Source organism: Cervus elaphus, chromosome 11 (assembly GCF_910594005.1).
Source record: "Cervus elaphus chromosome 11, mCerEla1.1, whole genome shotgun sequence".
Classification (NCBI taxonomy): domain Eukaryota; kingdom Metazoa; phylum Chordata; class Mammalia; order Artiodactyla; family Cervidae; genus Cervus; species Cervus elaphus.
In genome coordinates this window covers 17,041,065-17,185,243 of record NC_057825.1, presented here as the reverse complement: position 1 = coordinate 17,185,243, position 144,179 = coordinate 17,041,065, and positions in this window count along the sequence as shown.

Sequence of the window (144,179 nt, the reverse complement as noted above, 5' to 3'; positions counted from 1 at the left end):
TTGCCTTCTGTGCTCTCATCAGTTTGAGATGCATGGGTGCTAGTCGTGACGTCATAGAATCAACTGTTGGCGTGTTTTAGGTTAGTCCCCAGGTACAATCTCCTGGCCTGTTGAAGGAGATTTTGGTAGTACATAGAGGGTGAGGAGTGCTGAGATAAGGCGCTAAAGAAATTCAGCAGGGGCATCTGACCCAGACTCCGAGGCTGCAGTCAGCTTCTTACAGAAAGTGATTTTCATTATAAATAAGGGTTAGTTTGGTGAAAGTGAGTTGGAGAAGCAGAGTTTCAGGCAGATAAGATAATAGCAGGTGGGAACGACTGGAGTCAAAGAGAATCTAGAACATTCTAGGACCTGACATTAAAAAGACATGACATTAAAAAGAAGAAAAATGCTTGTTTCCAATTTAAATCTAGAGATTAATGTTTAATTGAAAAAACTAATATATCATTCCAAGCATTTGTTTTTTAACCTTATACATATTTTTCATTTTAAAAATAAAACCGTGTGTCCAAAATGTTTGGAGAACTGTGATGAGGAAAAAAAAAAAAACAACTCTCATTTTTCATGCCACTAGTCCAAATCAACAAGCGTATACAGTATTTGGTGAATTTCCTGTGAGCTTTTGCTCCCCCTATGACTGGGTATTTTACCACATTTGTACTCATGTTATATACACTTTTAACCCTGATTTTTCACATAATCTTACATCATAGGTATTTTTCTTATAGTGGAAGTATTCTATAACCATCATTTAAAATTAAAAACATAGCATCTTATCAAAAATTAAACCATAATTTAGTTAGCTATTTTCCTGTTCTTCAGATTATGATCATCATTTTGTTATTATAAATAATCCATTTATGTCAATTTTTCCCAGTGGTTTCCAATTATTCCTTTGGGATTGAGTCCTAGACCTGGAATTTCCATTCAATGCATATCAATACACTTATGTCTCTTTGTTCATATTGCCAAAGTATTTTCCAATTTACACAGCTCAGACCAGCTGCTCCAGAAAAGGAGCTCTTTGCAACAGGTGGCCAAAGTTTCGGAGTTTCAGCTTTAGCGATAGTCCTTCCAATGAATATTCAGTGTTGATTTTCTTTAGGATTGACTGATTTGATCTTGTAGTCCAAGGAACTCTGAAGAGTCTTCTCTAGCACCACAGTTCAAAGGCATCAGTCCTTCGATGCTCAGGCTTCTTTCTGGTCCAAACTTCCGGTAGTGTCAACTGTCAACTGTCAACTAGCAAGGACATCTCTGTGCATCTCAAACTGTTTCCAAGAACACGTACACAGCAGTCCTGGAGGTTAATGTCTGGTTCCAGAGCAAAGGGCAGACTTTCCCACCAAGATAACAAAGCTAGGGTGTCCCTGGTGGCAAAGGTGGGCAGTTTTGCTAGAAGCCCACTTATACAACTGGGGCTTCACACACTTAGTGTTTCAAGGCTGTGCATAGACCTGTGTGTGCATGTGTGCACCTGGGCCCACCTCAGCGTGACCCCCATCAGCCATGGGGGACCACGGGATTCATGCAGACCAATGTGGCCTTGAAGCTCATGAGGCCTGCGGTGCCATGGATAATGAGCTTTCAGTGGCTGTGGGATCACCTTGTCTCCACTGAATCTTCGGGAGGTAAGTCAGCCAGCAGCCACAGTGGTCACTCTGTACTTGACAATGAGCAGAAGGACAGAGCACCAGTGTCTGTGCAAAAGAGGTTCCATGTAACGGCATAGAGAATGGCCTGGATTTTGAGGAGAATTACAGCACCTATTGGGCTTTGTGGTGGCTCAGCAATAAAGAACCTGCTTGCAGTGCAAGAGACACAGGTTCAGTCCCTGGGTCGGGAGGATCCCTTGGAGAAGGAAATGGCAACCCATTCCAGTATTCTATCCTGGGAAATCCTATGGACAGAGGAGCCCGGCAGGCTACAGTTAATGGAGTGTCAAAGAGCAGACACGACTGAGCGGCTAGACAACAACAGGTTCATTAATTTCCTGGAGACATATGTAGCCACTGATCCCTTTGCTTACAATTGAGTTTAAGAGTTAAGTGTTGAAACTCTGGAATCACACATACTTCGATTCATCCCTCAGTCCACCTGACCCTGAACATGCTGCTCTCCCATCTGAACCTCAGTTTCCCACTAATGAAATGGAAGTACTGAGAATCTTCTGAGATGCTGTACTTAAGTGGGTGACATGTGGACCAGCTCACTGTACATCCACCATTATTTTTTTGTTCTTCAATTACACAATCTGAACAGCTTTTCAGTCTCCAGAGACTGCTCGTATTAATTAGAAACAGATAATTTGGTATACAGAAAATCTTCTTGGTAATTAACACAGTCCTGTCATTTTACTGAGGGAAAACATGAACTCCAGACCATACCTGCCTTCTGTTGCACTGGACACAGTTATCACCAAGACCAGGATACAGTTCTCTCCATATCAGCTCACTTACCTCCCTGTTGGAACTTCAATTTCCTTCTTGTCATTATACCTGAGGAATGTGTGGGTAGGAAGCAAGGAAAGAGATTAAGTCAAATAAAATCTAAAGAAGCCAAGGATTGCAACAAAATCACTCTTAAAGCTAGACAGACATGAACTACTATTCAATGCAAAGAATATTTATGATGGAAAATGGAAAGTGCACCGCCTATGTGTGGAAGTAAATAGCTGGCTCAGAAGTGGGTTCTCGGGTTCTCATTCTGAGACAATTCACTTTTCCATTACAAATAAAGATATATTCAGAAGTTGCCTACTAAAATCACATAAGACAGTGTGAAAAGCAGCCAAAGGGTAGAAGGGATATCAACAAACACAAACATCCCATGAAAAGAAGGCATAGGAACTTAAAAGTAAACAGTATTAACTCATAAATGTTCAGTAAATAGTAGAGTGGCTGCACTTCAGTTCAGTCGCTCAGTTGTGTCTGACTCTCTGTGACCCCATCAATTGCAGCAGGCCAGGCTTCCCTGTCCATCACCAACTCCTAGAGCCTACTCAAACTCATGTCTGTTGTGTCGGTGATGCTATCCAACCATCTCATCCTCTGTTGTCCCCTTCTCCTTCCGCCTTCAATCTTTCCCAGCATCAGGGTCTTTTCCAGTGAGTCGGTTCTTCGCATCAGGTAGCCAAAGTGTTGGAGCTTCAGCTTCAGCATCAGTCCTTCCAATGAATATTCAGAACTGATTTCCTTTAGGATTGACTGGTTGGATCTTTTTAATATAAAAGGCAAAAAGAGAGTGGCTTATATATATAACAATTATAGTAAAGAATGTGCCTGCAGTGCAGGAGACCAGGTTTGATCCCTGGGTGGGAAAGATCTCCTCCTGGAGGAGGGCATAGCAACTCACTCCAGTTTCTTGCCTGGAGAATCCCATGGACAGAGGAGCCTAGTGGGCTACAGTCCATGGGCTCAAAAGGTGTCGGACACAACTGAGCAACTAACTCACATACAAACCCACTCACAGATTATATAAGCTAATGATTAGGAAAACCTTATGAAAATTCTAAGTCCCCTACAGAAATATAAACTAATGTTAATTCATACAGTAAAATAATATAATTAACATTTTAAATACTATTGAATGAACATTTCAGTAGTCAGGATAGAATGTGCTCCTGTCTCTTAAGAGGTTAAAGCAATGAAGGCCTGCATTCCTCAGTCACGAAAATTCTACTCTAAATTTGGCAATTCTCCAGGGTAATTATTCTCCATGTAGTAATTCAACAGTTCTTATTGCTTTGTTCTAGTGCGTCGACCACTTCGATATGAGGCCTCCTTGGTCACCCTGTTGGGCAAAACAGCTTGAAGTTCACGGCCAGTCTTTTATTTCTGGTTCAGAGTTAGCTGGTATGGCTTACAGCCACAGCCCAGAGACAAGAGCTAGCTGGTCAAAAAGACCAGGAAATACAGAAACCATCCCAGGGCTTGGGAAGCCCCACTGTCCCTGCCACAGTCCTAAGAAAATCGATCAGTTCTGTTCAGTAATGATTTCTAGTAAGGCATCCACCTGTGTAGTACACCTAGAAAGAGCTTCATGTAAAAGTTGCTTCAAATTTTGATGAAAATGGTGCTTAGGAAGATAAAGTCTCAATTACCCACAAAATTCAAATATTTAAGACATATCATCGCAAAGAGTGAAGTAAGATTTTACAGGGTTTCGAAAGCTGGATTCAATCATGTTGACTAGTTGAATAAAACACAGAACATTCTTTCATTGGAACTTTGTGCACCCAATACAAATAATGATCTAGCATGGTAAAAGGAACTTTGCAGGAATGTACGCATAGACTATGATTCCATTTCCACACATACATGCACACATACACATATACATAATCTGACTACATTTAGATCATTTGCAGCTAGGCTGTGCCTGTGTGACTGAGTTCTAGCTAATAAAACATGGGTAGAATACCTGTGTATACCTTTATACAATTTCTAAGTTTGACCCATAAAAAAACTACATACATCATGCTTCATACCTGTCTCCTTTACTGACTGTCATAATAGAGAAACCTTACCACCACCACCTGCAACCTTGGAAATCATGTATTGTGGCGGATGGAACCCCAAGGGGGAAAGCCTGGACCTTTGCAACTCTAATTGCACCACTGAATAGAAACACCTGATTTATCTTTTATCTGCGCAAGAAACAAGCTTCTATCACATCTGGAGCCTTTGTTACATATTAGGTTTTCTTATTACATAACTATCTCACCCTGCCCAAAAGAAATTAAGTCAAAGTGCATAGTTGTATCATGAAGGAGAAACATTGATGGCGGTGGTGGAAGACATGCTCTACCTAGTACTTTTCTAAATTTAAAACTTAAAAATGAAAGTTTAAGAGAGAACAAAATAAAATTGATGTGATCCGCTTTCTGGTCCTCATTTCATTCTGCTAAATATTTAACTCTGAAAGAAAAAACAAAAATTGATTTAGTTGAACAAGACACATACCAATCATGTGACTAATAGAGTTACTTAAAGTCTTGGAGACTCAGCTTCATCATATGTATTCGAGGTCACTTGACTTAACACTGTAGTATACTTCACATAGAATGTCTTCATTATAAGTTTTTGTATAAGCATGTCATGGTATGATTAGCAAGATCACAAACACGGAAGACAATTTCCAGTGCTGATTAATGGAGGAGTATTACATGAAATAAGAGGAGATGACAGTGCTATGTTACTTTAAGTTTGAGTTAGAGGGTGATGGAAAAAAAATTGTGTTTTGGGGCTTTGAAAATACGTAAGTGTATGTGTTTGTGGAGTACACACAGGCAGAGACTTTAGTGATTTAAAAAAGAAAAGAGAACCAGAGGATGTAAAAACAAACCATGAGTGTGAAAAGTTTCTAAAAATGTTAATTAAAAAAAATAGGAAAAACAGCTGCCTGACCACAGCATAATGGTGTGTACATGTGGGCACACACACACACACACACACACACACACACACACACACTTTCTCTCTCTCAATACTCTCTTTCATTCTCTTTGGTGAAATTATATCTGATGTGGGACTCCAGAATTATCCTTATTGTAACAATCTCCTTTGTTTATCATTGTCTATTGGGAAAACTTTTCTCACTTTCCGCAAATCAATAATCCCACATGCTGCTGAACCATGATGAGCTGGGTTGAAAGTCTGATGAGAGGAAGTGTCACGAAACCTCCATGGCAATCCATTTCCCAGCCCTCTCCTCACCAGTGGCTCTGCAAATAATCTCTTGTCCAGGAGAGCGATTATTCCAGGGATAAGACACAAAATGAGTGCTATGACATGAACACCCATCCTGGGCCAGTTCTGCTAATATCAAGGTTTGCACAGTGTGTTCCCAGCCATGGTCCTACCTGTACATTCTTCCCTTTAACTTCAGAATAGTCCTCTTTTTTCGTTTGCCTTCTGTTTTATACCGAGATGGGTAGGTGACAACATATAGAAAATCAAAAACTTCTAGGGCAAGGGCTCTTTCTAACACTAAATGATCTATCCTGTACTGAAAGCCACTACTGAAACAATGGGCCGAGGACATTTCTTATTCTATCCCTGTTCGTCAAGTTCAAATGTGCAAAATGGTATTTCTGCCTATTTGCCATGCCAACCACAGTAGCTGGCACAGAGTGGAATCTCAGCAATAATATTTAAGGAAAGGATAAATAAATACATTTTCTTTCTGGAAAACACCGTCAATTACATAACCCTTTCTACTGCCATGAATCAGAGGGTATTTCCTTTAGGTACCAACACAGTGCTTTTAGCACTCAGCAAAACTGAAGTGCAGACATGACAATATACGGTTCACAGGAAGTGGATATTTCACACTACACTTAGTCTTAGTCTTTTTGGAGCTGCTGGTTGAACCAGTCATAGGACTTTAAAACCAATACTGCAACCAAGAGCTCATGGCTGGCCAACTGGGCTCCTGGGACTAAGACAACAAGGAAATAATCAAGTCTCTTACTCCTGCTGCCAGAGTATTTAATAAATTGGTTTGGCCTTTGATTCTTGATGATCCATGACTTTGAAAGCAGGAAGAAGTGAAGAATCACTAGGGCTGTGCAAAGCAGTTTCTGTTGTTGTTGTTCGTTAGTTGCTAAGTCATGTCCAACTCTTTGTGACCCGGCAAACAATCACCCACTAAGCTCCTCTGTCCATGGAATTCTCCAGGCAAGAATACTGGAGTGGGTTGCCATTTCCTTCTCCCGGGGATCTTCCCGACTCGGATTGAACCCATGTTTCCTGCATTGCAGGTAGATTCTTTACCACTGAGATGCCTGGGGAGCCCATATTTAGTGGTAAGGTGGGCTTTTTGTTGTCCTTTACTTTGAACAACATCTTGTATCTATAATTCTGGAAAATCTTCCTAAATCATGTTCTGAAGCCAGCTGATGAAAAAGAGACTCAGAAATTATCTGAGTCTTTACCAATCTATCCTTTCTTTATCATTGTGCATTTATGCTAAACAGGATGACCCCACCTCTAGAGATGTCATTGTCATAGTCACCACCATCATCACCATGTCTGCATTTACTGAACAACTCCTATATGCTAGGACCTAAAAACCTTACCCATACTGCTTAACTGCTGCACAGAAATATTATGAGCTATATGCTGATATTCCCATAGTTTAGATGAGGAAACCAAAGCTCGATGAGTTCTAAAAGTCATATATTTGGTAAGCCAAAAAACTAGATTACAACCTGGGTCTGTGTAACTCTAGATCCCATGGTTTGCATGTTACACTAAGCACCAAATCATAGCTTCACTTTATCTAATTTTACACTTCCAGCAGTTAATATCATGGGGATGGAAGAAAAGATTTAATTTATAAAAACAATTCTTGTCTAGAAATAAGTATCTCTCAACTTCTATTTGTTGAAAGAGCCAGAAGAGAACACTGGCTAAGTGAAAATTGCCGCAGTGTAAAAAAAGCAGTGATCATAAGGAAACAAGGCAAGAAATGAAGCCAAGCTGAGAGTTTCCTGCAAAGATCCACCCTCTGGCTCAGGAGACTCATCCAGAAGTCTGGGCTGGACTCCAGACAGGCAAGGCCCTACCTGACTTTTTGTTCACAAATTCCATCTGATTCTGTTGCAGCCTGAGTTTCTGATCTGCTATTAACTTATGTGGATTGAATAAGTGCCTGGCTCCCTGAAAACCCCAAATCCAGGCCACGTGTTTGGAGCAACTCCTTCCAAGCCTTGAACATCGTGTTTCACGTGGAGTGCTTTCAGCCAACTCCACCTAGGCAGTTCTGGCTTCATTCACTCCCTTACCTTTGGATGGTGGCCCTCTGTTAGTGTAAAGTGAGTGGTGACTTTATGCACTGCTGGGTTGCAGGGAAAGCCATAGTAGGGTCCCCAGAGCACCTGATCCTATTCTTTTTGGCACTGGGGAGCCAAGAGATGCTTTCAGAATTCAGACAGTCATTCTGAAGCTGAGGGACTAGCAAGGCAAGGCATTTTCCTTCCTTCCAACCACTTACAGCAAAGCTCAAAACACACCAAGAATTCTTTTCATTCTAGCAACTACTTTTCTAGGTTTGTTCGAAGGCCTGAATCAAGCAAGGCCAAGCTTTCATAAGCAGCAGTGGTTTGGGCTGAAACTGAAAACTATGATGCAGGTGATACAACTGGACTGAAAGTTTTATGTATGTTCTGTAATGAAGCAAACATAAAACTGAAATCATGAAATGACTGTTCACTGCCTTTCCATTTTCCAAGTAGTTATTTGACTGCTTCTGGAGTTTAGCAACCTATTTCTGCCCTCTTTTTTATTTTTTTCTTATGAAGATGAAAAATAGAAACATATCAAAAGGGCCCTAAAGGTATGAGGTGCTAGAAAGATATAAAGGTGAAAAATGACTCTGTAATAAACACTGTTCTCTTTATTAGGGTCTTCTGGATAAATGAGTAAAATGTTAAAACAACATTGAAGACATTTTCTTAATTTCAGAAAGCCACCATCACACAAGACACACTTTAATTACATTTTGTATGAGGTGGATCATTATTAAATCGTATCTATTTCAGACTGACACTTGAAAGGATGACAAACTATGAAGGAGGCCAAATTCAGCCCCTAAAGTGTTTTGTTAAATAAGGATTTGTTGGAACACACTCACACCCATTTTTATGTCGTTATCTATGTTTTTGTGCTGCAAAGGCAGAGTTGAGCAGATACAAGAAACTGCATGGCCTGCAGACTAAATAAAATATTTACTAATCTCCTTTACAGAAAAAGTTTGATGACCCTGCCTTTAAAACTACAGATATGTGGTAACTGGGCTCAGACTTCTACAGATTTCTGAAACAGAGTTAAATACAAATCCGGATATTCTGAATTGCCATTACTATCAAATGCATTCCATTTGTAGCTACTAAAGGCAGTGCTTTATTGTTTTCTTTACCTCTTAAAAAATGCGCTAAATAAAAACTATTAAGTTGGCCAAAAAAATCTTTTGGGTTTTTCCATAAGATGTCACAGAAAAACGCAAACAAATTTTTTGGCCAACCCACTAGCGTCACAGAACACCTGTATGTAATAGAATCTCATGTGAACCTCAGAAGGGGCTTCCCAGGTGGTACTAGTGGGAAAGAACCCACCTGCCAATGCAGGAGACATAAGAGACACAGGTTTGATCCCTGGGTCAGGAAGATCCCCTGGAGGAGCACATGGTAACCTACTCCATTCTTGCCTAGGGAATCCTATGAACAGAGAGGCCTGGCCGGATACAGTCTATGCAGTTGCAAAGAGTCAGACATGACTGAAGCGACTTAGCACACATGCACGCATGAACCTCAGAAAGTATCTGAAGAACAAACACAACTCAAATAGTGTTTGTCCCTTTCCTATCAGCGAAATGAGAAGCATGGCCCTGACCCTTGCTCCCTGGGTGCTGCATCCAGGATCTGTATGAGAGAGTGCTCGGAGAAGGAAAAACAAAGGCAGAGGTTCTCAAGCATGGCTTCACATTAGAAATACCCAGGGAAGCCAAGCAACTACCAACACCAAGTCCCACCCCAGACCAACTGAACCAGAAGGGCTGGCTCTGAGACCAGGATGCAGAATTGTTTAACTTCCCTGGGGCATTTCACTATGCAAATGGCATAGAGAACCCCTGAGTTCCAGTAATGAAGGAAGCTGTTTGTAGCGAGGAAGCCTCTTCACTTCTTTGGCCTTTCCTTTCCGTCAGCAAATTGAGAGGGATGAAGACAAGTTCTCCGAGATCACCCCTATCTGCAATCTTAAGTTCAGTTCAATTGAATTAATTTCTCCAAAAGAGGAAACATGGGAGTTAGGACTCCCTCTGTTACCAAGAAATATGCAGGATGGATGTAGAAGATTGAAATGGGTTCATTGCTCCCTGGAACTTGGGAAAGAAGACTTGATGATGGGTGTGTTGCCACTCCAGGATTTGGTCCTTGAGGCAGGAGAGAAGCCGGACCAGAGCTTTTCCTAAGGCTCCTCCAAGCTCACTTCCACGTGGTGGAGGATGATGGAGAAGCACATGGAGCAAAGAGATGGGTGGAGTATTGCAAATGAGAGGATGCTTAGAGTCAAGCTAAGATAGCTCAAGTTCTGGTTGTACCACTGTCAGATATGGGGTTTATTCATCAGTTTCCTCATCTGCAACATAAGATAATAATCACTACTAGTCCAGGATCAATGTGAGGATGAAGTAAAATAATGCATATGCAAGCTTTTCACCGTTTCAGTCACTGTGCAGGCTAAACAATGGCATGGTTTATTAAAGCCATATTGTACTGTTGTCATGAGACTGCTTCAGTAATCTCCAAGTGAATTGAAGGTCCCGCTTATCCATGATTTTACAATCTGCTGCTACCTAAGTCACCTAAAAGAGCTGATTTTATTAAAATTTTATGTGCTTTAGAACAGCAAGATGGGAAGGCATCTTTTTATGTAAAACATTTCGGGGATTCCAATAATAGCAGAGGAGAACATACGCATATGAGTGTGCAAACTTCCTCCCACTCCGCCCCCCGGATGGAATGCACAGCGTTCCATGCGTGTCATACTGTTCGTATGCAGATGTGCCTCCAAAAGCAATAGATGGAATTGTTTCAAATGTTTTTAAACTTCATATAAATGATATCATGTTACACATATGATGGTGAAAACTGCTGTTCTTGTTCAATGTTCTGCTTTTGGAGATTTATTCATATTAATGAATGCAAACTCAATGCCATCTATTCTAACTGCTAAATTCTATACTGCCTTCTGATTTTTTGCCATGATTTCTCCTTCTTGTGTTGATAGATATATGGTTGTTCCATTATTCTGTATTTAAAAAGAAAGTAGTAAAGTGCTGCAATGTCTACTTACATACATGTTTTCTTGTGTGAGAATTTCTGAGTAGTTGCTAGGCATAGACTATACATGTCTTCAGTCTCCTTTCCTGGTTCTTTCTCAGCTCTTAGATTTCTGAATGATCATGTACCCGGAGCTCAGTTCTCAAACTGAGTGAGCTCTATCCACCTTCAACTATTAGGGGATGTCACCTGGTTTTAGTCTTTAAATATCACCCAAGATTACTATCTCCAGTCTAGGCATAGGCCCTAAGCTCTACACTCAAAAGGGACATTTCATGGACTTCGTTAACTGCTCACCAACGTGTCCCTCGTCCAGGCACACACTGTATTCCTCATTAACACTTTCAGTGAGGTGGGAGAACATGACTACTTCTTGACGAGAAAATAAGAAATATGCCACATGTCTTAGTGTTAGTCGTTCAGTCGTGTCTGACTCTTTGTGACCCCATGGACTGTAGCCCACCAGGCTCCTCTGTCTATGGGATTTCCAAGGCAAAAATACTGGAGTGGATTGCCTTTTCCTTCTCCAGACATATCTTAGGTTTCCTTAGGAAATGGAGCCGCAGAGGTTTGAAGCAGGAGGTTACTGGGGTCAAGCCTACAGAGAATCACCTGTAAGGGAGTAGGAGAATTGGAAGGAGTGGAGAACTGACTGTGACTCAATTACAGCAGAGCCTCAGCTGATTCCGCGAGGGCTCCCGGAGCTGGATGGCCAGCCAGAGTTGTTCTAAATGGAGTTAAGAGCATTGGAGGTGGGAGGGGGGATCAGGATGGGGAACACATGTAAATCCATGCCTGCTTCATGTCAATGTATGGCAAAAACAACTTGGAAAGTAATTAGCCTCCAACTAATAAAAATAAATGAAAAAGAAAAAGAGCATTGTTGTTGTTCTGCCATGTCAACTGTTACTGGAAGTGGGCTGCCTCTGGGGAGGGGGCATTTCCTTAGGCTAGATGGTTCTCTTTCCTGGAGATGATTCACTGGGAGGGACTTTGGGGTGATCCAGCCATACCCAGCTTTGTAACATCAAGGGGGATGATGCCCTCAGACCTCACAGGGAATCGGGGGCAATCCACCACCGCGTCCACCCCAAGCAGCGGCAGTGGGAAGAATCTGCCCACTTCTGCCCTCCGGCTCTCCCCTTCATCAGTGAGCGTGATGATCACAAGTAGAAATGGCAGAGTTCTATCACTGAACCGTGGCACAGAAAGAAGCTGTCCTGGAGAACCATCCAGTCTACGATGGGTGGGGTATCCGTGGGAAATACATGTATCAGAGGGAATTAAACTTTAAATTTCATAAATTTAAGGCATTGAAATTTGTTTTTGTTACTATAGCATAAGTCTGGCCCAAAATGACTACTTCAATATCCGAAATTAATTTGTGCTAAACGAAGTTCCTGACCGCTCATCTCCTCCAAACCTACTCCTTTCTATAGTATTTGGGATCTTAGTAAATGGAAATTCCATTCTTCCAGTTTATAAACTAAAACCACACATACCACATCAAAACTGTTGAAAATCCAGTCAGTTCTTCCTTAGAATAAAGTCAGAAACCAATCATATCTCACACCTCCAACATCACCTCTGGTCCAAGCCACAGACATTTCTCTCCCAGATGATTGTCCTAACCTCCTAACTGATTCCCTGCTTCTGCACTGACCACCCTGTATTTTTAGGAAAGAAGACAAGGTAGTTCTATAAGACGAACTGTAGAATGTTCAAAACCCCTCTGGTCGCCTCCATCTCACTCAGAGTAGAAGCCAAACCTTTCAAGGAGCTCCACGGTATTATTCAATCTGGACCCATGTTATTGCCTCCACCTCATCAGGTGTTGTAACTTGCATTGGTTCCTGTGGCTTCACTATTTTCTTTGCTGTGATCAGCACACCGGGGATGCTAAACCACTCAGGCCACTCACACTCATGTCCTCCCAAACTAGAAGGATCTCCTCCAGGTGTCCACCGCTTCCCATATTTCCTTCAAGGCTCTACTCAGATGGGAGGCTTTCTCTATTCATCACATACATTTTTTAAAATATATAATTCAATTTGCTATGGTTCATAGTTCTCTAGATCATTTATCATCATCAGATAAATTATAAATATATTTTAAATTAAAGACTGGTCCCACAAGGGCAGCAGTGTTACTGTGTTACTCATTGCTTTGCCTGGGATACCCACTAAAACCACTCTCACACTGAATATATATTTGTTGAATCAATATATGAAGTCTTTCACTAGTACTAATAGTTTGTAGATTCTACTTTTTTCTGTGTAGAACATACTTTATTTGTACTTAAGAGCAATTGCATTTCTTAAAAGTACAAGGAAAAGAGGCTTTAATACAGTTCCTTCCTATTGTCCAGTCCAACCCACATATTTGTTGCTGTTACTCAGTCTCTCAGCTGTGTTCATCTCTTTGCAACCCCATGGTCTGCAACGTGCCAGGCTTCCTTGTCCTTCACTATATCCAGGAGTCTGCTCAAATTCATGTCCATTGAGTCAGTGATGCTATCCAACCATCTGATCCTCTGTTGCCCCTTTCTCCTTTTGCCTTCAATCTTTTCCAGCATCAGGATCTTTTCCAGCATCAGGGTCTTTTCCAGTGAGTTGGCCTTTCACAACATGTGGCCAAAGTATTGGAGCTTCAGCTTCGGCATCACTCCTTTTAATGAATATTCAGGATGGAGATGCCAAAATGCTTCTTGCTGGGTGGTTGGGTGGCGTCCATAAATACTTGACACGGAAGCTTGGACTATAGTTCTGTGTGTGGTATGGGTGCTATCTCTTGGTCCCATGTATTCTTCCACGTCTACAAAGGTAGGCACTGCAGACCACACAAAGATGACTGACACCAGGACCCAGTCCTCAGGGAGATCCCAGACTAGGAGGGAGGTTTCTTCAGCCGCATGAAGGACAGTTGCACTAGATAATGCAGTGGGGTCATACCTGTCCCACGGGCACCTACGGTGGCCTTGCCAGTGCCCGGCCAACATCGGCGGGTCTCTGTGCCTTGGTTCTATGTGTAAAATAATGGTTCGAACCAAGCCCCGTGTTGAGAGGACTAGGAGATGAATGGACCTGAAAGACATTGGCACTTGATACTTAGTAAAAACTCAACGATTATGAATCCTTGCTATTCATATTAAAGAGAAGCAAAATATCCTGGGGAAGCACCGTGGCTACCCAAAAAGTTTGGGAAAAGTTTGGAAAGCACAGCCAGGTAAGCCAGGATTCTAAAGATGAACGAGATTCAACAGACAGGGACAGTTGTATGGATGCAGAAAGTTTTCCAAACCAGGGACTGGGCTGAGCAAAGGCACTGGGCAGGGAATGCATAGTGGGTGTGTGGGGAGGAGCTGGGTGCCCCCGGAAGTCATCCAGCCAGCGGACAGAATCAGGGCATCCACTCGGGTTCCTCCAGGTTCGCTTGTCACCCTCCGAGTGCCCCGTGTATTTCTCCAGAGTGTCCAGGATTCTGGCTTTATGCACCGTGTGAGAGGCCCTATACCTTTGAGTTGCCTCAGACCGGAGACGTGGGTTGGGACACCTGAGGGCACCAAGATGGACCTGGCCGCGCTCAGGCGCGTGGAGCGCACACCTGCGATGACGTCATGCCTGGGCTCACCTGCCCGAGCGGAAGGCCTCCGGGGATGCTTGGAGGCTGGGGGAAGGCGCGCACCTGCCGCCGCCCCACAAACGCCGCAGTGAGAGGCCACTGATTAACATGCAGAGCCCCGCGAGAGGGCGAGGTGCCGCAGCTGGACAGCAGCTTCTCCCGGCCGTTTGAAAAAGCCTCTCTCACAGCTGGAGAGAAAATAGCCCCGGTGCCACTGGCCGGCCATTGTGAGCAGCAAAGGGTCCTTCTTCTGGCGGAAGCAGAAGTTCACCCAGCTGTCAAGGATTTGAAATGTAAAAACCCCAGGCCTCCTGGGGGAGGGGAGAGGACAGAGGCCACGTCAGAGGAAATGCAAGCTGCTCCGGGGGTTGAGGAAACCGTGGGCTGAGGCAGTTCGCTTTGAGCAATCAATAAGGCTTTCAGAGAGCCGCGAAGAAAAAACAGTTCCGGAGAGAGGGCAGCGAGCTCTGGGCCAGGAACTGCTTCTATCCCTCCTGCCGGGGGTCTGCAGCCTTCGGGATCCCCGGCGCCAGGAGGCCAGAGGGAGCTGACCGCAATGGAAACGTGGTGCCCGGGTGTCTTACTCCTTTCTGCCCACCTCCTGCAGAAAGATGAAGCCCCAGACCTCAGGAGAACCCTCACCACCTGCCTGCCCAGAGCCCCTAGGGGCACCTGCCCTGGGCCCAGCCTCTCCACCCCTCCCTGTTTCTGCCAATTCACCCCCCCATCTTCCCCTTGATCTCTGGGCATCCCGCAAGCAAGTTCAGTGTCCTCTCTCCGTCAGGATTTCTGATCCCCACCCCAGGTGCCTCACATAGAATTAGGTCACTCTTCTATCTCCCCACAAACCTCTGCTCCGGCTCTTATCACTTAACAGCTAGATACTCACGACTGGGCATTTTCAGACCCAGTGCCCTCTGCTAGGAGGACGTGGTGACCACACACCACCTTTGTCCTAGGGAGTTTCCAGTCCAGACATGTAGACAGACAGGTGAGCGATAAATGTGATCATTTGGTCCATTCTCCAGTACAGGTCCTCTGAGCCCTAAGAGCATGTGACGCAGGACCCTGTGGCCAAGCAGGATGGCACCTCTGGGCCAGTGGAGAAAACAGAAATGCAGTGGCTTTCCTATCTGACTCAGTGCCCTGAGCCATTCAATGCTCCTGTAAAACCGCAGGCTGGCCTCAGTCCCCAACTTCCTATCTAATTGCATTCCTCATTTACCCGTCTCTCTATGTGTCCTGGTGGTGCTCCTGGTAAAGAACCTGCCTGCCAATGCAGGAGATGTAAGAGACACGGGTTCAATCCCTGGGTCAGGAAGATCCCCTGGAAGAGGGCATGGCAATCTACTCCAGTATTCTTCTCTGGAAAATTGCATGGACAGAGGAGCCTGGCGGGTGATGGTCTATAGGGTCATAGTCAGACATGACTGAAGTGACTTAGCACGCATGCATGCTATGTGTCCCCACCATAATATTTGAGTGTGCCATCCTTGGGTCCCCTCTGCCCTTACCCCTGCTCAGCAGACTAGTTCATCCTTTTGTTCCTAGTTGAAATTTAAGGCAGGTTTCTTGATATTTGGGGGGGGGGGTCACATTTTAGTGGAAAAAATTCTGCTCCTTGATGTCACAAAACCATATAATAGTTAAATCATGGCTGTGTCCATTCCCATGTAGTAACAAACCTAGAACTGAGTGAAGTTGATGTGTCATCCCCAGCTAGACCTGCAGGCTGCCTCCTGTTCTCTCTCCTGTCAGTAGCTCCAATTCCTGGCTCCTTCAAGGATGGGGAGTTTGGAAAGGGAGGGGAGAGGTGATGAGAGGCCTTACTTGAATTCACCCGGAAGCCGGCACCCGCAGGCTGTGGCCCAGCAGGTGTTTGGGGCTGACCCTTTCTCACCAGGTGCTTTTGTGGGCTGTTCACAGTCTCTCCCTACTTCGGAGGACTCACACCCCCAGATCTCTTGATGTGGGAAATGTAGCCCTATTTTTATCAATCAAAATTCAGACAGGAAAGCATAAAATACAGTAGCTATTTTAACAGAGATAATTTAACCTAGGAGATGGATTAGAAATTCCTTCTGGGAACAAAGGTCGGGACCCTGAGAACGTGGAAGCTTGGGGGAGGACCCTTGCAGAGCTGGAGCCTAGCCCTACAATGAGATGTTACTCACTGGTGTTAATGGTTCAAGAGCTAGAAGGATATCCCAGGAGCTAGGACTCAGGCCTTGGAGGAGGGAGTGCTGCTTAGGGGAGAGGGAATAGAAACATGGTTCTAGAAACATAGCTGAAGCCAAAAACTGAAATCAAGAGCTGTTCAATAGGTGCTACAGGGCAGAAGCAGCATTGCTTACAAGCTTCTGACAAGAAAGGTGCAAAGAGAAAGATGGCACCCCCTCCTTCCTCCTACCTCGCATCCTCCCTCTGCTGGAACTTTGGGCAGAAGGGTCAGGGAACCCTGGCAAAGCAGAAAGGTGGTTTGGAGTCCCAGCTCCAACATCACAGAGCTAATTACAGAAAGGCGGCTGAGGACCTGAGAGACAGCAGCTTAGAAATCAGTACTCTGTCCCAACGGCCTCTGACTTTCCTTCCTCTGAACATGGGCATCAGGTGGATTGTGCATTTCTAAGGAGACCTCTTTAACAGCAGTTAGGGTACGCAAATCTGATCTAGACTCAGGGCTCATGCCGGGTCTGTGGGGAATAATCACACCTTCTTCACCCAAACGGTCAAGCTCTTCAGACACTCACCATGGTGATTGCCGCTCCTTTCTCACCTTGAGCATCTTTCAGGAGGGAGCCGGATGCTAGCTCACCATGCCTGCCAAAATACAAACCACAGATACCCAGACTTCCGAGTTAGAACTGACCTGAGCCAGGAGAGAAAGCTCTTCGTTCCTCATGGTACCCAAGACTCACACTAGAAAAATCCTGCCTCCCTGCCCTGGCTTCTTCCAAAGCCTCCAGATCATCAGATAGGTGAGGGGTGATGAGGGGCAATGAGTCACTCCCTTGTTTTTTCCTCTTCTTTCTGAAATCCAGCCTCAAGTTCTTGCACCTCATCCTGGAATATGACATCTGTCAATCTTATAGTGCCTCCACTGAAATTTCCACTTTAACACTCTGCTAAATTTTAATTAACAAATTCGATTCAGAGGACAGCATCATACCCTATATAAAAATGTCATTTATGCATTCACTGCGCTACTATATATGAAGCATCATGAAGATAACAAGGAGAAGAGACAAATTCCTTTCTCATGACATATGTGTGAACTAAAGGAAGATAGAAGTGCACAGGCATAGAGTGAAGGATGCAGAATTAAATGGGCTGTGATGAAACATGCACAGATAAAGAAACTCTGGAGCTGGGTTTTAAACAACAGATTGACCAGCTGGAGAAAGACCAGAAGACTTTCTAGTCAGGGGCAAAAGTGCCTACATCGGGTTGGGGTTTGTAAAATGGAAGAATGCCTCAAAGACAAACAAGATCAAGATAGTGATGAGGCTGCCATAGGCTGTGGGTGCTAGGAGCTTGGATCAAGGGTGGTAGTACTGCTTCATTTTGCTTGGTTTCTTTAAATGAAGACAGAACAACTTGATTTTGAGAAATTGGTTAGGAGATTGATGTTACAACTATGAACATTTTGAATAAAATATGTGTTTCCGAACTAAGGCAGTGAGATCTTAGATAGGATCTTGATAGTATTTTAGAGATTCAAGTCAGATCTTGGTGACATTGGACTTAACACCTGAAGGACAGAAAAGGTAAATATCACCCAGATATTTTATATCATGGAACTGACTTTCTGGCCCCACCTTTGACTAAGTATTAAGGAGATGGAAAAGCAGGCAATGATGGGTCTGTGATGCCTGTGGAATACCCAGCATCAGGGTGGTGAGAAGTCAGGATGTCACGATAGAGTTTGAGGCTGAAGGAGAGTCCCAGAGTCATTACCTTCAGATTTTGGTCTGAATTGCTCTCAATTTTGTGGCACAAAGCCTTAGAAAAGCTGGATATTAGAATATTGTTGCTACTTAACTGTTAAGTCATGTCTGACTCTTTTGCAGCCCAATGGACAGGCTTCTCTATCCATGGGATTTCCCAGGCAAGAATCCTACAGTGACTTGCTATGTCCTTCTCCAGGGAATCTTCCTGACCCAAGGATGGAACTCTGGTCTCCTGCATTGGCAGATGGATTCTTTACCACTGAGCCATCAGGGATATTAGAATATGACTATTAAAATCACTGATACATAAAATATGCATGTATTTTATGCATAGGTTTAACTGAAATAAAACTGCGTAGATGATAAAGAAACCCTATAGTACTTTGCCCAAATGACCATTTAAAAGACCACTGAGAAAGACTGATTCTTTTCGAGGATAACTCACCTTCCCCACCCCCTTTCACCTCCCCAAGGAGCATGTTATTTACAACCACAGAAAAATGCATTCAAAATCCAAATTTTGTTGCAAAGCAGTGACATCTAGTGTTCAATTTGGATAGCACTGAGACAGTTCCCCAGGGAAGCATTGAAGTGCGGTTGCATTTGTAATTCTGACCTGGGTTTTAAAGGAAAAGTTTTGAAGAAGAGTAAAGTCTCCTTATCTGGTCTTACTTCCAGCAGGTGGTAAAACTCCATACGTGTCCTGATACATAAGCACAGGTGCACCTCAAAGTCAGAGGCTGTGATTTTAGACTAGAGCCAGGAGCCTTCCTCATCTGATAAAGGTCTTTCTGAAATTCTTACTTAATTATGACATAATTATTGGAACTTAGATGATCGATTTGTTTCATGATTTCTTCATCAATGATTTCATGTTTTCATTAAAATTTTTCACATAAACATAATTATGCCAAAATATCTTTTCAACCGGAAATTGCAAGTGTGATTGGTAGCTATATTCTGAATGGATGGGTTCAGGAGAACGGAGACAAGCAAAGTGCCTGTCGATCTTGGTACATTTTCACAAGTAGAACAGAGTTCCAAGGGTGTGTGGCTTGATGGCACAAGTGCTTCACTAGAAGTCGGGTGACCTGTGTTCCTGTCCAACGTCGTCACTACTCTTCATTGGGACCCAGAGCGAGTCACCTGAGCCCGTGATCTGCATCTGTCACGAAGACACAAGTAGAGTATTGTTTCCCTGTTTATCACGAGACTCAATGAGATGCTTATTTTTATTCTGTTTCTTAACTGATGGAGAGTTGGGTTGTTTCCGACCTTAGACTCCAATTGTATTACAGTGAACAGGCTTTTTCATGCAATTTTAAAAGGTTACGTTCCATTTACAGTTATTATAAAATATACATGCATCTTAGTGTTCTTAGCAGCATTGTTTACAGTGTCAAGTTATGGAAAAAACTGAAGTGTCTGTCAGCAGATGAGCTGCTAAAGAAGATGCGATACACACATGCACACACACATCAGAATACTACTCAGCCACAAAAAGAGAACTAAAGTTTTGCCCCTTGAAACAACATGGATGTACTTTGAGGGCATTATGCTAGGTGAAATAAGTCAGACAGAGAAACACAAATACTGTATTACATCACTTATATGTGTAACCTAAAAATACATCACACTAGTGAATAGAACAAAAAAGAGTAGACTCAAAGATGTAGAGAACAAATTACTGGTGACCATTGTGGGGCACAAACTATTGGGTATAAGATAGGCTCGAGGAAGTATTATTGTACAATAAGGGAAATATAGTCAACATTATGCAATAATTGTGAATGGAAGGTGCTTGTTTTACTTGTCAATCTTCACTACTGCTTGAGATACAAGGGAATATATATAGAAATTTTCGTTTAGTTGCTAAGTTGTGTCCAACTCTTGCGAACTCATGGAATGTAGCCCATCAGGCTCCTCTGTCCACGGGTTTCCCAGGCAAAGAATACTAGAGTGGGCTGTTATGTCTTTCTCCAAAATATAGAAATACAGATGATAAATAAGGAAAGTAAAGGTCAGAGAGATAAAAGTGGATGTTCAGATGGTAGAGGGCTCATATATGAAGACCTGGGGATGGAAGTCAGTGCTGTCAGCTCCAAGCCGGCTCTGTTCTTTGCATACCCCATGGCTGCCGGTTATACTGAACATCAATTAAATACTAGGTGCAGTGAAACACCACTAATTGGACTCTATAAGCATTTTCAGGGAAAGTGCAAGTCAGTAACATTTTATTTATCTGTCTTCATTCACATCTCTCTACATACGTATCTATCCATCCTCAAGAAGAAATTGGCTCAGTATTACAAAGACTCTTAGGAAGAGGATGTTGACGCTATGAGGCCAACACTAAAGTGGTTGGGTTTTGTAGTCTCTAAAACAGAAACGCTAATCCTAAGAACTTTCTTGAACAGGGGAGGTTTTTGTGTTTTTTTTTTTTTTTCATACATTTGGATACAGTTTTGTAGCTTATTCATTTTAGCAGCGTATTGAGAGGTGACTATACTCAAAACCAAACCAAATGCTAGGACTAAGGTTCAAGCTGAGTGAAGTGAGATAAAACGAAGGCACACCTAGTATGTGTCTGATACTCAGTAAGAGTCTCTCCCTAGTGCTGCATTTCACCTCCTGGCAACCCTGCAACTCAGGTGGTGGCCTTTCCCATCAGACGGCTGATACCTGCTTCTCGAATTTTCTCTCTGAAGTTAAAGCAAAAGTAAACTGTCCTCCTACCACTTTACATTAGGAAAGCTTTTTGATTTTACATCTGTCCTACTCAGCATCTATCCTCATGAAGGGAAGCAGAATACACTGCTACTCAGGGTAAAAACGGGGCAACTTTGAGTAGACATTGGGCTGCTGCTGCTGCTAAGTCACTTCAGTCCTGTCCGACTCTGTGTGACCCCATAGACGGCAGCCCACCAGGCTCCCCCGTCCCTGGGATTCTCCAGGCAAGAACACTGGAGTGGGTTGCCATGTCCTTCTCCAATGCATGAAAGTGAAAAGTGAAAGTGAAGTGGCTCAGTCGTGTCCAACTCTTCGCGACCCCAAGGACTGCAGCCTACCAGGCTCCTCCATCCAGGGGATTTTCCAGGCAAGAGTACTGGAGTGGGGTGCCATTGCCTTCTCCGCATTATCTCTCAAATCTGTAAATCTGCTTACCCACCTAACAGTTCAACTTTTTCCTACACAATGATTTTCCAATTTGTGCCAATAAAAGTACAAATATTTTTCTCAGTCTTTCCTAAAGTATTTTAAAATACTGGCCCTTGACAACACAATAGCCCATCAAAGGATGTATTATATATGGTCCATCCATATAATATTACACAACTGTCATAAAATTATGGTACATTCATGTGTACTGGCACATTCAGACCACTAAGACAAATATTAAGTGAAAAACTACAAGTCCTAAGTCTGAATCAATAGTATATTGGAAGCTTGTGTGTACATGTGTTTGTTAACCACAGTTATATAGTGTTCATTACCTTCCAGACAATACTGACTCAATTCTACGAATAGCCCGATAAGGAAGATGCTAGTATTAATTCCTAGATATGGGAACTAAGACACGGAAATGTTGAGTAACTTGACAGTTATATCTTTCTCTCTCTGTCTCTCCCCTTAAGCATACCATGGTGCCTACAGCGGCAGAAGCATTTAGTAATTAAATTTGTCACCTTAAGAGACTGAGAAGAATTGGGGTTGTAGAAGGAACCGTTTATTCCTCTTATACTTGGACATTGCCTGTTTTTAACAAGCATATTTTTACATATTGCGCTAGTCGCTTCAGGTGTGTCTGAATCTTTGTGACTCTGCAGACTGTAGCCCACCAGGTTCCTCTGTCTGTGGGATTCTCCAGGCAAGAATACTGGAGTGGGTTGCCATGCCCTCCTCCAGGGGATATTCCTGACCCAGGGATCAAAATAGGTCTCCTGCAATGGCAAGTGAGTTATTTTGTTTTTATTATTATTTCTTAATGTACTTTTAACTTGTTACATATTACTAAGATGATAATCAAAGATAGGTTTAAAAATGAATGTCAGATATGGGGACTCAGCTGAGGAGTGTCCCAGGCCCTTCAGCAGCGTTTGAGGGTGGAGACTGTCTGCCCCTCTCCCTAAATCTGGACTGGAAACCGGAACCGTGTTTGAATCCCTGGAAGTAGTATGCTGATGCTGACGCCCATCCACCAGGCAGACAAAGTATTCAGGTCTTCCTTCCCATAGCTGATCAGATCATGAGTCTCTGGCGCTTCCCTCCAGCTGTCTGTCTCTTGTCAGCACCTAAAGGTAGGCCTGGACAAGGTGATTTTAAGGAAGGTAATCTGGTTACTAGTTCCCCAACCTGGTTTAAAACAGAATTCACTTAGAAAGGTTTTTTGTTTTTTTTCTGAATAAAATATACATTCCTATATTCAATTTCTCATTCAAATACAGCAGAATGAGGCCAAGGTCATGGAATCTATTTTTGGAAAGTTCCCCAGGTGATCCTGCTGCCAAAGTTAGGAATCAGTGATGCTCTGGGCCACATGGGAGCAGCAAGGCTATAGTACACAGAAGTAGGCATTTTTCAAAGACTTATGAGGGACTGGTTCATGACTCATGAGGTCTGACAGCCTCAGAGAAAACAACTGTGATGTGAGCATATACAGGACAAGTCCCAGCCCCCCAGGGATGGCCTAGCAAGAGAAAGATCACCCCCAAGGGCATGGGGGTCCCACTGCATTTAAACTAACTACATGACTCTCCAGTTGGTAGGAAATACTTGCTACCTGGAATCCCCTTTGCTTTTCTTGTCATTTAGTTGCTAAACTGTGTGCACGTCCGACTCTTTGCAACCCCACGTGGACTGTAGCCTGCCAGACCCCTCTGTCCATGGGATTTCCCAGGCAAGAATACTGGAGTGGGTTGCTATTTCTTTCCCAAAGGGATCTTCCCGACCCAGGGATCAAACCCACATCTCATGCATTGCAGGCAGATTCTTTACCTTGCGAGCCCTAGGAAGTCAGATGGAAGGAGAGCTGTCTTTTCCTTTCTCTGAAATGAGTTAACGTCCTTTATCATGACTCTTCTGGATGGAGGCCCTGTGGACTTCCCGCATTTTTACCCCCACACAGGAGTCCAAAGTTCGCTGAAGCAGGGCTTTATCTGAATGAGAGCACAGGTTTGTCCAGGTTTGTTCTCTGGAATTCTTCCTACTGTCAGTGAATAACTGACATTTCTTCCCCTGCCAATGGCTAATCCGCAGCCAAGCCACTGTATGGTGAGTTCAGAAGTGATCAACTCTTATTAAACCATCTCAGACTAGAAGTCAGCATATGACCCCAACTCAGGGCATATGACTTGGCCCTGCCTATACCATATCCTCTAGGATCTTAACCAAGCTCTTAGAAGTGATGGGAGTTAAAGACATGACTGAACTCAGACAATGTGATCATCAGATGCAAAGTATTATACAGAGAATGGATAAACAATAAGGCCTACTGCATAGCACAGTGAACTACCTTTAATACCTTGTAATAAATCATAATGGAAAAGAATAAGAAAAAGAATACATATGTATGTATAACTGAGCTACTTTACTGTGCAGCAGCATTAAAACAACAGGGCAAGTCAACTATATTTCAATTTTTTTTTTCATTTACCTTTGTTAGTTGGAGGCTAATTACCTTACAGTACTGCAGTGGGTCTTGTCATACATTAATCAATATATTTTTTAAAAGCTATTAAAAACCATTACACGCCAGTCAGAATGGTTGCTATCCAAAAGTCTACAAGCAATAAATGCTGGAGAGGGTGTGGAAAAAATGGAACCCTCTTACACTGTTGGTGGGAATGCAAACTAGTACAGCCACTATGGAGAACAGTGTAGAGATTCCTTAAAAAACTGGAAACAGAACTGCCATATGACCCAGCAATCCCACTGCTGGGCATACACACTGAGGAAACCAGATCTGAAAGAGACACATGTACCCCAATGTTCATTGCAGCACTGTTTATAATAGCCAGGACATGGAAGCAACCTAGATGCCCATCAGCAGACGAATGGATAAGAAAGCTATGGTACATATACACCATGGAATATTACTCAGCCATTAAAAAGAATACATTGGAATCAGTTCTAATGAAATGGATGAAACTGGAGCCCATTATACAGAGTGAAGTAAGCCAGAAAGATAAACACCAATACAGTATACTAACACATGTATATGGAATTTAAAAAGATGGTAACGATAACCCTATATGTAGGACAGAAAAAGAGACACAGATGTATAGAACAGACTTTTGGACTCTATGGGAGAAGGCGAGGGTGGGATGATCTGAGAGAACAGCATCAAAACATGTATATTATCAAGTGTGAAACAGATCGCCAGTCCAGGTTGGATGCATGAGACAAGTGCTCGGGGCTGGTGCACTGGGAAGACCCAGAGGGATGGGATGGGGAGGGAGGTGGGAAGGGGGATCGGGATGGCGAACACATGAATCCATGGCTGATTCATGTCAATGTATGGCAAAACCCACTACAATATTCTAAAGTAATTAGCCTCCAACTAATGAAAATAAATGGGAGAAAAAGCTATAAAAAAAAAAAGAAAGAAACAAGCAAAGTGATCATTAAGCTGAAGCTTCACCTCCTAAGAAGGTGTTGATGTTTTAATCACCTCCAAGAAGTTACTTGGTTTCTATTCACCTGCAGGTTCTGGGTTCTGCTCTCAAGTGTCTCGTCTTCCGGCTGCCAAGGAGATCATAGACTCAGGAGAGAGACCCGGAAGGAGAGGACGGGAGACAGGACAGGAGGGGTGTGTGTACAGTGCTACACGTCACCCCAAGGTTGTCACACTGTGCTCTCAAGCAAAGTTTCTGTGGTCTGTTTGTAGACCCGCTAAGACCCTGCTGCAAAGTCAATCTTCCTTGGTGAGAGAGCTTTAGTCTTCTAGATAGCATTGGTCCATGGGAAATGGCCCTACTTGTGAACATCTGATTGCTGAGAGGGGTTCTCATTTACAGACCACTAACAAGATTAAAGTGCTAATTTAAAAAGTGCTTAGCCTAGATGTTTAAGCAGCACCAGGCTTGCGAGTTTCTAACTGCTGTTTCTGTGAGTTTATAATTGCTGTTTCTGCTAACAGGAGCCATTTCATTTTCTTGCATTGAAATGGATCAGATAAATCACATTAGGTAGGTTTACAGAAGCAGGCAATGACAGGTTCCTCCGAAGTGAAAGCTAAATAACCTGCTAGGGTCTGACTTTCTTTCATCATACTCTCTATCTTCAAACTCAATACCTATTTAGAACTGCTGATAACACCCCACCAATGCTCTGAGCCCTTGTCCTCAGACATAATGGACTGTTCCACCAATGCTATGGAATTTAAACATTTTTGATACAGTCTATTAAAAAGAGGGATTGTAGCTAATTCAAATTCAGCAACTTCTAATAATAATAATAATAAAAAGTCCATGAAATCACATGCACATTTGCAAAGGAAACTGGGTAGAGATCACACAAGGACCTTCTCTGTTCTGTCAGTAAATTATCTCTCCTGGGCAGGCAGAACTGATAAGAGAACTCATTTTACACACACCTTGGGTACAGAACAGGAAAAGATCTCATGATTTCCCAAAATAGAAGGGAAGTTCACGTTTCTAAGGGGTAAAGCTCCTGTGTGCTTTATGAGCAGCATTTGAAATTCTCCTTTAAATAGAGGTAAATCCCTCCCTTGTAGCTGTGGGTGCAGGTTACCCTGCTTGTATAAATCCTCACTCTTTTGTCAAGGTAGACACCACACTCCACTGGGCACCATCATTTCATGACAGGAATGAGGTGAAATTGTGCAAGAAACCAAAATGAGCATAAGATGATTTTATGTAGGATAATATTGTATAACATGGCATTTCAGAGTATTTTGCCTATGGTACTTGATTAAGTGGTGTAAAAGTCTTACTTTATTCTCCATAGGTGGAGGTTGAATTTAATAATGAGCAAGTATAAAAACTACCACTTTGAATATCTAGATTTCATAAGTAATTATCTCTTCGGATCTTAAAACACAAAGTAGAAGAGACGTGAAGAGACATGGAAGAGCCTTAAATGTACATCTGCTGCTGGTGTTCAGTCGCTAAGTCGTATCCGACTCTTTGCAAACCTGGACTTCAGCACACCAGGCTTCCCCGTCTTTCACTATCTCCCAGAGTTTGCTAGAACTCATGTCCATTGAATCAGTGATTTCATTCAACCATCTCATCCTCTGTCACTCCCTTCTTCTCTTGCCCTCAATCTTTCCCAGCATCAGAGCCTTTTCCCAGCCATCATGAGTTGGCTCTTTGCATGGGGTGGCCAAAGTCCTGGAGCACATTACTAAGTGAAAAAAGGTCAGTCTGAAAAGGCAACATACTGTATGAATCCAACTATATGAGAACCTGGAAAAGTGAAACTATAGAGACAATAAACAGATCGGTGATTTACAAGAGTTGTGGGGAGGGAGAGATGAACAGGCAGAGCAAGGGGAATTTTAAGAGAGTGAAACTATTCAGTATGGTCCTGAAATGGTGGGTCCGTGTCATTATACATTTGCCCTAACCCATAGAAGGTACAACATCAAGAGTGAACCTCAATGTAGACTGCAAACTTTGGGTGGTAACAAGGCATCGATGCAGATTCATCAGTTGTAACAAACACCCCTCTCCAGTGGAGGATGTTGATGATGGGGGAGGGTGTGCACATATGGTGTCAGAAGATACACAGGAATCTCTGTACCTTCTGCTCAGGTTTGCTGTGAACCTAAAACTGTCAAAAACAACAATAAAGCCTATTAAGAAAAAATAAAAGAATGGCCCAGAAAAGGAGGAAACTGACCAAAGGCAGCTGTAATTCAACGGGCATGATATAATACATGGGCATGAGATGACAGAGCCCTAAAACTCAACAGAGAAGCTGATATGGGAACAGAGGGAATACAGATGAATGATGCACCTGACAAAGAACAGAGAATTTAGACATGCGGTATAGAGACGGAATATAGGGAAGGAGCATGATTCCTGGGACTCTGGGACTATGGTTTGGAAGCCCAAGAAGTTTTGACCAGCATTGACTCAGAGGTGCAATCTCAACAAGGAGTAGGATTGTGCCAGTTGAGGAAGACAGCATAACATCCAAGCTCTACAAGCTCTTCATTGTGCTGGTGAGCATGCCGACATTTTCATGTACATTAACTTAATTCTCAATTAAACTTGGCACACTAAGCATGCCCATATCCTTTTTTTTTTTCTTTTTTAGAAAATGAATTATGGTTAGTAAGGTTAAATTGGGCTTCCGTAGTGGCTCAGATGGTAAAGAATCCACCTGCAATGCTGGAGACCCATGTTCAACCTCTGGATTGGGAGGATCCCCCCAAGAAAGGAATGGCAACCCACGCCATATTAAATCCAGGTTAAATAACTTTGCTCAAGCCACCCTGTTCTTTTCCACCACACTCCAGAGCCAGCCATAGGCTGGAAGTTACCATTTGGAAGTTCATGTTTTCACTTATTGATTTTTCTTTTATTGGGAGAGCAATTTTTCTCTTCTGTTCCAAAATCTGGGGAGACCTACTCTGCTTTAGAAGGACTAAAGTGTCAATAAGTGTTCCAGAATCACACATGTGGCCCATTTCTCGCCTGCCAAGGATGAGATGTGGGGGCCCCTGCTCCCTGACCACTGGGTCTGCCTGAAGAAGTGGTACTGCATTGGCTCCAGAAAACCTCTGCTGAGTCCAACAGGGAGAATACTCAGTCCAAACAATCTGTACAATAATTTCTCATCATGAGCATCACACCAAATTAGAATCAAAGTGGATGCAAATCTGGGAAAGGATGAGGAAGGAGGGGAAAGAGAAAAGAAAACAATGATCTGGGTGTCAGAACACTAAGGGTCCTGAAAGCATCAGTGGGCAAGTGCCAGACCTCTCTGAGCTTCTGCTGTATCACTTATCCTCACTGCCACCATCACCACCATCACAGTGCATCACCATCACCATCACCACCATCACTGTCACCATCACCACCATCATCATCACCACCATCACCATCACTGTCATAACCTCCATCACCATCACTATCATCACCACATCACCATCACCACCATCACATTGTATCACCATCACCATCACTATCACCACCATCACCATCACCATCATCACCATCACCACCACATCACCATCACCATCATTACCACCATGCTGACAGGGGTCATGGCAGCTATACTCCAACTCAGGGCTCAGAATTTATCTTGTCTTTTCTTGGTCAACTTTTCTTCAGTCCTCACTCGCAATTAAGGTAAAAAGTGTCAGAAAGTGTTCTATGACTCCCACATTTGAAAGTCCTTTGAGCCCAGCAGTGGGCACTGCATTGCTAATTGTCAAATACAAATGGCATAAAAGATAAATATCAGCTCACTTAAGATATCATTGTTATGACACATCTCACTTTAAAAAGGAAGCACGTCATACTGATGCTCTCCCCATCAACAGCAGGCCCCAAGCTGGTGAGATGCCCTCAGTCATTTTCCAGCAGTGGAGGGCATATTCCTTTCCCTTCAGAAGAAATGCAGCAAAAATAGGGGAAAACAAAAGCAACACAGAGTTTCTACTTCCTCCAGTGTTCTTGCCTAGAAAATCCCACGGACAGAGGAGCCTGAAGGGCTACAGTCCATGAGGTCGCAAAGAGTTGGACATGACTGAGGGACTAAGCATGTGAGCACATACCCATGACTGCTTTTGTCTAAGATAACTTCCCATAGCATTATGGTGTGGAAAATATCAACACATCTCCCCACTCTATTATACTCAAGCATTCTTTTTCTACAGCTTCCTGCTATTTTGAGTGAGAGGGACTTGCAAAAATACCCTGGGCTCTCTATCCTGGACTAGGGAAACTGGGATTTGGAGAATTGTCATTATAATGAATTTTCCAGGGATATCCAGCCTGGAGATGAGTGTACCAAGAGCATATCTCCTGACTCATAATCCAAAGGAGATTTCTGGACCAAGGAGTTCTGGATTTGAATATCGTGTGTGAAGTCTGACTTTTACAAAAGCACCTGAAGAACTCTGAAAAATTCAGTGGGGACCTCTCAACAGTAAAGCAAGTCCAGCTTCTGGTGCCAGATCTCCAAACAGACATGCAAGAAAGAGCGAAAACCATCCAAACCAGCTGACCTTTGTTCATGAGGAAAAAGAGCTTGATTCATTTCCGTTCTTAATGATTCACCTTTACAACACTCATGTGTGTGTGTGCGCGCTCAGTAGTTCAGTTGTGTCTGACTCTTTGTGACCCTGTGGACTGTAGCCCACGAGGTTCCTCTGCCTACGGAATTCTCCAGGCAAGAATCCTGGAGTGGGCTGCCATTTCCTTCTCCAGGGGATCTTCTCAACCCAGGGATCGAACCCGAGTCTCCTGCTTTGGCAGGCGAATTCTTTACCGCTTCACCACCAGGGAAGCCCTGCAATAATCATATTAATATATATTTTAGTAGCATATTAATTTGCAAAAGCTTTTACATACACTATCTTAAATGTAAATGCTTATTGCTTCACTTGATACGAAATATTCCCTTAAAAGTCTGTACTTTAGTATTTACGGGACTAATCATGGGTTTACTGTTCTTCATTAAGGGCAGTGAGTCTTCAACTGAGTCAGATTATAAGAAATGCATGCTGGATAAGAGTTCAAAGATCTTCTAATCATGCACTTCCCATCACCAGGTGTGCCGCCTTGGGTAGGTCATGACCTTGTCTCTGGGACTCGGCTTCCTCACCACATAGAACAAGGGGGCTGACAGTGACCCAATGGGCCTGCCATGCAGAGAGCCTCCGCCGTGCACATAGCTCAGTTAGCAGGAGACACCCGTAAGCTGCTGAGGCCTCAGCCGCCCAGGTGGCCGGGGCCCTGGGAAGGGCAGGTGCGAAGGCATTTATCCTCCGGGGTGCCTGGCGGCTGTGCAGATGTCCACACTGTCGGCGGCGAGGCTAGCGGTGTGCCCCCGGAGCTGCCCGGGCCCTTCATTCCCCAGCTGCCGGGTGGAGATAAGAACGCGTCCTAGAGCCGCGTGGCACAGGCAATAAGTGAGCTCATTGTAAACCCAGGGCACAGGAGCTGCCCCCAGCACAAGCTCAGAGGATGGAAATTCTTCCATTCAGGGTCCCAGGGGGTAGAAAGCGAGAAAAATATAACAATAAAGAAGAGGAAGAAAAAAAAAAAGGAAAGATGGATTGCCATTCTTTAAATAAAACCAGGGAGCGAGGTGTGAGAAAAATGGAGAAAGGCAGAGAGTACGAGAGAGGAATAGCTACAGGCACTTGGAATAGTGCTGAAAGATTCTCATAAGTAAAAGCTTCTTTTAAAATATTGGAGTTCCTCCATCTGGGAAGCTTGGGGAGAGAAGAGGAAAAAAAATTAAATTAAAGCGTTTGAAAGTATATTATAGTTTTATCTCTTTGGCTCTGCGGTTTCAGAAATAATATAATCCTATGGAAAACAGGCTGCCAGAAGATTCTGTATAGTGGCACCCCGACAGAACGGGACTGAATGATGTCAAAAAAGCTTATATAACAGTTTTGTTTTATTCATTTACATAAATCACATTTACCGTAGGTGTTTTATTCAAAATAAAGTTTGGGAAAAATAAATTGAACAGATGAACCTAGGCAAACCTGGTGATTTTTTCATGAGTAGTGTTTGATGATAAAAGGATAAAAGCATAATGTGGTATCATTTCACCGAGGCACAATATGGATCATCCATATGGAACAGAAGTTGATAATACTGCAAAGAAGCAAAAATAAACAGAACAGATGTACTTGTAAAATCAAGTCTGCACCCACCCCTGAGTACCTGCCTTGTACTGGAGAAGTTTCTACAAGAACTCCAAACTGGCGTCAAGTCACCTTCCCACGGGGACTCTGGGGATGATGCTTACGTGACCAAGGAGACAGGAAGAGGTTTCCTAAAGCACGCAGTTCCCACAGCAGAGGCTGAACCCCGACATGTGGTTCCTGCAAGGGAGCCCTTGGCAGTGACTCACATGTCAGCGTCTGAGACACAGGTTCAAATCCTAGCTCCCCTCTTAAAAGATGAGTCCTTGGGAAATTCTTCAATCCCTAAGCACTGGTCCGTCAGAAGTGACCTTTGCTGTGGTGGTACTTCCTTCCTGGGGCTGTCATGAGGCTTAACAGAGGAAATACAGGGAGGAAAAAAGATGCCATTTATAGAACACCACCAAGACAGAATTATGTCAAAAGAGGTTGCATTCAGGCCTTTTGTAAGAGACATACAAGAGGACACGGCATGCAGTGACCTCATTTTCCCAAGGAGGTAAGACCTCTGGGAACCCTGAGTCCACTGTTTGATAACGATTTGACAGAGGATCATAATATGAGAGCTTGGCCACCAATGTTAGCAGGGTTTCCCTGGTGGCTCAGTGGTAAAGAATCTGCCTGCCCACGCAGGAGACTCGGGTTCAATCCCTGGGTAGGGAAGATCCCCTGGAGAAGGAAATGGCAAGCCACTCCAGTATTCTTGTCTGGAAGACCCCATGGACAGAGGAGCCTGGCAGGCTACATTCCACGGGGTCACGAAAGAGCTGGACACGATTTAGCAGCTGAACAACAACGACTAATGTTAATATGTGTACAGGAAGCTGTATCATTTACAAGGTGATTTCTCAACCAGTTTCATCTGTGAGGTCCACAGGGAAGGAAATAATTTCCATTCAACACACAGTAGACTGTGACTCACAGAGAAGCCGGGACGGCTGGGAACAGACCCATCTATGTCAGGACGCCTCGCCGCTGTCACCCACATGTCCACCGAGGCTCTGATGGCAGGAGGGGCTTTCATGTCTCCTCAGCCACGAATTGCCAAGCCTGTGTCTGAGGATGGATGGACTTGAGAACAGAGAGGCCCCGCACTTGGTGTTGGGCTGGGAGTTTATGGAGCCACGTGTTGAGGTGTAAAGCATAGATTACTTTGTCCAGTCGCTCAGTCGTGTCTGCCTCTTTGCAACCCCGTAGACTGCAGCCTGCCAGGTTCCTCTATCCATGGGATTCTCCAGGCCAGAATACTGGAGTGTGTGGCCATTTCCTTCTCCAGGGGATCTTCCCAACCCAAGGATCAAACCCAAGACTCCTGCATTGGCAGGCTGATTCTTTACCACTGAACCACATGGGAAGCCCACAGATCATGTACAACCTGTAAAGTGCTAGTGTGCATAGAAACTGTTACTTTCATGGTCAGTATCTGATCAGACAGTAGAGGCTCATCCCGTGCCTGCAGGAAGGACTACTCTCACTCCTCTCGGATCCTGGATGATCGCCTCCTGCCCTCCCCTGCGGGCCATGCTTTCTTGGAACCAGGGCTTTGTCTACCCGCCAACTTTGTGAGAAACTGCCCCACTTCATTAAAAAGCCCAGATTCTGCTCCGGTTACCTGACTGCTCCAGAGTCCCTCTGCATGTTTTACAGAAGGTGTTTGGAAGTTCTTTTCCCTTAGAGTCCGTGGCTGGATGTTTCAAAGAGAAGCAGAGAGATGTGCTTTCTGCAGCCCAGAAACACAATTTCAAGAAGCCGAGGACCAAGGGGACAGGGAAAACAGAAGGGAAATTCTCCCCTTTGCCCGTAGTAAACGTGGTCACGTGGCCAACAGCTGGAAGGCGCCATCCATGGCCCCCAATCTAATCAAGTGGCAGCCCATCTGCTTGGTTCCCAAAGCGATGGGGAAAAAATAGCACCCCACGTCCCACACACTCCAGCTGTCCTCGGCATCCAGCGCTCAGGGATTTTTTTTCTAAAAATAAAATGAAATAAAATCATCACTTTTTCAATCAAGAGAGCACTTGTTTAAGGAACAATTCAAGAGACAGGAGCCATTGTCCCAAAGCTACCTGCAGGTCTGTCAGAGCGAGTACACACATCATCCATTCCTTTGAGCTGGGCGTCCCGTGCAAAGAGCTGGCAGCCCTGGGTCCCTGCTGGTGAACGCACATCTGGTGCAAGGGATTTGACATCCGAGCCCCCCTGGGCCACCGTGCATAAGCTCCTGTCACCACTGGGCATTAGTGCATCCTGGGTCACACGCTCGATTTCATACTTTCTAACCAGATCCTCAGAGCACCCCCCTGGAGAACGTGGACATATGTCAAGGCTCAAGAATAGAACTGGAGGATATTTGCAGACAGGCAGCCTTTGGGTGCGCCAGCATCATCTCCAGTCACATTCTCTTTTAGAGGAAGCACACATCGAAGCAAAAGCTTCCTTGCGGACTTCAGGTTTTAGAGCAGAAATTCCAAAAGAGAGGCTGCCATTAAAAGAAGAGGAAGGAGTCTGAGTCCGCATGGAGGCAAGAAGAGCCTGGTGTCCTGTGCCTCAGTGACCAACCCCCTCCCCTGCCGCCCCATCCCTGCCTCCATCCAGGCCCCAGCACTGCCCCAGAGACCTGTCCTTGGGTGTTGCTCCTATTACAGCCAAGGTAGACCCTTGCTATCCTTAGTCCTGTCACTCATCCCTTCCTTACATTCTGAAGTCCTATGGACACACCTCTCCTGGTGACTGTTGGACTGCACTGTAATTACATGGAATACATTGGTTTTTCTCTCCATCACTAGATCATCCATGTTTTTATTTGTTGGATTGGCCAAAAGGTTTGTTCTTACAGAGAGACCCAAACAGACCTTTTTAAACCCAATATTGAGGAAACATTATATAGCATGTGTCATGTGCCAGTCACTCTTCAAAGCGGCTTATATGAATTAGCCCATGGAATCCTCCTAATGGCTTCCCAGGTGGCTCAGATGGTAGAGAATCCACCTGTCAATGAGGGAGACGCAGGTTTGATCCCTGGGTCAAGAAGATCCCCTGGAGAAGGAAATGGCAACCCACTCCAGTATTTTTGCCTGGACAATCCCATAGACAGAGGAGCCTGGTGGGCTGCAGTTCATAGGGTCGCAAAGAGTGGGACACATCTGAGTGACTGAGCATTCACAATCCTCCTAATAGTGGTGTAATTTAGTGACTTGCTCTGCCCATCCCACAGACATAGTAGCTGAGGCCCACAGAGTGATGTACCTTGACCAGAGTTGCTCAGCAAGCAAGGGGCAGAACCAGGACCTACACTCAGGCTGTCCCGCTCCAGAGTTCCTACTCTTCCCCACCTGACAAGAATCTAGAGGGAAGGGACCAGCCTACATCTTCTACTTTATCCATCATCTGTCCCTTGCCAATTCAATGCATTCTTATTCATCAAATACTCATGGCAATGGTATCATTTTAGAGATATACACGCAAATATTTGATGATGATGATGTGTGTGTATGTTTATATAGGAGATCACTATGAGGGTGGTACGAGAAAGGCCACTTCATACCAATCCATAATTTAGGCTTAGCAAGAAATGGCGCCAAGCATTGGAATAAGTGAGGCGGACATTATTGAACCCATTTTACAGATGAACAAACTGAGTTCCAAGAACTAGACTTCTATGAATTAGACTTAGCAAAAAATCTGATAAGTAAGTTATTGCACAAAATTGTAGTTAAGGAAGAAAAAATTTCATGTGTCATTTGTTGGCTCAAGAGAAAAGAAAAGCAGTCCATATTTCATCTACATGATGGAGGACCTGAATAGGTTCAAGCATCTCCATCCAGAGAGCTCTTGAAAGTAAAAAAGGCAGAAGAACAAAACAGAAGCAAACCACTAATTTGAAGATTGATGGGCTAGTGGCATTTTGGCCACTGGTGTTAAGCTAGAAGCAGCTATCCTGTGTAATTTCTGTACTTGTGGTGCCTTAAAAGTCTCTGATATTCCACTACTGTTGAAAAAAATATTATCTATTTTTTGAAGGCAGATATTTTCTTTTTATACACATAAGACTTTATTCCTTTAAATTTCAGGTTACAGTACCAAAAAAAAAAAAAAAAAACCACCTTCAGCTAATTCATCTGACAGCATTGATCATATTTATGATGCCGTTTGTTGCTGTTGTTTTCCTTCTTATAATAAAGGAGGAGGCTTGAGGCTGTTGGGATGTATTTGTGGTGCTGCTCTTCATCTCAACTCCACACCACCAGGGTGAACAGAAGGAGGAAGGGCAAACCCGCAGCCATTTCATAATCCGGAATGCAAGGAGGGAGGAAAGGAAAGGGAGAAACAGAGGAAAATACAAATCCTGTCATGCACATAGCAGAGTGGGGCCGGTACTGGGATGAACAGATGTGACGCTGAGGTGTGGGGTGGGCCATGGGGTGGGGGGGAACAGAACCCCTGCTTTCCTTTCTCTCTTTGATGCAGTTTACATAATTGTTAATAGAACAGTTACTACGATGGCAAAAACTATTGTCATTCATGTCTGACTACTCTTGGAACATGCTTCCACATGCGTGTACTTTGACTTGGTAGGATAGGAGTAGCCAGCCTGGCAGGGGTAGTCACCTGAAAAGTGTAGTCATCCTGACAGGTGTAGTCATCCTGACAGGTGTAGTCATCCTGACAGGCATAGCCACCCTAACAGGCGTAACCATACTGACAGGCGTAGCCAACCTGACAGGCGTAACCATACTGACAGGCATAGCCAACCTGACAGGTGTAGCCGTCCTGACAGGCGTAACCATACTGACAGGCATAGCCAACCTGACAGGTGTAGCCGTCCTGAAAGATGTAGCCATCCTGACAGGTGTAGCCATCCTGACAGGTGTAGCCATCCTGACAGGTGTAGCCAACCTGATAGGTGTCGCCATCCTGACAGGTGTAGCCGTCCGGACAGGTGTAGCCATCCTGACAGGTATAGCCGTCCTGACTGGTGTAGCCATCCTGACAGGTGTAGTCATTCTGACAGATGTAACTGTCCTGACAGATGTGGCCATCCTGACAGATGTGGCTGTCCTGACAGGTACAGTCATCCTGACAGGTGTAGTCGTCCTGACCAACAGGGGTGTCTGAGCATCTCCTTGGACTCCCGTTGTGCCCCAGACCCCCTGGGCTGACTGCAGACTGTGCGCTGGGTATAGCCAGTCACTCTCCAGGCTGAAGCACTGATTGAGTCCTAGCTACCCCAGTTCCCTGAATGAGGGAGATGATAAAGGTTCATGTGGGGGGAAATGCTTGGTCTGCAGGGTTTCCTTCCAGGAGGGTTGGTCACAGTCCTGGGGAAGGGAGGCCAGGTCGGTCATGCCTGGCTGTGGCCAGCTGGCACCCAGGGAGCCTTTGGGAACGTGTGTACCCATATTCTGCATGCTGCCCTGGGAAGGACTAGAACAGAGGAGACGGAATGTAAAGGAATGCAGGGAGGCCGCGGTGCCCGCCCCTGCCCACTTGGTTCTGCTCCAGCCCCAGCACACAGACCACGTGTGGAGCTGACCTTCCCTAGGTGGTGCATTCAGCTCAGGGCTGGGCTGTCTTTTTTTCTAACCCTTTCTGTTTCCCTGTCTCTGTGTCTCCATCTATCTCTGTCTCTCTCCCTCTGTCTCTATGTCTTTTTCTCTCTCTGTGTGTCCTTCTGTCTCTCCATCTATTTGTATCTGTCTGTCTGTCTCTCTTTTTTTTAACTACATTTGTTTAACTGGAGGATAATTGCTTTACTGTACTGTGTTGGTTTCTGCCATGCATCAACATGAATCAGCCACAGGTATACATATGTCCCAGCCCTCTTGAGCCTCCCTCCCACCTGCCACCCCATCCCACCCCTCTAGGCTATTGCAGAGCACCAGATTTGAGCTCCTTGCATCACGCAGTAAATTTCCACTGGCTATTTAATTTTCCACATGGTAATGTATATATTTCAATGCTGCGCTCTCGGTCTCTTTGTCTCTTTCTGTGCCACTGCCGTTCCAAACTTGGGACATTATGGTGAGGATTTAAGAATTATTTCAGGGGCTTGTGTTCATCTAAAAGTCTCCTTTGATATTTTCAAACCCAATATTTTGTCACTTTGTGATTTTATTTTTCCTTTGCAAGTCTTTTCACAAACACCCAAATCTAAAATTGCACAAATCTCCATTACCAAGAGATTGCTGAAAAGGAAAAAAGAAAAAAAAAAATCCACCATGAACAGTGAAAACTAGTTCCTTTTAAAATGTTTAAGGCTAAATGAATGTTTTACAGAATGCTTGTCAGGATGAATCTTATTTCTTCTTTTACTTATTAATCCGGAAGAGGGGGTGTGCCGTGTCATTTCCAAGTTTGCAGACAATGCTAAAAATGCTATTGAACAGAAAGACGTCAAGCTGACAGGCATAGACGGCAGCAAAAAGATTGCTCAGGCTGGCGGAGTGGGTGGAAGGTGGCAGCTGAGCTTCAGTGTGGGCAAGTGTGAGCAGATGCTCCCTGGGGGAACCAGTTACAACATGACTCTCCCAGGGATCAGTGGCCTGACATGGGAAAGGGGGCTTCAATTCATCAGTATCAGTGCCCGATATGTGTGTATATTAGTGGCTCAGTCGTGTCTGACTCTTTGTGACCCCATGTATTGTAGCCCGCCAGGCTCCTCTGTCCATGGGATTCTCCAGGCCAGAATACTGGGGCGGGTTGCCATTTCCTTCTCCAGGGGATCTCCCCAATCCAGGAATTGAACCCGAGTCTCCTGCACTGACAGGCAGATTCTTTACCACTGAGACACCAGGGAAGTCCAGTGCCCTGTATATAATCCTAGTATGTGTGTGTGTGTGTGAGGGTATCTGCATCCACATACATTAAACTTGTTGTTGTTTAGTCTCTAAGCCATGTCCAATTCTTTAGCGACCCCGTGAACTGTAGCCCACCAGGCTCCTCTGACCATGGGATTTTCCAAGCAAGCATACTGGAATGGGTTTCCATTTTCTTCTCCAGGGGATCTTTTCAACACAGGGACTGAACCTATGTCTCCTACACTGGTAGGCGGTCTCTTTACAACTGAGCCTCCAGGGAAGTCTCCATGTATTAAATAACCACTCCAGAATTTTACATGTACATTACATGTAAATCAGGTTAACAACTTGGTTATGTAACATGACTATTTAATGATGAAACAATTTGATATTCTTCTTGACCTCAGCAACTCATCATCTCAAAGGGAAGTCACAACCATAAGCCAAGTAGTGTAGTGTTCCCTGTGCTGCTTTACATGCAAATGCAGACTCCCACATAGCATTTTAGTGCTCCTAAGAGATTCTTTTCCAACGAGTCAACTCTTCGCATGAGGTGGCCAAAGTATTGGAGTTTCAGCTTCAGCATCAGTCCTTCCAATGAACACCCAGGACTGCTCTCCTTTAGGATGGACTGGTTGGATCTCTTTGCAGTCCAAGGGACTCTCAAGAGTCTTCTCCAACACCACAGTTCAAAAGCATTAATTTTTTGGTGCTCAGCTTTCTTCACAGTCCAACTCCCACATCCATACATGACCACTGAAAAAACCATAGCCTTGACGAGACGGACCTTTGTTGGCCAAGTAATGTCTCTGTTTTTCAATATGCTGTCTAGGTTGGTCATAACTTTCTGGGCAGGAGGAGAAGGGGACGACAGAGGACGAGATGACTGGATGACATCACCGACTCGATGGGCATGAGTTTGAGTAAACTCCGGGAGTTTGTGATGGACAGGGAGGCCTGGCGTGCTGCGACTCATGGGGTCGCAAAGAGTCAGACGCGACTGAGTGACTGAACTGAACTGAAGAGATTCTTTAGACAATAAACAAAGAGTAGAAGAATATTGTGCAGGGCAGGTCCTTGACATTTACCACTGCCTTTACCTGAAGAACATTGTGAAAATATTAAACATTCTATTACACAATGCCTTCTTTACAATTTGAGTGTATCGAGATTTGCTTCTCTGAAATAGAAAAATAAAAGAACATTTTGTTTTATTTGTTCTTATGGATCTGTGAATTTTATCATTGCTCTTTTTTTTTTTTTTCTTCTCTGTGTTAATTTCCAGGAAGCAGAAGTCAATTTCGCAACCCACATGCAGCAAGTTCAGGAAAAGCTTACAGAAAAAGGGAAGACGATTTATTGTTGACTGTATGAGTTTGGTCGACTGTAGTCTGAAGCGAACACACACCATACGGTCCACAGTGGAGGTGGCAAGCCACAGGCGCTTGTCTTCCGAGAACAGTGGTCACACGGATCCAACACACTGTGGCACAGAATGCATTGTGTGATTCAGTCTGTCCCCATCTTAAGCATTTTCTCTGAGTTTTAGCCCTGCTCCTGTCCACCCTCTGGTGAAACTGGAACTTGGGTTTCCTAGCTTCCATCTGTAAGAGCGTGCGACATATGGTCTGTCTCACCTTGTAGCTTTTCCCATTCTCAGCTGACAGACTGGCTCAGCCACACAGGAGGCGATCCTTGTGACTCTGAGATCGCAAGAAATTCTTTATGCTTCTCAGGTTGTCCTGGTAAATTAAATCATGTCACATGATTAATGTTTTATTGGAGGCCAGTTTAATTTCTTAAATAGCGGTTTGACACAATCCATGATGTAGTTCAAAGAAAACATTTGTCCCTGGTTTTTGGAGCCAAACAATTTGGTCACAAAGACTCACTTGTCTACTAGGCATAGACTAGCTGTAAGTTATACTATCTATGGGTCATCGCAAGATTCTCCCTGAGCCTGGAGCGTGTTTGCTGGAGGGAATGTGCCCTTTGAAGGAGAGACCTTCCAGGGAAATGAGATGCGACGTGACAACATCAATAAACTTCTATAGCTTCCTATTTGACCGTCCATCACTAACACTTTTTCCCACATAACATCAGATAACGCAAAGTGATTTTCCATATGAGCTTTGTGTATATTTATCCTTGACATTTCCTTAAGTTCTTTTACCGGAATATCCAGCTCAATGGCAGCACACTTTATCTATGCATTAAAGGTTAGTTAAAAGAAATGAATTTGAGTTCAATCACTTTGGATGCTTTGCTTGACCATCCCCAGTGTTCTGGAGGCAAGCAATTCTACCATCCATACTTGATACATAAAAACGATGAGAGAGACATACAGGGTTGAAAATGTGTAAAATGAAAATTTGTGATAAAATGGCCAATATCTTCATATGTATATTTACAAGTAATTCAAAGACAAAAAGAGCCCTTGTGTGTGTGTGTGTGTGTGTGTGTGGACATGTGTGTCTGTGCCCATGCTCAGCTGAGTCTGACGCCATGTACTATAGCCCACTAGACTCCTCTGCCCATGGAATTCTTCAGGCAAGAATACTGGAGTGGGTAGCCATGCCCTCCTCCAAAAGAATCTTGGATTTTGCCTAATCAAAACATTTTAGAGTTAAGGAAAAAGTAAGTGATATGCTAAGTCACACAACTAGTTGATGGCCAGAGTGGGGCTTCCAGCTCAGAAATCCTGCAAGTTAGTGACTCCTGCTACACAGAATGCTCCCCCAGAGATCAACTCAGAGGTTCTATGTGGAGTATCCTTCCCTTTCCCCAGATACGACGTTTGAGGTCAAGCTTAATCTTTAAGTACAGTGAGACATTTCCACAGTGAAGGGTGCACTTGCTTTTTAAACTACAGACTCACTGAGCTAGTATCTTGCCTCTGGGCAGGTCACTGTACATGCACTTCATGACTAATTCAGACAGTCAGCACCATTGGAAGGGGAAAATATGAGACATTTGAAACTGTGAGCACATGGCCTGGACTTAATAGCATCTCTTAAAGGGAAAGGACAATGTGCCTTTCTCCTGGGATGTAGACTGCCTTCCAAACATAACATATTCTCAAGGGCGATCACTAGGAGGATCTGATGGCTTCCCCTTCTGAGTGGCTGAACAGGAAGTCAGACAAGAAGAGTGTAAGTGGACCAGTAGATGTAGCATCTCATGGTTCATGATCTTCTTACGTGAATCATTTGCTCTAGCTGTGCTTTATTTCACTTATCTTTTCCATGAAACCTGTAAGTTTACATTTATTTTGTCTCATGACATTTGTTCTGCCACATTAAGCAATTGTATGCTATTTGAATATTTTCACTTTAAAATATGTCGATGGGGATAATAAAGCTGAGGAAGCACATTTATAAGTGAGACCAATCTAGTCTATGCTGATTCCTAGGGTTTGGAGTCATACAATTTGAGAGGAATTTCCTCACTGCGTCCATTTACGCATCCCTTCCCCAAAGCCATTTCCTTAAATACAGAAGTGTTGATACTGTGCAACATTAATAAAATGAATTAATCAGAAAGTCTTATTAATGGTAAAAATACATATATATAAGCCAGGACAGGTATGATGTAGACAAAAGTTATCTTCTGCATTTATTCTCTTGTATGTTACTTGATTGACAACATGGCCAATTCAAGGACATTGTTTTTTGGCTACGACTCCATCTTTCAATAAGTTACTTTGAAAATAATACATTAATTTCTGCTGTATGCACTCACAGAGCTATCAGGGGAAATAAAGCCTGTGAAAGTAATTTATAAACTCTGAAGAACTGTATACACATCAAGTATTTTTAATACTAGCAATCAGTCATTAATTACTGAGTATCTGCAATGTAGAAGTTGACAGGCTAAATACCAAGATTCAAAAATCCTAGTCTCTGCTCTTAAGTAATGTGCAGACTACTTGGAGGAAACCAAGCAGAGAAATGATAAACTATCAGCAAGGCGCAGAGTGTAGTGGGAAGCCAAGAAACCCTGCCAGGAGATTTCAGAGGATGGGAACACTCATTATGAACACTTTTTTCAAGGAAGTAGACTTAAAGCTCTCGGTCTTAAAGAAAATGGCATATAGAAAGTCTTTATTGGGGTTCTAGAGTATGGGTTTCCAGGGTCTTAGCCTTCTGGGATCTTTTCTTCCCTGTTTGACCTCCTATCCTTGAGGAGAGAGGGTCTCTGGTTATGGAGTCACATTACTCTTGTGATTAGGGTCTATGGTAGGACAAAGGGGAAGGGGTTTTGCAAGTGTGATTAAAGTCCCAAATCAGGAGGGACCTTGAGCAAGTTTGAGATAATACTAGGTGGGCCTGGCTTGATCAGGTGGTGACCACTTCCTAAAGAGAGACCCTCCAGCGGGCCTTGCAGAGGCAACCGTGAGCCTCCAGGAAATGAATTCAGAGCAAGTTCACTAATGAGAAGGCAGCCTGGCCCGCATTCTGGATACAGCCCTAGGAGACCTGGAGCAGAGGGCCCAGCTAAGCTCTCTCTGGATTGCTGATGCACAGAACCTGGGAGAAAAGCAATGCAGATTACAAAATCTGCAGTGGTTCGCAGGAAACAAGCACAACCACCATCGCTCAGAGTTCACCATCTTGAAATTGCTCCAGAGCTACGGTGTCTGGCTTCACAAGTCAGCCTTCTCCGCAGAAGGCCTTCATCATCTGAGCTGCAAAGAGGCAGGCAGAAAGCATTGCTGTCAGTCACATCCTGCCAGGAGCAAGCTTTCTCCCTTAGGAGAAAGCTGCAGGCCCGGAGGAGAGACTGGAACATCACACAGCGTGCAGCCATGTTTGCCGCTGCACCTGAGAATCACAGACTCCATCTCTGGAAGGGACGCTCAAGTTTCCATTTCAGTCCTCTGCCTTTACCCCTGAGGCTCAGAGTGGCTCCTGAAAGAGCTGCAGGTGGAACCCAAGTCTTCTGACACTCACATGAGCATCCTCAGCACTGTCTGAACATCTACTGAGTCAAGCAGGCACGATCTCACCCATGGACCACAATCATTTTAAGAGGATGAGATGGTTAGACAGCATCACCCACTCAAGGGACATGAATTTGAGCAAACTGCGGGAGACAATGGAGGACAGAGGAGGCTGGCATGCTGCAGTCCGTGGGGTCGCAAAGAGTCGGACAGGACTTAGCCACCGAACAGCAACTTGGCATCTCGTTCAAGTCCAAAACAAGATGAGAAATTACCCAGTTTTCCTTGCTTATACCACACCAGCAGTTGCTTTTTCATGATAAATTAGTAATAACTCTCAGGCACATTTGGCAAGGCGAAGAAAAATGGATTTTTTTTACAATGCATTGAATAAACATCTTCTGCTTGAATATCTCCTATACTTCATTGACTTCAATACAGCAGAAGTTTATTGACGTGTGTACTGCAAGCTACGTTTGAATGATTGCTTCATATATTATGCTATGCTATGTTAGTTTGTGTTCCTACTCTGCTACCATAGCCCAAAGACTTATTGGAATCAGTTGTTTCAGACTCATAAAATATACATGACTTAGAAAAAAAAAAGATTATTGTACTAAGAATTCCACCAGTCTTTCGAAACTGCATCCTTGATTATTTGTTGAAAATTCATTTCATTTTTTTTTACCATCATCCCAGTGTATGTTAAGTTCTACCACAGAGTATAAACGTGCAATCTGCTCAGGGAGGCAGTTTGTAATAAGATAGCATGAAACAATGCTTTTGGTGTTATGGTTTGTTGACTTTTTTTTTTTAAGAAACTAGCGCTCATAAAGCAGAAAGTTTGTTTGAAAGTGCAATTCCAAAATGAGCCTTTTTCTGAAGCAATTCCATCTAAAATTTAATTAAACTGCCCTGTCTTTATCAATAAACCATCTACATTCCACGGAGTAGACATTTTTAACAGGAAGATTGATGAGTCTGTAGAAGCTGCAGGGTTGAGGAGAAAACGCAAAATTAAAAAAAAAAAAAAAACCTGCAGGCTGGAATCAATGCCTGGGATGTCTTCCTTCAGCCTTTTCAAACCCGCCCCTCATTCTCTCCACTCTGCGCTATGCAGAGACTGATGCCTGTGAACTTGAGGCTGAGGCCCTCATCTTCTGCCTTCCACTGAGTTTGACAACTGGGAGGTGGGGGGGCGAGAGATGAGGATGGGGGGGTGGATGGTGAGGTCGGGGGATTCCACCTCCCTTCCTGGCAGGCTTCTGCAGCGGGGTAACTCCTTCTACCAAGACCCAGAGTTCTTCTCAAGAGGATCTTTCCACATGGCGCCTTCTCTAGGGTTTACTGTCTTCTCCAGGGTGGTACAGCTTCCCATCTCAGGACCTGTTTCCTCCTTATTTTCTATAAACACTGCCCACATCATTGTAAAGCATCACCTTCTTAAACGCTCCTTGACATTCCATTGGAATGCACCAATTATCTTTTGTTTTGTTTTTGTTGTTGTTGTTGTTGGCTGCATTGGAAGAACGGAGTCTTAACCACTGGACCACCAGGAGGGTCCCAGAATGCATCAATTATTTTTTTGCCAGGACCCAGGATGGCGCAGTTACGATTCTTCTCTGTGACATTTGCAACCTCTGTATGTGTGTCCTCTTTTGACTGTTCTAAAAATAAAGGGGCAATATTACTGCTCAAACTGCATAAGCCTTTAAGGAATATGAAACATGAAAATGTGTGGTTAAATGCTCTTCAAGGTTTAACATCGCCGTTGAATACATGTCTACAGAAGAGTTAGTTTGTGCTAGGAGGGTGGAGGTCACTATGTAAGACACAGAAATAGATCAGGCGTCATTTCTGTGAGCCAATAACTGTAATAGGAAGACTGTGGGGAAATTGATGCTGAGACTGACAAGAGGCCTCCCAAGTTCAGTGTACCTCAGATTCCAGCTGGGAGAAGTATGATGGATGCTTCCAGCAGAAAGTACCATTCGAATTGGATATTAAAGGGTGGATGGGATTTGGATACAGGAAAGGATTTGCCATTCCAGGGTGAGAGAGGATGGTGAGAAGGAGCAGGGAGCTTTGATAAGCAAGTTACCTAAGGAGAGTATTCAAGGCATTTCTGGGTCTGTCCGTTTCAAAACGGGAATCACTTTCATCACAGGCATTTTCTGTGTTCTGGCTCAGTGACTAGTTCTCCGAGTGTGGTCCTGGGACCAGCAGGGCCAGCATCACCTGGGAATTTTTTAGGCATGCAAATTCTCAGCCCCACCCAGACCTGCTCAATCAGAAACTCTGGGAATAGAGCCCAGTGACCTTAGATCTAGTTCTCTAGGCGAAACCCAGACTTGTGGAAGTTTGAAAGTTACCTCTGCCTCTGTGTGGGGATGGCTGCAGGTGGGGAACAGTGCAGCCTGGGATGAGTGCAGGGGGGTCTTGAGGGGATGGGCCGGACCACAGAAGACACCAGTGTGGAAACAGGAAATCACCCTGTGTCTGCCCCAGACTCCATCTGTGATGCAAGTCTCTTCTCCTCTGATCTCAGTTCTTTCATTTCCAGACAAAACATGAGACACTTAAATGATCTCTTCTTTTAAGATCTCTTCCAGTTTGGACACCTGTCACCCCGAGTCACTACTCTCAAACAAAATAGTGATGAGGTCGTCAAGACAGAGGTCAGGACTCACCAAAGACCAGGGTACGAGTCCAATTTGCTACTTCCTGGTTTGTGACCCTTATCCTCGGCTTCCTCCTCTAAATCAGTGATAACACCATTCACCTTCCAGGGTCACTGGGAGGATAAAATGGGACTTCCTGCTCCAAGTGTGAAAACAAAATACTGCTTCTGCACGAGTTACATCCTAGTCACTGCTGTGGTCTCAGGGCACATGGCATATTTCACTAACCTTCTCTCCAACTTCCTGCTCAGGTGAGATTTCTCTATTACACCTTGTTGTTGTCTCACATGGCCGTCCTCCACAGCCAGGTGGCCGGTTCACCTAGATGGGGGATTCTTGATTAACTTCTGTTTACCTATTCCACAGTAGGCCCTGTGATGGAGACACCATGGCATTTTTTAATCCACTTCCTTTGCGGTAACTGTAACATAGAAGGCATTCAGGAAATACTTATTGATTGAATGCATGAGAAGTTCTTGAAAACAATCACCAAGCTTTCGAAAGACACCAAAGGACTGTAATGAAATTACCTCCAAGTCTGTACAAGCGAACCTTTCTGAGCACCTGGCATGATGGATGCTGTGTCCTAAATCACTTTCCTCGGGGAATTTTTCACCAATAAAACACGTGCAGGGGAGAGCCTAGGTCTTCACATAGTGCTTCAGCCAGCCCAGTGCTCGGCCATCATTTAATCATGTTGCCCTGTGTTTCATCTTTGTCTCTGCCTCCCTGCCATCTGAGGCGTCTTGCCGAGCTCCGGCTTTAACTCTGGGATCACTGCACCTGTTCTGCCACATGCCCCCATGGTAGCTTCACTGTTTCTTATGGTCCTAAATCCTGAGGCTGCCTTGGTTGGACCTTTTTGTTTTATGCTTGGCTACTATGGAACATTTGCATATTCTTTCTCTTCTTCTCTCTCTCTCTCATATTGATACATGTGTATACCAATACCTATATATATGCAATAAGAAAGTGAAGTGAAAGTGAAAGTCTCTCCATCGTATCCAACTCTTTGAGATCCCAAGGACTATACAGTCCATGGAGTTCTCCAGGCCAGAATACTACAGTGGGTAGCTGTTCCCTTCTTCAGGGGATCTTCCCAACCCAGGGATCGAACCCTGGTCTCCGCATTGCAGGCAGATTCTTTACCAGCTGAGCCACCGGGGAAGCCCTATATGCAATATACATTTCTATATATTGATGTATTTTATTGATCAATAAATATTATCTAGTTCCCTATCTATCTGTATCAATAAGAAATGGCCATGGCCATGTTTCGCTTTTTACTTCTTAATAGTAGAAAAGCCAGGACTTTCCCACTGCCACTGCACTTCTGTATGCTGGGAGCTTCTCATCACCAAACTACTTACCACATGTTAGCAATGATCAAAAGGCATGTACATCATTCAGCTAAAGGACTTCAAAATGCCAGATGTACTTCGACCTGCTTTCCCAGGGCTTGAGATATTGGGTGTGACATGGAGCTGCAAGGCTGCCCATCCACACTGGTATCATGTGCTCAGGACAGTCAGACTTTGGTGCCTCCTGGGGAAATACCAACCATGCAGAACTGCAGGGTCTTGGGGGTCTTACCCAGCACAGTGGTTCTTACCACGTGGCCCTAGACCAGCCACACCAACATCACCCAGAACCTGTCAGAAGTGCAGACTCAAGGGGAGCACAGGGAACTATATTCAGTATCTTGGCATAACCTATAATGGAAAAGAATATGAAAAATGATATATATATGTGTGTGTGTGTGTGTGTGTGTGCATGTGTGTGTGTATATAGCTAAATCATTTTGCTGAACACCAGAAACATTGTAAATCAACTATACTTTAATTTAAAAAATAAAAAAAAGAGACACAGGCTCAGGGCCCTTCTCCAGACCTACCCAATCAGACACTGTAGGGCTGGGCCCAGCCCAGAACATTTGTCTCCAGAAAGGGCTGACCCGGGCTCAGGTGTGAGAGTGCCAGCCTAGTGGTGTTCGGTCCTGGAGAGCATCCCACTGGCCTTGCCTGTGACTTCAGATCCAGTTTCTGCACACCATCTAGCTAAGCAGTTATGCGAGGTGGAAGGGATGCGGTGACACACACAAGCCTTTAGCAGATTGGCCCTGACCTCGGTGCCCCACTCCACCTCCCTCTCACTCCCAGTCCTACTTCTGCACAAAGCTTTCCAGGTCACCTCAGATTCAATCATTGCTGCACATGGAATTCTATATCCCCCCTCTTCCCCACCAAGTTCCTATGTTGAAGCCCAAGCCTCCATGGTGATGGATGTGGAGGTGGGAGCTTTGAGAGGTAGTTAGGATTAGAGATCATAAAGTTGGGGCCCCCTTGATGGGATTAGTGCCTGACCAGTTAGAAGAAGACAGAGAAGGGGACGACAGAGGAGGAGGTGTTTGGATGGCATCACGGACTCCATGGACATGAGTTTGAGTAAACTCTGGGAGTTGGTCATGGAAAGGGAGACCTGGCGTGCTGCAGTCCGTGGGGTTGCAAAGAGTTGGACACGACTGAGTGACTGAACTGAACTGAACTGAGAGAGCATGCTCTTATAAACACTTTATATGTTGCCCAGGCTGGAGTGCAGTGGCTATTCCCAGGCACGATCCCACTACTGATCAGCACGGGAGTTTTGGCCTGCTCAGTTTCCAATATGGGCAGGTTCACCCTTCCTTAGGCAACCAGGTGGCCCCCAGTACCCAGCAAGTCACCACACTGATGCTGAAATTAGTGCGGACACCCGATTGGCATAGCACACTTAGTGATACTAAGCGATCCTCCAGCCTCAGCCCGCCAAGTAGCTGGGACTACTTTCAGACTTACGGCCTCCAGGACTGTGAGAGATTGAATCTCTGATGTTTGAAGCCACTCAGCCTGAGGTTTTCTGTTAAGGCATCCATAGGAAATTTGTCTTATGCAAGTACAATGAATATAAAATATCCTCTATATAAACAACTGCAAAATGTTTATCCTTTGATAAAATTGTATTACTCATCCAACTAATATTTATTCCACATATATTCCTCCAAGATTGCTCTATCTTTGAACAAATAATTATTTTCTTATCAGGTGCCAGACATTAAGGACATACAACAGTAAGTCAAGTATCTATATTCATTCTCAAGAATAATAGGCTGTCAATGGAGTTAGGGCCTCTGTATAAACCAATCTGGGCTTCCCTGGTGGCTCAGATGGTAAAGAATCTGCCTGTAATGTGGAAGACCCATTTTCAGTCCCTGGGTTGGGAAGATCCCCTGGAGGAGGGCATAGCAACCCACTCCAATATTCTTACCTGGAGAATCCCATGGACAGAGAAGCCTGTGGGCTACAGTCCATAGGGTTGCAAAGAGTCGGACACAACTCTTTGTGTTGCAAGAGTGACTAAGACACACATAAATGAATCCACATGGGAGATCGTATTAAGTAGTCAGATCAAGTGTGACAAGAGTGCCTCCTGGGAAAACCGTGGGACCTCAGGGAGGAGGTGACACTGGAGATGCCAACAGTGGCAGCTGGTTATGCAGAGGTTGAGGAGAATAGGTTGAGAATATCCGGGTAGGGACAGGGGTCCAAGGCTACCTAGAGGAATGAAGAATGTCTTGCAAGTAAGAGATGCTTAAGCCAGCACTTCAGAAGACATGAGAAGTGAGAGAAGGTGGTGGTATTGCTTGTCGCCATTTCATTTCAGATAAAATGAAAAAAAAAAAAGAGGGAAAAAGTTACATGCAGAAGCAAAGAGGTGAGAAAGCATGCAGCCCTAAAAAAGAGTGAGCAGGTGGTCCAGTGGTTAAGAATTCACCTGCCAGCGCAGGGAACACGAATCTGATCCCTGATCCTGGAAGATTCCATATGCCGGGGGGGTAACTAAACCTGCGGGCCACAACTCCTGAGCCTGTGCCCTAGAGCCTGTGACCCACAAGAGAAACCACCACCATGAGAAGCCCATGCATCACAGTTAAAGAGGAGGCCCTGCTCTATGCAACGAGAGAAAGTCCATGTGGGTAGCATTGAAGGCCCAGCACAGCCAAAAACAAGCACATAAATAAATAAAGAAGAGTAAGCAGAGGCCAGTTCGTGGACGTCTTCGGGGGTAACGTCAATTTTCTGAATCTTTGTGGTGCTGATGCTGAGCCTTTCCAAGCACAGTAGAAGCTTTCACGACGGTTGTTCAGTTCCCATGTTCTTCCGAGTTGCATAACGTCCTGACTTCCTTTCTAGACTTAAAACATTTCTACATCCATTTTTTTTTTCTTTACTAAATATCTCAGACAGGTACATAGTCACATTTTGTGCCTACTGCATCAGTACCTGACCTCTGGGAAGTAGCGGTTGCTTCTTCATCTTGTCTATTGGATTTATCCTACTACTAGCGTAGGTGCTGGCCTAAAAATGATTATTCTTGACTGGGGTGGGATGAGCCTTAAAACATACTTGAGTCATATTTCCAACTCATCAAGACCACCCCCTCGAGCTCCCCATCCTAGGCCTCTCCCACAGGCCCACTCCTCATGCCCTTCCACATTCTTGGTAGCTGGTCATCCAGATCCTGTGATTCTGTGATAAAGCCATCACCACTTGAAGTGATTCATCTCATTGTTGGTTTTCTAAATTGAGAGAACAGGCAGGGAAAACCAGAGCCTTCTGAGTCTTCCTCCAAGTGGCCCAGCAACGTCACTCAAAGGTGATTTCAGTAAAAGTGGCAAGCAGGTCATCTTTCTGGAGGGAGTGAGGAGGGACCCTGGGTGGACGTCACAGGAGGACAGTGGACAGCAAGCCAGTCTCCCCCGTTCCTTTCCTTTCTCCTCTGTAACCATGGCAGTTGCCATGGAAATCACACCCTGGGATAGTTTCTTTTGACTCACAGCTGTTGAAATCACTAACATAGCACGGGAGAGTGGATTTTTTTAAAGTGTATGTTTAAAAAAAAAAAATGCTCTCTCCTGTTGGAACCATCCTGCTGGAGGCAGGAGCAGCTGCTAGATCGAGAAGAGGTGTCTGCCTACTCAGCAGCCCCTTCTTGTCAGGGAGGAGTAAGGTGGGGAGAGAGAGAAAGAAATGGGGGGGAAAGGTTGTTTATTTAGCCACCTGTTTGGTGCCAGGGACTATGGTAGACGCTTAAAAATCAGCTTCTAAGCGAATCCCACAATTTGATATAGAAACATTTTCTCCGGTTTGTAGATGAGAAACTGAGGTTCAGAGAAATGAAGTGGCCGGTCTAGAATTTTCAGTTGGCAATGGGCTAACCTCCACCTCAAATCTTGGTCTGTCTGGTACTGAATATATGATTATTTCCACCACCTTGTATTCTTCAGCCTATGTCAAATTTTCCCTGGACACTATAACTATGGGCTTTTACGATGTTCTCTTGGAGTGAAGAATTTGGTCTTGCCCAAAGATAGGTGCAGGAGACCCGAGTCCGATCCCTGGGTCGGGAAGATCACCTGGAGAAGGAAACACCAACCCACTCCATTATTCTTGCCTGGAGAACATGGAAAGAGGAGCCTGGTGGGCTACAGTCCATTGGGTTGCAAAGAGTCAGATACAACTGAAGGGCTAATACACACACAAAGATAGGTGTAGCCTTTGCCTTTGGCTTCTAGAAGGTAATCTGTCATGTTTAACAAGACCATCATTGATTAGGGAAGAGTCTGGCCTGAGGGTAGGCCAGCTACACCTTAGGATGGAAACTAGCCACACATGAAGATGACCATGAGATGTAGGTGGAGTTTTGGACCACAGAGTAACTCTGGATCTGGAAGCTGAGATTAAATATATGGGCGATCAATCAGTTATGGTTACTTAAGCGCCAGTGACAGTTCTGAACGTGGGGCTTAGGTAGCTTACCTTGTTGACAGTATTTCCTGTGTCTTGTCATGCATCCGTATCAGGGCGTAACACATTCTGCGTCCATGGGGAGAGGGGAATGGAAGCTTTACCTTGAAACCCTCTGAGACTCTGCCCTGTGCATCTTTTCCCTTCACTGATTATACGCTGCATCCCTTCCCTTCCATAAACTATATGAGGATAACATCTATTAGTGAGTTCTGATTCCTTCTAGGGAATCATTGAAACTGAAGGTAGTTTTGGGAATTCCCCCCAACCTTGGAGTTGGTGTCAGAATTAAGGGTGATCTTAGAGACTCTGTTCTTGAACTTTCTGTTGGTTGAAACTCTCGTATACCCCTAAACCATTTTTAAAAGACTGGGTATTCTCAATTATTTCTCCTTCAATAAAGCAGACTGAGTAAGGAGCTCCTGTGCTCTGGGCCTTTCCCAGCACACATGGTGGACGACACCTGGCATTCAGTATAGATCATTGTCTAGCTCTTAGTATGAGGCAGGGACTCTGGTTTGTGGGCTCATCTCAGGGTCCTTGGCACCTAACCCAGTGGCTGGCAGAGAGCAGGTACTCGGGGGCTTCTGTGAACATGACCCCTGATCAAGCTTCTGTTCTGTTCAGAGCGAGTGCTGCAGGGGCTCTCAGGAGCAATGTGCAGACGTGCACAGGGTGACATCTGGTTTCAAGAGAATGACGACTGTCTTAGTCAGCTCTGCCTGGCATAACAAAATGACATAGCTTGGGTGGCCCAAACAACAGAAATGTATTTCTTGCAGTTCCGGAGGCTGAAAGTCCAAGCTCAGGGGGCCAACCTGGCTGGGTTCAGATGAGAAGATCTCTTCTGAGTGAGTAGATGCTGTCATTTCACTCTGCTCACAGGGTCTTTCTTTGGTGTGTGTGCACATAGAGAACAAGCTTGCTGGTATCTCTGCCTGTTGCTGTTGCTCAGTCACTAAGTCATGTCTGACTCTTTGCGACCCTATGGACGGCTGCATGCCGGGCTTCCCTGTTTTTCACTATCTCCAGGAGGTTGTGCAAACTCATGTCCATTGAGTGGGTGGTGCCATCCAACCATCCCATCCTCTATCGCCCCCTTCTCTTCCTGCCCACAATCTTTCCCAGCATCAGGATCTTTTCCAATGAGTCAGCTCTTCACATCAGGTGGCCAAAACATTGGAGCTTCAGTTTCAGCATCGGTCCTTCCAATGAATATTCAGGGTTGATTTTCTTTAGGATGGACTGGTTGGATCTCCTTGCAGTTCAAGGGACTTTCAAGAGTCTTCTCCACCACAGTTCGAAAGCATCAATTCTTTGGTGCTCAGCTTTCTTTACAGTCCAATTCTCACATCCATACACGACCACTGGAAAAACCATATCCTTGACTAGAGAGACCTTTGTTGGCAAAGTAATGTCTCTGCTTTTTAATATGCTGTCTAGGTTGGTCATAACTTTTCTTCCAAGGAGTGTCTTTTAATTTTATGGCTGCCATCACCATCTGCAGTGATTTTGGAGCCCCAAAAAATAAAGTCTGCCACTGTTTCCATTGTTTCTCCATCTGTTTGCCATGAAGTTATCTGGATGCCATGATCTTTGTTTCCTAAATGTTGAGCTTTAAGCCAACTTTTTCACTCTCCTCTTTCACTTTCATCAAGAGGTTCTTTATTTCTTCTTCACTTTCTGCCATAAGGGTGGTGTCATCTGCATATCTGAGGTCTCTCACAGAGGCCTGCAAAGGACTCCTCTTGTCTCTACCAGCACTGGCAACTCTAGGCTTCCCTGAGCTGTGATACATCATGTGCATCTCAGTCTCTATCGGTACAAATCCACCTTCTGCCTGTGTCCTTTCTTTTTTCTTTTTTTTAATTTTTATTGGGGAATAGGTGGTTGACAATGTTGCATTAGTTTCTGCAATAGAGCAAAGTGAATCAGTTACACATATACGTAGATCCACTCTCTTTTAAATTCTTTTCCCAGATAGGCCATTACAGAGTATTGAGTAGAGTTCCCTCTGTTATACAGTAGGTCCTTGTTGGTTATCCATTTTATATATATAGGTGTGTACATGTCCATCTCAACTTTCCAGTTTGTTCCCCATGTCTTCACATGGTCTCCTCTCTGTGCTTGAGTCCAAATCTCCCCTCCTCTTATAAGGACACATCATATTGGATTAAGGGCCCACCTACTTGATGGCCTCATTTTAACTCAACCAATTAAATCTATATCAATGACCCTGTTTCCAAGATCTCATTTTGAGGTCTTGGCGGTTAGGACTTCAGTGACTCTTTCTGGGGGACACGATTTGACCCGCACACTTGTCTCTCTCTGCACAAGGGCACAATGATTTGTGTACCCTGCCAACATTTCTATAGCTCAAAACCTTAACCCTTTAGCATTTTACTGTGTGTTTTTTACCTTTGTCCACTCGTTTTCCTTTTGCTATTTTAAAAACATGTGTTAAGGTTGGATCCTAATCTATTTTCAGTTGTTCCTCCAGAAACATAGTTTAAATGTAGGAAAGCCCCAGTTCAGATGGCTCCCTGGCCCCTGGGATGGGCAGGGTGTCAGCGGTGATGCCCAGAGAAGGCAGCTGCTGGCACCCACGGGCCCCGCCTGGCCCTGCCTCGGTGCAGAGAGGCAGGAATATCCTCCGAGCAGATGGAGAAGTGGGGAGGTGCAGAGGTGCCCGGGAAGCCAGGCTGCAGCGAGGAGCTTCTCAGGGCGCCGGCGTGCAGGGGAGGGGACCGAAATAGCCAGCAAATCCCTTCTCGGGGGAGAACCACCCATGAGAAGGCTCAGCAGACGAGTGACAGGAGCCGACAGGACGCAGATCTGGGCTCGCAAGCCGGACAGGTTGAGGCTCCAGATGGCAGAGAAAGAAGAGAGGGAACCGTGAACGACGACAGTTTTATTCAGCTTGAGCGTTTTCAGAGTTTGCCCGAAAGATGATGCCCTGCTGGGGCCCAGCTGCAGGGACTCGAGGGGCAGACTCCGGAGGGTGGGCGCCAGGCTGACCGTGGGTCTGGCTGGCTCGGGCTCCAGGCGGGAAGGGTGGTCCCAGCTGTGTCTTCTGAGGGGCTCAGGGGACAGGCCCTGAGGCCTGTGGCCTGGGTCTCTCCCTCCAGGTACGAGCGACCAGACGGCTGGGATGGGAGACGATGTCTGGTTCCTCAGCCAGGTCCAACCCTGGGAGCAGCTGGGGACACAGCCTGGCAGGACGGTCCACGGCAGTGGCCACCAGCCAGAACCCGAGCCTGTTGGGAAGGAGTGTGGACAGAACAAGGGTGTGTGTTTTCAAAATATCCTTCTGCAGAGACAGAGCGGCCCGGGGTAGTGTGAACCCCCTCACCTGGAGCGGTGTGTGATGACATGTGAGAAGCGCCCCTTGAAGGAAACAGTCCAGGGAAGCCAGCCACAGCCCGGCCTGTCCCAGTTGTGGACCCGGGAAGGTGCTGGGCTGCTCCGAGCCTCGGTTTCCCTCGTACCTGGTGAGTCCTTCTTCTCTGGAGGGAGAAGCCCAAGGCGCGCACACACACACGTGAAGGACACGGCTGTGACAGGCACACGCAGACAGCACACGCCTTGCCTGCACGTGGTGGGTCTCCCGACGGGCCTGGGCCTTTCCCTCAAGGAGAGAACTGCAAGTCACACAGGGCTGGATGTCAGCTCACTGTAAACCAATGAGACAGCCCTCCCTTCCCTGTCAGCGCTACAAGGAAACATACCCACCTATCCTGCCCCTGGGGTATCTCTGAGGCGGCTGCCAGACCATCATCTGGATGCTACACCACGCTGTCCTTGAGAAAGATTTCGCAGACACACTGTCTTCCTGTGTGTTTTTTTGTTACAACTTTATATAATCAGTTTAAGCAATCCAGTAAATATGACAACAAACTTTCTAAATCCACTTTGTCTTAAATACAAAAAATATATATATCATAACATTATACCTTCTGGGAGCTTTAGTATTTTGGCCACTTGATGTGAAAAGCTAACTCATGGGGAGAGACCCTGATGCTGAGAAAGATTGAGGGCAGAAGGAGAAGGGGGAGGCAGAGGATGAGATGGTTGGATCTCGAGTCAGAATCACCAACTCAATGGACATGAGTTTGAGCAAGCCCCAGGAGATGGTGAAGGCCAGGGAAGCCTGGTGTGCCTCAGTCCATAGGGTAAGGGGCTGGGCCCTGGGAGATGCTGGCTCAATGCAGAAAGGGAGCATGGGGGGTCCCACTGGGGGGTCCCACTGGCGAATTTGGACTGGCTGCCATGCCTGTCTCCACTTACAGTAAATCTGGAGTAAATCTCCTGGTCCATCAGGAAAGATGTCACAGGTAGAGAGACTACCTGGAGAAAATTCAATAAGTATCATTTCTGATGGGCCAATAAGGAGAACAATTTGTAAAAGTTAAAGGAGTGTGTCAGCTCCCAGCAGAACCTTCTCCACTGACCAGGCAGACTCCCCATGCCTCCGAGTGGAACCAGCAGAGCCTGTTGGACCACCCTGATGAGAATGAACAAAATCACCACCTCAGCGATGCTCATTCTCTTTCAGCTGAAAATTTAAAGTGAAAAAGATAATGGTATGATTTCAAGGAAGCGAGTGTGAATGGCAAGTCATTCTGGCTATCATCACAGAAGGTTCCAAGGACCTCTGGGAGTGATGGATGGTCCTAGGAGCCCTCCATCCTGGTTCTTTACAGAAAAGAGAGAAAGGCCATCCCAGGACACCTGATGGACCTGTCATGGAGCAGAGTTCACAGCAGGCCGGGCAACTCCAGTGTGGACTTGAGTCCTGGTGTCCCGTCCCTCAAAGGCTCTGAAACTCAAGCCCTGTGACCTCCTCTTGGCCTTCCCTGCAGGTCAGTGAGGGTGTCAGCTCAGAGCTCTTCTCTCCCACCATTATGTCAGACCAACTGGAGTCCTGTCAGCTTAAATTCTCCAGAAATGATGGATGCGTTCTCCAGGCCAAACCATCGGCTTCTCTATCAGCAAACAGCTGATGAAAGTTAGAAGTTGCGTCTTCACAAAGGAAATAGAGGTTACGGAGGCGCAGATGCCCCAGGATCACGCTGAATGGAAGGCAGGAGGCATCTGGATCCTGCTCGCTGGGTCCCAGTGCAGCAGCCTCCACTCCAGATCATCCCAAACATGTGCTCATGGGAAGCGCACCGCTTCCAGGAAGGGCTCCCAGCATTACAACTAACCAACTAATGGAAGGGCCAGGAGGTGGGGGGTTGGCACCGAGCCTCTAATGCTTCTGACATTTGTCCAGACACAACATAGTCTGCCCGTCGCTGTATCAGAGATAGTCCTGGCACTCTCTGTTCCCACAGTGATCCCAGTTTTGATTGCACTTTTGCTGGACTAGCAGCGTTTTGGCCCCACAGTGAAACCCGGCAAACAATGCAATTGGGGTAGATTAGAATATGCCTGAAATTATTCCATCCAATTCCAGGCTCCATGTGACTTCCAAAAATGGGGAATGGTTTGCCCTAGCTGATCACGCTGGTCAGTGGCACAGCTGAGACACAGTCTGTCTTCCTGCCCAAGGCTTCTTCCTTTAGGACTGTGTTCACTGGACTGGCCCTGGTGCTGTGAGGTCAGTCTGGTAGCACATCACACCATGTGAGCGTGTGAATAGCAGGACAGTCAAAGGCAGGGTCATGCGACTACAAGAAGCCTCCTCTTGAGCCTCCCTTTAAGGCCTTTATAACTTTCAGATTCACCTTTGAGGGTCACTAGCCTATAAGAACTTCTGAACTCTTTGCTATGAACCTAATAGCTAAACCAAGCTACCACAGGGACCATTTATCATGGCAGAGTAAACAGACCAGATGATGAATGAAATAGTAAATGAATAAGTGTAAGCGAAGCAGAGCAGCCAATTACAGGTGAAAACAATGGGTGTCTTTGGGGTTTCAAGGAGGCATGTTCAACAGATCAGTATGGTTTCATATAGGTAGGGATTCACGCTAAGCTATACCCTCATGGCCAGACTCAGAGAGAAGTTAGTTAAGGGAAGTCAGAGGAAGAAAAAGACATAGTACACAAACTGTAAGGAGATAAACACAGACCAGAAGTCTCTGAAAATCAGAGTGGAGGTCACAAACATAGCAGTGACGATCACAAAGCGTGTTGGCACCATGGGAGTGCTTTCTACTTGAAATAATCCAAGTTACAAGATTTTCATCTTCCAGACAGTTCCTAAGATCAGTCTACCATGTTCTCAGTTTTGCAAAAGCACACTTCAATGCTTCATTCACTCATTCCACATCTTCAGATACCTCTTTTAGTCTGGATGCAGCATGGAGTACTGAGTATATGCAGAGAAGTTAACTGTTATCTCTGCCTCAACAAGGTAACAGTGCACTGCAGAACCCAGGAGTGAGCGGTCAGCATTCAATTCTCATTCTCTTTAAACGCTTCTTTTCTTCTCTCTCCATACTACTGACCACATTCTGATGGGAACCAATAATGATATTGTTCTGGTATTTCAAATAGCTGGTTATCTTTCCTCAGAGGAGAGTTCAAGATGGAGATACTTATGTTATTACATTATGTATAATAAGTGATAATTTGGTTTAACTTTACAATAATATCTTGCCACATGTAAACAATACTTTATAAATTGCCTTTCACCTCACTATCCAGAATGCTAACTCCCGTGTCATACATTTCTATCTCCATAGTGTTTCTCATGCTGCAGCATATTGGCCATAAGATTATGACAATCTCTTCCTTTGAAATGACATTTTTCACCTCCATTTTTATATTACATTATCCATTTGATTATCTCTTTCAACATTTCCACTCAATGTTATTGTTCAATTTCACCAACTGTATTAGAATGACAAGCTAAAATGTGTTGCTAGAATCAGGGAAGTGTATAAAATCTGTAAAAAAAAAAAAAAAAAAAAAACTCAGAAATATTGACAGAATGGGGTTTCGTGCTTTCTATCACTCTCCTCCACATAATCGATTCCCAGTTGATGTCACGTTGCCACATATTCCAGGAACGTGCCAATATTTTCCTTCATGTCTTTTCCTATGGTTTAGGTTTGATATAGACATAAATCTCATATTCTTAGGTATTTTTAGAAAACTGTATTTAAAAGCTTTCTGTTTTCATTTTTCTCATCTTAGATGTCATGAGTGCAAAATTGGATAAACTTTTGTTGGCATTGCACTTGAGGTTTTTTTTTTTTCCTTCTTTATTTCCATTTTGGGATCTGCACATACACATTTGATAAGAATCTGTGTAAAATTCTCATCACCCATTGTCCAAATGATAGTTGAGTATAGCTTTCCCGTAAAAACATTCGGAGGTATTTTATTGTGTTTTCATTTATTCTCACCAGAAGCAAATACTATCCATTACAAACGCTTCAACGCTTGCATTGAACAAAACACAAATAAAAGGACAATTAGTGTTTAAGATATCCTGACTGAATTCGCAAAAACTCAGAGGTTATGCTTACCAAAACTCAGTTTTAAGCTACTAGTAATGTATATAACAGAACTTAGTAAAGTTTGCCTATGTGCATGCACAGTCAATCTGGTCGTGTCTGACTCTTTGCTACTCTTTGGACTGTAGCCCATCAGGCTCCTCTGTCCACGGGATTCTCCAGACAAGAATACTGGAGTGGGTTCTGCGTTTTCTGCATTGCAGGGAGATTCTTGACCACTGAGCCACCAAGGAAGAACCCTAATAAAGTTTAGGAGGAGATAAATGCATAATAGACCAGAAAGGAAAGTCTTAGGTTCTACCTTTAAAACCTCTTGTTGTTAAAGATTTACCCTATCTATAATTTAAGCTTTCTAAAATCTTTATCTAGTACCTTCATATAAATAATTCCATATCTCCACTCTATCTTAATTTTCTTAATCATAACATTCACGTTTACCAGCAGTCATTTATTCTTTCAAAATTTAAAAAGAAGTATGTTGTTATTTAGTCACTAAGTCATGTCTGACTCTTTGTGACTCCATGGACTGTAGCCCACCAAGTTTCTCTGTCCATGGGATTTCCCAGGCATGAATACTGGAATGGATTGCCATTTCCTTCTCCAGGAAAGTCTCCTGACCCAGGGATAAAACCTGTGTCTTCTGCATTGGCAGGTGAGTTCTTTACCACTGAGCCACCAGAGACACTCCAAAACCAAGCATGCATGCTTTCATGCTAAGCCGCTTCAGTCGTGTCGGACTCTTTGTGACCCTATGGACTGTAGCCCACCAGGCTCCTCTGTCCATGGGATTTTACAGGTTAAGAATACTGGAGTGAGTTGCCATGTCCTCCTCCAGGGGATCTTTCCTACCCAGGGATTGAACTCAGGTTTCCTACATTGCAGGCAGATTCTTTACCATCTGAGCCAGCATGGAAGCCCCACAAATAAACAAACATAAACTCATCCAAAACATTAAAGTCAAATCTTTAAAGTTGGTTTCTTTTCTGGGGGTGACTAGAATCTTTGGTGGCAGAATTTTCTGTTTCAAAGTGCCTACAAGAAGCTTTGTTCATAGAAGATAATCTCAGGTTTACTGTTTCCAAGCTATATGACTTTAACCAAGGTTCTCAAATTATGTAAGTCAATTTCCTCCAACCTGAAACACTGGTATTTCTCCCCACAGAGTTGTCTTGAGGAATAAATACATCATTGAAAATGTTACAGAGTGCATGTAGCTAATGGTCAACAAATGTGTCCTGAATAAAGACATAAGGGATGAATAAATGCATTCTTGTATATATGATCTTTTCTTCTTGTGACAAGGTTGTGACTTTCCTCAGAGCCCCTAGAGGCCTGTGAAGCTACTGTTGAACAAAGCACCAGTAACAAGAATTTATAGACTGCCTCGTTGGTTGAAAATTCTGGTCTGATCCTCACTCTTCACCAACAGATAGAGGTTAAGACAGATTTCATTTCATGCCTTACAAACTTGTTGCAATAACTTTATTGAGAAGTCTGGGGGTGGAAAATGGAAACTTTGAATGTTCCCGATATATATGTGCATGTATTTTTAAATTGTATGTAAGGCCGACAGAGCGTTTCCTTATAATTATTTTCATAACTAAACTTCTTGCACTATAGATTCTGTTCTTTATAGATGGGTAATTTAAAATCCAATTATCGCTCATATACATCAAAATAACACATTTGATATTTATATTTATCACAGATCTGCCATTTAACACCTCCATATTATGCTCTGCTTCCCTCCCATGATCACATTCCAAAATACGCTCGACAGTCCAATTTTTTTCTTTCTTATCATGGATATGACATTCATATTGGAAAATAAGTGTATTCTATAGAACACCAGCTATATGTACCTTCTAACATAAACTACACAGCCTAGGATAGAGAAGGGGCTTAACATATACCCTCACTGCAGTTAATATTATTCTCATATCAGTATCGGCAATAGTCACCCCCAAGTAATCGAGGAGTTGGTCCTAATTAATTGACCAATGTTGCTTAACTATTGTTTGTTCATTGGCACCAAAGAAAGCTTAAACAGAATAAGATTAAAAAAAAAAAAAAAGAGGAGGGGATCCTTCTTGAGAGCTAACTCCAGTAGCTAATTAAGTACTTATTCAAAAGACTTCATGTAATTAGATGTTCCAGAGTAAAGCCCATGGTACTGGATAAGAGGTGTACGTACACAATCTGTGCCTTCTAAGAGCTTTGCTGTTCTTTAGTCACTAAAGCACGTCTGACTCTTTGTGACCCCATGGACTGCAGCACTCCAGGCTCCTCTGTCCCCCACTGTCTCCCAGAGTTTGCTCAGATTCATGTCCATTAAGTCAGTGATGCCATCCAATCATCTTATCCTCTGTTGTCCCCTTCTCTTCCTGCCTTCAATCTTTCCCAGCATCAGGGTCTTTTCCAATAAGTCAACTCTTCGCATCAGTTGGCCAAAATATCGGAGCTTCAGCTTACAACTCTGTTTATTCATGTTTGTCTTATACTGTGTTTCTTTGGTTTTATAACACCAATCCCTACCAGAAGTCTGTACATTCTTATAAACAATGGTAGAATTATGAGAACTATTTTTTTTTTCCATGATGGTTTGGAGACTGTCACAGCACCACTTGAGATAATTGAACTAAACTTCTTGCACTATAGATTCTGTTTTTTATAGACGGGTGATTTAAAATCTAATTATCACTCAGATAAATCAAAATTATATATTTGATATTTATATTTATCACAGATTTGCCATTTAACACCATTTCAGACCAAATCCACATCCTTAGGTAACCAGGGACTCAGTGTTCAAGCTCACAAATGTCTTTATGTCATTTAGGGATTCAGAAGCTGTGAGCTGCAACCAGAGGGAAGGTTGGGTTTCAATTTGTTTCCTGCACTCCTTTTCAAAGATGAGTACTTTACATCATCTCTTCACGCGTAGCTCTTACTGTCACAACTACTCTCCTCTGTTTGCTAAAGTTTAAGACTTGTCCTGTGATCAGTTTCCAGACAAGATCTGTGACTGTGAGAATTCAGGGATGTCCACCTTTAAAATGTAACTTAATTAGTCACCGAGAGATCAGGATGATGGCAAAGATAAGACTTACAAAAAGACTTGAACCAAAATGACTGCAAATGTACATGACTCACACCCTTAAAGAGCTGTCACGTATAATCATGTCCAAAAGGAAAAATATGTAGCAAACTGACAGTAACTTTATTTTAAAAATATGAACTGAAGCTAAGATAAATTGTTAATTTTCTTTCTAAATGACACGTTGACGCCACAATCATCCTTAAAGAATCAGTGCAGATGAACTTATTTGAAGGGAAGGAATGGAGACGCAGATGTAGACAACAGACATGTGGACACAGAAGGGGAAGGAGAGGGGAGGACAAATTGAAAAAGTAGCATTGACATATAGATACTACCCTGTGTAAAACAGGTAGCAGCGGTGAGAAGCTGCTATATAGCACAGGGAGCCCAGCCTGATGCTCTGTGATGGCCTAGAGGGGTGGGATGTTGGGGAGGGGATCAAGAGGGAGGGTATATATGCATACATGTGTGTGGGGTTTTGCTGGTAGCTCAGCTAGTAAAGAAATCTCCTGCAATGCAGGAGATCCCCGTTCAATTCCTGGGTCGGGAAGATCTTCTGGAGAAGGGCATGGCAACCCACTCTAGTATCTTGGCCTGGAGAATCCCCATGGACAGAGGAGCCTGGAAAGCTATGGTTCATAGGGTCACAAAGAGTCAGACATGTCAGAGCAACTAAGAACAGTATACAAACATACATATATATATATATATGTATGTATATATATGTGTATGTATACATATATATATGTATACATAATTTATATATATATAAATTATGACTGATTCACTTTTTTGTGTGGCAGAAATCAACACAACATTGTAAAGCAATTATCCTCCAGTTGAAAAAGTTAAAAAAAAAAAAAACTGTCTGTGTCCAGAAACAAGATGCTCTTCTTATTAACCTTCCTTTCAGAAGGCTCATTTGCTGATACCCAGAGATAAAAGTTGGTGTCTGCACCCGCATCTGATGAGTTTTCAGAGATTCTGCCTGTCTCAGGACCACTCTCAGGACAGGGCTTCTAGATTCACCCAGGCTCTGGACACAGACTAAAATTTCCTCTGGGTTCTGTCTTGTCACACATCTCTCACTTGAAGTAAGTCATGGACTCTCTGTTTCTCATGTTCATAAAAACGGGATCTTGGTGTCCTCCATGTGTCTTTTTTTATTGGGATCTACTTGCTTTATGATGTTGTGTTAGTTTGTGCTATAAAGTGAATCAGTTATAGGTATACATGTATCATCTCTTTGTCAGCACAGAGCATTGAATAGAGTTCCCTGTGCTATAAAGTAGGTTCTTATTAGTTACCTGTTTTATAAATAAAACTGCATAATACGCTTAGTCGCTCAGTCATGCCTGACTCTGCAACCCTTTGGACTATAACCTGCCAGGCTCCTTTGTCTGTGGGATTTTTCAGGCAAGAATCCTGGAGTAGGTTGCCATTTTCCTCCTCCAGGGGATCTTCCCAACCCAGGGATTGAACTCATGCCTCCTGCATTGGCAGGCCGATTCCTTACCCGCTGAGCCATCCGAGCCTGTATGTATCAGTCCCAATCTCCCAATCCATCCCACCCTCTTTTCCACCACTAGTGTCCATGTCTATTTCACAACTTTGAGGTAGCTGATTGCTACACTCAGAGACCCTCTTGTCTTTAATTCTGTGGATTCCAGAAGGATCAGATTGCCAGAAACCTGACATCTATGAGCAGGAGGTAGGTATACATGTGAGATGCAATGAGTATTTATGCATTCTATATGCATATGTATATTCAGGCATACATATATTCTTCAAAGTTGATTTTTCAAAACGTTCCCTAAAATTCTGTTCTCTCATCTTTTAATTCTGTCAAGAGCTCGGTCCCTTCACAATTGATAGATCACCCACATTAATCTGTCTTCCGCCTCCTCCCTTCACATCGTTCTCTCAGCCACAATAAGATTTGAGCGTGTGCCTCTACACATGGCGTCCCAAATTATAACCTCCCCAGTCTCAGGATTGTTTTCAAAGGGCTAAAAATTGCCACGCTCGTAAAAACAAAACAAAACAAAAATGGCAACCTTGTTTGCCTTGCCAGTCTGTCAGAGCTTGAAAAACAAACTTCATCCCAGAAAGACAAACACACACACAGCAAACATGGAGACGGCGCTGCTGGGAGCCGAGAGCATCTCGGACCAGGGAACAATGGGGGAGAACACAGCCTGGCAGGGCAGAGAGAGGCACGTCCTGCCCGCAAGGTGAGAAGAAGGAGAGAATGCACCCCTCGATGCAGACCTTAACGGGGTTGGAGGGAGGACCTCTTTGCACACACCCTCCTCCACACCCCAGAACATCCCCACCGTCGAAGCTCATACACGTGAAGCTCCGTCTACATTCAGCTCTCCTTTAGTGTCATCACCCCTTGAGAGGCAATGGCGACCCTAGGTTAACCCCCTCGGGCGTGCCTTGTCGGGTATATAAAAACACAGATCCAAACAGACACTGAGACCCCAATTTCACTAATCGTTGTTGGGATGAATCAACGCCAATCAGCTGCGTATTTCCTGGAAGGCTGCACTTTACAACCTCTGAAGCGATACAAAATAAAAAGGCGACTTTGGCGGGTGTCTATAATAACAGTTTATATTAATATTCTCCAGTGATCCTTTCTTCCAAGGAATCTAAAGTACTTGCAAGGAGGTTGGATTCTCCGCCAGCTCTGGTTCCAGCAGGAATAAATGGCAGTGCTTGGCAGCCGCACTGCAAACCTTAGCGATGTCTCCAGGGATGCGAGCGCTGAGCCGCACACGTTACATGTCTCCATCTTCGTTCACACACACTCTGGCCTGTCAGAGCTTCATGGCTGTTGGCCCCAAGAGGATCAGGGCAGATCTATTCCCAGTCGAGTGGTTAAGTCAGTCGCCAGGCAAAGAAGTCCTTTTGGTGGCAGTGGACTCAGCACAGCCTGGAGGTGCCCATCAGTGAAGCTCTTATAGTTGACATGTGCTGTCCCAGCCCTTCCCCGGTTTCAGGCAGTCTCAACGCAACACTCTGAAGTCTGAGCATGCCCACTGCTCACGTGAGAAACGCAGCCTCAGGGTCCAGATTCTCCAGTGGCACAGCCGGTCAGCGGTAGAATCAGATGCGTACACAGTTCCCCTTGGGTCCAAAGCCCATGTTTTGTTGCCCCGCTGTTTTCATGCAGCCTGATCCCAGGGATGGAGATGAGTCACACTGTTTGCTTACAGGTTTGCCTTCTTCTCACTTCCCTACACCAAGGAAATGGGACTAGGGGTCGTTAGAATTTATATTTTCCAACTTGTACCCAATCACTCACGTTCTCTGCCCCCTCATTCCATCAGTGCAAGTTCTTGGGTCCCCTTGGTGCTAAGAGGGGCCTCTCTGATAGCTCAGTTGGTAAATAATCCACCTGCAAGGCAGGCGACTCTGGTTTGATTCCTGGCTCTGAAAGATCCGCTGGAGAAGGGATAGGCTACCCACTCCAGTATTCTTGGGCTTCCCTGGTGGCTCAGCTGGCAAAGCATCTGCCCACAATGCAGGAGACCTGGGTTTGATCTCTGGGTTGGGAAGATCCCTGGGTTGGGTAGAAGGGAAAGGCTACCCACTCCAGTATTCTGGCCTGGAGAATTTCATGGACTGTATAGTCCATGGAGTCGCAAAGAGTCAGACACGACTGAGCAACTTTCACTTCATTTCACTTGGTGCTAATATGCCTCACAGGATGGGACCCACCTGGTCCTTGAGGTGAGGACCTCTTAGAACACCAATTCTAGTATATGATGCAAATACCATCAGGCTCCTCACCTTCAAGATGGGAAATACAATTTCTACTTTAGAAGAAAAGTGCTAGAAATTTATTGAATGACTGAGTTAGATTGGATTAAACTTTATTTTCTTGCAGTGAGAATGGGGTTGAGCATGAGTCGATGATGCCATCCAACCATCTCATCCTCTCTCACCCCCTTCTCCTCCTGCTTTCAATTTTTCCCAATTGAGAATGAGTCTTTTCCAATGAGTCGGAAATTTGTATCAGGTGGCCAAAGTATTGAAGCTTTGTCTTTTTACTTCTCATTTGACTGTCTTCCTTCATGAATCCATTTTCAGGGTCTTCATGTCCTCAGACTTGGCATGTTCTTGCTTTAATGTCTCTGCTACGGATCCTTCCTGTTACTGTAAAGGCCTGGTATTTGAAACCAAAGAGTGAGAATAAAGCACTGTCCCCTTCTGCTCTTTGATGTAAGTTCCTTCTTTGCGGCAACAAACGAGGTTAGACTAGCTGGGGCCTGGGAGCAGCGCAGAGATTACCACGGGATGAAATAAACAAAGAAGCACCAATTAGTATTTCAAAATGACATCCTGTACTGGTGGTTTATAACATGTGGCAGTTCACCAAGGACTGATAAGTTTTCTCTCAGTTAATTTTTCAGTGAATCTTATGGATTGGGAAGCAGAGGGCTTAATTCAGTACCTCAGGTACATTTATTAGATGAGAGTGCTCAGTCACTAAGTCGTGTCTGACCCCTTGCAACCCCACAGACTGTAGCCTGCCAGGCTCCTCTGTCCATGGGGTTTTCTAGGCAAGAATCCTGGAGTGGGTTGTCATTTCCTCCTCCAGGGGATCAAACTCATGTATCCTGCATTGGCAATGGGATTCTTTTCCCACTGAGCCATCAGGGAAGCCCTTAGGGGCAATCTATATTCTTTGTCTTATACTACACAAGGGAACTATTCCTCAGTGAAACATGCCTATCCCACAATATAATTAAATAAAAGAGAGGTGACCATCTTATATAAAACACATTTAAATGTACCAATTTTATATACTTTCATAAGATCAAATAAGTTATAGATTTGTAACTGCACTGGACTGTGAGCAATTTGAGAACAGGGCTGTGTCTCATTTACTTTTCCTTTTCCACATTATCTGCTATGAGCTGAATTACATCTCCCCAAGTTCATGTGGTGAAGCCCCAACCCTCAGTGCCTTAGGATGCAGCCATAATTGGATAGAGGGTCTTTAAAGAGGTGATTAAGGTAAAATGAGGTCTTTGAGATACTTTCTAATCCAATACTGGGTTTCCCTGGTGGCGCAGATGTTAACGAGTCTGCTGGCAATGCGGGAGACATGGGTTCAATCCCTGGGTCAGGAAGATCCCCTGGAGAAGAGAATGGCTACTTACTCCAGTATTCTTGCCTGGAGAATCTCATAGACGGAGGAGCCTGGTGGGCTATAGTCCATGGGGTCTCAAGGAGACTGAGCAATGAACACTTTGAGTTTTTTCCACAGTTACTGATGTCCTTATAAGAAGATGAGATTAGGACCCACACAAGCAGGCAATAATATGAAGACATCAGGAGAAGATGGCCAACAGCAACCGAAGAGAGACCAACCTCTCTGATACTTAATCTCAGATTTCTAACCTTAAGAACTGCAAGAAAATAAATATCTGTCATTGAAGCCCCTGGTCTGTGGTATTTTAATATAGCAGGCCTAGCGCACTAACGCACTAGCTCCCCACCTTGGTTAATGGTATATGTCTTGGTATATGTCTGTTAGATTGTGGAATTACAGAGGAACAAGAGCTGCTTTATTTTTTTCCTTCCACAAGTGCCTCCCACTTGCTGGGCCTTCTGCTAGGCTCTGGTGATGGAGATGGAAAGAGTCCCTTCCTGCCTCTGAGGAGGGCCTCAGTCCCTGGCAGCACGTGTGACCTGGTGACTGTCACACGCCGATGGGGATGAGCCCACAATGCAGTCACCTGCAGGAAGCATGATGGCTCGGCTGGGTTTGCTGGGAAAATTCCCAAGGAGGCTGTTTCCTGACAACTGAGGAGGAACTGTGAATAAGAGCTTACATAGGGAATTTGGGGTTGAAACTCGGTAGAAACTGCAACTGACTACCAAAAAAACATCTAAATTCCTCAGTGTGGCTTGAAAGACTCTCAGTGGCATACCCCCTGCCTTCTACCCGCTTTGTAGCTTCAACTGAGCCTCACTCTCAGATCCCACCCTGCAGTCCCATTGGATTGTTTGCAGCTTATCAGACACCCTAGGATGCTCCAAGTCTTGGCCTTTGCTTGAGATGCTTCTTCTGTGAAGTCCTCCCAGCCAAGGTCCCTGATGAATAGCTTCTCAATTCTTTGAGATTTCACTCACAGGTCACCTCTATATCCGTATATCCCCGTATGGAATGAACTGCTTCCTCCTTTATCTTCACGACAGTCTCTGCAGACAATTATCTGTAGCCCATCAGACACTGTGTTCCTCTTACTTATTTATAAGTCGGCTTCCCCTTACTATACTGTGAACTTCTTAATAATAGCAGCCAATGAAGACCACAGGGGGCTCAGCTCAGTGCTCTGTGATGACCTGGAGGGATGGGATGGGGGATGGAGTGGGAGGGAGGATCAAGAGGGAGGGGACACGTGTATAATTATAGCTGCTTCACCTTGTTGCACAACAGAAACTAACGGAACACTGTAAAACAATTATACTCCAATAATAAAATTTAAAAATAGCAGCCAAGACTCATTCATGTTGTATCATCAGTACCCTTAGTAGATGCTTAACACATTTCTTGCCTTGATGTAGACACAAAGACACAAAGGGTGAAAAGAACACTGCCTAAAGGCAGCCACTTGTTTAGTATGGAAGGTATGTACAGGATTAAGACCTGGGAACCAATGCCGGACAGTAGGCTGGCGTTGTATGTAGGGCTATCAGATTTAGTAAATAAAAATTCAAACTACCCATTTAAATTTGAGTTTCAGGTGAGCAGCCATCAGTGTTTTTCTTTCAAGTATAAGATGCCTCATGCAATATTTGGGATGCATTTATATTAATTTTTTTTCATTTTTTGTCTGAAATTCAGATTTGACATGGCATCCTGTATTTCACCTGGCTCACAAGTCATACTAGGAAGCTTACAGGGTCAATGGCATGTGATAGAAACAAAGACTTCATTATTTGGTTCTAATAGATCTGCAGTTTGAAAGGTACCTCTTCCCCAGGTGATAGGTTAGGTAACAGTATGGCCACTTCTCTCGCTGTGTTCTTAATTCTGAAATCATTATTAGAGTCAGGTAAAGTAGAATTAACCTCTGAGACGAAGCGAGATTCTGCACAATGAAATTGTAAATGCAGAAATGCTAGACAACATGGAGAAGAGAGAGAAGAGGGTGGGGGAGATTTAAAAAAAAAAAAAAAAAAAAAAAACAGCCAATATGGTCTTGGCCCTCATCAGAGATTCACACAGCTTTGGGGATGTATTTCCAAAGCTGAAACTTGAAGGGAAATCACATGGATATTATGCCACCCTTCCCAGAATTTTAAGCAGAGGCCAAATGAATGTTTCCCCAGAACCCCCTATCAATTGCAACTACTGACATTCACGTCGGTCTCGTGGCACCTGCTTCCACCAAATGCTAGTGTTTAACATTTCTCACAGTGTTTCTAAACTCGAATTTGTTCACTGCTACCAGCTAGGAACAGATGCACCAGAGAGAACCTATTTGAAAGTGGGTGGCTTATTATGAACAACTTAGGGTCTATAAAAAAAAATCCCAACAAGAGCTGGAAGAAAAAAATAAAAACTGCCAGAAGCTCTAAAAAATCTCTTCAGAAGAGAACAGAATAGTTATCTGGAAATTCTGCAAATATGTAAAGGAAACTTGTTTTAGCACCACTTTGCACTTCAGTATAATTTCCTAAAAGTTACCTCTAACTTGGGCTCTCTCACAGAATTGAGTCACCACTCTTCCCAAAAGGACTTCTTCTTAAGGCCAGTGAAGAGATCTTGTAGCACAAACCTAAAAGGAGTGCCCTTCTACTGGATGAAAATATCCATCCTTTGCTTGGCTCTAACTATCTACGGCTGATGACATTATAATTCCTGTACTTTGGTTGGTTTTGTAAAATTGTTTCCCGTGTTTATGGAGATTCAAGTCCAAAATGGTAGCCATTAAAAGCACAGGGCTATGGTGCACTTGAAATGGGGCTGGTTTGAATTGCTTTGCATAAAAGGGGGGCTTCCCTTGTGGCTCAGCTGGTAAAGAATCTGCCTGCAATTTGGGAGACATAGGTTCGATCCCTGAGTTGGGAAGATTCCCTGCAAAAGTGAAAGGCTACCCACTACAGTATTCTGGCCTAGAGAATTCCATGGACTCTATGGTCCATGGGCTCACAAAAAGTCAGATATGCATAAAAGGAAAAGGCAACCTACTCCAGTATTCTTGCCTGGAGGCCTCCATGAACAGAGAAGCCTAGAGAGCTACAGTCCATGGGGTCACAGAGAGTCAGACAGGACTGAGCGGCTGGAAATTAACAGCTGCTGCTGCTGCTAAGTCGCTTCAGTCGTGTCCAACTCTGTGTGACATAGACGGCAGCCCACCAGGCTCTCGTCCCTGGGATTCTCCAGGCAAGAACACTGGAGTGGGTTGCCATGTCCTTCTCCAATGCATGAAAGTGAAAAGTGAAAGTGAAGTCGCTCAGTCATGTCGGACTCTTCGCGACCCCATGGACTGTAGCCTACCAGGCTCCTCCGCCCATGGGATTTTCCAGGCAAGAATACTGGATTGGGGTGCCATTGCCTTCTCCAGGAAATCAACAGCAACAACAACATAAAGACACAAACCAGACTTTGAAAACATAGTTAGAAACATATGAGATCACGAATGGTATCATCAACTCAATGGACATGAGTCTGAGCAAACTCCAGGAGATAGTGAAGGACGGGAAAGCCTGACATGCTACAATCCTTGGGGTCGCAAAGAGCTGGACACGACTGAGCGACTGAACAACAATGATTTTTATATTAGCTACATGTTGAAGTCAAAAGAACACATTTTTGGCTCATCTGTGTGACTCCCATTAAAATCCAAGGCACTTTATTTATTTTATTTTATTTTTTGGTCACGCTGAGACAGGAGGGATCTTAGTTCCCCAACCAGATATTAAATCTTTGCCTCCCAGCAGTGGAAGCACAGAATCTTAACCACTGGACCACCAGAGAAGTTCCCCAAGGGACATTTTAATCAAAGTCTAGCAATCATTTTAATGCAATGAAGAAACTGTGATACTCAAGTTTTTCCACCTTTGATTTGGGCTCCAGGTGTCTCTGATGTAATTGAAATGTCTCAGTTGTCAAGGTGAAGGGAACAGACCTGGGAGGAAATGCTTCCAGACTCTTATCAACAACTGAAGGAGAAATTCAGAGGATTATTTAAATTCTCCATTTGGCCTGACCTTGAACTTTGATTTGCACTACTCCAGCTCAGAATCCCTCAACATTCTCAGAAAGTTCACTGAACAACTTGCTATCTTCATGCAGAGATTTCCATCTCAGTGAAATCTGAGGACAAGATTTCAACACGTGCTAGAGCAAACTTTTTAAGGCACTTTGGTCACTGATTTGTCCAGGGAACATACCCTGAGCCTTCTTCCCCGAGGGCCAGGAACTGGGTGCTGATTACAGTGGAGATGGGCTGGAGGGTGCGGGTGGAGGTATGTAAGGCTGCTAGGGAAGCAGATGGGTGCAGGACAGCACAGGTCCTGGATGAATGGACATCCCATGCCAAAGAATGAAGACAAACCCATATCTCACATCACATAAAAACAGACTCAAAATGAGTCAGATGTGAGAACAAAATTCTAAAATTAATAGAAGAAAACAAAGGCATACATTCTCATCACCTTGGGTTAGACAATGGTTTCTCAGATACGACACCAAAAGCACAAGTGACAAAAGAAAAAAAATCTGATCAACTGGACATTATTAAAATGACAAACTTTTGACCTTCAAAGGACACTATCTAGAGAGCAAAAAGACAACACACAGAAAGGGAGGAAATATTTGCAATTCATAAGTCTGAGCTGAGACTTATATCTAAAATATATAAAGAGTACATACAACCCAACATTAAACAAAAGTCCAATTTGAAAGTGAGCAAAGTATATCAATAGACATTTATCAAGTGATATACAAATATTGATAGCTAATAAGCACATGAAAAGATACTCAACATCTTTAGTCATGAGAAAAATGCAAATCTAGACTACACTATTAATAGTATGTCACTTACTATCCACTAGGACGGCTATAATCAAAAAGAAAAACAATGAATGCTGTTAGGGATGATACAGAAAAGTTTGAACTCTTGTATCATGCTGATGGAAATGTAAAATGGACCAGCCACTTTGTAAAAAAAAAAGCTTGTCAGCTCCTCGAAATGTCAAGCATGCAGTTACCATATGACCCAGTAATTTAACTCCTAGGTATATACGTAAAAGAATTGAAAACTTATGTCAACAGAAAAACTTGTACACAAATATTCATAGCAGCATTATTCAGAATAGTTAAAAAGTGGAAACAGCCCATTAACTGATAAATGAATAAACAAAAGTGATCTATCCATCGAGTGGAATATTATTCAGCCACAAAAAGGAATGAAGTGTTGACATATGCTACAGCATGGATAAAGCCTGAAAATATTGTATTAAGTGAAAGAAGCCAGACACAAAAGGCCACATGGTATATAATTTTATTTGCTTGAAATATCTAGAATAGGAATATCCATCATGACTCAATATAGGTTAGAGGTTGCCAGGGGCTGCCAGGGTGGGGGTAGGGGGGATGGAGAACAGCTTTTGTGTATGAGGTTTCTTGAGTCAGTGATAGCAACATCTCAGAGTTTTGTGTGTGTGTGTGAAATAGTGGTGACAATTTCACAATTTATCACTGTTCTTATCGCTGTTCTTAGAAACAGTGAATTGTTTATAAAGGCAACTTTATGGTATGTGGTTATTATCTCTATTTCAAAAAATGTGACTTCAGAAAGTTTGAGGTTTGGGGGCCCCTCCACAAACTAAAAATGTATTTATATATATAGTATATACACATTCTCAACATCTATTATTAAGATAAACTGTGGCCTTTTCTGAGCTCATCACGTATATTCTTGATCCAGTTTATTCTGTACAATATTACAGAAATTAGGCTAATGATTACATTTCAAAAATAAGAAAACTAAAGCTCAGAGACCTAGCTTTATGGAGAAGAGATGAAGAAGTAAATAAATAGAAAATTTGTGTAGAGCATGTTCTTATTCTTATACAATTCTGAATCCAGTCCAAACGGTTCTTGATGACAATGACACAGATCTCTTCCGGTCAGCACCTACACAAAGTGGCTTCTGTCACGGCCCTTTATCTGAGCATCTCTGTCTGGGCAGCCCACATACATCCCCTGCTTGCTATCTATTTCTGACTGAGCTGATCTACATCCTGACCACAGCATGCCACCACCCATCTTTTCCATCAGTTTGCCCGGATGGGGCATGCTTGCTGGTCGCTGTTAGGTCTTGAAAATGAAAGGTCCCCTCCCCACGTCTAGGAGCCCCACAAGGACCCCTGAGGAACTGTCTGCTGGGGGCGGAGGAGACACAGCAGGGGTGGTCCATCTTCTAATGTGGGACCTCAGGTCAGGAGTCGGCTGGACCTCAGCTCTCCAAAAGCCCTGGGTTCTTCCCTGGTTGCTAGGTAACCACTCATCTCCCTCTTGCCAACCTGTCTCTTTCTCCGTCTCCGACGCCGACCCCGTGTCCTGATTGGGGGCAGGTCTCTGTCTCAGCAGGTCCCTCACTGATGACTCTGCCCAAGGCTCCTCTCTGCTGACCCTCCCCAGAGACTGAGTTCTCACACATAACTGATAGCTCCCTGGTCACACACCTGCCGGGAGACCACCTTCCCCCATGGAGGCTCTGCGTCCAGAGGCAGCAATTCACACCATCAATCAAATGCTTTCTACAAAGGAGCTCCTGACAACTGGAAGCTCTGCAGTCCCAGGAATGAAGGCCATATCCATTAACGACAATGTTAAAATGTCTATTTTTGTATTTTCTAATAGCCAGTAAGAATTTGCTGTTTGATGCAGGGAGCTCAAACCCTGTGCCCTGTGACAACCTAGAGGGGTGACATGGGGTAGGAGGTGGGATGGAGGTTCAAGAGGAAGGGACATGTATTCCTATGGCTGATTCATACTGATATGTGGCAGAAACCAATGCAATTTATTAAGCAATTATCCTCCAATTAAAAATAAATATTTTTAAATAATGTCTGTTTTTCCATAGAGTTTAAAAGTCAAGGCAAAGCCTCCATAAATCATCTCACCTGACACTCATAACGATTCGGAGAGAAAGGCACTTTATTTCCATTTTACAGATTTCTATACTGAGACTAAGAAGGTGATGTCACATCCTCACAACCCAATATTCACCCCATCAATCTGGTCAAGGTGTGACTCAAGGCAGCTCTGAACTAGGGAAGGACAGGGATGGGTCTGGGAAGTGACCTGCTGAGGTCTCTAAAAAGCAATCCTTAGGGACTGCAGAGGAAAGAAACTATTTAAAGTAATGAAAATATGTTTCAATGATGAAAGATACTATTAATCAGATAAAATATTTGTTAGTGTTGGGCTTGATGCTTTAGGGAAGAAAAGTAAAAGAGAAAAACCACGTTGAACAGGGCAGGTTGGTCCCTGAGCACTGCAAAAATGAAGACAGACCTTACAGATTTAGAAGAACAAAAAGTGTAGGGGAAAAGAATGAAAGGAAAGGGAACCAGAATGAAAAATCCTTGTAGGCAGCTGTGCTTCTCTGCAAACATGGTGGTGACTATGGTGGACAGAGAGGTTTCACTTTTGGTTAACTTCTTGTCACACGACCACTGATGAGTGAGGTTCACGGGGAGTCCTTTCGACCTCCCTCCATTTAATGAATTGTAATGAATGGTTGGCAGTTAGTGGGTCAATATTTGTATCATAATAACAGTCTCTCAAGTACTTGAGAACAGTCGGTTCTATGTACTGTTCGCTACAATGAACATGCCCATGCCTGCCGTTATTAATTTTTATAGCAGATTATCTTTCTGTTTTTAATGCCAATGTAAGCTTAGCTCAGCCTTGTCAGAATTAAGCTTAACTAAACAATAATCACGCCCGCTATGTGTTAGACTCTGAGTTTAGTGATGGGGACACAGAAGCGAGTGCTACGTCTTTGCCTTCCAAGGTGTCATTTTTTAAGGAACCATTAAATGCTCAAATTTAAATGAGATGAAAATTGCAAATTAAATGATTGCTATTAATATTATGAAAGGAGTTGTGTCTATATTTCACCAGAACGTTCGTCGTAAGGTTATTTCAAACAATAAAACACTGTTGATTAAAATTTCACAGAAGTGCCTAACAGAGATGTTTTCAAAAATTCATCTATTAGGTCACTTCTGCAGGTGAGCTATTTTTTACACTCGATCTTAACCTAAATGCCGAGAAGTGGTAAGGCCTTTTTTAAAGAGATTTAAAGTTCATTAGAGATCTTACTATATATTAAAAATTGAAGACTCTTGTCTGTTTGGATATATACATATTAAAAATGACTGCCAGAACACCAGGCAAAATTAGAGTACTGACATGAGCAAAAGAAAGCTATCTAATTAAATTTTATTGACACTTTTATTATAACCATCAGAAAATACTGTATGTTTAAAATAAAAACCCTCAAAGGTGAAATAGCCATAGGAAACTGCTGTTATCTCTAGAATGGAGTCTACTTGCATAACTTTGGTACAATGTAAAAGTAAATAAGCGAGACACATTTCTATCAATTTAAAATAAAGATATTTTGCATAATATATATAATCTACATATATATTTACACATATGTAAATATAGTCCAAAAATCCATCTAGCAATATGTATGGATAGATTTTATATATATATATATATATATATATATATATCCATCTCATGACATAATTCTAAGTGCTGCCAAAGAAACAAAAAGTCACATCTCATCTGTTTGAGAAGCTTATGGCTAATGTGGGAGATGAAGCCCATCAGGGGACAGGAATGTGCTAACTCTCAAGCAATCGGCATTCACATCACCTGTCTGTTCCAGGTGAGAGTCCCCAGGTAGCAATCTGACATTCACACCTCACATCTGCCTAGAGCCCAGGCCGCTGGACCCATTCCCAGGTGTTTTTATGCATTTTGTGTTTAAACATGTGTTTATTATTATTTTTTTTTTCTTTTCAAACCTCCAACTTCTAGGTTTGCTATCTCAAGTTCATACCATCTATGGATCTTAAGCTCTGGTTCAACAAAAGGCTTCAAATTGACCGTCAGCATATGTGGCAACCCTGTTTCTCTGGTCACTCACTCCGGTCCAGAGGTCTCCTTGACCTCTCCCCCTCCCCCAGCACCTCCCCCCCCCCCCCCGACACACACACACAACAGCCTGGTGCTATTCTCACACTTGGTGGAGGAAATGCAAGCTCTCAGAACTCTCCCATATTCCTAACTCTTCGATTGCAATACATAAAACTGTATATATTGCATATTCTTGCTCTATTCATCTTTTCAGAGAGGCTGTTCCTTCCTCCTTCTAAAATGGTCCCTATACCAATTTATGCCTGGTTGCCTAATTTGATGTCTGTACCATAATGTTTCCTTTTCTTTTATATGAAACCTTACCCTCTCACCTGGATCCTTCCCACTGGGTTTTATGCATTCTTAAATCTCCCTCTTTAAGGAAACCCCTCACCTCTTTACAGCTGCCTCATTCACCTCTCTGTTCACCCCCCTCTCATTCGGAATCCAGATTGCTGGGGCTTCAGGTGTCGTCTTTCTTGACCTCTCAGAGGCATCTGACAACCCAGATCTGAACCTCTCTTGCTAATTAAGGTTGTGTCCCCACAGGCAGGTTGAAGCCCTAACATCCAACCCTGTGAAAGTCACATTTGGAAACTGGGTCTTTACAAGTGTAATCCTATAACCAGAATTTCCTGCCTCCTTGGACAGAATTCAAGAAGCATTATTCCTTAACACTTTGAACCTTAAATTAGTGCATACCTGAGTCTTCCTTGTAGAATAATTCCCTTCTTTAAAGGGAAGGGATGGATTGTTTTTTATCACTGATTTTCTCTTTCGCCAGCACAGTACCTGACATACAATAATTATTCAGTAAACATTTGCTGAATGAAAAGGTAAGTAATAGTGGAGGGTTTAATAAATGCCCTAAAGGCATTACATTTTAACTCCTTTAATACTTGCAACAACCCTGTGAGTCAGACACTCGCAATCCCCATCCTATAGATGTGAAAATTGAGGCACAAAAAATGTGAGTAACACTCCAGGGTCTCTTAACTAAGTGATCCTTAAGGGGACACTGCAGCATCCAACCTTTTACCGCAACAGTCTCCCAATTAAATTTTTTACTTTGCAACAAAGCTTTTAAAAATTCAAACCCAGAACAAAGGTCATTTCTTGGAACATTTTGTATCTCTTTGTTGAAGTCTAGAAAATGAGTAATAACATTATTAGACCTAAACATCCTGTGATGCTATCGCATGTTTTGGCTTCGCTGCTCGGTTGGCTGAAAACAATTCCCAGGGGAGCTACGAGTTGGTCCTGGAAATCCCTCTGCACCTTGAACCATCTCTGTGTAGCAGGAGACAAGACTCTGCTTCTGCTCTGGACATTCTGAGAAACAAGAAATAGGATCAGATCCGGTGCCTGGAACTCCTAGGTGATTAGAATCTCCGTTCTCCCAGAGTCGTCCAAAGCGAGGCTCCCTTATCTTTCAGTCAGTCGGGGATGATTTATTACCCGGGATCCAGGCTCTGCTGAAGCACTCACGAGGCCATCTCTGCAGGGTCTGTGGCACAGCTCGCTCCGGTACACTGAGCGGAGATGAGGACATGAATAATTGTTTTGATAATATTTAGCAGGCGTGTGTGATGTCGCTTTGCAGCATCTGCTGTTAACAACACAAACAAAAGGAGCCTTTACCCGCTGTGTCACTCTGCTTTCAGGAAGATGTAATGTGCTGATCTGGAGCCTTTGAAGATATCAGAACTCCAATCCTTTTCTGAACATCTCAGGTCAAGTGGGAACACCGGTGTTTCTAAAGTGAGGCGGCTGGATAACTGAATCATTGTGTTGTGGACCTGAAACTAACACGATATTGTAAATCTACTGTGTGTGTGTGCGCGCGCGCGTGCATGCTCAGTCATGTCTGACTCTTTGCAACCCCATGGACTGAAGTCCACCAGGTCCCTCCGTCCATGGAATTTTTCAGGCAATAATACTGGAGTGGGGTGCCATTTTCTCCTCCAGAGAGAAACTTCCCAACTCAGGGATTGAACTCTTGTTTCCTGTGTCTCCTTCATCACAGGCAGATTCTTTACCCACTGAGCCTGCAGAAAAGCCCCCTCAAAGTCAGTTCTTCTGTATGTTTCCTTCCAGCTGATGAAAGCTGGAGTTGGTGTGTTTTTCTTCTGTTATTCTCAATCCTACCATACTTCCCTTGGCATAGCCGGGGCCTGTCACTCCAGGTACATTAGGATATGTATACCTTTTTCATAACATGGGGCACTGAACTATTCTCTGTTACCCAAATCTGGGCCCAGCTATTATTTCTCTCTGAGCACAATTTCATGTAAGTAGCTTGGACCATCAGGTGTTCTAATAGCAGTTCCAAAGATAATATAAAATAATAATGGTGGGTCAGATGGTAAAAGAAACTGCCTGCAGTGTGGGAGACCCAGGTTCAATCCCAGGGTTGGGAAGATCCCTTAGAGTAGGAAATGGCAACCCACTCCAGTATGCTTGCCTGGAGAATTCCTTGGAAAGAGGAGCCTGGTGGGCTATAGTCCATGGAATCGTAAAGAGCTGAACACGACTGACAGACTAATACTTTCACAAAATAATAAGCCAGGTAGACACATAATGTAAACACTTACTATGTGCACAATCCATTCTAGGTACCACAGCAGATACTAATGGATTCACATGTGGTTCTGTCCTAGGTTGTGTCTAGGGCACAAATTTTACTAACTGATCTGACTAATCATGAAGGTCTCCTAAAAAGCTATTTTATTTGTATCTTCATTTTGTTTAAAGTCAGGGTAACGATAGGCTTCTCTAGCAGAGACTCTTGCAAATCTATAGCTTAAAGAGTAGAACAGTTTGCTTGTTTCATGATGGTATTCCTAATGCTAGCAAAACAAGAGGTTAGGGAATCCTTGTCCCTCAGGGTCCATCATAGAACCAGATCTTTTCCAAAACTTTGCTCCTCCATCCTCTGCCCTCCATCCCCTGGGACAGGGGTCAGCATACAGCTTTCCCTGTACGCTGCTTCAGTAAATAAGGTTTTGTTGGAAAACGGTCTTTTGTTGCACATAGTCTGTGATTTCTTTCTAGTGGCAAGAACAGAATTGATTATTGACTGTAAAGAATGTGTATCCTGCAAAGTCTAAAATATTTGCTCTCTGACCCATTGCAGTAAACGCTGGCTGACCCTTGCCCTACAGGTTGCCATTGTCTTCATGGTGGAAGCCAGGTCACCGCCATATGTGGGTTCAGTTGGCACAAACAGGAAGGGAGCCTGGGAAAGGCCCTCTCAATAGGGCCAGATGCAAGCATGGCACAAGTCCCTTTTGCTCACACAGGCTCCAAGAGACCTTGGTCACTTGGCAAAGCCAACCCTGGATGTCTGTCCATGCCTAACAGAAACATGAGGAACATTCTACCTTAGTTCATAAGCACTTCAGTCCTTTGCAACAGAATACTTTCTGTCAATCAAATTTTCCCCTTTGATTTAATGTCTGTGTTTATTTTAAAGAAAAAATATATCCATATGTTTCTGCATCATTTATACCTCTCATCAAAATGCTGTTTTTCAACAGCTGTTTGTCATTCACAACTCCTGGTAGAAAATGAACAAGCAAGTTTGGTTTTGTGGTAGGAAGCTTGGAAGCACACGGGCATCTAAGCTCAGCGTGTCACCATGTACCTAGGCAGTCCCTAAAGAAAGTGGCGTTTGTACAGATTCTGAATGGAGTTGATTGCTATAGAAACCCTTCTGCTCGCATCTACCAAATCACATTAGTTAAATCTATTGTCAGGTAATCATATTCAAAACAAAGACACCTTGAATATACAAGGACTATTAGCTTGTATGAAATTAATGTTTATGAAATGATTTCACATTTGCTATAATGCATTTGGCCAGCACTATACTCTGTAGGGTAGCCAGCGGTCATCAGCGACCTCTAGGGACCCCTGTTCCCTAGCTTCCTGACCTCTCTTGGCAGAAGGATACCTTTAGCCCCTTTTTCCTGCTTTGGGTGTTCAGAAATCCAGAGCATGACCAGTCAGCAGTGTCTAGGAATCCCAATATTGAGAAAGCGATAGCAAAAAATAGAAGGGGATCTTGGAGGTCAGGGTTGATGCAACAGCAATGCAAAGAGACCCATGTGTCAATACTCAATTTCTCTTCCTAGTCCTTGAAAGGTGCAGCAGTAAAGAATCTGCCTGCCAATGCAGAAGAGACCAGAGACGCACATTCGATCCCTGAGAGGGGAAGATCCCCTGGAGAAGGAAATGGCAACCCACTCCAGTATTCTTGCCTGGGAAATCCCATGGGCAGAGGAGGCTGGCAGGCTAACGTCCATGGGGTCACATGGTCACATGAACAGAACTGAACATTCTGTTCAAATGTGTCAGACACAACTGAGCATGAACAGAGTCCTTGACAACTCCCTTGATTTTTTAAATTTGTTTTTTATTAAAGTATAGTTGTTTACAATGTTTTTCTTAAATTACTGCTGTATGGCAAAATGATTCACATATGTATACAAATATATTCTTTTTCTAATATTCTTTTCCATTATGGTTTATCACAGAATATTGAATATAGTTCTTTGTGCTGTACTACAGTAAGACCTTGGTGTTTATCCATCCTATATATACTAGCTTACACACACTAATCCTAACCGCCTTGGTTTTTGTCTTACATGATTCTCCAGCCATTTGTTGATTCTGGGAACTCCCCTCCGATTATCTTTCTGATAAATGTCCTTTTGATTGAATTTGTTAGAGTCAATGTTGTCTAATTGAAATGGTCTGCTGCCGTCCTATTGTAGGTGAGGATGTTAAGACTCAGGAATACTTGCTCACAACCTCACAACTAGTAAATGGAAGAATTGAAGATAATCTCTTGTCTTTTCATTCTACATGCAGTGATATTTTTCCATTTGATGAATACTCTTAGAGTCTCCTTTGTCTTCTAAGAAATGAAAGGACAGTTTCCACCTCAGCCAGGAGTCTCTCTTCACCTAAGAGGACTATATTTGAGGACTCTCCGCTCTCTGAAGCCTTCTGCTGTAGCACAACCACAACAGCTCATTTCCAGCTGTTTCCAGAACAATTCCCCTACATTTCCATTAGAAAAGTCACATGGAATTTATTAAGGAGCTGCACAATTTTCTATGTAACTTATACAACAAACTATAAAAACAAAATAGGGGAAACTCAAATTGAAAAAGACACATGTACCCCAATGTTCCTTGCAGCAGTGTTTACAATACCTAGGACCTGGAAGCAACCTAGATGTCCACCAACAGACGAATGGATAAAGAAGTTGTGGTTACACATACACAATGCAATATTGCTCACCTATTAAAAGGAAACGCATTTGAGTCAGTTCTAATGAGGTAGATGAACCTAGAGCCTGTTATACACAGTGAAGTCAGTCAGAAAAGAGAAAGACAAATATTGTATATTAATGCGTGTATATGGAATCTAGAAAGATAGTACTGACGATCCTACATGCAGGGCCGCAAAGGAGACACAGACTTTTGGACACTGTGGGAAAAGGAGAGGATGGGGTGATTTGAGAGAACAGCATTGAAACATGTACATTACCATGTAAAACAGATAGCCAGTGGGAGTTAGATGTTTGAAGCAGGGAACCCAAATCTGGTGCTCTGAGACCAGAGGGATGGGAAAGGGAGGGAAGAGGGAGGGAGAATCCAGAGGGAGGAGACTAATGATGTATACCTATGTCCCATTCATGTTGATGTATAGCAAAAGCATCACAATACTGTAAAGTAATTATCCTCCAATTAGAAAAATAAATAAATAACAAAAGACTAAAGTTCTTCATTACAGGAAAAACAGTTTCTTTTTCTGATTTCTATATTTTCATTATTGTTCAGTCACTCAGTCGTGTCCGACTCTCTGTGACCCCATGGACTACAGCACACCAGGCTTCCCTGTCCTTCATCATCTCCCGGAGCTTGCTCAGACTCACGTCCACTGAATCAGTGACACCATCCAACCATCTCATTCTCTGTCACCCCTTCTCCTCCTGCCTTCAATCTTTCCCAGTATCAAAGTTTTTTCCAATGAGTCAGTTCTTTGCATCAGGTGGCCAAAATATTTCTATATTATGATACCTTGTATATCTTGGGTACTCAATAATGTTTATTAAGTAGATGAATGAGGAAATAAGGAAAAGGAACTAGCAGAATAGGCTGCCAGCACTCTCAAGGGGATTTTCTGAAGCATTAGGGTTTTAGAGAAGCAGATTTATGCATAATCTTTTCCCCTGTTTAGTAGCAACCTCCCATCAAGATCCAGGAATTCTGCTGTAGCATCCGTACCTAGGAGAAGACAGATAGTGCCACACTCATGGGAGTAGGAGGCTCTGTCAGCAACATTTCTGTTCAAATGTCATAGAGAAAGAAATATGCAGCCTGCAGAGGGCTCATATCAACCTTGTCCTGTGACTAAAGATGCTAAAAGGCCCAACTACCCAGAAGTGTTTCTTCTACTATAGTCTACTAAAGAAAGTGCTAGTCACTCAGTTGTGTTCAACTCTTTCTGACCCCATGGACTGAGTGTAGTCTACCAAGATCCTCTGTCCACGGGATTCTCCAGGCAAGAATACTGGAGTGGGTAGTCATTCCCTTCGCCAGGGGATCTTCCCGACCCAAGGATTGAACCCAGGTCTCCTGCATTGCAGATATATTCCTTACTGTTTAAGCCACCAAGTAAGCCCTATAGTCTACTAAGGAACCCAGCTAAGTGATGCAACTTCTTTGCTTGGACACAATATCTCCAGAAAGCTATATATAATTTAACTATCTTAACTGGTAGGATAACCAGTGGGCCAGTGGTGGCTATGGCAATGTTGGCAGTTTGGTAGAAGCTGAGGAGCTCAAGGAGAGAGAGAGATGTGCTACCTGAGACCCATCTGCAAGGGCAATGGGATTTAGGTTTGTTCCAATAGAATCTGACCCGGAGAAGGAAATGGCACCCCACTCCAGCATTCTTGCCTGGAGAATCCCATGGACAGAGGAGCCTGGTAGGCTACAGTCCTTGGGGTCTCAAGAGTCAGGCACACCTTAGCAACTATACCACACTAGAATCTGAGAGCAGTGTGCTGGGGCGGGGGAGGGGTGGTACCAAGAGAAGCAGAACAAAGAGCCGAGGAGAGAGAGGACAGACACAGACAGAAGGGAGATGCATGCAGAAAGGTGCAGTAAGAGACGCCGAAGACAAAATGCCCAGGTTTCCACCCAAAATAGACAGGATAGGTTTTCCCGACTTCTCTGAAATGGTTCCCAGAATTCTCTGTCCTAGAAATTAATTCAGAAATGAACACTTCCCAGGTGCCAAGCTGGATCCATGGAAAGAGAAGTTTGTTTTCTAGGGTAGGTAACTCAGGGAGTTCACAAGAAAGACAAAAGAACTTTATAGTTTTGAGTGAGATAATTAAACAAGATGCACGTTGTCTCCTACAACATGTCTGTGGGGGTGAGCTATAGATGTCATCAGCTAAGCCTAAATGTCCTTTCCTTCCTCCTCTACACCTCCCAATATCTAGGCTTAAAGTTGTGCTATTACATACAGAATACTTGCCTGGGAAATCCAATGGACAGAGGATCCTGGAGGGCTACAGTCCATGGGGTCACAAGAGTTGGACATGACTGAGCAACTAAGCTACCACCATTCCAAACAGAAACATGGCTCATAGCACTCCTGTGGTTATGCTGTGTAAGACTCTTCCTTGAAGACTCCGTCTAGAGCTGCTTGGCTGTCTTGATCATGTGAGCAGCGATGTTTTGAAAGCCCACATGGAAAGGAACCATGAGAAGATGCTAGGAGCCTCAAATAGTTTCTTGATGCTGAGAATAGCCTCTGACCCATAGCTAGAAAAATGTAAGAGCTGTCAGCCCTGCAACTACAAGTAACTGAGTACTGGCAGCAACCATGTGAGCAGGGAGCTTCTTCCCCAGTGGGGTCTCTAGAGGAGAGCCCAGCCTGGCCAATGTCTTGACTGCAGCCTCCTGAGATCCTAAACTAAGGAACCAGCTAAGCTATGTGTATCTTTAAGCCCCTGAGCTTATATTCCATAGCTCAGAGCCCAACAGGTCCTGCTACCTGCTCAAGGCAGCCAACATCCACCTGTTATTTAGGGTGGCTTTTTCATGGGCTGGAAAGAAACATCAGGACACAGAAGTGTTCCGTTTAGATCATCCAGGACCCCAACCAGGCAGAGAGCGACCCAGGGAAAGCTCCCAGAAGGAAGCAGAGGCAGCTGGCATATGCGGACATAGCACACAGGCCACCCTGTCACCCTAAACAGAGTTGGTATAAGTAAAGGGAGGTCAACCCAAGAACACGCACTTAGCAATTGATCTTTTTTTCCGAGGAAATGGTCTATCGTTCTTCTGGGGGATTTCCCACTGAAGTATATTGTTTCAAAGGAAAATATGTGAAATGAAACTTGTCTAACTTGTTTTATAAGCTTGGAGAAGGAAGATTTCAAGGACATTCATTCTTCCCTCCTTACCTCTGTTTCCCCACCTTCTTGCACAGAGGAGAGTGAAAAGGTTGACTTAAAGCTCAACATTCATAAAAATAAGATCATGGCATCCGATCCCATCATGTTGTGGCAAATAGATGGGGAAACAGTGGAAACAGTGGCAGACTTTATTTTGGGGGGGCTCCAAAATCACTGCAGATGGTGATTGCAGCCATGAAATTAAAAGTGCTTACTCCTTGGAAGGAAAGTTATGACCAACCTAGACAGAATATTAAAAAGAGAGACATTACTTTGTCAGCAAAGGTCTGTCTAGTCAAGGCTATGGTTCTACCAGTAGTCATGTACGGATGTGAGAGTTGGACTATAAAGAAAGCCAAGTGCCGAAGAAATGATGCTTTTGAACTGTGGTGTTGGAGAAGACTCTTGAGAGTCCCGTGGACTGCAAGGAGATTCCACTAGTTCATCCTAAAGGAAATCAGTCCTGAGTGTTCATTGGAAGGACTGATGCTGAAGGTGAAGCTCCAATACTTTGGCGAAGAGCTGACTCATTGGAAAAGACCCTGATGCTGGGAAAGATTGAGGGCAGGAGGAGAAGGGGATGACGGGGGATGAGGTGGTTGGATGGCGTCACCGACTCAATGGACATGGGTTTGGGTAGACTCCAGCAGTTGGTGATGGACAGGGAGGCCTGGCATGCTGCGGTTCATGGGGTCACAAAGAGTCGGACATGACCGAGCAACTGAACTGAACTGAACTGAACCCTCGTAGCTCCACAATCTGACCATATCAGCAGCATGGAACAGTTCAACAAATTCCAAGTGGACAGACTGAAAACCACTGTTTAAAGGAGTTGATGTTGACTGAATGTTCACTGTGTGTCAGGCACCCATACAGAATCTCTACATACCTGTGGCCCTCCCAAGGGCCATTTGAGGATCCTTTATTTTTGCTGTGAGGAAACTGAAGGTCATAAACATGAAGGGACTTGCACAGGCTCTCATGGAGCTGCGAGCAGAGCTGGGGCCTGATCGGAGCCTGAATCCTGCAGAACCTTTACCTCCTTCACTGCCGTGCAGCACGTAGAGTAAAACTGATTGGAATGTGCTGTGTCCACAAGGACAGCACGTTCTCTGGAATGAGCTGAGATTTCCAGTCCTGGGCACAAAGGGAACCGAGTCAGGAAGAGGCAGGCTCCCTGATCGTAGGCCATGGCTGCAGGGCACCGTCCCTGCGGGGTGGCCGGGGTCTGGCTGCTTCAGCTTCCAGGGAGCGTGAACTGGGGTGAGCTGGCCCACCGACGTTCTTGTCTCCGTACTGCATGCTGAGCAACACTAGGAAGACACTCTAGACACCCCGAGGAAGTAAATGGCCTGAGAAGTCATGTGTGTAGAAGCAGGCAGTATAAAGAGAGATTTATCACGTGCTGATAAATTGACAGTGAAATTAAAAAGCTTAATTATTTCAGCATGAATTTTGAAGAGGCATCTTTTCCCACTGATCATATGAAAAAGTTTCAAAGCATTTTGCAGCCATAAAACATCTGTGACCCAATTTACCAAAAAAAAAAAAAAAAGCAACAACAAAAAGGATGAAACTGAGAGCTGTTAAGGTAGCAAAGTACAGGAAGACGATTGTGAACCTTTATTCTAATAAGGTCCTTCAATAAAAAGACACCTGTGCATATAGCAGCCCTTAAAAAGTGTGTCCTTTTACATTTTGAGTATGTAGGGAGGTGGGAAGCATTGCAGGGACCCAGAATACCATCGAAAAGTACATGTGAAAGTTCATGACAGATCAAAGACCCAGGAAAAAGATGCACTGAGAGATCACTAATGGGAAGGTAGTGGCCTTCGGGAACTGGTGCAGAAGACAAAACAGAATGAATGAATTTTAAGGACAAAAACACACTTGAAAAAAAAATATGCCACAATTACATTACCTGAAAGCACTGAATTATAATAATTCCAAGGTATATATATTACTTACATTTCTTTTGTTTCATGTTGTATGCTGTATCAGAGAAAGATGAAGGGTATAGTCTAAAGGGTTTAATGGTTAGTTTTAAAAGGATTTTGGCAATGCTTGAATTTTAATTACAGTGGATCAGGCAAAGCTTTAAAAAAAAAGTATCTTTTGAAGAAAACTGAAATCAGATCCAATAAACTCAATAAATATTCACGATTCTTGAATGATTTGAAGTAGATTATTTTAAACTGATGTAAAACGTGACAAAAATCTGTTCTAAAGAATGTATAGAATATTGACATATGGTAATTTACTAATTGGAAAAAAAAGATCGACAACACTTACTTCTCTAAGATGTGAAACTTAAATTGTGCAAAAGCTTAACTGGATCAAATCAATGGGAAAAATTTTTTTACTTTGTGTTTTTATCATTATTTCATCCTGATTCCCCAGTGCCCAGGCAATTTCATGCATAAGAAGTAGCCACTTCTGTAAGCGTATTCATTTTTAGCAAGGATCCATTTGGTAGAGAAAATTTTAGATGCCCCAAAATAAGTACACACCTGTAAGTATTCTCTGAGGGAACTATTTGGTTAACGAGTTCTAATTAAGAGAATATTGGTTTTTAAAAAGTAATTGCTTGCGTTTACCTTTTAATGAACATTTTTACATGAAAACATTAATTCATTATACACTAAGCAGTGATTCGCAAAGGATAGCACTGTTTTTTAGCTGGTGGACGGGAACATATCATCCTTTTCCATGTATAGTCAGTGTTGTTGGACTCTCTATTACCCCATGGACTGTAGCCCGCCAGACTCCTCTGGACATGGGATTTTCTAGGCAAGAATGTTGGAGTGGGTTGCCATTTCCTTCTCCCAGGGATCTTCCCAACCCAGGGACTGAACCCGCCTCTCCCTCATTGCAGGCAGATTCTTTACCACATCATCCCTTTGGTACTTTTCAAAATATAGCCCTACCCATCACCCAATTCCTCATACCCAACCCAGAAGAAAATCCTAGAATGTATCCCCAAAGTAACACTGTTTGTCAACAACTCTGCATCCCCCTCTTATTAGAAATCAGTGCCTCGTTGAGTCACTGCTGTTGGTAAGAACGGGCCGTTTCTCTCAAGTGTGTGGGGAGCATGAATCAGGAACAAGTTCTGTGGTTGAACCCTCTAGTCAATGCAACCCGTGCTGAGGACTGGACTCTACCAGCTCTGCTGAAGCTGGGAACAGAGGTTCACACTCGGCTGGCAACAGGTCTGGGAGCTGAAGGAGGAGCGATCTTAGACTCGAGTCATTCAAAACCTTTACAGAGCTGGGCAGAGAGGAGCAGTGTTAATAAAAGGTCATCAACGTGAAGATCTACTGGGACAGAGGCCACATGGTGAGTGACATGGGTCTCCCCTGCACTGGGTGTGAAGGGATGGCCCCCCAGCCCAGCAGGGGAGTGCATGCAGGGCGAATACAACTGGAGGAGCTCTCCAAAAGGGATTCCTTTGTGGGAACAAAAACAGTGTTGTCAGTGTTCACAACAGTTGCTGAAAATCTGGAGGTTTTTTTTTTCTTTTATAACTATATTCAGTGACTGGTGGAGCTCCCCAGGTGGCATTAGTGGTAAAGAACCCGCCTGCCACTGCAGGAGATATAAGAGGTGAAAGTTCGATCCCTGGGCTGGGAAGATCCCCTGGAGGAGGGCACCACAATCCACTCTAGTATTCTTGCCTGAAAAACCCCAGGGACAGAGGAACCTAATGGGCCACAGTCCATGGGGTTACAGAGAGTCAGACATGACTGAAGCAACCCGCACATGGTGGCTGATGTTCGCTAGACTTATTGTGGTGATCATTTTGCAATGTATACAATATCAAATTGGTAGGTTGTACACCTGAACATATTGCATACCAATGATACATTAATTTTTCTGACAGTGAAAATAAATTATTTACTTAAAAATACCTGGATTTGTATGTGAACTTGCCTAGTTTTTATTTTAGAATCTAATTTTTTTTAATAGACACTATAGAAACCAATCTTGTAGCATAAAGACACCCTCTCTGTGGGCTCAGTGAAGCCCTGTAGTCTGGGATCTCAGCTCCAAGTACCCTGAAGTCCATGGAGCTGAAGAACCAGAGACGGAGAGCCAGCATACTACCTCTCCTTCCCAACAACCCACAGATTGCTGTTCCTAATTTGCTGGGCTTTTTGTTTTTTGGGTTTTTTTTTTCTTTATTTCTCATGTGGTGGAAACAACTGAAATATATTATTAAAAGTAGCCCCATAAAACTTAGCCTTGTGTTTATTGTAAAGATGTCATCATGGACTTTGCTGATTATGTGATACCATGTATCTGTAAGAATAATGATGACATCTCTGCTCAAGTTTCATTATCAGAAGCTATGGTGTTTTTTAGGAGCAAAGACTTTGTCTTTCTACCTTTTGGGCTCTGTGACGCATTACAGATCGTGTTTGCATCTTGGCACTGGATGCCCAGAAGCTTAATGTGAATCTGTGTGTGAACGCTTCTGAATCCATCCTGCTTCCCTTTACTCACTTTCCTTTTGTTTAACCCGATTCACATTCTTCCTCATGTCTATTTAGGGTATCTTGTTATACTGACTGGGTTCTCGGTAAGATGAGTCACATCCATCTCAAAACAGAGCAGAAAGGGAATAAGGACAGGCATTTTAAAAACAAATTTTGAATATTTATAGCCTGCCTTCTTCTAAGGAGCAAGTTGGTTTTTACGTGAAAGGGGATGAAGAGTGGAGGAATTCTTATATAGCCTCATTCTGGACCAAGGGCCTGGGATTGGACAGGTTCAAACTCAAAATTACCGTGTAGCCGGTGGATGGGTAGGGTGGGGATCAGGAGAAGGAGAGCAAGACATATACCACCAAGACTCCAGATTCATCAGCTCACCCACTGAAAGACGTCTTCTTTGCGCCAAGTTTTGGCAATTATGAGGAAAGCTGCTATAAACACCTGTGTGCTGGTTTTTGTGTGGACATAAGTTTTAACTCCTTTGGGTAAATACCAAGAAACACAATTGCTGGTCATATGGTAAAAATATATTTAGTTTTGTAGGAAACTGCCAAACTGTCTTTTAAAGTGGCTGTACCATTTTACATTCTTGTGATGTTGGTTTTTGATTAGACTGTTTTAAATAGGAATTACCCTGGGGTTGCATATTCACAATTAAGGTGCTTTTAATACTAACAACTACTGCTGGCATATGGATTAAAATATGCCTGTAAACATACAAACACATGCACACACATACAGATATTTTTATATGAACTGAAAGACACTCAGTAGTATCCAACTCTCTGTGACCCCATGGACTGCATCCTACCAAGCTCCTCTGTCCATTGGATTTCCCAGGTGAGAATACCGGAGTGGGTTGTATTTCTTTCTCCAATATGTACACTACTATGTATTAAATATATAACTAATGAAAACTGTGGGGAAAAAAATGAGAAACTGTAGTTGAAAGTAGTTAACTAGGAAAACCTAAAAAGCTATTACATGAGAACTTGTCAAAGAAGTCCTAACAACCGGGGCAGCAGTAGAAATAACATCTTCGCCTGCACTTCCTGGTTTCTGGAAAAGGAAACCAGACCATCTTTCACCACCATTTATCTTCACAGTAAATGAGATTGGAACAAAACGGTTCGGGAACCATCTTCTCATTCTAGCCGTCCTTCAGCTTTTCCTTCAAGAAATGTCTGTTGTGCTGAGTTGAATGATATCCGTTTGAAGTCACTGATTTCTTGTTATTTCTGATTCATTTTTTTCCTCTGTAATCTTGCAATTTCCCTCGACATCACAAAACTGTGGCTTTTCTTTATCTCATTTCATCATTATTCCCTCTATGTGCTTCTAGTTCAAGGTTTGTGAGCCAGACCTGTGAGAAAAAGTGATGATCACAGTACTCTGAAGAGCTGTGGAAAGTTAAGGATAACTTGCAATATGAATATCTTGCATTTAAACTGAACTAAAACTTGAGCTGGTTTGCGGCAGCCCCTTTGTCTTAAGTGTAGACAGTCTGGCCATTTTGAAGTCAATCCACCTCTCTGCCCGAGTTCAGGCTTCCATATATTGAGGGAAACACAGACAAATTACAACCTTGTAATTTCTACTGATTGTGCAGCGTGTCACACCACGGATCCAACAACTGTAGCGATATGTATTGTTTGCTAGTTTGCCATCATCTGTTGGCAGGCTGATCTGTTTGGGAAAATTATCCTTTTCTGGAAATGCGATGGAAAGAGACCAGCACAAAAACAAATATATTTATATACACAATGCAGAGTGCATGGTTTGGGGTTAGGATGGCGATTTAGAATATCATAGTGGAGATACATCTATCGCACATAATTTCACTTCTCTCCAACCATCATGGGTTTGTTTTACCTTTGTAAACTATAAGAAGTGCAAAAATTCCACTACAGGCTAATCACCAGGGCTTAGTGATTCACACTTGGGATATTTAAAAATTTACGTTTCCATCCAGGCAACTAAATTTAAAGAAAACATGTTTAGTTGAGAAAGACAAATGAGACAGACTCACCTGAATGCTACAGTGAATCTGGGCACTGTGATTTTTGCCAGGTGGAAGCCTGTGAAGGAGAATCCCAGTGTCATAGACAGAGAGTGAACTTGGGAAAGTTTGTTGGTGCCATAAAATGTTCAAAGAGCATATGACTCAGAGATGACGAACTAGAATGCAGGTCCAGACAAAAGCAGAGCAACAGGAAATAGAGAGTTAAGGACAGGGCCATGATCCCGTGAAAGCATAGAGGCAGACAAGAGGATTCGGCATGTCTTAGAAAGAAACATTTCATCATAGAAAAGTGACTCATGCTGGACCCTCTCCTTAATACAGCTGGTGTCAACAGTCTTTCTATTCATTTTACATCTCAGAAGTCTACCTCATTCCTAATTCATGATAAACCTCAAAACTTGTCTGATAATCAAAGATCTATTGATGGAAAGCAAGAGACTCAGGAAAAACCGAAAGACTGCTTCAGGGAGAGATGGATACATCCTTTCTACTAAATACTCCCAGAGAATAAAAACAGTCTAGTTTTAATGTCGCAATCAATGTTCATAATTTTAAAATCTGTTTGTTTCTCTGACAATAAAGAGATGCTTTTTTCATATGTATTAAGATGCTGACCCTTAATCCTGATACCATAAGGTAAGTGGGCTCCAACAGTGACAAGTAGGAAATATCAACTATGTTATAAAAAAAAAAAGACAAAATAACCAACCAACAAAATCCTCCTGAATTCACACCCTGATGGTCACTAGGATTCTGAGCTGATCAAATGCCCACTTTTCTTAGTAACCTCTGAGCTCTTTGGGTAACCTTCCACATCCAACCACCCCCACCTCTGGAGTCGTCTCTACGCTCTAATGTCAGGTCACCAAGTTTGGTGCAGGTCCTCCAGCTGTTTCTGCTCCATTTTTTTTTCTCCTACTCTCATACATACTGCTTTTTTTTTCTTCCTTATTCCCTACCATAACCTTATTCTGAAGCAAACAATCCACACCCATAGCTGGGTGCCAGGATAGCAGTATAATTATAAGGATGCCTTAAAGCCTTTGAGTTTTCAAAGTACTCCCCTATTCAGTTTTACACAACATCATCACACCATGGGCTTCCCTTGTGGCTCAGAAGGTAAAGAATCTGCCTGCAATGCGGTAGACCTGGGTTCAATCCCTGGGTTGGGAAGATCCCCTAGAGGAGGGCATAGCAACCCACTCCAGTATACTTGCCTGGAGAATCCCCATAGACAGAGGAACCTGGTGGGCTACAGTCCATGACGTTGCAAAGAGTCAGGCAGGACTGGGCAACTAAGCATATCACACCATGCCATAAAGGGAGATGTCCTTCCCGCTTTGCAGGTAAAGACTGTGAGGTCTGGTGGCCTGTGTCGATGTACTTACAGACACATAATAGTAACAGGAATGAGACTTACATCTAAGACCAGCGTCAAGGAACAACTGTGAAAAATATTTGAACTCCACTGAATCCTGTTAATGTCTGACCTCTTTGTGTTAGATTACCAGGCTTAAATTTGCATAAAGTATACTGACAATAACCCCTACCTCGTGATATGTAAATAATACTTTGTTGTACAGAAAAATAGACAATGCACGTGCACACACATGCTAAAACATTTACACGCACCTCTATTAGACAAATTTGTACTAAGAGTTGACTCTTGTATCACTTGAGGATGCCTTGAGAAGGAGGAAGTTGGTGAGAGAAAAAAAGAAGCCTGCAGTTGACAACTATGGCTGGATTGTCCAAGGGCTTGGTTTTTCCATACCACTGTATTTCTGCTGGACAACATTGTAGAAACTCATGGAAGAATGAGTTGAGCTGTCTCTGAGAGCTCTGAGCACAGAGAGCGATCAGGGTGATAATCTAAAGGTCCTACTACAGAGCTTATAGAAAGACCAGGATGAAGTTCTTCCTATAAAGAACAATTTAGGCTATATTTCTACAAGACCAGCAAATCTAACAGCTACATTAAATTATACTTCTTTAGGCTCACAGGTATTTCTCCTACCAAAACCAAACTAAGTCAAACAAAAGCCTTGATCTACTGAGTTCTATATAAAATGACAATTGTCACAGGTGGTAAAAGACTGCAATTTAAACAAAAATGAGATTGGGAGAAGGGGAGAGTTTATATATTTTAATTTTTTTTAGTTGAAGAGGATCCTGGTGGGCTGCAGTCCATAGGGTCACAAAGAGTCGGACACGACTGAAATGACTTCACACGTGGTTGATTTACAATGTTGTGTTGGTTTCAGGTATAGAGCGAAGTGACAAAGTTTATCTATTTGTTTTGCAGATTGTTTTCCATTGTGGGTTATGATATTGAGTACAGTTTCCTGTGCTGTACAGTAACTCCTTGCTGATTATTGTATATGTAATAGTGTGTTTATAATAATCCCAAACTCCTAATTTCTCTCTCCTCACCCTTTCCCCCTTGGTAATCATGTTTTCTATGTCTGTACATCTATTTCTGTTTTGTTTATAATTTTGCTTGTATCATTTTTTAAAGATTCCACATATAAGTGATATCATATGGTATTTGTCTTCACTTAGTATGATGGTCTCTAGGTCCACTCATGTTCCATTGACTCTTAATATGTCTAGTGCTTCCAGCTTATTTGGCGTTAACTGGGTGAATTGAGAAAGACTTGTAGGAGCCTGTAGGTTATATACATAAAAATGCACAAACACATGTATATAATTCATAATTCATGAATTGTCACTAATTTATTCAATACTATTATAATATACAATTCATATATAACCATATATAACACATAATTGTATCTACTAGATGAAAGACAGTGTGCAAAACAGTGTAGGGGTTCACACTGCAGTCCCCAAGGACCATTCAGACAGCAGAAAAGCTCAAGTTAAGCTTGCAAATAGTACAGTGGAGATAGGGTAACCACCATAACTGAAGAGAGAGTGCTTTAAAATTATTTTAAAAAATAATTTTTGTTTTGCTGGAAAGAACTGTGGAAATTATGGAAGGTTGGAAATTTGTGTTCTTTTTTAATTTCTTATTTGCATATAAGAGAACTGTGAATTTAGCATAAGTTTTATATGATGAAAAGGCTTAGACTTGGAGAACTGGTGAGTTTTGCAGCACCTACGGTAAATTGAGTCTGAGAAAAGCCGTTTCCTTGATGAGGAACCTCGTGGCACATCACACAATAAAACAGGCTCTCTTCTCGCGGTGAAATGTCGTTATGGTTCCTGTGAAATGGTGTGTTCTCGAGAGGTAATTGCAAATTTCCTTCCCAAGCTGAAATTTAGGAATAACCAAGCAGGTCTTGAAATCGAAAGCACCAGTTGGCTCCACATCCCTTAGCAAATTTTTTTCCAGAAGTAAATAATTGTTACTGGCTGAAATGACATTCAGCCGAGGCAAAACGGTCCTTCTGAGGCCCAGCGGGGTGCTAATGGTCAGATGGTATGTCCTTAACTTGCTGGGATGTGGAGCAGTGCCTTGAATCTTGCCCATCCTATTTGAAACACTTAGCTCTTCTACAGGGAGCACTCAGAAGGAGATGCAAATTGCTCTGGCATCTGAATGAAAACAAAGAGGAGAAAATGAAAACAACATTGGTGAGCGGGCCTCTCAGATGCTGAGGCTTATTTCTTCATCACTGTTAAAATTTCAGGAATTTGGTTTTGAAAAGTTCCGTAGTGGAATATCAGGTTCAGTCACAAACAGGGGTGTGTTTAGTGATGATTAAGCAACAATTTGGATGAATAGATGTGTTTCAAAATGGAGAAGGCAGAAGGAAGGAAGAAAAGAAGGAAAAGAAGGAGGGTGGGTCTGAAAGGATCAGAAAGTCAGAAAGGAGTGAGGGATGCAGTCCCAGAGGCCACAGCACTGGCAAAGGCCCTGGGGCAGGAAAGGGTTTGGTGTGCTCCAAAACGCTTCACTGGTTTCAGGATCATTATAACCAGTTCCGCTGATTTCTTCTTGTCTCTTTGAGCTTCAGTGGTCATTCTTTTAAGATACGTGGTGATATCTCTCGATTCTTCTAATTCCTCTATTTCCATTCTCCATGGGGTTGAGTTGGTTATAAGTAACCTTTAGTCTTGCAGGACAGGGAAACCCAGCATGCTGCCATCCATGGGGTCACAAAGAGCCAGACACGACTTGCAACTGAATAACAACACAGCTTCAGTCTGCTTCCTCGACTCAGAAATCACTGAGTGAAAAGTTATGTGTGCAGCCAAAAAGCACACAGTGAAATTTTCCTAGCCATGTATTTTGTTGTTGCACTTATAAGACTTTTATAAGTACTTTTAAGATTATGTTCAAAGATGCTGGTGGAGAACTAACCAAATGTTATTATAATATTTAAAAAGAAAATAGCTTTGAAAAGAAAGAGAAGAAAAGGAAAGAAGGAAAGAAGAGGGGATAGTGGAGAAGGGGAAGACCTACACTTGTCCAGAGTCTGGGTGCCCACCCAGTTCTTCCTCCTCTTCCCCAAAACCTTTACTTCCACCCCCAGGTAGACAGTTCATGAGCACACACTTGATATGCAAAAAAAAAAAAAAAAAAAAAACCCACCCACAAGCTTCCAGAAACCTATTGATTTTAACAAAAGATGTGGGGGTCATCAATTCCTCTCTTTGGACTTGGGAATTCGGAGAGAATTCCTCAGAGAGAAAGAGGATTCCAATTGAAGAGACACCACAGGTAAGATTATAAGGTGTTTGGGGATTGGAGGCATGTTGAAAATATTCCCATAGCCTGAGAAATTAGATCTTTTCCCACGGGCACTAAAGAGCCATCTGAAGTTATTAATCAAAGCAGTGTCTCAGCCCATTTTATGCTTTGCATAAATTACTCTGAATGAAGAGCAAATGGATGAAGGCCATCGATTAGAGACAGGGGGTCAATAATGAGGATCCTGCAGTGACCGAAGCCAGGACTAGAGGCTTGTGCTGGGCGCTGGGGGTGGAGGTCGGGGAGAGGAGGCACAGATGGAAGACACACATTTAGGAGGTGAAATTGGCAGAGTTCAGACAACCCATAGTCGTATTTTGAGACTTTCCAAAAGACACTCCCAAGGTTTAATCCTCTGATTGCCAGTTTCACACACGGAGGTTGACATGTGTGTCATTATCTTCTCATGGCTCTCCTGAGAGGAAACAAAATGCAGGATCAATGTCATCAGCACAGTTCTCTGTGCCTCGGAGGTTAAGAAGGTGGAACAGATTTACAGCTTATCTTGACAATCACTGACGCCTAGCTTTCTTCTCGCTCATTACCCCTGGTAAGGACCCGAGGGCTGGCCCAGAACACAGAGTAGTATAACAAGACCCCGGAGTGCTATCCCTCCTGCAGCTTCTAGACAGCCACACAGGTCTAGCTTTGACAGTTTTGTTCACTTAGGTCCAGCCTGGCCCACAGACAAGCCGCGTGCCTGCTTCCGGAGGATTTTCAGCTGCAACTCAACCTGTCTCCCTGTTCCTGGGACTTGTCAGAGGTCCTCAGCAGGACTCCTAGCAGAAGTGATGTGAAGATGCAGGGGATGACGGCTGGAAAGCATTAAAGTTGTAGCTGAGGGATTGTCATTGCACCCCCCTCTCCTAACCTCCAGCTTGAGGTATGTCCTGGTCCTTTCCACCCTAAACACCCAGGCTGCAGGGTCACCTGGTCCCGATTCTGACGCACCATGGATCTCATTGACCTTCCCTCTCTGGCCTGTCAAGGAGTACCCCCAGCCAACTTCCCGCTGCTGGTCAGAGAGGTTCAATCAGCCACACAAAAGGATCTGGTAGATATGACCCTGAACAATGCGACTTACCACCCTTCTCAAAACCTGTCTCCTAGAGATAGGGACTGTCACCATGCAACAGCTCATCAAACAGTGATTTACCTCAATTCAACAAGCATTTATGAAGAATCCACTGTTAAAGGCACAAAGATATAAGTAAAACTGTCCTAAGAATCTAGAAGTTTATCATCTAAATGGGAGCATATAAATGAAACCAGTTAATTATGGACACATACAATGATGTAACTGCTAAATAGAAAGCAAACATGAAGCTAGGCCAGTATCAAGGGTGAAGTATATCATTCTGATGAGCAGAAGTATGAGGAAAGAGTGGATTAAGGTTTCATTTGTTTTTTTTCAGTCAGGTTTACTGAGGCATAATTTCATTTACAACCAATGAAACATATATTAATCATAGAGTTCAGTAAATTTTGATGAAACAAAAATCACAATCAAAATGTACAATGCCACCATTATCCCCAAAGTGTCTCTGTGCTCTTAGTCAATTCTTACCCCTTCAGCCAAGACACTGCTGATTTGCTTACTAGTAATACAAATTAGACGTGTCTTTCCTAGAATGCAATCACTGAGGGTGTTCTCTTTTGTCTAGCTTCTTTTGTTCAGCATATTTCTGAGATTGATTCATATTCACATAACAGTACTTAATTTCTTATTATTGTCAATATCATTCCATTGTATTGTGTCTTGTTTATCCATTCATATGGTGATGGACATATGGGTTGTCTCCAGTTGAAGGCTGTCATGAATAAAACTTTTGCACATCTGTGTGCACATGGATGTGATTTTTTTTTTTGTGGATGATGTATTTGTGAATGTACGAATTTTGAGGATGTACTTTTATTTCTCTTGTATAAATACCTAGGCTTTGCATGGTTGGGTCATGCAATCAGTTTCTGATTACACTTATAAGAAACTGCTAAATAATTTTCCAAAACAGTTGTAATCATTTTACACTATCATCAGCAATGTGTGAGATTTCTATTGTGTGAGACTTCTATATGCTCCATATCTTTGATAACCCTTGGTACTGTCAGTTATAGTTACATTTTAGCCATCCAAGAGGGTGTGTAGTCTTCAGTTCAGTTCAGTCGCTCAGTCGTGTCTGACTCTTAGTTCATTGCAATTTGAAATTCCCTAGTGATTAATGATGTCTAACAGCTATTCAAGTGTCTGTTAATCATTCACATATCTTTTGTTGGATTAGTTGTCTCTTCAACTTATTTTGATTGGGTTAGTTGCCTCTTTATTATTGAATTGTAAGGGTGTTTTTGTATATTCTATAGACAAGTTCCTTGGAAAAAAGTATATAGCTAATATTTTCTCCCAGTATGTGGCTTATTTTTGTTCTGTTTTGTTTTGTTTCTGTAACACGTCTTTTAAAAAGCAGAAGTTTAAAGCATTTTATGCATTTTTCTTCAATAAAAGCCACAAAGATTTGTTTCTTAAATTTTCTCTAAATGTAGTTTTAACTTTTAAATTTAGTTTAACAATATATTTTGTGTTATTTTTGTGTGTATATGACATGGCACTGAGAGTTAGATATTTTCATATTGTTATCCAGTTTTCCCAATCCCATTTCTTGAAAAGGCTATCTAGTCTTCATTAAATTCGTTTTACTCCTTTGTTGAAAATCAATTAGCCACATATGAGTGGTTTTATTTCTAGATTCTCCTTTTTGTTTGAATGCCTTTTCTCCATCTCTTTCTCTCTTTCTCTCATACATATATATATACATATATACATATATGCACACATGCAAATATATATATTCATACTATTTTGATTGCAGAAGCTCTATAGTAAGTTTTTAATATAAGTAGTTTAAGTTTTCTAATTTGTCCTGCCTAAAATAAGCATATTTGAATTTGCAATATAAACTTTCGTGTTTGCTTGTCGATGTCTGCAAGATATTTTCACTGGGTTCATACTAAATCAATAGATCTCTTTGCTGAGAACTAGCATCTTAACAATATTGAATTTTTTAATACATGAATGTATGTATATATTAGTTTGCAGAGGTTGCCATAATAGAATACCACAGACTGAGTGCCTGTAACAATGAAACTTTGTTTTCTCGCAGTTCTGGAGTCTAGAAGTCCAGGATCAAGATGTTGGCTGGCTTAGTTTCCCCTGAGGCCCCTCTCTGTGGTTTGTAAATGTCCACCACCCCCCTGTGTCCTCACAGTCTTTCCTCTGTGTACACTCGTCTCTGGTGTCTCTTTCGCTTCTTACATTGATGCCAGTCCTATGGGAATAGGACTCCACCCTAATGGCCTCATTTTAACTCAGCCACCTCTTTAAAGGCTCTGTCTCAAGTACAGCCACATTCTAAGGTATTGGAGATAGAGTTTCACACATGAATGTTGGGAACACAATTTGTCCCTAACTATACACAATCTATTTATTCATATTTTATTCAATCTTAGAAATATTTTGAAGTTTTTAATATAGATCTTATACACAGTTTGGTTAAACTTGCCCCCAATTACCCATATCTTAAAGAATTGTACGTATTTTTCAACCTCTAATTGTTCATTGCTAGTATATAGAAATACATCCTTTTATACTGCCCTATCTTATGACACTGCTTAATTCACTTCTTAGTTCCAGAAGCTTTTTTTCAGTTTCCTTAAAATTTACTACCTAGATTGCGTCGCATTAATGGTGTTTTTTTTTTTTTTTTTTTTTTTTTACTTTTCTAATTCAGAGGTAGGCAGGACCTATATCAATGCCAGGTTTTGTATTGAGATTTTATTTGAAAAGCACAACCTAGAAAAAAACAACAAACTAGTATTTTTTAATTTAATAAGAAGCTTATAGTCCTTCTGGAAAACTACATTATCCCCCTACGAATAACTATAAATATACCCTACAGGTTTACATGTTTATTATAATAATAAAAGTGAAGACCACAAGCATTAATATAACAGTATTATGCTCCAGGTCCAATAGTAAACATTTTATATAAATGTCTAAATATGTTCATCCACATATAGAACACTTTTACTTATATGTAATAACTTATGTATTTATATATAATACATGGGTTTGCTCTCCTTATATTTATATTGTTTCATCATGTTGGAGTCATCAAATATTTTCTGCACCATCATGTTTAGACAGTTGGTATGTTTAACACTCACTATTAGGCTCAAGTGTAAAGAAGGAAACACACAGAAGCATATCCTGCTTGTCTGGTCCTTCAGATCACAGACAGCAAGCCCATTCACAAGAACAGAATCTGGTCCTTGGAGGGGATCAGTGTCTGTAACAGGATACAGCCAGAGTCCCCTCACAGTTGACCTGGCAGTGCTGTTTAACTGGGTTACAAAGAGATGGCCAAGACAAATCACAGAAGAACATAAGACAAATTGAGTATCTCTAAACGGCAGAGAAAAAAAAACAAACCTGCAAGTGTTTTTCCCATCTTTTGTTTGCAGAGTTTCTGTACTCATCTGATTATTCATCACAGGCAAGGTAAAAGATGAATATTCTGAGTAAGAATTTGCTCTTGCCGAAGAATAAGAACAGAATCTGTGATGCCGTAAAACCCTGCAGGTCTGATATTCTCTGGTGAATTCAGATGGCAACCTAAAGTAGGTGTCAGGTTGTCAAGACTTTTATCTTTCACAGGGCAAGGGGGCTAGTGGATCAGTATGGCTGGCTATTCTACTGGTGTCCGAATATATGTTTATTAGAGCTTAAAGTATAAGGGATTCTTCTTATAAAAATGAATAAGCACCCTGAAAAAGCAGGCATACCCACAGAATCATTCAGTCAGTCAGAAAATATTAATACAAAATCAGTGATGGTGTCTCTGCACCAGGTAACTTGCTCTGCAGGGGACATGACAAGGATTTGCCAGATAGAACTCACCTCTGCCTTCCTATGGCACACAGTTGAGTGACGAAAGTACAATTAAGGCAGCAGAGACAATAAAGCCCCGCAAGTGTTCTAGGAGGCAAAGCCCTGCGATCACACATACCCACACGCACCTTCTGGGTTTTGAATCATTGCTTTCACACGTCTTGAGCTCCACAAGACCTGTTATTGTTTTGTGTAATCAATATTTATTTACAGTTGCCTACTTCTTCACCTTTCTGCTACTGTGGACCATTTTGTGCATTTTTTCGTTTCTTCCCTGAGGTAGTTTCCTTTTCTCTCTCGTGCTTATTTTAGTGAAGGTATTCTGGCAAACAATTCTCTCAACGTTTGTTTGTGGAAAATAGCTTTATTTAGCCTTCATTTTTAGGATGTTTTAATTAGCTGTGGAAATCTGGGTTAGCAAGTTTTGGTTTCATTTTTGATCATTTCTTTACAAATATCTTCCCATTGACTTCTGTATTCAATTGTTTTCTTTGAGAAGCTATCCCTCAGACTTATATTACTGCTTTAGGGGAAAAAAATATTTTCCTCTTCTGTTTTTAAATTGCTTATAACATACAATTTAGTTTTACTGTAGCATGCATAGATATTTCTTCCTACTTGGGGACTGCCAAGCCTCATAAATCTGTAGGTTGAAGTTGCTTTTCTGTATTGAAAATTCTTAGTCATATTCCCTTAATTCTCGATCTTTTTTCCCTCAGAAACTTCAATTGCATCATTGGGAGATCTTTTTAATGTGCTTGGCATTTATCTCATGGTGTATTCATATATTTTGATTCTTTTTTACTCTCTCTACTGTCACTCTTTAGATCTTTAGAACTAAAAATTCTTTAGGTCTTTAGAACTAAAGAGCCTCTTGATGAAAGTGAAAGAGGAGAGTGAAAAAGCTGGCTTAAAACTCAACATTCAGAAAACTAAGACCGTGGCATGTGGTCCCACAACTTCATGGCAAATAGATGGGGAAACAATGGAAACAGACAGAGATTTCATATTTTGGGGCTCCAAAATCACTGCAGATGGTGATTGCAGCCATGAAATTAAAATATGCTTGCTCTTTGCAAGTAAAGCTGTGACCAACCTAAACAGCTTATTAAAAAGCAGAGACAATACTTTGCCAACAAAGGTCCATCTAGTCAAAACTATGTTTTTCTAGTAGTCATGTATGGATATGAGAGTTGGACTATAAAGAAAGCTGAACACCAAAGAATTAATGCTTTTGAACTGTGGTGTTGGAGAAGATTCTTGAGAGTCCCTTAGACTGCAAGGAGATCCAATCAGTCATTCCTAAAGGAAATCAGTCCTGGGCGTTCATTGGAAGGACTGATGCTGAAGCTGAAGCTCCAATACTTTGGCTACCTGATGCGAAGAACTGATTCATTTTGAAAAGACTCTGATGCTAGGAAAGATTGAAGGCAGAGCAGAAGGGGACGACAGAGGAGGAGATGGGTTGGATGGCATCACCTACACGATGGACATGAGTTTGAGCAAACTCCGGGAGTTGGTGATGGACAGGGAGGCCTGGTGTGCCGCAGTCCATGGGATCGCAAAGAGTAGGACATGACTGGGCAACTGAACTGAACTGCTGTCACTTGAACATTCTTTTCAATTTACTTAAATTCTGGAAGACTAATCCTGCAGTTAAGTTCACAGCTGAATTCCTAACTTCAGATAACGTATATTTTATTTGTATCTTAATTAGAAACTCTGGCACTCTGTTGAAATTCTTTCTTCTCACTCATCTTTTTTTCAGTTTTCTAGTATGCATTAATCATAGTTGTATTCAAGCCACTTTCTACTATTTCTAATATCAGAATGATCTGTAGCTCTCTTTCTAGTATCTGCTTTTTCTCTGTAGAGTCTGAAAGTTTGCTTTCAGAAACTTCTCATCAGTGCTTTTGAGCCTGTTAGTCTGTACAGTTTATTAGACAAAAAGCTTGCAGCCACATGATGCTCTAATTTTGTATCTCTAGCTCCATAGTTCTGCTTAAAGCTCTCCTGTGTTTCTGGTCCTTAAGGTCCAATGCCCTGTCTGGGCACATTCCAGATTCTCAGCCTCTTCCTCTATGAACAGATTTGATGAAAGCACCTGGGGAAACATGGCTCTGGAGTATCAGCTTAGACAAGATTCTCTCCTCCCTGAGACCTTAGCCCCTTTAGGTCTCATGGCATCAATACTTCATTGATGACCTAAAGCATAAGATATTTATATTTTACTTTGTATTTCTTGCCAAGCAGACACATACACAACTCCATCTAATCTAGAAGAACTCTGTCCTTGTGTTTTTCTCCATGTGGTGAATTTGGATGGGAAATCCTTGACAATGACAGTGCAAGCCTTTTATTTAGACCTATTTAAGCTGACGAATAGTCCATGTAGTTATGGACTTTTCCAGTATGTCATGTACGGATGTGAGAGTCTGACCAAAAAGTAGGCTGAGCACCGAAGAATCGATGCCTTAGATTTGTGGTGCTAGAGAAGACTCTTGAGAGTCCCTTGGACAGCAAGGATGTCAAGCCAATCAGTCCTAAAGAAAATCAACATTGAATATTCATTAGTAAGACTGATGCTGAAGTTCCAATACTTTGGCCACCTCCTGGTGGCTTCACCTTTGGCGAAGAGCTGACTCATTGGGAAAGACCCTTATCCTGGGAAAGATTAAAGGTAAAAGGAGAAGGGTGTGGCAGAGGATGAGATGGTTAGATGGCATCACCAACACAATGGACAAGAATTTGAGCAAACAGCAGGAGATAGTGAAAGACAGAGGAGCCTGGTGTGCTACAGTCCATAGGGTTGCAAAGAGTCAGACATGACTTAGCAACTGAACAACAACAAAGGCACTTAATCACCCTGCATATGAGTTCTAACTAGCAAAGCTGACTTCCGCTTATCAGGGGTACAAAATAAGTCACATCTTAATCTAGATCATTTTACACAGAAACTCCTTTTGTATTATGGTTATGCTAACCCAGGTTCTCAGATCAGGCAAAGAGAGGACTGGGGCACAGCCACATCCCTTTAGGCTGGAACGAGCCCACTTTACTTTTGCTTTCCTTGCATCAGCCCAAACTAGTCTCATGGTCTCACCCAAATGCAAGGGAGATAGGAGAAAGTAGTCCTTGGCTGGGAAGCTACTTCTCAGAAAGATCTGTAAGGTCTGGAAGGGGCCCATGGATCTCCAGTGTCCAGTGGACCATCCCCCTACAGCAGACACTTAGGAAAAGGGACCGCTGTCTAGGCGTAATATGTGGGAATGAGACACGGATGAATGGGAAGGAGAAGGGAGAAGATATGAGATAAGTTGTTTTTTTAGAATAAAAGAGAAACCAAATAGTTCAATTAGAAATCAGACTTAGAAGATAAACCACTTAGAAAATTTAAGATATCATATATGGAATCTTTACAAGGTTTGTGTACCAATAAGAAAGAAAAGAGCTTCCCTGGTAGCTCAGTTTGGAAAAAAATATGCCTGGCAATGCAGAAGATGTGGGTTTGATCCCTGGGTCAGGAAGACCACCTTGAGAAGGAAATGGTAACCCACTCCAATATTCTTGCCTGGAAATCCCCTGAACAGAGGAGCCTGGTGGGCTTCAGTCCATGGTGTCACAAAAGAGCCTGACTTGCCTTAGCAGCTAAACAAGAACAAAGAAATAGGAAAGGTTACTGATGAGGCAATGATATAATGCTTTCTAATAACATCAATTAAAATGAGCTGATCCATTTTGAAGTTATTAAAGTGTAAATAAACTACTCATTTTTTAAATGTATTGGTGTGTATTTGCTTTACAATGTGTTAGTTTGTGTTGCACAAGAATGAATCAGCTGTGTGTACACATATACCCCCTCCCTCCTGACTCTGGCTCCCACTCCCACCCCACCCTCTGGGCGATCACAGAGCACCGAGCTGAGGTCTCTGTGCTATTCAGCAGGTTCGTTCTAGCCATCTATTTTACACAAGGAAGTGATACATGTCAATCCCAACCTCCCAATTCATTTGACTAGATAAAGTATGGTAGAAGAGAGTTTAAAAAGTCTTACCTTCCTCCTCCCCCAGTAGGCCACCCCATAGCTGAGGGTTACAGTAAATTTCACAGTAAATCCTGGAGTCCTAGAGCTGGTCCTCATGAAGCCTGAGAGAGAGGGACATTTCACTTCATTTATCGTGGCCCCGATTACGATTCTTCTCTGAAGTGCTTCACCGTGGCCCCGATTCCGATTCTTCTCTAAAGTGCTTCACTTCCTGTTCTGCTTCTATTTGGTTTGTTTGTTGGGTTTGGTCTAAATGACACAGTCCATTTTTCTATTTTGTGCCCCTATACCTCAACTCCCATAGCTCTGCAGAGATCGGTAGAAGCCTCCTCTCCTGCCTGAATGTAGGAATTTTAAACTCACCCAGTCATATCCTTCCTCATGGGTTAAATCAAAAAATAAAACAGCTTTATAGAGCAAATCTAGGCCTTGCTGTTAAATGCAGCCTACAATTAAGCAACCTGTATTTAAGTATTCCATGATAAATAATGTAAATCCCTTAATCATTTTACATATATGTTAATTTCTTGGCTCTTAGAAGTTGTAAATTTTGACTTGACTCAAATTCAGTTTGATTTTTAGTTAGTGTATGATATGAGAAAGAGAGAACGACATGAAAGTCTTCTTGTGACAAATTTGGCAGGTCACAATATAGGACAGTGCTGCTGTTGTTACAGCTAGCATTAAAATCCAAATGAATGTGCTATCAATCAATAAACATATTTTTCTGAATATATGCATAGTAAATGTGAACTCGTGGTTACCATATGGGCTCCTTGGGTCAAAATCATTAAAATCTTCTGTCCTCAGGACATAGAATCTCTTGGTGATGTAACAAATGTTTGGAAATCCTGCACTCTTTATTTTGTTGCCAATATATGTTATTATTACTCAGATTAATCAGATCTTCGCACATAAAACAGTATTAATCATCATCCAAATATATTAGCATAGCAAATATATTGCTATATAAATTGTCAAGGATACATTTGCAGTGTCAGAACATTTCAGGGTTGGATGAGTCCTCAGAAACATTGGATAAAGCACCATCCTTGACCGAAAGTGTCGATCATCTGTTTCAGCTCTCAATTTATTTAGCCACCGCTTGAGCTCTTCCAGATAGTGGGAACTCACCATTCCTCAAGCAGCTCACTTTGCTGCTGAATAATTCTAATTAGTCGTCTTGCCCCACTTCCCTCCTTTCACCTCCACCCATCGTCTGCTTGTACCTTCTAAGACCACAACAAGGTTTAAGGAAGATAATGCTTGTCAAATGCCTGCTAGGGTCTCTAGGGCAAAAGAAATCATCAACTGAAATGATCATTTATTAATTTTATTGTCCTTCTACCCAACTTTCATCCGTGGAAATTCGACTTACATCTAGGATTTTGTTTAAGGGTAACTTCCTCCCAGAAGCCTGGATTCCTGAGACTAGATTGTCTTCTGTATCTTCATTTTTATTCTGTGTCTACTCTCAGCTTCCTTGGGACAGGAATTTCACCCTGCTATGGTTTTTATAGTACCTAGCCACTTATCCAGGCTTCCCTGATGACTCAGAGGTAAAAAAATCCACTTGCAGTGCGGGAGACACAGGCTCGATTCCTGGGTGAGGAAGATGCCCTAAAGAAGGAAAGAGTAACCACTCCAGTATTCTTTCCTGGGAAATCCCGTGGACAGAGAGCCTGGGAGGTTACAGTCCATGAGGTCGCAAGATTTGGACATGACTTAGCAACTAAACCACCACTACCAGTCACTTATTTGGCCCACAATAGATGGCTAATATGGCTTTTTGAATGAATAAATAAATGAATGAATAACTGGTATAGATATTAGGTGAAATGGCAAGTTCTATAGCTGGCTGCTGCTGCTGCTAAGTCGCTTCAGTTGTATGTATCTGACTGAGCGACCCCATAGACGGCAGCCCACCAGGCTCCTCCGTCCCTGGGATTCTCCAGGCAAGAATACTGGAGTGGGTTGCCATTTCCTTTTTCTATAGCTGGAGCTACTTCAAATACTGAGTGATATGGCACAGCATGAAATATGAATTATTTGTAGAGTTTTTTTAAGGTCTCACATTTCAGTATATTAGCAGATAAAAGCAAAGTCATGCTTTTATTATGCACTTTCAAGATTATTCAAATATGTAGTAGTTGCGAGAATGAAGGCAAAGCCAGGACTTTAGTTTCTGAGATTCTTTGCTCTGGTGATGATGCAACACGGCCCTTTAATAACCTTCCCAACAAAACTGCTCTTTTCTTGGACAGGTTTACCACTCCAAACTGAATAGTCATTGTTTAGTTTTGTAGATTTTCTTTTCTCCAGATTCGACAGTTTCCTGGTTCACACATATCCCTTAACAGTTTTTCCTTTAGAAAGACAGGTGCGATCTAGGGATATGGTAAGAAAGCTTTGATTTTATATCAAATATAGATTATTTGCACTTGGGTCTGTTGATTTGTATCTGGTCTTATGTTTGTCTAGAAGAAGCAGCCCTTCCTGGGCTCACACGAAGCTCTCGTCCCATCTCGACACTTCCAGGCTATAGACTTAAGTGACTGATGTCATATCTGAAATTGATGTTCCCCAATCTTAGCTGCTGCTCCTTTCAGAATTCCACTCATTTCTCTTTCTTGTAGAGATCCTGGCAAACAATATTTTTGGTTTTTAATTTTTATTTTGGACATTATTTGCTTATATTTTTCTTGGGGATATTAATCAAAAGAAATAGGTACAAACTCAAACTAGGTTAAATTAAGGATGAAAGATGGGTCCCCTGCATTGGGAGTGCAGTCTTGGCCACTGGATCACCAGGGAAGTACCTTATGTTGTGTTTTTGTTTTGTTTTTTTTAATTCTCATTTATTTACCAATGGGGCAACATAGGGATAGAGAATTAAGAGCTACAGACTGTCATATAAAATAGGCTATGAGGATATATTGTACAACACAGGAAATATAGCCGATATTTTATAATAACTATGAATGGAGTATGTGTGCTTGTGCGTGCTCGGTCACTCAGTCATGTCTGACTCTTTGGGACCCCATGGACTGTAGCCCACCAGGCTCCTCTGTCCATGGAATTTCTCAGGCAAGAATACTGGAGGGTTTCCATCTCCTCCTTCAGTGGACCTTCCCGACCCAGGGATGGAATCCACATCTTCATTGGCAGGTGGATTCTTTACCACTGAACCCCCTGGGAAGCTCCCATATAAACGGAGTATAACTGTGAATCACTATATTGTACACATAACTTATATAATAATGCACATCAACTGTACTCCAATAAATAAAAATTTTTAAAAAACAGTGAAGGAAAGGAAACCATCACATAATATCAGAAGAATCCCATGGTATAAATTCTCTTTCTCTATGATGACGTGATCTTTCACAGACGTCCTATATCACGGTTATTTTCTCCTCTGGGTCCCAGCTTTTCCTTGGCACGCTGTGTTCTTGTTTTCCATAGTAAGTGCTAATATCTCTCTTTGAATTGCCATGGCAGTGGCTCAGTTTTGCCTTAAAACTCCCGTCCTCAGCACCACTGGATTCAGTCCTTTTTTAAATCATTTATCTTGGCAGAGAAAGTTTTCTGCTACACATATACTTTAATAATCGACTATTGGCAGAAGTGTGAGGTTGTCCAGTCCAGCAGGGACCCCCTATGACCACATCCTCCAGGGTTGCAACCAGGGACCCCTATGACCATGTCCTCCAGGGGTACAGCCAGGGACCCCTATGACCACGTACTCCAGGGGTGCAGCCAGGGACCCCTATGACCATGTCCTCCAGGGGTGCAGCCTGTGCTTGGCTACTCTGCTGCCAAAACACACCTTCACATTTTAGATTCTTTCCCTTTGAACAACTACCAGACAAGAAAACTCTATTATTAGACCTCAGCACAAAAAATTCTTTGATATACACCACACTGACAATTCTGTGTACCTCATTAGAAACTGCAGGCGCTTGAAAGATCAATTTTGTTACCCAATTTAAAGGTTTTAATTATTTTAAATTAAATATTTAAAAATACATAGGAAGTTGAGCAATTTCTAAACCAGGAATTTTATATGTCAATGAAGTATTGGATCTTTAATTTGTCCTTGTGGATGCATGGCAAGTGTTAGTACTAGATTTCCCTAGCTGTATTTTCAGGAATAAAACAAATATTGGGCTACTTATATGCAAAGGCATTTACAAGTCCATTAAAATACAGACTAACACAAGTTTGTCTAATCCTCAGAATCTCATCTAAAACTCATATATCTCCATTCTAAAGCAGACATGTGTCTTAACTTAATTCTTCATTTTTAAAATGAATATTTATGGCATACACGTGAATACACTGATTAGACATATTTATATATAGAAACTGCATTATCGGCTATATTTTATTGAATTGTATGTTTTTCTTTTGCATGTCATTTTTATTTCTCATCTTATAGAAAATTTACATTGCAAGGTTGTAATAAATGCAAGGATAGTAATATGCATTATTTTCACTGGTTAATCAAAACATATATTGGTTGATTATTCACCAGTTTTAAACTGGAGTTGGCTTGTATATCAATGAATGAAGTAGCTAATTCTTTCCACCCTTATGGAATGTTTCCCGCTTTTATTTTTCAAAATGTAAAGACTCCACCTATTCATACATTTCTGTCCCAGGCAAAGACTATCTGATCTCTGTTCTGATTCTTCCTCACTGGGGAACTTTTAAGTTTTCCTCTCATTTCTTCTGAGAGATAGCTCAAGTTGATGATAGCTTTCTCAAGCCTCCTTTACTTTCTCATTGAAAACCCAGGAATTAATTTTCTTCTCCCTAATATTTCAGGTTAAAATGATACTCCCTGAGCTTGGGATGAGCATGTATGCACTGATATAATGACAATGAATAATCAACGAGGCTCCACTGCATAACATAGGACCTCTCCCCAAAGTTGCGTGGCAGCCTGGATGGGAGACAAGTTTGGGGGAGAATGGATACATGTGTGGCTGAGTCCATTCACTGTCCACCTGAAACTCCCGCAACATTGCTCACTGGCTATACCCCAATACAAAATAAAAAAAAAAAAATTTAATGATAATAATAAATAGAAAAATATTTTAAAGCCATGGTAGATAACTTCAAGGAACTCATGAACTAGCAGAACAAAAATATCAAAGATAAACTATAATATTTCAAGGTAGTAAGTGCTTTAATTGGGATGAAACAAAGAACTATCAGAATACAGACAAGAAAGAAATCAGTCTTTATATATGTGGGAAAGTTGGGAGACATAAGGATAAAAAGTGTAATCTTTTAGTATGGAAATGGTCCACCAATCTGAATGCTATTATACTAATTAAAGTATTAGAGTTTAGGAGTGCAGTAGCAATAGTAGCATAATTAGATGTGGATATGTTAATATAAATTTCATACAGAGTCTATAGCATACATGCTCCTTTCAAAAGAAAACAGACGTGATAAAATGCAGTCACTGCTCCTTGTGATGTTTCAGGAACACCTTAATGTCAAGCAGTAGACAGACTTGTATTTCTAACCAACAGAGAAGGTGAAAATACTGAAAAAAAAAAAATTCTTAAAAAGTTGCCAAGCTGCTATGCTATTGGTTTGACGAATCCCAGGCAGATCTGATTTTAAAGGAATCCTGTCACTTTCATCAGTTATCATTCCTGGGAGAGGACTAAAATCCTAGAACTTTTTATCGGACTTTCTGAGCTCTATCTCCATCTTCACCAACAACTGGTTTCTACTTTTGGCGTTGCTGCCACCTTGTTGTCTGACACATTGAGGTTCTGCTAGAAAAGTTTAGCAGCAGCTTAAACTATTGTGTGTCCTGTTAAAGTCTGACAGCTTGTAAAGCTGAAGAGAGGCGTGTGCCTGTGGTTGACTGCTAACTAGCTTGACTGGTGCACATTTATTATGGTTCTTCTCCAATATCTACTACAGTGGGTTCCATGTTGAAATATTAGTTCTGCCCAAATTACCTTAGGAGTCTGTGAAAAATTTTCTCCTCAGTAACAGCAAGCATAATTTTCATTATTTTTATTAAGAAACTTTTAAGTTTCTTGTTGTTCAGTCACTAAGTCATGTCTGACTCTTTATGACCCCATGGACTGCAGAATATGAGGCTTCCCTGTTCTTCTCCATCTCTCAGAGTTTGCTCAAACTCATGTCCATTGAGTCGGTGACACCACCAACCATCTCATCCTCTATCACCCCCTTCTGCTCCTGTCCTCAATCTTTTCCAGCATCAGGGTCTTTTCCAAAGAGTCAGCTCTTTGCATCAGGTGGCCAAAGTATTGAAACTTCAGCCTCAGTCCTTCTAATGAATATTCAGGACTGATTTCCTTTAGGATTGACTGGTTTGATCTTGTTCTCCAACGGTCTCTCAAGAGTTTTCTCCAGCACCACAGTTCGAAAGCGTCAACTCTTCGTCACTCAGTCTTCTTTATGGTCCAACTTGTACATCCGTACATGATTACTGAAAAAACCATAACTTTTATGATAGCTTCCTACCCTATGAGAAAACATACTGCAACTTCTTCAGAGGTACTGAAACAGAGGATTCCTCCCCAGAGTTGGCAGCTAAAAAGTTATTGGTGAGCAGTGGGAAGAGTTTCAGTTTGATGGTAAAAACCACAGACAGAATTCTGAGGGTGGTTCCCCCTCCAACTTTTCCATGACACAGTGACATGCAAAAAACCCATGTCCCTCCTCTTGAAAATTAATTACTCAGGGTAGGTCTTGGGATGGAACATCTGTGTTTGATTTCTTGGTTAACCGCTAACTGCCTTCGGGTTCTCAGTGCTGTCTGCACATGAGAATCACCTGGAGCTTTTAAAACTCACTGACCCCCCAACATCCCCGACCAGTTAGATCAGAATCTGTGAGGTTAGTACCCTCAAAACAGCATTTTTAATGTTTCTCAAGTGATTACAACATGTAGCCAAGTTTGAAACCAGTACTGACTTTTTGTCCTGGTAAGTCATCTCATCTGTCTTCACCTATGCTTTTCCATCTGCAAAATGAAATGTTTTAGATGTTCCAAACTCTTCGACTCTATATCAAAGGAGGGGGCCATGAGAGTGTTCAGTGAAAGGGAATTCCCACATCCTTCTCAGTAGGAACAGCCTGTGTTTATGATTAATGACAGAGCTCGTAGCCCCGAGGGACAGAACCCTTGGGCATCCACAGAAGGTAGAGAGCTTAGTCTCAAGCTATGACTTCCATCTTGGTGGCCACAGAAGAGCAGAGGAAGCATCAATAATCCACTAATTCACTGGTCCATATTCTTTCTACAGGCCAAACCACACTCGTCATCTTGTCTTCAACACTTTAATTCCTGGGGTTGCAGCCAGTGAATAAAACAGACCAGAGGATGCAGGATTTTAGCTACCAGTTCTGTTTAGAGAAAAATTCATGACTGTGCTTCTGAAGTTGAGCCAGAAAGAGTCAAGTGCAAATGAGTCCATGTAAGCAATATCAAGATTGGGGAAGAAGACTTACATGACCTGGAAGAGGGAAAAAAGAGTGACTCAATGGCCCTGATGCCCAAGCTGGGATGGGTACCCCTGGCAAGAGGTAAGTCATGTGGGAGTGAAGATCAAGCTCAGGTTAAGTCATTGGCTCAATCTAAGGATGCATCTTAGGGTCCCCAGATTTCAAGTCAAGGGTGATTTGGCAGATTAAGGTCAGCATGTCTAAGTGATGGAGTTCCCTCCATAGGAATGTCCAGAAAACTCTCTTTTTCAGTTGGCTATTCCATCCCTGGGATCCCAGAATTTATTGCCCCACTCACTTGGAAATGAATCCTGAACAGTCAAAGCCTTGTCCTCATGCTGAACCCTCATCCTTGTGTCTTTGTGGTCCCTCCTTGAGACCTGATTCATCTTTCATTTTACTTAGCACCAACCATAATGCCTGACAAACCAGAAGCTCTTCATAAGTCTTTTTTCTTCCTATGCAATAAAAATTTGGGGGAAAGGATTGAAAATGTGGTGGAGAAGAAAATGGCAACCCACTCCAGTATTCTCACCTGGAGAATCCCATGGACAGAGGAGTCTGGTGGGCTACAGTCCATGTGGTCACAAAGAGTCGGACACAACTGACGCCAACTGAGCACACTGCAAATGTGAGAGGCAGGGGAGAAATGGATGTCCAAGTGGGTAGAAGAAAATCATATGTGAAGTCAGGGCAGGACAAGGAGTAGAGCATACTCTGCCTTAATCACAGGCTGCAGTGTGCACGTCTCTTCATCAGAGGTTCCTCCCAACATTGGCACACTGGAGCATCTGTTTATAGCTCTGTTACCACCGCTGGTCTGTGAGCATTTAGTGGGCAGTGTTTGCACCCTCTTCTTTTTAAATCAGCTAGAGACTAGCTGAGAGGATGGGAGTTATTAGAATAAGGATGGCCTTGGACAACAATATTCCAAAATAGGTTCTTGATAGACTCATTTGATAGACTGTAATTGTGAAAGTGTAATAGTTTATACTAAGATCTAGGCACATGAAAGAGAAAAACATTCCTCTAAAATATATTCAGAACCTGGGGACATAGCTCAGATGTCTATTCCATACCATTCTCTATAAGAACAGGCTGATGGGATAAGAAGTTCTCCCACCTCTGGCAAGGGCCCTCAACCATCAACCTCTGGATGGGAGGAAGGAAGAGCAGAGAAGATGCAACTGAAAAGCCAAGAGTCTTGTTAAGATCCATGGTCCTAATGCTCTTCAATTGTTCGAGGCCTGTAGGGAAAAGAAGACCAGGACAAATGGAGTCCCTAGGTAATGGGGGGATCCCGAAACAGGAGGGCACAGGACAGCTTTCCACAGTGTTTCCAGGAGACTTTTATTCTTCTGGAAAGTCCTCTCTCACCCACTATGACATATGAACAATAGATTCGGGCATTTTTGTCTGAGCCTCACCTCTCAGGATCCATGCCAATCATGACATCTGGGGGAAGCTGATGAGTCCCACCCAACCATATTCACCATCTGCAGAGTAATGCCTGAAAGCTGGCCAGCAGTCTCAAAGAAGCCATGGTCACTGAAAGAAAGTTTCAGAACATATAGATTTTGGAATATCAGGGAGTGGGGGAATTGAGGAACAGTGTAACGAGAAGAGTCGGCCAAGTCTGCAGTGAACACAGAAGTGTGTCCAAAGCAAACCAGGAGCTTTGCAGACCCTCATGTAGAGCCAAGGTAATACCTTATCCTCTTAGAGGAATACAGGAAAAGACAAGGACCTTGAACTTAACCGAATGGTTTTTGAAGAGAAAGCAATTCTAAACTGAGGGCCTGCTAAGATACATGTGTTAAATATCCTGTTATAAATAGAAGTGGAGCATACAAGCTCCATTGTCCATAAAGCTTTTTAGTTTGGGTGTAGGGAAATAAAGCAAGTTACATTTTTATGCCCCTGAATTTTGGACTAACATTCCTGAGACTTTGTAGTCAGTTGCATTTTGTGATCCCAGCCTTTAGGACTGGTTTTCATCCGTGCTGAAGTGCTTGGTTGTACCTTCTATGCTTTCAGCCCTATGCCAGGTCCTCAGGGTGTAGATTGTTGACTCAGATTCTGCTTTTATGAAGCCGAGAGCCCAACAAGGAAGGGAGAAGTTGTTGGTGAGACAAGGTAACTAACAGGGAAATGTAGAATGCCAACAGGGAACTGGGCCAGGAGACCTCGCTTTATATGGACGTCAGGGAATCCTCTTTGAGGGGCCATCTTTAAGCTCAGACCTGATCAAGTCAGGGAATAGGAGAGAAAAGAGCATCCTAGGTGAAAGGAATTTCCAAAAGCTTTCAAGTCCCTCATCTTACACAAAGATGCCAAAGTAATCCTGATTCCAGCTAGAGAGCAATTACAGACACACTGGACTCCAAGGCTCAAGGAAAAAGACCTTTCAAGTTCAAAATATTAATGGTATCTGCTATTGGAGCCTGTGGATGGTACTTTATTTAACACATATAACTTAGTGTGTTTCTGGAAATATAGATGAACCCTCTCAACTAAATACTTTCTGAAAGTTTGGTCAAGAAAGTCAATGTATTTGGAAGATTCTTAACTATTCTTCCAGCCAACATGTTCTGTAAAGGGGGAGTGGTAAATACTCTCAGCTTCGGGGGCCATCACTTCTCAGTCACCATCATGCAACTCTGCCTCTGTAGTGTGACATCAGCCATAGACAATATGTGAATGAATGAGCCTGTCACATTCCAATAAAACATCATTTACAAAAATAGGTGATGACGGACTAGACTGGGCCTGCGACCACAGTTTGCCAATGCCTATTCTAAACAGTCTAAATCAAAAATACCCTAAAATCTATTCCTGGACTAACCTGGAGAATAGGGGATTTGACTGTAGACTATATGCTTTTTTTTTTAAGTTGTCGATGATTTTATTTATTTATTTTGGCTGTACTGGGTCTTCTCTAGTTTTGAGGAGCAGGCTCTAGGGTGCGTGGTTTTCAGTAGTTGCAGTTCCCCGGCTCTAGAGCACAGGCTCAGTAGTTGTGGTTCACAGGCTTAGCTGTTCCTTGGCAGGTGGGATATTCCTGGACCAGGGATAAAACCCGTGTGTCCTACATTGGCAGGCCGATTCTTTACCACTGAGTCACCAGGGAAGCCTGAGTCTATGATTTTGCTTGGCAGAATTACTTAGCAGTTAGCTGGAGACACCACTATTGAACCTTGTAGTAGCTTCGTTGCTGGAAACAGTATTTGGCTAGGACCCAATGACAGGCCCCTATGTAGCTGCAAGAGAGATGAGAAAACAAAGTAATTGATACTTTGAGAAAACAAGTAACTGACACAGGAAGAAGTTATGGGGGGGAGGCTCAGCGTGTTCAGGTAGTTGCATTAGTGGGGATGAGCTTCAGCAATAAAAACACCTATGTTTCCTCCATGCTGACTGTCCCTCCTGCTTCTGCAAGGACTTTCCATTATTATTGCTGTCACTCAAGGATCCTAAGTGACAGAAGGTCTCATTTACTGCTGGTTACCATGGCAGATAGCATATTAAAAAGCAGAGACATTACATTGCCAACAAAGGTCCATCTAGTCAAGGCCATGGTTTTTTCAGTAGTCATGTATGGATGTGAGAGTTGGGCTATAAAGAAAGCTGAGTGCAGAAGAATTGATGCTTTTGAACTCTGGTGTTGGAGAAGACTCTTGAGAGTCCCTTGGACTGCAAGGAGATCCAACCAGTCCATCCTAAAGGAGATCAGTGCTGGGTGTTCTTTGGAAGGACTGTTGCTGAAGCTGAAACTCCAATACTTTGGCCACCTAATGTGAAGAGCTGACTCATTTGAAAAGACCCTGATGCTGGGAAAGATTGAGGGCAGGAGGAGAAGGGGACGACAGAGGGTGAGATAGTTGGATGGCATCACCGACTCAATGGACATGAGTTTAGGTGAACTCCGGGAGTTGGTGATGGACAGGGAGGCCTGGCGTGCTGCGGTTCATGGGGTCACAAAGAGTTGGACACGACTGAGTGACTGAACTGAACTGAACTGAACCGTGGCAGAAGGGAAAGTTACCAGAGTGTGGTAAGTTACACACTAGACCTTTATGTTTTTTCTCAGAAGTGGTACACATGATTGTCTCTCGCATTTCAATAACATGGCAAGTCACAGATATGCTAAGTTTTGATGGTGTGGGGAATGCAGACGTATCCAAGCCTACAGAAAGAGGGAGAAAAAATCATTCTGCAGAGAATGGAGGCTACCAGAGCATAGTCAGCAGCTGGCCTGAGAGGCTGGGATATGAGGCAGAGGGGATGGGATGAGAGCTCAGAAGGCAGATGGATATGAAGATCCCAGGAAGGAAAACAGGCTGAAAGGAGGCCCCTTCCTATCAGAGGAAAGGACCACAGCTACAACAGGCAGGCATCAAGAGGCTTCCAGAAGTCTCTGGCATGGCCATTACCCAGTTCAGTTCAGTTCAGTCACTCAGTCATGTCTGACTCTTTGCAACCCCATGGACCACAGCATGCCAGGCTTCACTGTCCATCACCAACTCCCGGAGTTTACTCAAACTCATGTCCATCGAATTGGTGATGCCATCCAACCATCTCATCCTCTGTTATCCTCTTCTCCCACTTTCAATCTTTCCCAGCATCAGGGTCCTTTCCCATGAGTCAGTTCCCATGGCCAAAGTATTGGAGTTTCAGCTTCAGCATCAGAGTTGTTGAGTCACTTGCCATCACCCAGGATTCCCACAAATTTCTAACTGGCTACGATCCTAACTGAGCAGTCCACATCTATCAGGTGGAGGAGAGTCCTTCTTGGACTCAAAGCTATCCAGCATGACTCTCAGCAGTCAGGGAACATGTTCTTGTCCCAGAAGATCACTTGTTATGGAAAAACACCTGAAATTTCCTATGAAAGCGTGTGAAAAGAAAACTGAAGTGCTCGCCACACACCTGCATGCTGAGAAGGGTTTTACTTCATCACACAAAACACCCCCACGATTCCACCCCTTTCCTGTGTTTACTTCCCTCCCCACTGGAGGCCCGGCCAGGCAGGAGTCTTTCTTCTGCCAGGGTGGGGGTCTGGCCACCATCCTTTGGACAGCTGGCTCCACGTTCCCCTCAACAGGCCGGGTAAGTCAATTCTATCTGGTTGCTTCATGCTTCAGTAACTAAACCAGAGTCAGCACCGCTGTTAAAAACACCAGTTGTAAAAGATGAAAGAGAGACGAGAGCAGGTGGGCTGTGTGGGCTGAGATGTTACACCTACAAAATCTGCAGAGAAAAAGAATTTCTCTGTGCAGCTCACTGCACTTTCACACACACACACACACACACACACACACACACACACACACACACGTGCATCTACTTGGAGCCGAAAACAAAGAAGGACTGAGCCAGAAAGGGAGCGGTCCTACAGTACAAAGGCGCACACAACACATACCCCTGGGCTCTGCCTGAGGATGCTAACATGCAAAAGCCTGAAAGATGCCTTGTTGCTGCTATTCCATCCCTCAGTCGTGTCCAACTCTTCGCCACCCCATGGACTGCAGCTCGCCAGGCTTCCCTGTCTTCACCATCTCCCAGAGCTTGCTCAAACTCATGTCCACTGAGTCTCGGCTCCACTGTATATGCTCCTGGAGGCAGAGACTTTGACTTTTTCACCATAGTAGCCAGTGCATTGCCTTTGGGTACACAAAGCAGGCTGACTAAGGAAAGAAAAGAGAGTGAAGAAAGTAAATAGAACTAGAAGCAAAGAAGAGGCATTTCTATATTGCTTCCATAAAAGATTTGTTTGCGGTTCCCTTAAATAGTGTATGTCTGGGGGGCATGTCTGGATATCTCTTTGGAGGTCATTAATTACCTGAAACGTGGGCAACAATCAGAAATGAAATCATAAAAACAGTGTCTGTTTCAATAGGACTTTTTATTTGCTTTCTCATTCAGTTATCAAGTCCCCCCTGTTTTCAGCTAACATAGAAGAGGTTTTGTCTGTTTGATTTTCTTAGCTGACACTGATAATATCAAATCAGTCAGTCAGTCAGTTCAGTCGCTCAGTCGTGTCCGACTCTTTGTGACCCCATGAATCGCAACACGCCAGGCCTCCCTGTCCATCACCAACTCCCAGAGTTTACTCAAACTCATGCCCATCAAGTCGGTGATGCCATCCAGCCATCTCATCCTCTGTCATCCCCTTCTCCTCCTGCCCCCAATCCCTCCCAGCATCAGGGTCTTTTCCAATGAGTCAGCTCTTCGCATCAGGTGGCAAAAGTATTGGAGTTTCAGCTTCAACATCAGTCTTTCCAATGAACACCCAGAACTTATCTCCTTCAGGATGGACTGGTTGGATCTCCTTGCAGTCCAAGGGACTCTCAAGAGTCTTCTCCAACACCACAGTTCAAAAGCATCAGTTTTTCGGTGCTCAGCTTTCTTCACAGTCCAACTCCCACATCCATATATGACCAGTGGCAAAACCATAGCCGTGACCAGACGGACCTTTGTTGGCAAAGTCTTTGCTTTTTAATATGCTATCTAGGTTGGCCATAACTTTCCTTCCAAGGAGTAAGTGTCTTTTAATTTCATGGCTGCAATCACCATCCACAGTGATTTTGGAGCTTAAAAAAATAAAGTCTGACACTGTTTCCACTGTCTCCCTATCTATTTCCCATGAGGTGATGGGACCAGATGCCATGATCTTAGTTTTCTGAATGTTAAGCTTTAAGCTAACTTTTTCACTCTCCTCTTTCACTTTCATCAAGAGGCTTTTTAGTTCCTCTTCACTTTCTGCCATAAGGGTGGTGTCATCTGCATATCTGAGGTTATTAATATTTCTCCCGGCAATCTTAATCCCAGCTTGTTCTTCTTCCAGCCCAGCGTTTCTCATGATGTACTCTGCATATAAGTTAAATAAGCAGGGTGACAATATACAGCCTTGACATACTCCTTTTCCTATTTGGAACCAGTCTGTTGTTCCACGTCCAGTTCTAACTGTTGCTTCCTGACCTGCATACAGGTTTCTCAAGAGGCAGGTCAGGTGGTCTGGTATTCCCATCTCTTTCAGAATTTTCCACAGTTTATTGTGATCCACACAGTCAAAGGCTTTGGCGTAGTCAATAAAGCAGAAATAGATGTTTTTCTGGAACTCTCTTGCTATTTTGATGATCCAGCAGATATTGGCAATTTGATCTCTGGTTCCTCTGCCTTTTCTAAAACCAGCTTGAACATCTGGAAGTTCTCGGTTCACGTATTGCTGAAGCCTGGCTTGGAGAATTTTGAGCATTACTTTACTAGTGTGTGAGATGAGTGCAATTGTGTGGTAGTTTGAACATTCTTTGGGATTGCCTTTCTTAGGGATTGGAATGAACACTGACCTTTTCCAGTCCTGTGCCCACTGCTGAGTTTTCCAAATTTGCTGACATATTGAGTGCAGCACTTTCACAGCATCATCTTTCAGGATTTGAAATAACTCAACTGGAATTCCATCACATCGACTAGCTTTGTTCATAGTGATGCTTTCTAAGGCTCACTTGACTTCACATTCCAGGATGTCTGGCTCTAGGTGAGTGATCACACCATTGTGGTTATCTGGGTCGTGAAGATCTTTTTTGTACAGTTCTTCTGTGTATTCTTGTCAACTTTTCTTAAGATCTTCTGCTTCTGTTAGGTCCATACCATTTCTGTCCTTTATCAAACACATCTTGGCCTGAAATGTTCCCTTGGTATCTCTACTTTTCTTGAAGAGATCTCTAGTCTTTCCCATTCTGTTGTTTTCCTCTATTTCTTTGCATTGATCGCTGAGGAAGGCTTTCTTATCTCTCCTTGCTATTCTTTGAAACTCTGCATTCAAATGGGAATATCTTTCCTTTTCTCCTTTGCTTTTTGATTCTCTTCTTTTCACAGCTATTTGTAAGGTCTCCTCAGACAACCATTTTGCCTTTTTGCATTTCTTTTCCATGGGGATGGTCTTGATACCTGTCTCCTGTACAATGTCATGAACCTCTGTCCATAGTTCATCAGGCTCTCTGTCTATCAGATCTAGTCCTTTAAATCTATTTCTCACTTCCACTGTATAGTCATAAGGGATTTGATTTAGGTCATACCTGAATGGTCTAGTGGTTTTCCCTACTTTCTTCAGTTTAAGTCTGAATTTGGCAATAAGATGTTCATGATCTGAGCCACAGTCAGCTCTGGGTCTTGTTTTTGCTGACTGTATAGAGCTTCTCCATCTTTGGCTGCAAAGAATATAATCAATCTGATTTTGGTGTTGACCATCTGGTGATGTCCATGTGGAGTCTTCTCTTGTGTTGCTGGAAGAGGGTGTTTGCTATTACCAGTGCGTTCTCTTGGCAAAACTCCAATAGCCTTTGCCCTGTTTCATTCCGTATTCCAAGGCCAAATTTGCCTGTACAGGATAATAAAATACGGCACATTTTTTTTCCAATCAGGAATTGGAGAGTATAATTCAATATATAAAAATTCATTCCTTCTTGTATTTATTCATTGCTTTGATAAACATATTTTAAGTGTCTACCATTTGCTAGACTTTGTGGTGGTGGTCTATATTGACTTACAATTTGCAACCTATAGTATAGAGCATTGCATTTTAAAAAATATTTTTGTTTTTAACTGAAAGATAATTTTTTTACAATATTGTGTTGTTTCTACCCTATATCAACATGCATCAGCCATAGTTATACATGTGTCCCTTCCCTCTTGAACCTCCTTCCCAACTCCCACCCCCCATCCCATCTCATGCCTTTAAGTAACAAATACTTCAACTGAAGCGATAGCTTCAATCTCTATCTTTGTAATCACAGAAAAAGCCCTTATCTTTCTGGTCACCTTTGCTTTATCAAAGGTGAAACAGGAATAGTGTTACATGCTCAAAGCACTAACACGAAGGAAAAAAAAAATGAGCAAAAAAATCCTGTGCTGGGCACAGAGGAGGCACTGGATAAGAAATATGTTGTTTTCTTTTTCTTAAAAAGGGCCAAACTAACCAGTTAATAACCTATATAGTCTTTTTATTACTAAAGATGTAAGTATCAGAATTTCTGAAGTAAGATGTCTTCCTTCAATTTTTTGAACAAATGTAACTATGGCTAAACAGTCAGCACAGTTGCTGGCTAGACTCTGAGGTTCACAGGAGATTCGGAGTGAGTACTGTGAGATTCCACAGAGTTACTCTCTGAGGGCTGGGCTCGCCAGAAAATTATTTTCAGAGCATGGAAGCTTTGACCTTCACATGAAAGGTGGGGAAGGTTCATAACAACACAGAGAAGGATGGAAGGCTTACCTGGTAAGGCTTAGGTGGTAAGGAGCTCAATGTGAACCGGGCTCCAGGAGTCAGGATGCAGAAAGAAGCCCAGAACCAGCCTTGATGCTGATAGCGGGTTTCCACTGCTTATCACTGATGGCCAATTTCTAACCATGAATGCTTTGGGGAAATCTCGTGTGTAAACCTTTCCTGGGTTAGGACACAAGGGAGATGAAGAAAACCCAGTCACATTCACTCCCCAAGAAGCATATGCCACGTTTCATAAAAGAGAATTTCAGCACTGTGTCTTTTAGGCACAAAATTGTTGGAGGGCAAGTCTTTGCTGGACGCCATCCAAACTCCAGATCATTGATGCATCCACTCTGTAACTTATTTATTAAACATGCCAGCCACACCATATTAGGTTAAAAGCAACTTATAACTCAATTATTTCCCATCATTGCCTTTTAAACCTGTTCTATTCTCTCTTTTACTCATCAAATAAAACATAATCCCATAACTTATTGGATCACTTTTAGATATTAACACACCCTCTCATCCTTAAGTTGCCAAAAATGAGTCCAATTTTGAAACTTCAGTCTGCCGTGCAATATAAAGTTTTTGTTCCCACCTCCTCACACGGGCCAGGTCTGTGATTCTGAAGATGAGCAATGGGAGACACTTCTTTCCTCTCCGCTCCCAGTCTCCCAATGTGTGTGTGTGTGTGTGTGTGTGTGTGTCTGTGTGTGTGTGTGTGTGTCTGTGTGTCTGTGTGTGTGTGTGTGTGTGTGTATGTGTGTTGCTGTCATTGTCGTTCAGTTGCTCAGTCATGTGTCTGACTCTTTGCAACCCCATGGACTGCAGCAAACCAGGCTTCCCTGTCCACTATCTCCCAGAGTTTGCTCACTCAGGTCCATCGTGTCGGTGATGCCATCCACCCATCTCATCTTCTGTTGTCCCCTTCTCCTCCTGCCTTCAACTTTCCCCAGCATCAGGGTCTTTTCCAGTGAATCAGCTCTTCACATTAGGTGGCCAAAGTATCAGAGCTTCAGCTTCAGCATCAGTTCTTCCAATGAATATTCATTGTGTGTGTGTGCAAAACTGTGTATTTGTATATTAGTATACAGATAGAATTATATATTTTGTGTATACTATAACCATATAGAATTATAAATAAATTACAGCGCAATCTTGACTTCCACAACTGCCTCTGCCACGAAATTCTTCCATGCAGTAGATCTTCGAATGTGAACTTTTCATATGGAGCCCACCTGTGGGTTCTCAGACGTGCTCAATGTTCCTCCACATCATCTTTCCCTTAATGCAGGTAATGCATTCTTCATCAGATCCCGTCCAGCTCTTCCCGAGCACCTATTTGGGATCAGTCGTTTATGTACGGATCGCCTTGCCCTAGTGGGTAGGTCTTTGTGGTGGACACTTTTCAGAATTGCCCAAGCCTGTTTATGTGAGTGCCATTCTGGTTCAAGGGAAATACTTCATACATTTGTGTCCCCAATAGCGGAAAATCAGTGTGCCATCATAGAAGCCTGCTGAGTGCTCTGCCGTCAGGGGCATACCCAGCCTGCTTTGTCCTTTTAGACCTTTCTAGTCTGGAGACCAAGATCTTCTTCTGACATATTTATTACATGGTTTCCATTCTCCAAACACCAGGAGACATATGGACCCTGCTATTGCAGGTTTCTCCTCAGAAATTCTCACTACTAAGGTGTCCTGTCTTCTCTTATAAATAGGCTGGTGATGCGCCATCAACGTGTACTGAGTCATTCACAGATGTTTTCAGCTCTGTGATGAGACAGTGAGTTGCCTGGCAGTGGAAGCATTCGAGTCTTGGTGCCTATCAGCTGAGAACACTAAAACCATGATGCCCGCATTGGCAGGGAAGGTGGTTGGCCTCTGAAAAGAGGCTTTGGGTCGTCCGTCTTCTCCATGTACTGTCAATGAAGCGCTGTCTTCTCCTCTTTGTCCTTATAATGACCTCAAAGCAAATAATCCCAGGTGGCGCTAGGGGGGAAGAGCAAATGCAGGAGACCTCAGAGACGTGGGTTCGATCCCTGGGTTAGGAAGATCCCTGGAGGAGGAAATGGCAACCCACTCCAGTATTCTTGCCTGGAGAATCTCACAGAGAGAGGAACCTGGTGGGCTACAGTCCACAGGGTCACAAAGAGTCCGACATGACTGGAATGACTAAGTACGCACAAGTTTCAATTTTGAGGCTCAGAAAAAAAATGAGCAGTGCATCAGTGATGTGCCTGTGGCCCATTCATGTGACACAACCGGGCACTTTCCCTCCTGACTTAGCTCACAACCTCTGCCACACCGGGACCCTCCGCTACCAGCAACACGAATCAGCAGGAAACCTGCATTTGTTAGGTCGGGAGCCAAGCGTCAGGAAAGGCTAAGTCATCATGCGTTCCTTATTCCACAAATCAAAAAGGATCCTTTTCATGGGGATAATCGAGGCTGAGAGAACTGGAGGCTTCCCCGGAGGTGCGCAGAGGATACAGCATAGCTGGGGGTGCGGGGTCAGAGCAGGTCTGGGGGTTCCTGGAGCCCACCACCTCCTCTCAGACCCTGCGCCCACTCATCACGGTCAAGGGTTCCACCCCAGCATCCCAGCCACGCCCGGGTGCTTCTTAGACACAAAGACAGAGTGCGGAGAGGACGCGAACATTAATCAAGTGTCTGGTGCCTCCTTCCCCTGACACCTCTCTGGGGCACCCCTGCAGCAGGGAGCTGGCAGAGCGTGACGGAACAGCACGCGCAGTGGTCACGAGCAGCCCGGCCACGCAGACACCGACCCTGGTTTGGTGACAGCAGCGATTCCTAAAAGAAAGAGAGGGCAGCAAACAGCCTGCTTTCTGATCCCAATCGGACGCCGAGGCGGCACATTATAAAAGCATTAGCACTCAAGCAAGGCTTGCGATCCCGAGTGCCAGGCGGGGGAGGGGGGACATCAATGGTAATTTATCAGAACCCAGGACCGCACGCTGAGGCCAGCGACGCTCCGATGTCCCGGTGCGAACCAAGGCATGTGCGCACCAGGTCGGAGCCTGGCAGCTCTCTGAACACACCCGTCCTCCAGTGTTAGGGGCGAGACTCAGGCCTGGCTTGGGCACAGAGAATGGGCTCAAGATCTCACTTCCAAAGTGAGCAGATGGTGCAACCCGTGTTCCAGGCGCGAGAGAGATCACGCCCAGCTCGCACGAGCATTTTGACAGAGCCCCAGATAACGCATTCATCAATCTGACATGGGATCTGACAGGGTCTGCCTGCTGGCCCCCGGCCCCCTTCACAGCAGGGCGAAATCCTCCAATTATGGAGGTCACAGATGTCAGAGCCTCCCTAGCACATAACCTGAAATGTCAAAGTCACCCTCTGCGACTCTTTATCGGGTTCTCTGAAATAAAACCTCCATCTCTCATCACATATTGAAAGGTCCAGCTGAAGACTGGATCTTCTTTGGAGAAAATGTGTGATTTGCCCTCTGGCTTCAAGTTGCCTGGGTGTCCGGTTCCTCATCCTTCTTGCTTCAAACACCGTACCCTTTGTCCAGCATCTCGCTGGTGAGCAAGTTCCTGTTACCCAAACAGGGCGGGACCCTGAACTGGGAATTAGAAAACCTGATTCTATGTGTTGCCATTTCTTTGACTTTCTAAGTTTTGGTTTTCAGAGGTTTGAAACGGAAACAGTGGACAAAGTGAAACCTAAGTTACAGGTACATGAGGCTCAAAAGCATCAGCAAAACACAAAACAATCTTCACCATGATTAATCTGAATTTACTAGGAATAAATCAAAGTATGCTGCTGGTTCCCTGAAGCTAGGTTTTACCAGCTGTCTTCACTGTGTGACATCTCCCCGGATGTGGATCCTTGGGGGTCAAGTTCAGGCGAAGATTGTGTCAAGCCAGGAGCAAGTGACAAGAAGCGGTGGTGAATATATTGGAAGCACAAGGGGAAGGTGACAATGCAGGGAGGAGGACAGCAGGCATGAGGTCCAGGTTGTGGCGAGCTTACATCAAGTTGAAGAGGCAGAGTCTGGAGAGGAGATGATCTTGAGGTGTGAGGTCCACAGCCAAAGGCGATGCATTATCACAACACCTGACATTTTTATAGAGCACTAAGAGTCACACAGCCGTTTCATAGGGGTTGATTCAGTTAACAATTGCTTTTTGATTAAAAATGTTCTCAGGCCCTGGGGATTCAACAGGTTGAGAACCAGGGCTCAGCGTGGCCATTACATCTCATGGCATCCTTTTCTGGTCCTGTCTCATCCATCACCCCTCCTACAGGCTCTGTAAGTTCTGGACTCCACCCGGCCGAGGCAGCTACCAGATTTCATTCAGCAGGTCTGAGCATGGCTCTTCCCACCCCTTCAGTGTGAGGACATCGAAAGGTGGGACTTTCTTCCTGCATCCTTATTCTCTTGGAAGTGGAAGTGTTAGTTGCTCAGTTGTGTCCAACTCTTTGCGACCCCATGGACTGTAGCCTGCCAGGCTCCTCTGTCCATGGGATTCTCCAGGCAAGAACAGTGGAGTGGGTTGCCATGCCCTCCTCCAGGGGATCTTCCTGACCTAGGGATCAAAGGGTCTCTTTGACCCAGGGACCCAGGGTCTCTTGCATTGCAGGCAGATTCTTTACCATCTGAGCCACCAGGGAAGCCTCCTTATTTCCTTACTAGATGCTTAATACCTGCTGATTGATGGACACCTTTCTAGAAATATGACCAGTGAATGGGCACCTTAACCACTGTGCGCCTCAGTCTCTCAGGTTGTGCAAGGAAAATGCTACATCAAAAGTGTGTTTGTGATAAACGGCAGGTAATAGCATTTACATGTGGGATCTAAAAACATAAAAACATGATTCAAATGAACTTATTTACAGAAAAGAAACAGACTCACAGACAGAGAAAATAAGCTTATCATTACCAAAGGGGAAACGGGGAGAGAGAAATTGGAAATTTGGGATTGACAGATAGGCAGTATTATATAAAGTAGATAAACAAAAAGGACCTACTGTATAGCAGAGGGAACTATATTCAATATCTTGTAATAACATTAGAGAAAAAAATTGGGAAAATATTGCATATAGTATATATAACTGAATCATTTTGCTGTCACTTGAAACTAACACAACTATACTTGTAAATCAACTATACTTCAATTAAAAAAAGGTGTGTGTGCATAATTCTTGGTTTATTAAAGAGAGTGGGCACAATAGAAATGAAAAGGCCTTATCAATTGCATCAGTAAATCATGTTAGCCTTTCCATTTATCAAACTACTGGTGGAAAATTCTACAATGTAGCATACATTGTAGTGTAGTGCTTATAATTATATTGATTAAAATCACTACTTTGAAAAAAATAGTTTTAAAAATCCTTTTGACCACTGGAAACATTACAGTTTTAAGACTTCACTTTAATTTCTCCTTTCAAATAATCCAAATATAATTATGGATCACCAAAAAAAACTAAATAATTCTGCATATCTGATTGTCAATTGCCAAGTCAACCATCTCCACTTTCCTGAAGAAAATGTGGCCTCTTGGCAGCATTTAATCATGACAAACCTTCACAGCTTTCCCCATTACAGGTTTCCTGCTGCAAATTTCAGCAGATTGGACACACAAGGTGTCACTCTATTTAAAAGTTCATGCTGAACATTTTGCTCGGTTGGAAAAGATTAAGATCCATGAATGATGCGGTTCTTTTAGCATCTGTTCAGGTAAATGGGGGTGTGACTGACCCTCCAATGTGCACCCTGCCGGCAGAGACAATCCTGACACTTTTCTTCTCACTTCACTGAAAAACAGTTAAAAATAAGCCAGATTGCATCTTTGAAGGGCAATTTCTCTGCATTGTATTGCCTCTTTAGAATATCCCAAGCTGCCCACAAAAACAAACAGAAACCTATTTGCTTTCTGTCTGCAAGGGAGCTCTTCAAACAATAGATTGTGTCCAAATGTGCATATCAATGCAATACCTGAAAAGTAGCACAGAGTTTGGTGAATCTGCTGGTTATTTTGTCTTCCTCTTGCCAAACTATTCAACTATTATTTTGTTTCCACTAAGCTGACAGGAGGGAGCAGTGATTTTCTCTACATCGTTTGAATTATAAGTCCAAGGAGAATGCATCGGCTTCAAGCAGCTGTTATATAAGATCCCCAGACCTTCCTTCCCCTCCAGTTGATGAAATCCTACATATCTTGTTGGGTTTGTTCAACTGATGCTTCTTCCAAGGGGCCTTAAATCTCCCAAGTCAAAATTACTTAATTTGGAAATCTGTGTGTTACACCTCTGATAGAGCCTTTATTTCAGTCTATGAAATAAAAATTGCAATAAAGTCATGTCTTATTTATTATATAATAGATGCCAAGTAACCATTGATTACCATGATTCTTCAATGCTAAAAAATAGCAATGAGTCCAAATAACTATTTTGCTTATCTGTGAAAAAGAAGCTGCCCTTGTATGCATGCTCAGTCTTATCCAACCCTTTGCAACCTCATAGACTAGCCCGAGAGGCTCCTCTTTCCATGGGATCCTCTAGGCAAGGATACTAGAGCATGTTGCCATTTCCTCCTCCAGGGGATCTTCCCGACCCAAGGATCGAACCTGAGTCTCCTGTGTCTCCTGCATTGGCAGGTGAATTCTTTACCACTGAGCCACCTGGGAAGCCCAAAGTTGCCCTTGACTCTGTCCTAAAATGTGTGGTCCTTTCCGTTGCCTGGCGCATACATCATGATCAGCACAGCTTCCTTCGGTGCTGGGTGCTGGGCCTCCATCTGTCCAGTCTTGAGGAACTTGGAAAGATGGAAAGTCCATCAGAACTGCTCTTCACCAGCTGTGATGGATGGCCCCCTGAGGACCGGGATCTGGAGCTGCTACTTGGGAACCTGCTGTGGGAACACAACATTGAGGCAGATGCAGTGTTTCAAGACAAAGGTCATCTAATGTTTTGGTACTTGTGAGGCAGGAGAGGAGGAGGTACACAGGATCTCTGAGAGTAACTGGGGCCTAGGCAGCGGACTAGAAATCACTTTCAGCCAAAGTATGTAGATGATGGGGATTTGCTTTGAAATATCTCCTCTGAACGAGTGTATTTTTCAAGTATACAAGGTCTGGAGGTAGACTCCTGGGTAATAGTTATGGATATTTTAAAGTTTAGCAGGCAAGACTACTCCTTGGTGGCTCAAATGGTAAAGAATCTGCCTGCAATGCAGGAGACAAGGGTTCCATCTCTGGGTTGGAAAGATCCCTTGGAAAAAGGAATGGCTACTCACCCTAGTATTTTTTCCTAGAGAATTCCATGTACAGAGGAGCCTAGCGGGGTGCAGTCCATGGGGTCACAAAGAGTTGGTCACGACTGAGCGACTAACACAGACTTAGGTTTAACTCTCTACTGCTTATTCAGTATTTTTGGTAGGATAACCTGGGTCATCCTATCTTTTCAAACACAACAGTTTTGAAACTAGTATTAATCTTTCCTCCTTTGATTCTTCTCTTTGGGCTCCTTCTCTGTGCTCTTGTGCCAATATCAACCGTCATCCAAGTAAGAGACTGAGTCATCAACCCAAAACTCCTCTCTTGCTTCCACTCCATCCTTGGTTACTCTTTCCTATTAATTCCATCATCACAGTGACCTTCTCACTCATTGCTTTTCTCTGTGCGCACCAGCACTCTCATAGCCCAGCATCTGAGAATGGCTCATCTAAACTTGTGTGATAGTTAATCTCCCCCTTCCAGTCCTTTCTCTGTTTCTTTGGTAGATCCATCTTTTTTATAATAGAAGCAGTCGTGTGACTTCTGCTGTCTCAATAAGCCCCCCAATGGCTCCCTGGAGCCCACTACAGCTGGTCCAAACTGCCTCCCAGGAAATAAAGTCCTGGACACTCTTAGCCCTGTACCTGTGCACCCAGGCTGTGGCCCAAGACTGTGCTGTTCTGTGAAAATGGCCATGCAATCACTTGTTCTCCCTCTGACCTTCCAGGGCGTTTCCGTGTACCTTTGTTCAATAGAAAATTAGAGATTCAGAAGAGACACTGAAGAGAAGAGCTGCGGGCCTTGACTGTACAGCAGAAGCCAGGGAAATTGGTGAGAAGGGAATAGGTTTCAGCAGTATTGCAGATTTAAAAGTGCTTAGAATTCGATAATCAAGTTACCAAGGTGGATGAAAACAGGCAAGGGAGTTTAAGGTAGCAACACGACTTCTAGCTTGGAAGAGTGGGTGAAAAATGTTGCCAAATGGAGCAAAGAAACCCAGGAGAAGAGCTAAATAATTCAATAGCCATGAGCTCCTCTGCTGTATTCTTTGACATACTATAGTGAGTTTCAAAAACACACAGAATTCCTGCTCAACTAATAAGGAAAGACCTAAAAGAAGAAATGATAAAACTGCATCCTTCCTCTGCCTTTGTTACATAGTTTCTTTTAGTATAAAACACAGAGCCCTTGTATTCTGGCTTTTGGAACTGGGTGCAACACCCATCTGTTCAGTCAATCACAGAGCAGATGGAAGTGGGTGGATAAGGAAGTGTATGACCACAATCTCAGATAATAATAAATATTTAAATACGTATTTGTTCTTTGTAATGGATTTTGAAGCTGAGTAATGAACACACTTTAAAAATCAATAACAACAACAATAATGAGGAGTCTTAATAATCAGGGACGACATATGCATTTGAGTGCTTCCCAGTTGCAAAAATTGAGGGTGGGGACATCCAGTCTTGATGAATCTCACAGGAGCCCATTTCCTGAATAATGTCAAATTCCACTTGAGCTGTACGAAGGCACAGCCAATGATGCCTGGCCTGTGTTCCCCCTCTGAACTGGAACATAAGATGTCAGCTCTGCCAGCCAGGAGGGATTGGAGGGAATGCCTGGTCTAAGCCCCTCCCCATGCAAGTAAGAAACTGAGATCCAGAGACCAGTGATCAGCCTGCCTCTCAGGGACAGCCCGCCTAGCCCCAACTTCCTGGTTCCTGGTGCCGCCTCTTCTCCGGGGGAGCAGAATAAAAAGTGAAAACGCCTGGAGAGAAAATTTCAAAGGAAATGAATTAGAAGAGGATAGGTGATTCTGGACACACAGAAAGAATTGCATGGACAATTTTAGTAATTATTTTAGGAATTGAGGGATTTAGGAGCTGAGTATGTCTTAGATAAATTACTCTCCTAATTTTGGTCCCTTATATTTGAATCCCTCATGAATGTTCAGCTTCATCCAATCCATGCCCTATTCCTTGCAATGTACTATACAGGATTTCTGGCAGGTGACCTGAAATTTCAATCAGAGTGGCTCATGTTTTAAAATCATTTTGGAAAAATAAAATAAAATAAAATCATTTTGGAGCATGCTGCAGAATCCATGTATCACTGTATTTAAAAGAAGCTAATCCCAAAATGTCAGCTATATTCAAGAAAACCCATTTGTAATCAGCCTATAAAATATATACAAGTCTAAGATTATTGAGTTGATCTGCCACATCACTAGAGAGAGAGAGAAAGAGAATGAAGTCAGCATATTTCATGATGTCTATGAATTCTGAAGATGTTAAAATACCAATAACACTCTGTGTGTGTGTGTGTGTGTGTGTGTGTGTGTGCATGCTCAGTCATGCCTGACTCTTTGTGACCCCATGGACTGTAGCCTGCCAGCCTCTTCTGTACATGGGATTTCCCAGGCAAGAATACTGGAGTGGGCTGCCATTTCCTCCTCTGGGGATCTTCCTGACCCAGGGATCAAACCCATGTCTTCTGCGTTGGCAGGTAGATTCTTTACCACTGAGCCACCAGGGAAGCCCCCTCATTGCTAATCTAATGCCAGTCTCACAGACACACCCAGAAACAGTGTCTGACCAGCTATCTGGGCTCCCTGAGTCCAAAGATGTTGATAGATGGTAGTAAACTTCATACCCACATTGTCTATTTTCACCCATGCCAAACCCACAAACCAAGACTTGGAGTCTCAGAAAATTCCAGAAACTGGAGCTGTAAGCTAAGACTCCCTGATATCTAGAAGAAGGGCCCCAGCCAACCACTTCCTCTGTCTTTTTCACGCTCTTATAAGCCAAGCCTCTTCCATGAGGGTTCCCAACCCTCTTCTTGTCCCTATGCAAGAGAAAATGTGTCTCATTGAGTAGACAGGTGAATGGCCTTGATTTTATCATTCTACTTCCTGTTCTGCCATTTTCTTAATATGACTACCTTTAAAAAATGTTGAAGCTAGCTAATGTGATATGAAGTCTATGACAGGGTTACATTTTTTTTTTCTTTCTGGTATCTCCCACAAGCCTTTTTAAAACTAAGTTCAAATTTTTCTGTTATTTTTGCCTATTGTTTCTTCCCCTGAACCTTGGAATTTCTCCAGACTAAGGACAAGTTGAGGCTCTAAACTCCACCCTAAGCCCGGATGCCTATTAACCATTCAGTTAATACCAACTGCCATGGCAGGGGCTGTGCTGAGACATCACCCCCCTCCCCAACTCTCTGCCTTCTGCAAACCCCTTCCCCTCCCCTGCAAACACAGGTACACACACTGGTTCTTCAGCAATGTCTGTCCTTATCCAGTGTGAAGGTGGCCCTGGGCTGAGGGTCCCTGAGGATTCCTCCAAGCATCTCTGTGGTCTCACAATATCCGGAACCCCCAGAACACCCCACTGTCTGGCCCCATCCGCTTTCAAAGAAAACCCACGCTGAGTGTGAGGCTGTGGATGGTCGTCAGGACAGAAAGCACTGCTAGATGGAACTTGAACTTCATTTCTGCCCTGACTGTTTCCCAAACAGGAAAGACCTCCCCAGGAAGTCTTGACAGGCTTCTCACGCAGCCTCTTAAAACTCCCCTCTCTCCTTCATGCTCCCCCCCCTGCCATCCACCCTCTCTCCTCTTGACATGAATTCAACTCAACTGCCACCTAAAAATAGGCCTGCCTGTCATTCTCTGTGCCGGCTGGAGTGAATGTCACTGAGAGTCAGAGTCCTTGGGGACTGATTGCAGGACGAGGTTGGTCCAGAGAGGAGCCAAGCCCTCTGGCGACCTCACCCAGACATATGCCTCAGAGAAAGCATTGGTTTTTTTCTTGCCATTGTCTTCTTTCCCATTACATTCTTTCCACAACTATTTAAAATCACCATCTGCTCTCTTCTGAGAAATTTAAGTCACTTCAGCACAATTTTTTGATTTTTACCCCCAATTGTAGATAAGCCATATGTGGGGAGATCAGGTTAAATGCCAAGTTCTTAAAATGAGGTAAGAGGAACTGAGCAAATGGTCCAACAGTGTCTTTGGGGCTGTTCATCTGCTGCTGCATAGTCATCCAGCAAGCAGTTATGAAGCACCAGCTAGTCACCAGGCATTTTTCTAGAAAGTTCTGGGGCTACAGAGATGAGTGTGAGTTCCATATTCCCAACATAATCCAGAAGTTTAGGATTATTGAATGTACACAGTAGATTAGCCACTATGGCACAGTGGGGCACGTTCTACACTCTGCATCCACAAGGTTGTCATTATCGTTGTTGTTCAATCGCTAAGTCGTATCCGACTTTTTGCAACCCCATGGACAGCAGCACACCAAACTCCTCTGTCCTCCACTGTCTCCGGGAGTTTGCTTTAATCCATGTCCCTTCAGTTCATGATGATTTCTAACCATCTCATCCCCTGCCGTCCCCTTCTCCTGTTGCCTTCAGTCTTTCCCAGAATCTAGGTCTTTTCCAATGAGTCAACTCTTCATATCAGGTGGCCAAAGTTGTGGAACTTCAGCATCAGTCTTTCCAATGAATACTCAGGACTGATTTCCTTTAGGATTAACAGATTTGATTTCTTTGCATCCACAATATGACTTCTACTATTTCCTCCACATTAGATGATATTTTCCAGATTACCTGGAAAATTCCTACTTCAAAATATGGTGTGATTGTCTCATTTGTGCAGATTACTGCACCTTTCTAAGTAGATTTAACTAACTGTTCTTTGGAGATCCCCTTGGGCAGGGTACCCATCATAGTTCACTGAAAATTACAAACAGAAAATTTATTTGCATCCACTAGACGATGAACTCCATTAGGCAGATGTTTCATGTTACTTACTGTGAAAATACCACCAAAGGATCGTCTCCAAGTAGCTTCTTAATATTTGTTAAATGGCTGAATAATTCCCTTCACTTAAAACTTTTCTGAGCACCTGTGTTGCACCAGGCACTGTGTCAGGAGAGGGCCTGTGTGTGCCCACGAGTGTACGATAGGGGACAGCTGGGCATGACAGCAGCTATGCAAAGATGAACGGCAAGACTCCTGACGTCATGGAGTTCCCACGCCAGTTAAGTATACAAGGAGTAGTGCAGGAGACACAAGAGACGCAGGTTCCATCCTGGGTCAGGAAGATCCCTGGGGGTGGAAATGGCAACCAACTCCAGGACTCTTACCTGAAGAATCCCATGAACAGAGGAGCCTGGCAGGCTACAATCCATGGGGTCCCAAAGCGTCAGACACAACTGAGTGACTGAGCACACAGTAACTATTACTCAAGTATCTGCTTTTTTCCCCTGCAATAATCTTTAGGACGGGTTTGAGACAGTTATAGGTATAAAAAGAAATGCCTGTGTCTCATTTCAAGATTCTTTTTTAGTATTCTGTTCTCAAATATTTACTTTGAATTGTTAATTTTACCTCCGTTGAGAAAATAACATTTGACACATGAATATACCCTTCTTTCACGCCTTTTATCCCACCTGTGGCACTTACCGTGAGGGTTTTTGAGTTGCCTTTGGGGGATTTTTCTCTGATCAATTGTTCTTTGACTGCATCTCTCATCATCTTTGCTCTTCCCAAGTTCACTGTCTCTTAAGTGGAGAAGCTGAAACACTGTGTTCCCAAGAGCTCTTCCATCATTGGCATTCAAAATATCCACGGTAAAATCACCTCAACACTCTCTGAGTTCCTACTCTGTGTACATGACTGTACCCACTCCAGGATGGACTCCAAGAGGAACAAAAGAGCACTCCAACCAGGTGTGGGCCACACATGTTCTGTGAATGACATAAGAGCCTTCCCAGAGAGACAGATCTTATCTTGGATGAGTAGAAGAGTGATTTCATTCTGAGAACTGGAGCAGCTTACATCATTAAGTTACACCTTGAAGAATAATTCAAGAAGGGCATGAGCAAAGTCATAGCATCACCTGTAATTTAATACCTCTGTTCAAGAGTATAACTTTGCACCTCCACTTTAAAGACAAGCTTCCTCCTCCAGAGGTTCTCAGATATTTCCAAAAAGGCTGAATACCTAATTTTTCCTTCTCTTCAGATCTTATTTTCCCTTTCTTCAAGTCTTCCTTTCCATCAAACCTCCTGTCCCCATTCCAGAGTTTTCTTTTCTTATTAGTAATTACCCTTCTATTCTGCAACAGGTCAGGTCAGTTCAGTTCAGTTCAGTTGCTCAGTCGTGTCTGACCCTTTGTGACCCCATGGGCTCCAGCTCGTCAGGCTTCCCTGTCCATCACCAACTCCCGGAGCCTACTCAAACTCATGTCCATCGAGTCGGTGATGCCATCCAACCATCACATCCTCCGTCGTCCCCTTCTCCTCCCGCCTTCAATCTTTCCCAGCATCAGGGTCTTTTCCAATGAGTCGGTTTTTCACATCAGGTGACAAAAGTATTGGAGTTTCAGCTTCAGCATCAGTCCTTCCAATGAATGTTCAGGACTGATTTCCTTTAGGATTGATATTAGAAGTAATACCATTCTGTGCCCTGGCTGAGGATTCACATGGGTACAGCACAGAAATGAACATTATCAGGAAACCGTGTGCCCACAAGCCCAAATACCAGACCACAGCCCCTTCCTCCACGCCTGTCGAGTAGCATTCTTCCACAGTCCCTGTCTGCAAACCTTTGATAACACTGCTACCCAGCCTTTTGTTTGGAAAGAGGCTGAACCACAGCATGAAGCTCTCCAAATGACCAGTTTCTCTGCCACTCGGAGGCTATCAAAAGCAATTAACCCTTTGTCACGGCAAGACTCAGTGAAATGTGTGAATCATGAAGCAAGGCGGTCTCAAGAAGAATCTTCTCCACGAATGGTGTCCCCAAACCCCTTCTCAGACAGCAGCACCCCACAAATAAGTGGGCTAAGATATTCACAGTGTAAACACAGGCAACAGAGGTGTAAGGGAAAATGCATTTTGGGGTGGATTTCAAAAACACACACTTCTTGGAAAGCAGATGTTATTTTTTTTTTGGTATTGTCAGGAATATTTCAGTAGCAGAGTGGGTTGTACTATAAATATTGAGAATATCACACTTGGTTCTGGGTGAAGAAGGCCCATGTTGAAGGTATAGTCATTGGTAAAGTGTAAGAAGATGAGAGAAGGTGGGAAATATAGGTAGTTAAGGACTCAGAGTGAAAGACTCCCTGAATTAGGGTTTTAATCCTGGAAACAGAAGTCTAAAGGCTGGGTGGACATGAAACAAGCTTCCTTTGCCCTGGGTTGCCCATAGTAGGTGAACAAGGAAAGTTCCCAAAAGGTTAGTTGGTGGGAGGACTTGAAATCTAGACATTCTTCACTGTTGGACCTTGAGAAGGGAAGAAAAGAAATAATAAAAAGAAATAAAGCACAGTTTCTAAATTGAGATATAATTTATATGCAGCATTTTGGGGGTACAACATGTCAACGTGTTACATTTATATATTGTAGTATGATTACCACCATAGCTTTAGTGAACAGCTTTATCATAGTCACATAATCTTTCTTTTTTTTTTTTTTTAGTCTTTGTTTTTTGTTTCCACTGGGTCTCCATTGCTGCACGCAGGCTTTCTCTAGTTGCGGCAGGTGAGGCTACTCTTTGTCGTGATGCGGGGGCTTCTCATTGCAGGGATCCCTCTTGTTGTGGAACACAGGCTCTAGGGCTCGTGGGCTTCAGTCCTTGCAGCTTTTGGGTTCTAGAGCACAGGCTCATTAGGTGAGGCTCATGGGCATAGTTGCTCCGCAGCATGTGGGATCTTCCCAGATTGACTGATCCTGTGTCCCCTGCACTGACAGGTGTATTCTTATCCACTGCACTACCAGGGAAGTCCCATCCTTTCTTTTTTGTGGTGAGAAGATTTCAGATCTAGTCTCTTAGTAATACTGAAGTGTGTAACAGTCTCATTGACTATAACCACTCTGCTTTGCATTGGGTCTGCAGAACCTAGGAATCTTCCAGTGGCAAGGCATCGTTAGTGCGGTTTTGACTGCATTAATGCCCCTAGCATTACTGAAGACTGACCTCACAGGCAAATAATTCATGGGAAGAAAAAGAAATTTCCTATTTCAATGTGTTCAGAGTCAGAGATGAACTATTATAATATTGCTATCTGCTTAGAAAGTAATAAACAATGTAGCACCCACCTGATTACCTTGGTAAGTTGACATTCAAAATGAGTTATATAGTCTGATTTAAGATAGTTTCTCCAAGGTCATTTCTCAGATGTCCTCAGCATTCTTTTTACATTAGAAAACACCTTAAATGGGATTGTATTTTTACATTTAACCTTAATTTCTTTTCTTTCTTTTAAATCAACTTATGTGTTAGTCACTCGGTCATGTCCAGTTCTTTACAACCCCGTGGACTGTAGCCCCACCAGGCTCCCTCTCTCCATGGGATTCTCCTGGCAAGAATACTGGAGTGGGTTGCCATGCCCTTCTCCAGGGGATCCTCCCAATCCAGGAATTGAACCCAGATCTCCTGCATTGTAGGCAGATTCTTTACCACCTGAGCCATTTATTATATTCTAGGTCCTTAGAAGAATCAAGGGAAAACTACAGAGTTCCCAAACATACCTGCCCCCACACGGCAGAGTCACCCTTGATCACGTCCCCCACCCACCACCGATGGTCCATTTGCTATAATTGATGAGTCTGTGGGGCACAGTTTATCACCTCAAGTCCATAGTTTCCATTAGGGTTTACTCTCATATTGCCAGGCTGCTCACGGGGAACTGGATCTCAGAGTTTGATCATGTGACATGGAAACCTCACCACCATCCTGTAAGCACACCCTGTGTGGGAGACTAGCTACACCCACCTTTGCAACCTCAGGCCTCAGACTCCCGGAGTCCAGGACTCAGACTCCCGGAGTCCAGGACTCACTCCCAGCTCTGATGCCCTCCAGTCTTCTACTTATCTAGTTACACACAGAATGACCAGAAGGCACACCTAAATCAAACATTTTAATATTGTACTGAATTGTTGGATGTTCTTTGAAAAACTGGCTTCAAAACCCAAGTTTTCCTTAGTTCTCCTTTAACTTTTTCTCCAAAGACTGGAGGCAGTGACCGTATGTGATGGCTGGGAATTCAAGCTTTAGGGTTCTGTGGTCTTAGATAAACCAAGTATCCTCTCTGAGCCCTAGTTTCTTCATCAGTACATTGGAGATAATTATAAAAATAGTGAATATTCTATTTTCACATTATTATCTCTAACATGTTTTACTTTGCTTATAACCATACACTTCTATATCCTTTCATAATCCTTGTTGCTGTTGTTTCATCACTAAGTTGTGGTCTGACGCTCCGTGACCGTATGGACTGTAGCTTGCCCGGCTCGTCCGTCCATGGGATTTCCCAGGCAAGAGTACTGGAGTAGATTGCCATTTCCTCCTCCAAGGGATCTTCCCCATCCAGGGATTAAACCTGAGTTGCCTGCACTGGCAGGCGGATTCCTTACCTCTGAGCCACCAGCATAATCCTACACCATTTATCAACTTAAGACTCAATTTCTCATTTCCAATAATGCACATTCCCAGTAAAATTCTATTAGCATCCCATCTCTGACCCTCGCTCCTTGAGTTCAGCCCTCCATTTATGTCACCCCTAAATATTTGAGTGGTTTAATCCCCGTTTTCTCAGCCCATTGAGGAGCATAGGCAGTGAAAGTAATTTAAAATCTTCCCTTTAATACACCTGGATATTGGCTATTGGTAAAGTTTGGACAGGTGCAGTTTCACAAAGTAAATGGATTTGTTTCCATAAAACAACATGATTTTATGAATGTTGGGAAGTGAAATATGCTTTTCAATGTATTTTTATATAGATATAAAAATGAACATTCCTAAAATTATTTGCTTTGTCCATTTTTCAAGGCTTACACATAGATGTACATTAATATTTTCTTTGCCTTGGGAGCTTCAACTAAATTCCAAGGATTCTAAAAATGACTAGCCAATTTCACACCAAAAATGTAATCCAACTCCTTAAGTACCCTTGGAAGCTTCATTATAGAGTTATCCTCAGGCCTTATGGATGACTTTTAAAAATTACTTTAAAAGACCCAGCGATTCATCTGGAATGGTAAAGTGTGATAATAAGGGCTTTTTTTGCATCCCCACTGTGAAAAGCCACTGAAGAGTGATCCAGAGGTGACATCTTTGTTAAAGGTGACCTGTTTGAGAATCCAAGAAGGGCAGCCCTTCTGAGAGGCCGTCAGGATTGACCTCACGGCAAAATCACTGTAAAGGGTCTCTCCTGTGGGCTTCTCCGGTGGCTCAGGGGTAAAGAATCTGCCTGCAATGCAGGAGACGTGGGTTTGATCCCTGGGTGAGGAAGATTCTCCTGGAAGAGAAAATGGCAACCCACTCCAGTATTCTTACCTGCAGATTTCCATGGACAAAGAAGCCTCACAGGCTCCATGGGGTCCCAGAGAGTTGGACATGACTGAAAGACTGAACACGCATGTCTCTTTTGTTATCTTCCTCTGCCATTGACAAGAATTGACACAACACTTCAGGTGAAATTCTTAGTTTTCAAAGATTAATGAACACAACTCATTCATTATATGTTGACTTTATTGATAAAATCCAGACTTAAATAAGAACAAGAATTCTCAACCCCAAACCAGATTTCCCTTCAGAGTATGATCGTCTTCCTAGACATTTAGAAATGAAGCAAAGAGCAAAACACCAAAATAAAAAGGCCAAATTTGAAGACTCAACTGTCAACACCCCACTTTGAGATTTAGGTGTCCATGATTCCCCTCACCTATGTTTTCTACCACCAGGCCAACTCAAAATTCCTCACCTGCCTTGGAGGGACTGAGAGAAGGGAATGGGGAGGGTAGATTTTCTGGATGTCGCTGGGCACTGACATTTGCAGTTCACTATGGCTTCTTGGTCCCCAACCAGTCTTGGAAGGCCAGGGCATCCCAGAGGCCAAGAACACCTTCTGCCCTCTGATTTGGGCACAGCGGTGGCCACTTCACTCAGATGTGTGCCTCCTGGCAGCGACGCCTGCCTCAGGCCTGCAGACTGGCAGGCTGCAATATGCTTTACCTGGGGCTACACCTGAGACCATATGGGCCTTCAGCTGCTGCACCATACAGGGGCCCGCCTGCAGCAATGCGAGGACCAGATGGAGCAGACGATACCTGCGCGGGGCCGTCTGACTCGGCGCTGCTGGGGACTCGGTGTGCGGAAAATGGCAGACTATAAACATTTAAATAATAATACCACAACACATGCTGATTCTTTTCCACCAGGAAGAAGGGGAAGAAAAAAAAAAACAAAAAAAAAAGGCTTTCTGGGAAAAATAAACCTGAAGAATACTACGGACGAGCAGTGAACTTAACTTTTTTAAAATAAAAGCTAAGTCAGATGATTAAAACTGAAGACAAATCTAAGAAGGAGTCTGAAGGGTGGGTGTGAGTGAGGAGTCACAGACGGGAGTGCAGCAAACTTCTCTGTGACTTATGCAGGTTACGTGACTCTCATTGTGCCTCAGTCTCCCCACTGATAAGATGAACAATAACGCAGACGATGCTGTTCAAAACACGGAGATAAGGAGTTCATGCCATGGTGTAAATCATCAGCAAAGTCTGGTTACAACACCCATGGCGGCTGAACTAAGTGGCGTCCCTCGGAGTGTGAATGCTATGCATTTGGGGGCTGGTGCAAGCTCCTTGTCTTACTGAGGACACAAAGCTGATGGTTCAGAGCCTGGTCACAGTCTATGAAATGGTTCCTGCAAATGGATACTGTGAGCTGTGAGCCGTTCCCCCTTTAAACACGGGCAGTCCAGTGGTTAAGACTCCTCACTTTCAATGCAGGGGGCATATGTTTGATCCCTGATAGAAGAACTAAGACCCCGCATGACAGGAGGCATGGCCAAAACAACAGCAACAACAAAAATAAACATTCAGGACTTGCATTTTTGGATTGTTTCAGACTAACTAGAGTGATATAAAATACTAGTTTCATCTTATTTCCTTTTCACTGACTTTCCAATATACAACTACCCCCCAAAAAGTGATATATGTCTTAAAGCATCTTAGTTTGCTATTAGTTAAACTCACCCAAAGTGTAAAAAGAAAAAGCCCAATTATTCAATTATTACTCCATTTCACATATATTTCTGATCTACTAAAAAGTTTAATTAAAAAAAAAAAAAGAATTTGCCCTTGGTGTAATATGTCAACCATTCTTGCTTTGGGAGCCTCCTAGAAAATAGGATTATTCTTGAATAGAGACTTACTTGATGAATTGAATGTTGCTAGACAAAGGACTGGGCAAAGTGATGAGGGAGGAGAGGCAGTTCCAGCTGAGAGAAGACAAAATAACGGGACAAAGGGCATCCCAGAAGTGGAAACACACAGATCGTTTGCTGCTGCTGAAATGTAAAGCAAGGGAGTGGACCGTGAGCGGGGACGAAGAGAGGGTAGGAAGTCTGCAGGTCATAGACCACCTTGAAGCCCAGGCTGATGTGTGGAAACATTGTGGGTGATAGGGGCACCCCTGTCAAGCCATCAGCGGGGTGATGAGATCAGATCTGCATTTTAGATCAGCCGCTCAGACAGTCACGTGAAGAATGAATTTGTATCTGGTCTCCAGGACTCCACTCTGCAATGGTTCTCCTCCTATCTCACCAGGGGCTCCTTCTCAGGCTACTCTCCACCTCTCCAAACTGTTAGTCATTGAATCCCCAGGACTTAATCCCCAGATCACCTCTCTCCCCATCCCTGTGTTTTAGTGATGTCATGCACCCTTAAGGCTTTAAATATCAATCGGAGTGGGGAACACATGTGGATCCATGGCTGATTCATGTTGGTGTGTGGCAGGGGCCACTACAATCTTGTAGGGTGGTTGGCCTCCAACAGATAGAAATAATGGAAAAAAATAAATAAATAAAATGATAACATCCTCAAAAAAAAAAGAAAAAGTAAATATCAGTCAGAAGCCAGACTTCTCTCAGATTTACAGAACTAATCCACCTGTCTCATTTGAATTCCTGACTCATCTATCTGACTGCCAGTCTGACATCTCCAGTTATTCTCTAACTTCTCATACCCAAATCCAGATTTCTATTCTTCCCCAGAACCTGTTTCATCTGAAGTCATCTCCCATCTTGGTTTCTGGCAACTCTATTCTTCTGGTTGCTAAGGCCAAAAACCTAGATGTTACTTGAATTCCTCTACTTCTTTCAGAATACATGTTCAGCCTGTCAGAAGATCCTGTCTTTCAAAATACATCAGGTATCTAACACTACTGCACCACCTCCATCACTAAATGCTCTGGTCCAAACCACCTTCATCCTTTGCCTAGTTATTACAATGGCCTCCTACCAGATTAAAAACTTAAAAACTAAGATCATGGCATCTGGTCCCATCACTTCATGGCAAATAGGTGGGGAAACAATGGAAACAGTGTCAGACTTTATTTTGGGGGTCTCCAAAATCACTGCAGATGGTGACTGCAGCCATGAAATTAAAAGATGCTTGCTCTTTGGAAGAAAAGCTATGACAAACCTAGACAGTACATTAAAAAGTAGAGACATTACTTTGTCAACAAAGGTCCGTCTAGTCAAAGCTTTGGTTTTTTTCAGAAGTCATGTATGGACGTGAGAGTTGGACCATAAAAAAGGATGAGGACCGAAGAATTGATGCTTTTTAACTGTGGTGTTGGAGAAGACTCTTGAGAGTCCCTTGGATTGCAAGGAGGTCCAACCAGTCCATCCTAAAGGAAATCAGTCCTGAATATCCACTGGAAGGACTGATGCTGAAGCTGAAGCTCCAATACTTAGGCCACATTGATGCGAAGAACTGACTCATTTGAAAAGACCCTGATGCTGGAAAAGATTGAAGGTAGGAGGAAAAGGGGGCAACAGAGGATGAGATGGTTGGATGTCATCACTGATCCAATGGACATGAATTTGAGTAAACTCCGGGAGTTGGTGATGGACAGAGAGGCCTGGTGTGCTGCAGTCTACAAGATGGCAAAGAGTTGGACACGACTGAGCGATTGAACTACACTGAACTACCAGACATGAAGAAGGAGCTGACCGGCAGAGCATGAGGCTCGAGCAGTATCTCTGGTGTCGTTATGGAGCCTCTGTAGCCCCACAAGAGTCCTGATCCTTCATGACCACATACGTGTGGGGGACAAGGCTGGAGCCCATGAGAGGTGGGGGACCGGGAATAATATCCTTGCACAAAACCAGAACTCCCGAAGTGCTACTGACAAAGAGAAATGAAAACCAGTGAAACCTGTCTAACAGCCTTGAGAGAAAAAAAAGAGAAGACGAGCTTGCCCTCTGTGGAATAACAGTGTATTTCATTAGAAACATCCACTAGAAACTAAGCCATGACTTCACATAGACTTGGGTTCCCAAATTATATTTCCCTCATTATGAAAGAAAACTCAAACTATGAATCAGTGTTACTAAAATAGAAAATGTAGCCCAGGATGGTGACATCCTCCAAAGAAATGAGTTGAAAATCATTCAACAGAGTCTTCCTCGATCCCAATGGAGGTGAAACCAGACCCAACATCTACCTGAGGAGTCTATCCACACAGTTACACATGTGAGGGATTCCATCCAGAACACGGGAAGCAGATACAGAAAAAGGACCATTAGCATCTCAAGTACTTGAAATGATAAGACAAGATGCTGAAGGAGGTCATAAACTTAGTGGTTAAAGGATAAAAGAAGGTTCCAAAACTAACTGAAAAGAATGAGTCAATATGCAAAATCGACAAGTGAACTGGAAGAAAGAACCAAGTAGAACTGTGCTAATCAAAGTCATAGTAATTAGCATAATTTCAAAAATATTGACAGATAATAAATACCTTTTTATTTCACAATATGAAAGGGCTACATGCTGAAATTTTAGACTTCTTAGATTTTAAAATATCCAAGGACTGAGCAATGATCCTTTGCAAAGCATCTAACACAAAATGCCCAACTCCCCATTTGACTTGCGTATGTCATGTATTTTTATCATAATGGTGACAAAATCTAGTTCAGATGACTATTTTTGTCCTTTTGCCCATAGGCTGTTGAGTGACTCCCAGAAGAAAACCCAAACAAGATGTGATATCCCAATGAGCCACCATCACCCCCTCCCATCCCTGCCCCTTGAAAAATCATTCAGGATCTAGACCAAAACCT